General features: G+C 48.6%; 3 protein-coding genes across 3 annotated transcripts; all 3 read left to right on the top strand.

Moving 5' to 3' along the window:
- The first annotated feature begins 38,446 nt into the window (after positions 1–38,446).
- LOC125759938 (uncharacterized) lies at positions 38,447–40,093 on the top strand. Its single transcript, XM_049419456.1, has one exon. It carries the CDS (start codon positions 38,447–38,449, stop codon positions 40,091–40,093), a length of 1,647 nt encoding a protein of 548 aa, XP_049275413.1.
- Positions 40,094–57,404: 17,311 nt separating this feature from the next.
- LOC119405584 (solute carrier family 4 member 11) lies at positions 57,405–110,700 on the top strand. Its single transcript, XM_037672420.2, has 14 exons — positions 57,405–57,674; positions 73,127–73,167; positions 81,983–82,117; positions 83,370–83,439; positions 85,474–85,558; positions 86,364–86,688; positions 88,573–88,657; positions 90,331–90,453; positions 97,028–97,141; positions 97,535–97,667; positions 99,379–99,776; positions 101,919–102,410; positions 108,016–108,229; positions 110,433–110,700. The coding sequence occupies exons 1-14, from the start codon at positions 57,494–57,496 to the stop codon at positions 110,497–110,499; spliced, it is 2,463 nt and encodes an 820-aa protein (XP_037528348.1). The 5' UTR covers positions 57,405–57,493; the 3' UTR covers positions 110,500–110,700.
- Positions 110,701–121,500: 10,800 nt separating this feature from the next.
- LOC119405583 (uncharacterized) lies at positions 121,501–132,144 on the top strand (the record flags this gene model as incomplete). The annotated part of the gene is made up of 3 exons (XM_049419455.1): positions 121,501–121,569; positions 121,681–121,794; positions 132,115–132,144. Coding segments are annotated over 3 exons (213 nt in total), but the record flags the coding sequence as incomplete, so codon positions are not given.
- Positions 132,145–144,179: the final 12,035 nt, after the last annotated feature.

Genomic DNA, 144,179 nt, shown 5'->3' with positions numbered 1-144,179 from the left:
CCTGCTTAGCCATGCAGTCGAACGCCCGTTCTGCCTAGTCTCACATGACTATCGTGAGCGATGAAATGATTTCACTTCGTGTTGTGCGTCTTCTACGCAAGCGTAGATAACAGAGTGCAGACGAAAAGCACGAAATCCTTACAGGCTTGACGCTTAGTGCTGACATTGCCCACGCGTTTTATGGTGAAATAAGTGGCGAGGAGGAGATGGCGCCTGCAGGAAGGGTGGTGAAGGCGTCAAAGAAACCACTCTCTCGTCTGTGAGCTCAGGGTGGTTTAGGGACCCTGTAAAAGAGTATTGACCCTAATTTTGGACGCTGACTTTACTACGCCATTCCTATTTTCTGTACACGGAGGCAGCTCTGAGCAAGTGTGAAGCTCGAGATATATATTTTGACATTTAAAGTCAAGTTTCGCTTAGCGCACCTACTGACATCGACACTAGCGTGACGTCAGGCTACAATATCAGTTCCGGGGTGCTATCCTGGAGACTGTCAAATTCCGCCATGTTGTCAAATTCCGTAATGGAGGCATTTTAAGCCAATCGGAGAGGGCGTAGCCGCCCTCCGGGCCAATCAGACTTGACCAATGGCGGCATACGACAACATGACGGAATTTGAAAATGTCCACAATCGCACCTCCGATGACTTCACGCACCAGTGTGGCTAGTTGTAACAGCAGGAACCGAGACAGACAAAACAGCCTCTTGTGCGTCACCAACGAAGCCATGAAGCGGAACGGCCGTGGAAACGTCACCACATCTTGCGCAAGCACGTAACGAGAAGCTCCACCGCGCCGTGACGTCATGGTACGCTAAGAACTGGAACTAGCATTTACGAACGTGTAAATAATTTCGCGGAGCGCGCTCACGCTTGGCAATGCACTTTTAGGCCTTTGAATGCTTGGCGTTTCATTTGACGGGAAGGAATAACTGAAAATCTTCGTGTCAGTACCCCTTTTAAAGGGGTCCAGTAACGCTTATCAATGTAATAATCGAACTCACTGCCAGAGTTGTTTGCCTCACGAATCGATTGCCGTCATATTTTTTTGAATCCATCAAGTACGAGTGGAGTTACGGGAATTCGTCGTCCGTCACACTGCACGGCTGCTCGGCTGCTCACCCGAAAATCGCGGGTGCGATCCCGGCTGCGGCGGCCACATTTTCGATGGAGACGAAAATGCTAGAGACCCACGTGCGATGTCAGTGCACGTTAAGGAACACCGGATGGTCGAGGTGCCCGGAGCCCTCCACTACGGCGCGCTTCATAATCATATCGTGGTTGGCGCATAAAACCGAAGAAAATATTTATAGAAGGATTCGTCACGCTTTAAGCGCTTTTAGGGGCGAAGCTCCTTAAGGCGGCACCCGTTCGTCCCTCCTAGTCGTAGTAGTCGTAGTGCGTAACCGGTCGTAACGCTAGTACCAGATCTTGACCTCTAAGGTGGTGCCGGTGAGAGATTTTTCCTGTGCGTTGTTGAACAATGAAAAATTCGCAGCGTGCGCGTTAACTAAAAGACGAATTCTTCTGTCTCTCATTCCCCTTTAGCAGCCATTGGCACATTCCAGTAGGAAACGTTAGTAGAAGTAGAAGTGTAAGAGTTAGCTAAAAGCCGACTTCTTCTGTCTCTCATTCCCATTAGCAGCCATTGTTTACCTCCAAGGTAGTGCCTGGTGAGATTTCTCCTGTGCGTCATTAAACAATAAAAATTTTGTTCAAAACGCCGTTGATTGATGAAATAAACCAACGAAAGACGCCAGTTGTTTTCTAAAAGCAAAACGAAAGAACGCCAGATGTTTCTAAAGCAAAACGAAAAGACGCCAGCTGCTTAACGAAAGACGCCAGAAGTTTTCTAAAGCAATGGTTTTCTAAACAATGAAAATTCACAGCGTACATGTAAAATTAAAGTGAGCTGCAAGTCGTCATAACTCTCATCGAACCTTTAGTATAAACGCGCCCGATCTCACGTCGGTGATGATGTACTGGGCAGAATTCACGGAAGATTCACGGTTTACCGATGAACCTCCGCAGCTTCGCCCACTCATCATCATTCACTCCGTGGATATGCTGTGATTTTTTTTCCCTCTTCTTTCGTCCGAAACGCGCGCTTGAATTATATCCACTTATATGGCCCGTCACTGTCGCCGTGATGTTCCGCATACAGTTCGAGGGCGATAACATCGCCCCGCACGTCGTTTGATCTATGTGCTAGCCAAATCGTGCGAGTGCAGCCAATACATACAATAACGTTAAATCTCTGCAACGTAATGGTTTCGTCATTTTCCGAGGACATCAGAACCGAGGTATTGCTCGAAAAACTTGGTTGAACCACGGAAAATTTTTAGGGGCGAAGCTCCTCAGGGTGTGGGCCTGTCCCTCCTTTGTAGTATGTAGTAGTAGGTAGCCACGCATAGTGGGATGTATCCACTCCATGTGATAAAGATCACGACTGATGACCATGAAGAATAAGCGTGTTCCAGTATAGTGGAATGTACCCACTACACTAGATAACGATAACGATAACGATGACGATGACGCTGATGACCATGAAGTATAAGCGCGTTCCAGACCACACGTTCTCTTTCTGCTATTGATGAAAACGATCGTGAACGCGTTCTCGCCCTCGAAAGGCAAAACGGCAACGCCGACAACGAACGTTTCCCTGAGCTTAACGTCATATATGAGGACCCCCGCGTTTGTGTGTCAGGTCTTTGTATGATGATCGAGTGGGCAAAATTTACGGGGATTGACGGTTTACCAGATTACCTCCGGAGCTTCGCTCACTCATCATCATTCACTTCGTGGATATGGCGTAATTTTTTGTATAATTCGGGTAGCGCGCTCGCTATGTAATGGGGGCTAATATATGCCATTTTTGTTGGTTTGCACCACACTCTAAGAAAAAAAAAGTCCTTTCACTCTGTATTGTGAGTTCTGTTTTGCCACGTATATGACTATCTTTAAGGAGTCAGGTTAACTCCTTTTAGATATCGTTATACTCCATTCGGAGAGTCGTGTTACCCACAAGAAAGCTAACGTGTCTCTTTAAAAGAGAGTCGTATACGTGGTAAGCCCGGACTCACCGAAAGGAGTCACGCATACTATTTTTTTTTCTTATAAAGTGTATGGTGTACCGGTGTTTCTTCCTTGAGCGCTAGGAACCCCACAGCGCTTAGCTTGATAGTATCGCTGGCAGTAAGGACGAAATATGCAACCTCGTACGTGCTATCCACGCAGCCACTGTCGCAATGACCACGGAGCGAACGCGTATGGCGCGGCGTGACTCATCGGGATTTCGCCAAAGCGTGCTGCCGTCGAAGCAAGCCTCGAGCAGGTCCAGCGTGGCTCGACTCAGGTACGGCACCGTGGACAGAAGCAGGCTCAGCACTCAGGACGAGGTCAAGTACGCCAGCGGCGAGCGACATTCCATCTTACAAGCTCTGGTGGACGTACGTCACCCCTTATTTATTTACAACCAGCAAAGCTGTCCTAGCTCGGCGTAAAGTGTGTGACCGTGCCCGAAAACCATCATCATCATCATGAACGGGTATGTGCCACAGAATCTGGGGAGATCCCACATAATATGCTTGTAAATTATATATACCACTGGGTTGGGGCATCTACATGTCTGCTGGTCGCCTAGTTTCACGGCTCTTATAATAAAAGCAACTTGTGTACGTTTCAGAAAAAAAAGGTGTTACGATTACCCAGAAAGCACGCCCGAGTTAACTAATAACCTCGCACACAGGCCACGTCATCAGCATTATCATCATCAGCATCAGTATAATAATAATAATAATAATAATAATAATAATAATAATAATAATAATAATAATAATAATAATAATAATAATAATAATAATAATAATAATAATAATAATAATAATAACAAAATGCATTCAGTTTTGCCGCTTTTGTCAGCGACAACTGAACAGAAATTAACTGTAGCTTCAATATGTATGCAAAGACCTTTTAGCATGTAACCGCCACATGTAACAATTATGTACCCGCCGCGGTGGTCTAGTGGTTATGGTGCTTGACTACTGACCCGGGGGTCGCGGAATCGAATCCCTGCCGCGGCGGCCGCATTTCGATGTAGGCAAAGGCTCTTGGGCTTATATCTTAAATGCACGTTAAAAACCTCCAGGTGGTCCAAATTTCCGGAGCTCTTCACTGCGACGTCTCCATAATCGCATCGTGTTTGTGGGACGTCACCCCATCACATTGCAGGTAGAAAAAAAAAGCCTGGCTTTCCCGTAATCGAGAGTAGATGTAAGCATGAAATGTCTACCGGCAAAGCCTGTAGTTGATTGTAGCCTGTGGTTGATTGGTTGGATCTTATACTAACCACAATCTTGTGCATGTTCGCAAGGGTACATCCCACCAAACACACAGTGCGCACTAATGCACATGGACGTCATTGTTTGCTCTCACTGTGCGAGACAAACCTTGGACATTGCCTAGCGCATGTGGCCGATGCGGCCACTACGCGACACCAGGCTGGTGTGCCGCACGCAGCGTGGCGCCCTCTCTCGAAGAATGCGGCAACCCGGGCCGCGAAACCGCTGCCTACAAGATTACCTCTGGCAGCGCGCCGCTTACTCGCCCACCGCTGGCGTTCAGAAAAGCACAGGCTCGGCGCTAGCGTTTAAAACAGCAAGTCCGTGGTGCCTTATATGCCTTTGAAACGTCGCTATTTTAATTTGTAAGTAGCATTCCAGCGTACCAGAAGTTGCAGCTTCAGTGATAGTGCAAGCACACACTACGAACTCTGAATTAATATATTCTGTAATCTATTTGGATCGTAGCTGGGGTGTGTAATGCGATCCAGTACGAAGGGTTGACTGCCAAAGACCGCACTTTTTCAAAATTTTACGTTAATTGCCCGCATGTCTCGTTTATATCTCACAACGATGCCCGGATGATCTTGTCTGAGTTCCCGGACGTCTCGTTTTAAGCGTCCGGCTAACGGCGCTGGCATTTGGCTCAATGTCACATGAAGGCCGTCGACAATTGGAGCTAAAGGCTTTTCATGCTTAAAACTAGCACTAACTATGCCGTGACGGGGCTCTTCACTTCAGCAACTGCACTGTAGTAGAGTGTACTAGAACAGGGGAGTGCTCGGAACGGCCGCAGCACCAATCTGCAGAAAGTGAAGCCCAAAGAGGTTCAATCCACTTGTGGCGCTGCGATCGGTAGTCTGCAATGTGTCGTCGTTTATGAGTTGCGCGCGGCTCCGCCAAAGTGGTGCAGGCGTAGAATGCCCGCATCCCACTCAAAAGGCCCGGGTTCGAATCGCAGCTGTAGATGGTGGGTTTTTATTCTTGGTATTCTCGTATTGACAAAAATCTCGGAGGCCATACTTTAGTTTATGTTGAATCCCGGGCGGTGGCGCTGCCAATAACTACGCTCACTGTCAAATTTCTTCTATTTTACTTCACAATTTGCGTTACTTCTTGAAGCAGCACGTAGCAAGTGAAGCTAGTTTTAAGAAACAAAGGAAAACAAATACAACTATAAACGGTGACACTAAGAATAAAAACCCACCATCTACAGCTACGATTCGAATCCGGGTCTTTCGAGCAGGAAGCGGGCATTCTACCCCTGCACCTGCCTGCACCACTTCAGCGGAGCCGCGCGCAACGACGACACATTGCAGACTACCGATCGAAGCGCCACAAGCGGATTGACCCTGTTTGGGCTTCACTTTTCGAAGCTCGTTCTAGAGTGCACTAGAGTGAACGAGTAGAGTGTATCCAGTACACTCTACTCGTTCCGAGCAATTCCCTGTTCTAGTACACTCTAACTGTAGTGACGGAGTAGCAGTTATAAAACTGCGGCGGCCGAACTGCATGTCGACGCTGATGTTTTAGGCGTAAGTGGTCTGCCCGCGTCACTTGGACGCAAGTACCATACGGTTCGGCCGCGGCATGTAAATACCTGTTGCTCCGTCACTACAGCACAGTCGTTACGGTGATGGGCCTCTTCACTACAGCCAGTTCCAAAACTATACACGTGGTTAATGTCGCACTCGCAATGACGACTCCAGTCTTCTTGCGACCACGCTGCAGCGGAAGGAGCTCATCTTCAAGGTCTTGCTTTTCGCGGGTCTCTTCCTCGCCGCCCTCGCCGCGGTGGTCTTCACGTTGGCGGTGCTATCGCGGTGGTACACGCGGCCCGGGACCGAGCAGACCACCACGGCGCGGTCGTACCCGTTGTGCGAGACTGCCGACTGCGTGGCGCACGCGGCGGCACTCACCGTCAAAGACCCGTCGGAGGCCGGGACTCCGTGCTTCGACTTCGGCCGCTTTGTGTGCAGGGCGTGGAACAGGCGTGTGGCGATCGCGGGGTCCCTGACCGAACAGGTGATGTATACGGGGCTTTTCTTTCCATCATATCCCAGGTTTCCTGAAAAGAAAATGAAAAAAAAAAGTTAAGGCACCTTCGTACTAGTGGTGCCAAGCCTGAAGGAAGTGTGGAGGCAAGCGGCCTTCCCTGTTTCTCTTTATTTTTCAAGGCGAAATCCTTATTGCCTCATCAAACGCTAAAACTGACCGTCGGCGTCCCGTGTCGTCGGGGACTACACGAGTGATGCGAAAAATTATCACCTGATGACGTCGCCACATGACGTCAGATAGCCACAATTCGTGAAGTCATCATGACGTCACAAATGCCGACGTGACGTGACGTCACATGATGCCGTCCTCACATGACATCGTAGCTTGCTCAAAGGTGGGTCGATCACGGAGGCAGTGCAAAACCAGGTGAGATGCCTCCGATCGTGGAAGCAGCGCAAAACCACGCTAGGTGCACAAAGCTCTTAGAGGGTGACGGGGCAGGATGAATACGTCGACTGAGAAGAAAAACAAGATGGCTTTCGCCTTCGAGTCATCTTAGGGGAATGCATAAGGGACCCTGTGAGTTTTTTCTTTCTTCCTTTCTGTCTTTCTGTTTTTGTCTGTCTCTTTTCGGTATCTCTGTTTATTTGTCTCTAATTCATTTCGTCTCTATCCATTTGGGGCTTTGGGTCCCCTATGCATTCGCCTAGGACGACTCGAAGGCGAAAGCCATCCGGTATGGCTATTTTACCGTGCACTTTATATCGACGTCCAACAATAAACTCGCGAATTAACTGTCAATGATGTCACCTCCACTAATTAACTCGGTGCGCACTTATTTGCTTTATCACCGCAAAATTAACATTCCCTAATCAACTTTCACAAAATTATTTTTCACTTACTTTCACTAATTTGCAAATATATATGCAGTCAATGAACGCAGCCGGTTGCATCAACAGTTGTAATTTGACTGCGAATGTACGCCTTGTACCACATACACGCACGCACGCACGCGCACACACACACACACACGCACGCACACACACACACACACACACACACACACACACACACACACACACGCACACACACACACCTTCATATTTACCTTAAGAGTGTATGTACTGGCGGTGTCATCTCTAGTCCGTAAGCAGATATTTCTGTACGACGTCAAATTATTGTTGTCACGAAAAAACATGCGCTCATCTGCGCAATCAGTATAACGCTTAACATCGAATTGCAGTTCTGCGCACGAGTTGAGGCGCATTCTAAACAGAATTCTTGGCAGCTCAGAACGGCGGTGCTTAAACGCCTTCGAATAACTTAGCCTTCGAATAATGTAGCCATCATTTCACCCATAGAGTACCATCACCATCCCCATCATCAGCCTGACTGCGCCGACTACAGGGGCATAGGCCTCTCGCACAAGTCAGCAATAAACCCGGACCTGTGCTTGCTCCGGCTAAGTTATCCCCATACACTTCTTATTCTCACCTGTTCACCAAACTTTCTGCATCCCCTTCGCGCGCCTGCCCTTTCTCGGAATCCAGTCTGTTACTCTTAATGACCAGCGGTTTTTAGGAGCGAAGCTCCTTATAGCATCACCTGGTCGGTCGTCGCTCCATGCGGCGTGTCCCCGCCGTCGCGTCTCCCGTATCATTCAATAGATGGCGCTGTCCCATAGAGAGGCATGCAAACTGCAGTTGGGTGACGATATACTAGATGGCGCTGTGCTATAGAGATAGAAAAACAAACATAAGAATAAAAAAACAAATAAAAATAGAAAACATAAGAAATAAATAAAAAAAATAAAAACAAAAAATAAAAAAAAGAAGAAGAAGGAAAGGAAAAAGGAAAAATAATCAAAACGGCGTATCGCTTTGATTACTGCTGGGAGAAACCAATGAACATTTCACGGTGTAACCATGATTGCTTCAGGAGCTTCGCCCAAGCTCTTCATCATTCACCCGTGGATATGCTGTAATTTTTGTGCCTACGGGCTACATTCCCTGCCCATGCACATTTTTTCTTGATTTCGACTGAGATGTCCTTAACAACCGTTTCTTCCCTGACCCAGTCGGCTCCATTCTTGTCCCTTGAGGTACACCTATCATTTTACTTTCCATGGTTCGCTGCGTCGTCCTCGATTTAAGTTGAATCCTTTTCGTAAGCATCTAGGTTTCTACACCGTAGTATTAGTAACATGCAGCAATAAACTACTATTCATGATCTGAGAACGCCTGCTAAACGCTCTCAACCTCATTATTATTCTAGTTACTTCTCATGCTTCCGATCTGCGGTCACTACGTATTCCTCTATCACTTCCATTGGCTGGCTACCTAGCGTGAAAACGTTGTTGACGTCAAACGAATGTATAAAAAGACCGTATACGTCTATTCCTAAAACGCAGTTGGTCATGGAATCACTGCTTGCGATGACCCGAATGAAAGCCAACAGTTCTGGCGGCGATTTGATGGACCGGCCCGCCCACTTCATGGGGCTCTGCAAGACGGCGCGACCAGAAAAGGACTCTAGCGGCGTGGAGGCCTTCAAGCAGTTCTTGCGAGGCGAGGCCAACTTCCTCGGTGGAGGCACCGCCACCTACGGAAAACTCCTCGAAGCACTCGTCGTTTTAAGCGGAAAGGTAGCTCTCCATATACGCTTGTTTCGATTTAACCGGATTCGGGAGGGGGACGAATCATACGTCTTAATTTAAAGGGCCCGGCAACACTTTTCTGATTTATAATGAAATAGTCTTCCTCTTAGCGCAGGACGCTTCAGGAATTGTATGCCGCAAAAGTTTTTAGAATCCGTCAAGTACGAGCGGTGTTAGAGGTATTTGTCGTACGCTTCAAGCGCTTTCTCTCTCTCCTCTCGTGCCGGCGAGCGCACTGAAAGCTACGCTGGGAGAGGGATGACAAGGGTTCAAGAAGATGCGGCCCTTCTTCAGCGCGCGTCATGACCTTGAGCACTTTTTTTATTTTCTGAACGCGCCACTGACTTTCAATATACAGTTATTCGCGATGCGCAGCGCCTGTAGGGGCGCCACTGAAAGCCGCGTAGCGGCGGCCGTTGGAACCGCACACGGGTCGCGTAGCGGACGCCTCCTTTCACTGCAAGCATGACGGAAGTGCGCGCGTGCGATATGCCGCTTGTGCGCGTCACTGATAATTACTTTTGCGGCGATAGTGTGCGCAAAGGAGCCGCGCTTTATAATAATGGACATGTGTCCGATGTAACAGCTGTGCGGGACGACAATGTCACTATACGCGCCAAGTGTTTGCCACAGACAAGCGTCAACAAGCTTCCTTACGAAGTGGAGCTCATCGTAAGTACACCGCTTTCTTTACAACGTCCCGATCACTAATGCCTGCATGCGTTGACGCATGAACCAACGTTTTTTCTCGGCACAGTAGCTTCGTTTACGTGCCATGTGTTTATATAGTAGATTTTGAGGGAGCGCTGTCGCACCGGCGCATGGATTTCACGGGTGCGGCCACGCGAATGGTCAGCGTTGGTAAAACTTTGAAACCAGCACGATAAACTTGCGAAAAAATATCTCGGCAGCTTGCGCTAGTGGCGCGGGACTGAGTCACTGCGGAGCTGGTGGTCACATGGCTTGTCATAGCAGCTTGGCTACGTATTTGCTGGGTGTCTTCAGAGAAGAACGTCGGTGCATGTCCGTCGACCCCCTGTAATTTCGCTGAAAAAAATATATTTTGTTGTCTTCACGAATACGTGTAGCTCTTCGACAGCAATTTGTTCGGGAACAAAATTTTCGTCAGAATGAGATGCATCCAGAGACTCTACGGCGATAACACAGCTCATAACACAGCTTGTGTAAAGCTTGTGTAACCCCACTCATAACACAGCTTGTGTAAAGCGAATGAGTATTAGTGGGATACATCAAGGGTGTTTTTTATTAGCATGAAGTCATGTTACGAGGCATTCAAAGGGAGGTTGAATCGGTTGAATGTCCTGTCAAAAGCCTTCAGTGCGAGCAGGTGCCATGTTTTACAGCCAATATGCATACAGTTGAGGCGAGCGCACAACGAACATTCTGCACCGGTGATCGTATTCCAGTGCCATCATTGGGTAGAATGCAACCCATTTCGTGCAGCAAACGTGTGATTCCACGGCGCTTTTGTAAAGTAGCCGCCACCTGCCCCACATTATCTTGCATAGCGCTTCGCGCCATTCGTTTTTCAAGAGAGCCTAGGCATCGCGTCAGTGATAACAACCTCATGTGCATTGTAGCGTCTACAATGCACGCGAGGTGACCAAATGTAAACGTAGTAGCGTTCGCTGAAGACGTAGCGACATAAATGGAGAAATAAAAACACGGTAATCGTTCTAACACTGCCTAAACAAAGCGCGATTGCTTACCTTTTGCGTCGGACAGCCGCAATCCACCATCGCCGTCGCTCTCGCTCATGAAATAGCACCGGAAACATGTAGAAGTGCGTTCCTGGCGAGTTTTTGTATGTATTTGAGCAGCCGACAACGCAGCAGTCATTTTTCGACATCGCTGAAGCCCGAGAGAGTCTTTAAATCACGTTGAAAAACACATCCATCCGTGCACTCGCGTAGACGCTCGCTGAAACACTGTTCGCCGGGCCCCGCGAGCGCTTCCGAGCCATGGCGGCAGATGGCGTGGTCGGCGCTTTGCGCATCGCCTATAGTTTAGCGTTAGCGTGATAGCGGGGGTTCAGGGAATAGCGTTACCGTGCCGCAAACGTTGGTTGGGGACAGCGCGTTTTAGTTTAGCGGGATAGCGTTTACGTGCCCAAGGTGCCAAAGCTGGGACGGTGGCGTCACCGCCGCCATGTTTTACGTACACTACGTTAACCACGCAAACACGGTAGCGCTAAATCTGAAAAATAGCGTGCGTACTGTAAACGCTACGGGTCGTTTAGCGTGCTGCGCATTTCGTTCCCGCTATTCTGCTAAACCCGCTAAACTATAACTGTCTAGTAACGCTAAATCTGAAAAATAGCGTGCGTACGGCGGAAAAGTTTTGATGTTGCACCATGGAGCCGTTCCGTTTGCTGTACGTAGTCTGATGCTAGGTCTGAAGGTATGCGCACGAACACGAACCGCTGTTGCGCTCACCCACCACTGTTCGCTGCATTTGTTGTACGTACACGACTTCACAGTAGCGACAGATCATAAAATCCTGATTATAAATGTGTCACGGTGTTTCCCACGTTACAATTTAGTGACTAGACACTGTGACCGCGGTTTTCTGTTGCACTAGAGAAAACGGGCACCATAAAAATTGGTTGTATTTGTCCACCCTTTCGCTCCCGTTGACGAGTATAGTCGCCATGAAATTGTGTACCAAAATGACCGATGACGACTGTACTCGTCAACAAAAATTGGTCCCCCATGGAACCAATGGCGACTGCACTCGTCATAGTTGTGTTTCTTGGCGCCAGATGGCAAACACTTCTCCATGTTGTGCCACTTGTGTCTCGGCTTTCATTTTAGAGGCAACTTTCATTGTAATCTTCCAGTTATCTTTTTTACGCATTTAGTGAAATAAAAGAACTCTACTGATTTGTAAGAGTGGTATCCGTTTTACTCAGAAAAAGAAAGCTCTACGAATCTAGCGAAATAATTTTTCGGCAAATTTGATAAATAGGCTTTTTTTTACGGTAGCGAAAGGGTTAACAATGTGGCGACAGTAAGTTCCGATGTTACATAGTTTTCCAAGTTCCAAACAGATGGCAGCAGGAGGTCGCAGGCACTTGAGAATACAGTACTATAAACAAAGATGATACGGTAAGTTATCTGATAGTAATGTGTAGAGGTTCAGGCGCCAAAACCACGATATGATTATGAGGCACACCGTAGTGGAGGGTTCTGGAAATTTCGACAACCTAGGGTTCTTTAACGTGCACCTAAAGTAACGTGTAACCAAACCGCACGGGCCTCTAGCATTCCGCCTCCGCCAAAGTACGACCGCCGATGCCAGGATCGAACCACCGACCTTCGGATTATCAGGCCAGCACCGTAAACACTTTACACGTCGCGGCAGCTGCTAAGTTAGCCAAACATCACCTAGAGTTTTACGTGCCAAAACCACAATATGATTAGGACACGAAGTGGTGGGGAACTGCGGAACAATTTAACGTCAACCTAAATGTAAGTACACGGGTGTTGTTGTACTACGACCCCGTGGAAAATGCGACCGCCGTCACTGGGAATCGCACCCGCGTCGACGAGATTAGAAGCGCGACACCTTACCTGCTAAATTACTACAACGGCAGTTGTTTAGATACACTTACAAGAGAAATCGGGAGAGAAAACTCATTTTTATAAATGACAACCCCTGCAAGACATGCCGCGCGGATCATCTCTGCCCATCAGAAAAGCACAATTAGAATAAGTGGTGTGTTTCCGGTGTCAGCAGTATTTGAACCATCGCAAACGAAACGGATGCTCACCGCACCTGCAGCGAAAGTGATATTTAGGCAAAGAAAAAAGAGGTTGGTTTTTAAACTAGAATGAAATAGTAGACAGGATGGATAACCTTGTGGAGAGCTTTCCATAAAATGCTTCGCAAGAATATGTTGGCCTTATACAGGTACCCAAAGTAATATTTGTGGCGGGACCTGTCGCACATGCATGCTATGCGTCGCAAGGCCAGGGATACGTCTAACCGTCGGGGTGCGCACAGGAAGGCAGCACCCCCCCCACCCTTTCCTCCTTAATCTGCAGGAGGCGCCAAGTATGCCTCATACCTTTGCTGAGTCGGTCCTTTCCTGTCGTTGCTTAAAGTCTACGGCCATGCAGGTTTTTAACAATGGCGGCCGAGGATCGCTGATATTGCATTATAAGAATGGTTTAGTTCCGACCTTTGCCGCCCGTGAAGCCAGGGAGCAAAGCCAGGCCTTTGCGAGATGCAATCACCGCTTCATTTTCATTTTTGCATCCTTTGCGAAGTTCATTCTCTTTATGATGCGATCAGTGACGTAGCTAGGGGGGGAGGCGGGGGGAACCACCAGGCACGTGCCCCCCCCCCCCCGGAAATTTATTTTTTTGCCATGGCATACAGAGCACAAGATGACACTCGACCACATCTGCCGGCCCGGACCCCGCTTCAGATCAAGGTGGTGCCACCCCCCCCCCCCGAAAAAAATTTCTGCCTACGCCCCTGGATGCGTTCATTGGGGGTGGAAGGGGGGGAGGTGCTGCATTGAAACTTCGAACCGCCTAATGCTGCGCACGCCTATGCTGCGCACGCCTATGCGTCTAAAAGACATGAACAAGGACACGGACAAGGACTGCGTACAAGGACTAATTTTTGAGCCATTTTCGCTCTCTTGCAAGTGGCTCGTCCCGCTGTGGTTCCAGTTTGACCATGTCGCGGCCGGAAACAACTCGAGGTTCATCTCCATAAAGCCCGAGCCGCTGACTACCCTGTGGCGTAAGCTGCACGGCACGCTCAAAGCATACGCGGGCTTCGTGGAGCAGTTCATCAAGATCATCTACGACAACGGCACTGCTTCGGTTCCATCCTCTTACCTGCAGTTTTTAAGGACCGAAAGCGCGGAGGTGCAGGTGAGATAGGCCACAGGCGCACACGTGCACTCTAAGAAAAATAATAATTAAGGCGGCTTCGCACTAGTGGCGCCTATCCTGAAGGAAATGCGCAGCTGGACGGCCTTTTTTGTTTCTCTTTAGTTTTTTCTTTATTTGTTTTAACACGAAAGTGTTTTATGCCGGAGTCCACCAAGACTTTCATGATGTATTTCCGTGTCCGTCACGGAAATACGTCAGCAAAATGAACGGGATCAGATGGCAGAGAAAAAAAAAACAAGGTGAAGAGGTTCCGGTGACAGTAGTCGAACCCACGACCTCTCGGACAGTGACGATGGCTGGCGGGCGTTTAAGCGCACTGCGCCACCGCCAATCTTTTTTTTCTTTATTACCTGTTGCGCCACCGCCAATCACTGAAGGAGATTACATGAACGCGCCTCTTATCTCTCACATTTTCCTCTCGCGCTGCTCTTGGTTCGCGGGTGGTGCCGCCATCTGGACGCGGTAGAGAGAAGTAATATGTGGCCCGCGCGATTACCTCATGCAACGCACCGTTGCTACGACCATCATATGCGGCGCGTTTCCAATAGAAGTGTAATTTTAGTAACGCTTTAACACACAGCGAGGTTGCAGCTTTAGCCCAAGCCTCGCTCATAGCATCCATCCTTATTCAAAAATAGCTCTCCAGCGTTCCCCTGGCTGTCGCATCGCGTTCCCCGCTCGCCCTGTGAGAAATCGCGGCCGGGCTAGAGGGGAGACACGATGCGCGTGGCGTTTCGCTTCGCGTTTCACAATGTTTTGAAAGAGTGCATATCGAGTACCAGCGTTTATTATGTGCTTGTTGATGTCATCCTTGCGGGGGATTCACCACATGCTGTGTCCAGGAAACGGTGTAAGATATATATCTTACACCGTGGTTCAGGTATATGTGAACGACTTCAGCTACTGCAGTGGTTCACTGGATTCACTTCTTGTACAGGATTTACGCGGAACCTGGCGCTGCCTCTAAATGTACAAGATCATTTCTGTTGTCTCTCGCGATGCAGCAGTATGCATGTACATGCGGATATGAGCTCCACACGTTTTAGTGAGATGCTCTCTTTGCACCAACAATGCTCTGGGAGTGCAGTGCCTTCGGAATCGGCCCATATTTTCCGCCCAAAATTCTACTCCTTCATAGAATGTGGGTGTAAGAAGCCAATGAAGTTATTGGCATCCGTACTGGCTAAGAAGAGGACGGTGGCTTCGTTTGCGGACGTCACTAAACCGCGTACCGCACACTACATATAGCGCACGTTAATCGCTTTTAGCTACGGCTGGTGTGTTTTGTACGACTAACTCACTACCGCGCAACGTGTACAATTGACCAATTGAACAGCAGCCTACAGAGCTTAACACACTTGTCTAGAACGCTCAAGCGGCGTGTTCCGGACTTCCCTGATGACGTCTACCGACTACGACTGGTTTGACGTAGCCCACATCTAATAATGCTTCATTGCTGGCAGCGCATGAGCGAATTTGGGCTACCTGAAACCACGCGTTCTCGGCAGACGCCATTTATGCAGTCCGGAATGCGCCGCTCCAACTTTCCAGACAAGTGTACATGGTACATGGTACGCGACGTCGACGTCTGGTCACGTGGCTTTGACAACCATCTTCACTAGAATACCGTCAGCAATCATTAGCGCTGAACAAGCTTGGCTTGTTTTGGCTATGTTAGCTCAACCATTGCCAATGTGGCTAGTTCTGTCTAATCTTGGCTAGTATCCACTGTCAAGACACAAGCACTGTCTTCATTCACTCTCATGACACATTCGGGTGGTCGTTTGAGAGCGCTCTAACCGTGCTTTTTATTGCGATAGAAATTATATGGACAGTCTCGGCTGAATTTTGCCGTCGCCGTCGTCATGCACCGTATATGTATAAGTATATATATATATATATATATATATATATATATATATATATATATATATATATATATATGTATATCTAAGAGCCCCAAAGAAACATAATTCAGAAAAATGCTTCCGAAGCGCGGAATCGAACCAGGGACCTTTTTATTGCTCTACGACGAGAACAAGCAGGTAGGAAAGTCATGTTCCTGCTTTGTCATGTATTGGCCCACTGATTTTAGTAGTAATGCTTAGTTGCCCATTTACATCAATTTTTCAGAGCCTCCAGAGCGCTCTCAAACAACCACCCGAGTGCACCAATATAGTTCACAAATGACTGAGTCGTCCGCTAACTTTTCAGACAAAAGTGCTGAAGTGGATGAGCGTGGCGGAGACCGACCCCCACCCGATGCCCGTGAGCGGCACGCTCTCGGAGCTGGAAGAGTTCGCGCCCAAGTTCACCGCCGAAGACTGGACGTCGGCGTCGTCCAAGGTGCTGGGCTTCAACGTGGGCGACCATTACATCGTGTACGTCAGCTCGAACACGCTCCTGAGCGCCATGAACGTGGCTACGAAGGCGCTGTCGGCGCAGCAGCTGCTCTACCACACCGTCTGGTGGTTCGTCCAGCAGATCGGCGCGCTCACCAGCAACTCGCTGTTCGAGACCACGACCTTCGCCCTCGGCGAGTCGAGCTCACTTTACGAGGGACTTCTCTGTGGCATTCAGGTGAGCGCGGCCCACATTTGATGTGGGCAGCAAGGACCAATGTATCCTTGATACAATGGTAGCTTGAGCTAGTTGGTGGATCAATGAAAGACACCTTCTTAGTTGCCGAAAAATTTGCCCTAGTACGGGGATCGAACCCGGGACCAACGCCTTTCCGGGGCGGTCACTCTACCAGTTGAGGTTAACCTTTTTACCACCTTGCGGGATTTCGCAGAATTGATTTGCAGTATTGCGTGTGCATGAACTTCGAGTTGCCGATCAGTTCGCCCTCGCTCTGCCGTTTGCTACAGCTTTCTCGTTAGCACAATTAGTAGAGCGACTGCACCGGAAAAGTGGGGGTCCGGGGTTTGATCCCCGTACCAGGACGAATTTTAGATGCGAAGCAGCGTTTGCTCGGGGCTGTGTCCGTCCCTTGGCTACCGTCCGCTTTCTACCACGTATAGCCACCTGAGCGCGCTCGCGCCAAGGAGAAGTCTTCCTCTTGTTCTTCGACCGCCTTGATGATGATACGTGCAGAGCACTTTAGGGGCCCGGGCTGCCGTATGCTGTCCTAGCTTGGCGTAACGCAGACAAAACCATGTGTGCTGGCACGCGCTAGCGCGTTCGGGCCTGTGTAAGGGGCTGGGTAAGACGCTGTGTCCTCTCCCCCTTACGCTCTCTCAGCAATCACGTGATGGCGTCAGGGAACGAGATTCTGCAAACGCGCGATGAACCCGCGTGACGTGCTCCGACAAGAGTTCGGGACGAGTTACAGCAACAGCAACTGCAGTGAATTCATGGTGTGCTCCACTTGTAAGGACGCGTTAACATCGGGCAAGGTGCCCGTGATGAACGGAACTTTAAGTCGACCCATGCGCTGCTTCGCATCCCCACATGGTTCCCTTTAGTGGGAGATGGTGAAATGTTTTCGGCAACTAAGAACCTTTCTTTCTTAGAAATCCGTATGAAGTTCCCAGAAGCTTTGTGCTGCAAACGGGTGGTTCTCAATTTATTTTTTAAGCCTCCTGCCACTTTGCGGCATTCGCGCAGAACCGATTTGTTGTATTCGTGATTCAATATCGACATGATTGCACAGTGCGAATTTAACGAAGACAGAGCTACTTGGAAGAATTGAAACTACTTGGAAGACTTGGAAACTACTACGAAGACTTGAAACTACTTGGAAAAAATAAAAACACCATATGAATGCCATGTACTGGGAGGAGTCTCCTTAACGCATGTAATATTGCGCAGAAGTGCAGTCCGTGCGCTAGTCCGTGTGTCTCCTTTCTTCGTCCCCGTGTGTTTTCGCGCAAGTACTACAATGAATTCGTTCCAACTAGGCCGGCTAGCAGTTTTGTTGCAGAAGTGCAGGATCGCGCCAGGCGTTAAAACATGTAAATTGCGCAACGAGTGGGTGTTTTGAAGGCCCACCCATTGCAAGGTGTTCAGACATATTTAACCGTCATCATCAGCAACAGCATCAACAAAGTGAGCAGGGGTGCTATTCTGGACATTGTCGTCAAATTTTGCCATTGATCAATACTGATTGGCCCAGAGGGCTGCTATACGAGCTCTCTGATTGGATTAAAGTGCAGCCGTTACGAAATTTGACAACATGGCGGAATTTGACCGTGTCTAGAATAGCAGCCCGGCTGCGTAGATTCGCGTGTTGCCTTACGGACGCGTAGTGTGCCCGTCGCTGATTTGAAAAAGGAAGAATTATGGTGCTGTGGGCATTTCGCAACTGTACCTGCAGTTGGCATTCTAGGATATATTTTGAAACGACCAATGTTGCGCGCACAGACGTTCGTTTTCTTGCGGCGCGGTTGAGGCATCCACCGAGAGCCGAAACCAGGCTAGCAACTGAGCAGGCGATGCGCATGGGGCCCGATTACGCTATCGCGTTCTACTCTTGAGGCGAAGTTGAAGCGTCCTCCAAGTTTTCGTTATGCGTTACGCCAGCGTTTATCTTGATTCCTACGCTTCGTACGTCTTGTGCTTCCATCGCAAAGCTTGCATTGAAGCCACAGACTGCACGAAGGCCACTTCGCTCGCTGCAGCAGCCGTGTTTTACTAAAGGAGTGAGCTACTTCCCTTGCTTCGTATGACATTACAATTTGTCGCTTTCGCATTCACTGATTTCGCATTCATCGCATTCCTGTACAGGTGAGCATAACCTACAACATCCTCCTCGCGTACCAGCACGCGGTGAACTTCCCGGCCGACGACAGGAAGCTCGTCGAGGAGACGCTGAACACGGTGCACTCCGAGACGTCGAAGTTGGTACGCTCGTCGCAGACGCTGGGCCAGCCTCAGCGCGATTGGATCTACTTGATGCTGACGAACACGCAGCCCGTCGTGTGGCCGTTGGCGAAGCACTTCGAGCCGAAGGACCTTCCGCGTCTATACGGCGAAAGCGTGGACAGCACGCGCGGATTCTTCGGCCACTGGCGGTCCAGCCATGAGGGGTTCGCCAAGCAGATTGGAGGGTGCGTGAAGTGGAAGCGTTTAGATAGATGAGAACGTAACATGATGGGCTTAGGTTTAAGAGATACGAAGACAGCAGAGTGGAACAGAGAACTAACAAGGCATGGCCGATTTTCTAGTTGACATTATGAAAGCAAGGACCTGGACAGGACAGGTCACGAGGTGCACAAGTAACCGATGGTCAGTCGGAGTGGCGGAATAAACGCGAAGTCTCGATTTATTTTTGACACATGGCCGCCGCCATGTTGGGCTGTCAGACGAATGTTTTCTGATTCCTATATGCCGTGACGGGAAATCAGCGAGGTCATAAAACGTCGACTGCCCCAACCTAACCGATTCGATGCGTGTGCACGAGCACACTCGGTTGTTAGCGCTGTGTCCCACGTGCTTATTTCACCGTGTGCGTGGCTGCCTGCGCTATTGCGTGAACTGTCACACCACCATTCGTTCCTTTTGAAGTTCATATTGTTACGTGAGTTACGTGAGTGACGAGTCGCTTTTACAAGTCGCTATTCACAAGATGTATTTGTAAGAGCGGCTGTAGCGCTGACCAGTCCGGCTCCGAGCTCGAGCAGCTAGCGACCTTCGTCCTCTTCGTCGGGCGCACACGCGCGTCGACAATATGAATTCCGGCAGCCTACATGTAGCATAACCCCCGGCGGCAAAGGCGCCGTCTCGGCGCATCTAGACGTCAACGTCATTGGGCGAGTGGTACTGCTTCAGGCGTGCGACGTGTACGATGTCGCTGGCATGCGGGGTGGATGAAGACGACGGGGCAGCAGGAGCGATTTCATAGGTGACGGGAGTCACCGCACGAAGCACTCGGTATGGCCCTGTGTACCGAGAGAGCAGTTTGTCGGACAGGCCAACGTGCCGGGTCGGAGACCACAGCAGAACCAAAGAACCGGGCGAAAAGTGTACGTCGCGGTGTCGTTGATCATACCGACGGCGTTGGTTCTCTTGGGAGGTCAGAAGGCGAGTACGAGCGGCTTCGCGTGCATGAGCGGCCCGGCTGATAGCGTCCAGGGCGTATTCAGTGGTCGGAGCTGCTGGCAACGGAATGACTGTATCGAGGGGCAATGTGGGTTCGCGGCCGAACAGCAGGAAAAATGGGGAGTAACCAGCCGTGTCATGGCGCGAGGAATTGTAGGCAAATGTCACGTACGGTAGAGCAAGGTCCCAGTCGGAGTGGTCTGAGGAAACATACTTTGAAAGCATGTCGGTTAGGGTTCGGTTCAGACGCTCCGTGAGGCCATTCGTTTGCGGATGGTACGACGTAGTAAGCTTATGCCGCGTTTCACATGAACGCAGGATGTCCGCTATGACTCTCGATAGAAATGTGCGGCCACGGTCCGTGAGCAGCTGGCGTGGAGCACCGTGTTGCAAGATCACGTCGCGCAGAAGGAAATCGGCGACATCTGTGGCGCAGCTTGTAGGAAGAGCTCGTGTGATGGCGTAGCGTGTGGCGTAGTCTGTGGCCACAGCTATCCACCTGTTGCCAGCAGAAGACAGGGGAAAAGGGCCGAGTAGGTCCAAGCCGACGCGAAAGAAGGGTTCGGACGAAATGTCGAGGGGTTGAAGGCACCCAGCCGGAAGCGTCGACGGTGTTTTGCGGCGTTGACATTTCTCACACGCCGCGACGTATCGTCTGACGGAGCGTGCGAGACCTGGCCAATAGAAGCGACGGCGGATTCGGTCGTATGTGCGAGACACACCAAGGTGACCGGCAGTTGGAACGTCGTGAAGTTCGTGGAGTACAGCCGAGCGGAGGTGTTTGGGTACAACAAGCAGCAGGGGTGGTCCGTCTGGATGAAAGTTGTGGCGGTAAAGTGTACCATTCTGGAGTACGAACGAGCGATGAGATCGGTCCGAAGGTGAGGATTCAAGGCACTCGATGATAGCCCGTAAGGATGCATCACTGCGTTGCTCGTCGGCTATGTGGGTCAGTTGGGAAACGGTGCACACGCAAGCGTCGGTGTCAGGGACGGTGCGCGACTCGCCAACCGGATAGCGAGATAGGCAGTCGGCGTCTTGATGCAGGCGTCCAGACTTGTACGTCACTGCAAAAGTGTACTCTTGCAGTCGCAGAGCCCAGCGACCAAGTCGACCTGTGGGATCCCTTAATGATGAAAGCCAGCAGAGCGCGTGGTGGTCGGTGACTACGGAGAAGTGAGTGCCATATAAATATGGACGGAACTTGGAGACCGCCCAGACAAGAGCAAGGCATTCTCGTTCGGTGATCGAATAGTTGCGCTCCGCAGGTGTAAGGAGGCGACTAGCGTAGGCGATAACGCGGTCGTGTCCCTGCTGACGTTGGGCGAGGACGGCTCCGATCCCGTGACCACTGGCATCAGTTCGGACCTCAGTCGGGGCGGATGGGTCAAAGTGGGCCAATATAGGTGGCGTCGTCAAAATTGTGATGAGGTGAGAGAAGGCGGCAGCTTGAGTGGACCCCCACGAAAATGGGACGTCTTTCTTTAGAAGATCAGTAAGTGGTCGAGCGATTGCTGCAAAGTCTTTCACGAACCGCCGGAAATAGGAACAGAGTCCCACAAAACTCCGAACATCTTTGGCGGATTGGGGTACTGGAAAACTGGTGACGGCACGAATTTTCTCAGGGTCCGGCCGCACACCAGAAGCATCGACGAGGTGGCCCAACAATATGAACCCCAGTTTCGCACTGTTCCTTTATTCCCACAATCCAGGGCATGTGGATGTGGCTCCAGGGGCGTAGGCAGAAATTTTTTTCGGAAGGGGGGGGGGGCACCTCCTTGATTTCAAGTGGGGGCCAGGCAGGCAGATGTGATCGAGTGTCATTTTGTGCTCTCTATGCCATGGCAAAAAAATTTCGAGGGGGGGAGTCACGGGCCGGGGCGCCAACCCCAGGCTACGCGACTGTGTAGCTGGACCGGACGCGATCCGACTTATCACGCCTTTTCTCTCTACCCTCAGACCGTACCGCAGCGCCGCTGCCAAGTTCTACCGTCTTGACCCGACGTCGCTGACCTTCTTCGAACCGGTTCTCAAGGAGGTCGCGGTGTCCACGGCCGCGGTGCAGCCCCCGCTCTTCTACGGAGCGGGCACCGAGGCCATGCGCTACGGGGGCCTGGGATTCGCGTACGCCGACCGGCTCGTGCGCAGCATGAACGCCCGGACGCTACTGCACATGGCCGCCTTATCGGTGACTCCCATGGCCGACTTGAAGGACAGGCTGCTGGAGGGTATGCTGTGCTCGGACCGCAACGAGAAGCTCAAGGCGTTCCCGTACTTACCGGCACTGGCACTGGCGTACGCGGCGTACAACAAGGTGCGTTACTATTGGCCTGGTGTGCGACCGATGGCGGCGCTGCGAACGGCGCCTTTATGACGTCAGAGCGGGGATTCGCGTGCTTTCGTCTGCTACGTAGGCCCAGCGCCGTGTTGAAACCACCGTCGTGGTAAATCTCAGCAAAAAAGCAGTTCGATTGGTTATCTTGCGTATGGTGGCTACTGACGCTGTTCGAACAACCGTGGGTCTACTTTTAACGTTCATTTAGAACCACAGCTCTTTGTTTCTCAGAACTGCGGCCGCGTGTCTCCGCAGTGAGTGCTGCGCAATGGTGAAGTACTGTTCTGTGCCTCAGTGTATTTCGTCCGCTCGTGAAAAAGGCTTTCACAACTATCCTAAGGACCCGAAGCTGAAGAAGAAGTGAATAGTCAAGCTCAAAACGGGAAAGCGCCCCACGCCTTCATCGACCGCGTGCAGCAAGCACTTCGCGTACAGTCTGCTACCCACTGTACGCGTCACTCTAAGGTATAAGCTTGTGACCGTGTTTAAGCGCCTCGCCAATACTTAGGCCGTTTATTGCACGCAGGCTATAAGCATAGGCAACTTACACCAGGCGCGGTGCCGTCGACGCGGCCTCCGAATCGCCTCGCAGGAAAGCGCGTCTCGTGAGCTCAGCTGAGCGGCGCAGGATATCTGAGACTACGGCCGCACTTGGATGGTGTACATACGTAGTTTACTTAGGAAGGCAAGCGCGCGCCTAGCGGACTGCTTATCATAAATTCATAAGCGAAACCTGTTGCCGCTGTTTAGTGCACATTCTCTAAAAGCTTTCCCCTGAAGCAGTACAGACACTTTTTTAAAAGCGGAGCTCTTTAAGCTTTTTGTTAGGCTGCGTGGCGTGAAACTCGACCCAGCTTGCCTTTGCCACGTTAATCTCTGTGGCCCTGTGCGTGGTATAATCAGCGATTAGCTATTTGTTATATTCTAATACCCATGCGACGGCCCTGTGCGGTGTTAACATGAACTACGACGTAATATCGTTCTCACTGAACCAATATTACGGGACAAACTGCGATCATGGGCATCGGCAGGGGGGTGTGAAACAAGGCGGCACTTGCGCACTTGTTTGCTGGACGAGAGCTGTGACGGTGATGCGATCTCCGTTGATGGCCTCGATCGCGCATTCAACAACGTGGCCTGCGTCGTACACCACCTCGCCCTCGATGAGGCACCGCAACCTTTCACAAGCTTTATCTACATACTTGTAGATGTTGGGGAACGGCACGCTTACTGAAATATCGAAAGAAACACCCAAACTAATTAGTATCGCACGGTGGAAACAATATAACGAGCGAGAGCACTCACACATAGTTTCACTTTCTTACCAGCAATGCGGTCGGTGGTATCGACGCACTCGTCGGCCATCCGAGGGATTTCTTGGCCCTATCGATTGGGCCGCAACTAAAACAAGTTCAAGATTACACTCAAAAACATTCGTTGCAGGCGTTAGTTGACCGTCGCGAGGCTGTTCGTTCGACAAAGTTCCCGCCTGAAGCAGACGAACCGCATACAGGAGCAGCGGCTGCTGCAGCGCGGTTGAGAGCGGAGTCCCCGCTCTGACGTCGCACGCGAGAGGGCGCCACTCCAAGATCTCGAGGCCAATACAGGGAGGACATGGCGACGTCATTTGCAGTATAATGCAATGCCGATTCAGAATGTGGATGTTTCGTAATTCATGAATTACGGCAAGATGGCTTTATTGACTTGTACTATGCAATTTCACAAAGCCATTGAGATCCAGGTGAGGTAGCAGTTCAGGGAAAGATGGAAGCATGAAGAGATGAGAAATTATTCAACCCGGTGCGTCGCCGGAGCCAATGTCATGCGGTCTTGTCTTCTTCAAGGCTGCAAATTCAAGGTCTTGTCTTCTGCAGCTTACAGCCTTGAAGATGAGACCGTTTGTCGAAACGTTGGCACCAGCGACGCATCGCGTTCAAGAATTTTTCATCTCTTCAAGCCATAGTCACTTCGATATTCGGAAGAGGAAACCAGCGATTATAAAACGAAGACGGTGATGAAAAACAGCCAGACAGGACAAGCACTGGACTTAGAAGTGCACGCTCGCTTAAGAAACCCACACACGTGATCCTTAGAATAACAGAGAGCTGCGCTAGTTGGTAAGTATTCTAAAAGGACAGGGCGTGCAAACACGGTCGCAAGAAAGAAGTCCCGACACCACAAACGCCGCGTTTGGGGTTTCGTGACTTCCTTCTTGCGTCCTTGCTTGCACGCTCTGTCTTTTTACACATGAACACAGCAGCGCATGCGTCACTGAGCTATCTCAGCCGTGTCACGTTTGTGAGGGGTGTCAGCTTCGTTCAATAAGCATTCAGATCTAAACCCATTGGTTGTTGTCCTGTCCAGATGTCCATCACTGTCTTCGTTTCATAGTCGCAGTTTTCCTCTTTCGAATATAACAATCGACTCACCTTACAAGATACGTTACGCTATCCCCTTTTACTCCTGAAGGCGAAGCGCAAGCGTCCTCCAAGTTTTGATGAGGCACCAAAGGCTTTCAAATCCTTAATAGTCCTCACTGCGGGAGAGTCCGGGTCCTGCACTGACCACTACGGTGACCGGTTGGTCACCGTAGCCGGGTCCGCGTTTCCTGTTCTTTTTTTTTTGAAAAACCTGTCGATGGTGTTACCTGTTTATGTCAAGACTTTTGTTTGTCGACGTTTGTGGTGTCTTGAATTATTTCTTGCGTCCGTTTTTGCGCGACGAGTCTTTTAACGCGAATACGTACCCAATAACTTTGTACGCACCGATGCACTAGACCCTTTTCGCTTATTCAAAAGTTTTATCTCGCACCTCGTTTAATCAACCACCTCCACCCAGCCCGAACATCTCATCGTACACGACACGCTTTTCAAGTGGGCTGACCTCACATGCGCACAGTTACCTTTCCTACCTCATTTTTTTCCGTGCCGCTACAGATTGGAACAACCTGCCCCACAAAATCGCCGCGATCATTTGCCCTTGTTCGTTTATGGAGAGTGTCACTGCGCACTTTTCACAATGACGATGACTGCTGTTAGCACACCTGTATGCTCATGCAATTTGAGTTTGTATTATGTAGGTCTATGTATTTGTGCTGACTTATGTAACACTTTATAGCTCATGTATTTTTCTTTGTATTGCGATAGCAAATATATAGATTCTCTCGAGGGGCTTTTGCTGTCGCCGTCATGTCCTGTAAAAAGCCCAAATTGATAACATCCACCGTGCATCGTATGTCCTACCACGGGTAAAAGCGCGTGAGTGGGGGCGACGAACGCGCATGAAGCAGAGATCGAACGAGCCGGTCCATCTCCGTCGCTTGGAGGGCGCATGCGATAACATGCCCCGCTCGGGAGGCCTGCCGTAGAAGCAGAAAGGAAACGCCCCGCCTGTCTTGAACGAGCATGAAAAGACGCGAGGGGGGGGGGGAGTTGTCACTCGAGCAGCAGCAACTTTGAGCTTTGATTCTAAGGGCGTGGTGGCGATCGCTGGCGTGCGCGCTATCTCGACAGCCATCAGCGGGCGGCTAGTATACCCCCTTTTACGTGCTGCGCTCTCAAGGAAGACTGTGTGGAAAGAGCACCTCTCCCTGGCGCGGCCGTATTCTCTTACACCAGCGTTTTGTAAAGTTACGCGAGATCGCATACAAAAGAGTTAGCTGCCAGCCTCACTTCAAGTTACATTACAGTTCGTTGATATCGCCCTCATTGCTTCGCCCTTGCGGTGAAACTGACTTTTAGTTTGTAAGAACAATGACGCGAACTATTGTTTAAGAAATACCGGTAGACTTCATGTGCAGCGGAGCGTCTTAGGGAAAGGAACAGGAGGCTAAGAGGTAGATGTAGCAATTACGTGCACCAAGGTTCAGTTATGTGCGGAGAGATGGGCTTGTTGGTTGTACATGATTAGAAAAAACAGCGCAAAACCACAGGACACACAGGAAGGGGACGCACACAGCGCTGATTTTTGAGAAATAGCACACAGCACTATTTTTGAGAAATGTATTGTTGTCAGCAAGCACAGGGATCGCCTAACACGTGAAGTTGTTGAAGCGTATAAGATTTCGCAGTTGGGTGAAAACTGTGTCAGCACCCCGTCAATCACATTATTGCCCAAGGAAATGGGGTATCTACGGAGGCGTTTGACGTGATCTGTCTTGGTTGTGCTATTCGCGGCTTATCTGCGCTATGTCCAGTGACGCACTATTATGCGAGTGGTTCATGTCTATTTATAGGCGTTGCATTTCGTTTTTCACAATAAATTTGTTGAGAGTTCAGCGCTGTGTGCGTCCCCTTCCTGTGTGTCCTGTGGTTTTGCGCTGTTTTTTCTAATTCAGTTATGTATTGTGCAAATTATGTATTTTAACTCGTGCATCTTTCTTGTAATTTTGCTCATGTTTTTTCGCGATCAGTTATGCATTCTGCAAATTATGTACTAACGTATTTCCGCCCGTTATGTAATACCCCTATCAAGGGGTCTTTAAGGTAATAAAGCACAGTGAAGTGAAGTTCTCTGTTGTACTAACTGTTGTCCTTCGCGTGTTTGGCACGTGCAGACGGTGAACGGTACCAGCGAACCCCGGCTGAAAGGCCTGGAGCAATACACCGCGCAGCAGGTGTTCTTTATGACGGCCTGCCTCACCCTGTGCGAAGAAGACCACGCGGGAAATCGCCACTCTCCCGACTGCAACGCGGCCGCGCGCAACTTCGCTCCCTTCGCCGAGGCATTTCACTGCCCGCTGGGTTCACCCATGAACCGCAGGGACAAGTGCAGCATGCTAACCAGCTAGCGGGGCCAACGACTGCGGGGCAAAACACGAGCACCGCCGCGACCTGCGCGGCATCCGTAGACACGGACTCCATTCTTTTCTTTTTCGCTATCACTGATTTCGATTTACACCTTTCATTTATGTGGATTAACGTAAATTATACCTATTTGGTTTTGTGCGCAGCGGTTTTATTGTTTTTGTCTGTAATGGTATTTTTGCTTTCGTAATCATATTTGCTGGGGCTTAACGTCCCAAAACCACGATATGGTTACGAGAGACGCCGTAGTGGAGGGCTCCGGAAATTTCGACCACCAGGGGTTCTTTAACGTGCACCTGAATCTAAGCACACGGGCCTCAAGCATTGTGGCCTCCATCGAAAATGCGGCCGCGACGGCCGGGATTCGATCCCGCGACCTGCGGGTCAGCATTCGAGCACGATAACCGCTAGACTACCGTGGGGGGTCATTTTCGCTTTCGTTAACGTACGCGACATGTTTTAGGGTTCCTATTGAACCGCTTGAATCTTCAAGCCTTGTAATTTGTAAATGTGTGCGCTTCACGATGTTTGGACGATAAACGAAAGCAGTAGACGGGACATGTTATATCTCTCAACGTCAAGGCAACACACGCTTCATTAGGTTTTCCCGAGTCGGGGTGAAATGGCGCACATTTTTAGAGTGAAGCCCCAGATACCTAGGCGAAACATGCGACCAAACGCTGAAAGCCCGAAATGCAGGCAGGTACCACAGAAATTGACTAGCCTCACTACCCGCTAATGGTCCACTGAAAATGTAGTTGTCCGCAGGCAAATACGTATGCAGAAACTGGGCAAACCTCGCCATACTCGCCAGCGGTCTACTAAGGTGCCGCAAAACGGAGAACGTGGTAGAAAAAAATGGCTCAAAGCCTGATACACGGCGAAGCTGACCGGTCTCATGCTTAGTTACTGCTGTATCTAGGCTGAACTTGGCTGTAGCTAGGTAGGAATTGGCTTGAACTTGGCCGCAGCGAGGTTGAACTTGGCTTGAACTTGGATGTAGTAAGGTTGGACTTGGATTGAACTTGGCTGTAACCGCAAAGTATCGTGTGACAGTGGCGCGTTTCACGCCCATTGATGTGTTGTTCCAAGCTGGTAACAAGAGGCTCTCGGACTGACTACTGCTGGAGGTGGCGTGATCGGAGGAGGAGTACGAACGGGTGGTGGTACGATAGACAACGCGATTGTTTTTGGCGGGAACGGGTCACATGACCAGTAACGCCACTTCTGGCGAGAATGTGTCGCGTGACCAGTGGCGCCACTTTTCGCGGGAAAGTGTCGCATGACTATAGTGGTGCCTCCTTTTTCGTTTTTTGCCGGGAATATGTCACGTGACTAGCCGTGACGTCGCATTAGATTATTTGGCGGGAACATGCCACGTGACAACGCTTATGTTATGTACCTCTTTTTTTGTTTGTTTCTAATATTTCTCTGTTTTATTCTGTCTTTTTTCTTTCTTTCTATCGCCGTCTCTCTCTCTCTCTGTGCTCGTTCTCTTGCTCATCCGAGTTTTTGCATCCCACGCCGGGCAAATTGGCGCACTCGCTCTGAGAACTGAGCAGAAGATGAAGATGACAAAGTGAGCGCGTGCCAGCCGAGTTACTGCGCTCATGATAATGATAGTTTTTTACACGACCGACGCGAGTTTCTCCTTGTGAAGAAACTTGATTTCGTTTTTACTCGGTAGTGGGGCTTCCCAATTCCTGTGGCGAATACTTGACCGAGTTTTTTTTTTGTTTCGCTGGACAAGGAACGATTTGCTAAACAGCTTCGCCGATAAAATAATCAGGCGAAGTTTGCACTAAGCCGCGCAAGGCTTGAAACAGCGAAACTGGATGATTATGAAGGCTAATCTAATTTCTTCTAGGTTGTTTCTAGGCCTTAGCTAGGGGATGCAGGTTGTTTCTAGGTTGCTTTTCAATTTTTTTCCCCTAAAACAGCCAAATCCAGAAGCCGAAACTGGGCCAAACTTCACGGGAACGTAAAGGACGCCTAAGAGTCTTTGTTTTAAAACTTTTCTAATCGAAATGCGGCAATTCCTGATTGTAACGTGAACTCAAAAAGGCAGTTTATAATAAAATATGGGCCAACTCCTGCGCCTGTTTGAATCATATGAATCGTAGAGAGCCAGATTCATTAAACCAGCGCTGCGTTAACAATCGTGAAGGAAACAATCAACATAGCCGCGTCCGAACTGCTTCATTTGTGTCCTAGTTGCTTTCCTATCGTGCTTTCGTGCCCCAATTAGCTTCTAAGTGCGAAGCATTTCTTAACGAACCTCAGACACTTTGGCCGTTTCTATCTATCTATCTATCTATCTATCTATCTATCTATCTATCTATCTATCTATCTATCTATCTATCTATCTATCTATCTATCTATCTATCTATCTATCTATCTATCTATCTATCTATCTATCTATCTATCTATCTATCTATCTATCTATCTAGCTGCCTACGTCTGGGCGCTCTCCAGGTCATCTTCATAACTTGTAATATACGAAAATTGGCATAGCAGGGGATCAGCGTATGACGAACATGATCCACTGGTCATGACATGAGCAACGCAAAATACCTGTCGCGTACGTAATGAAACCCTTTCTGTCAGTCACATGTGGCACATACCCGAACACCAGAGTTTATGTTTTGCGGGTATGTGCCACAGGTGATACAGAGTCTCAGCCAACACGGTAACGGCGAACACACACGCATTGACACGAAGGGAAAGTGAGAATAATAATTGTTGGGGTTTTATGTCCCAAGACCACGATATGATTACGAGAGACGCCGTAGCGAAGAGCTCCAGAAATTCCGACCATCTGGTATTCTTTAACGTGTACCGAGATCGCACAGTGCATGGGCATCTAGCATTTTTCCTCCATCGAAGTTCGACCGCCGCGGCCGGGATCGAACCCCCGACCTTCGGGTCAGCAGCCGAGCACCGTAACCGCTACACCACCGCGGCGGACGCAAGGAAAGTGAGGAAGCTGAAGACAGAACAGCCCTGGAAGACGCTCAACTACCATCTACTCGTCCACGTGGTCCGCAATGTCGACCACGTGCATTACGCAAAAACCGGGATCAATGCTTCCTACAATAAATCCGCCGAAAGAACCAGGCCTCTCATCATTACCGGTGACTTCAGCATTGATTTATCAAGACCCAACAACGCCTGGTCCTCATACTGCGTGAAAGACGGCTTGGATGTGGACACGGCATCAAAAGACCTCGCTGCCACGTCCAGGACAGGAGGCATCATAGATCATTTAATCGTAAGACGCATCCAGGATTTCCACCAGCTGTACTATACCTCGCACTTCACTGCACTTAGACCCCTCGCAGCCGCGATCACGAACGGATCCGAATAACAAGTCCGGTCCAGCTGCTGGAGCTCACTGATCACGGTGATGATGACCTTGTTCAAGAACTGTCAAGAACCCTTTCCATCCATGCACAAGAGTTCGTGAAACGTGCGTGCGGTGTCCGTCATAACGAACAAGTACAAGCCTAACAACTGTAACAACTGCAACTGCGACTGTAACGTACAAGCAGTGCACCTGCGCGTGCCACTCGGCTGTGTATATATCTAGGGAAACTTTCCTGAATGAACCTTAGTTGCGAGTAACGCCTTTCCTGCGCATCTGTGTTTCTTCCTTGTCTTCGCGCTATCCAGCATTGAAGAATATAAGCACTACATATCAGCTTACCGCGTCTGGTGTTGGTAACAGCCATGTTTATGTTGGCATCGTTACGCAACTGTGAACAATTAATTATATAATACATCTGCAACTCTTCAACATGTGAGTGTGCGTATACCACTTCCACATTTCTCTAGCGTCATTCCGTAACGTTTCCCTAAATGTCAAAAATTACGCCACAGTCGCCATCCCGCGCATGCTTCGCATAACATCGATTTCCACGGTACGTGGGATCTGCCGAATTTTTTCTTGGACGAATTGGTACTTGCTGAAGGACGTGATGTTTTAGGGCAAGACTCGAATATAAAGAGTATGACGCCGACTTTCGCGCTTCCTTCTGTCTTTTAGTGTTTCTTTGCGAGTTTTGCGCTGAAGTATCATGTTCTTTCGCTCCAAGATGGTATATTGGATATAGGAGGCAACTTAAATGAAGATATTGGGCACCAATATATTTCTTGAAGAAGAAGAGGTGATCCGAAATGGCGTGGCATAAAACGAGCTAAGAAGAAGAAGAAGAGCTGAAGCATTTTTGAAGGCCTTCGCTGGATGCCAAGAACGAAAAAACGCTGCCGATATTCCAGAATGGTGCGCCTTTTGCCGTGAAGGACCACTCGCTCTACAAGTCTATAGTCATCGCCATTACGCCCATGCAACAATGAACGGCACCGACGGAAGCATAATAGGGTGTTAATTTTGTCGCAAAATATTGGTATATCTTTCATTATCTGCAATTTAGACTTCGTTTACGAGCTAATTCAAGCCCAAGTGAAATGTTCCAATCTATAAGAGCCAAATCCAAATTTTACTAATGAATACCGAAGGTAGTGGGCTATGTAGATTTCAGCCGAAATACAGATTTCAGGTATTTTGGTGATATGAGCACTCTGGCAAAATATTGTAGTAGCAGGCCCGATCATATTGTGAGTGGCAAAAAACTGCGTTTTTCTCAGTTTCATTTAAAGTGGTCTTCGCTCTTTTAGAGAGAGAGAGAGAGAGAGAAAACACCACATACGCAGTAGCGCTGGAGTGCCTCCCCACCAAAGACATGCGTCAAATGCGTCTGTCCAATGGGCGCCTTAAAGAGACTTTTCCTCGACACCTCTATAAAAAGGTGATTTGTTGCCGACGTCTAGATAAAAAAGCACCCTTTAAGCACCGCTTAGGAAATGTGAAGCTTTACGACGCCCGCGGGACATAAAATTCACTCGGTGCGACAAGACCGCTCGAATCGGGAAGACTGATGATACCAGGTTCGGCTATCTGACTCCTTATCTCTTCATGCTCTCGCAGAGAGGCAAGTACAACGCAGCAGAAAGGTAGAATCTGGCTTCTAGGCCCATGACGCGGGTGCGAACTCCAATATTTTTATTTTAGTTTCGTACGACTGATGATGATTACCGTATCTACCCGAACCTAGGCCGGCCCCGATTCTAAGCCGACCCCCGAAATTTGCAAGACCAGCAAAAAAAAAAACTTAATCATTGTACTCGAATCTATACTCGAATCTAAGCCGACCCCCCACTTTCGCGCATAGTTTTTTCGAAAAAAAAAAGACATCGGCTTAGATTCGAATAAATACGGTATTCGTTGGGTTTTGTGGCGTAAGGGCCAGTTAAAGGTATAGATTGACTAAATATAACGTGGGTGTTCAAATATTGATACTTGCGGGCCGAATGAAATGAAAACCTAAAAGATGATTACCTATAGTATCCTTTCCGATATTGAAATTTTCGGTCAGCTTTTGAACTCTGGAACAGGCTGCCAAGCGATGTTATAAGTGCTAACGGTGAAACGGTGAGGCTTCTTGAAGTGTCGAAAAGTACGCGTTAGTCAACAAAGTTGACGTGTTTTTCTAATCGTCCTGGCATTTCGATGGAGGTGAAATACTAGAGGCCCATGTATTTAGATTTAGGCGCGCGTTAAAACACCACAAGTGGTCTAAGTTTCCGGAGCCCTCCACCACGGCGTGCCTCATTATCACATCGTTGCTTTGGTGTGTAGATTCCCGGTATTTCGTATTCATTTGAAATTAACAAGGCGCTTCCTCTGTAACCTATAAAAGAAAGAGAGAGAAAGTAGTTCTCCCTATACTCCGTTGCAAACATCAGGTGCAACGCTGTGGAAGCTATGGAAGAAGTTCGGTCAGCGAAATGTATAACTCCGCGCGTCTCGTGGTCGATTTTTCTCGTTGTAAACTCTCGCACAAGCCTCCGCGTGACGCGTCGCGACGGCGCGCATATGAAGCACTGTATATGAAACACGCACGCACTCACACGCACGCACAAACGCACGCACAAACACATACACACACTCACACACGCACAAGAAGCCAAGGGATCCAGTCGTCTAACAGGCTTTGTTTATTTATAAGGCACAAACATCTTCATTTAATACTCAGCCTAAAAGCGAAAAGAAAAATCTATTCTTGGTGGTAAAATCATTTAACTAATACTTAATGAGAAGGCATCTCCTGTAAGAAGTCTCAATAGCATAGGCGTGCGCACGGGGGAGGGGGGGGGGGAGGCGCAGAGGGGCGGGCGCCTCCCCCCTAGTCACCTAAGAGAAGGGGGGGGTGCGCTGAGATGAACCCCCCCCCCCCTCACTCGGACGAGAACCCTGCGCACGTCTATGCTCGCTAGCCTCGACAGCGTTGCACCTGATGTGTGAAACGTAGCATAGCTCTCATGAGTCAAAGAATCATTGGGAAAGCGCGCGCAGCGTATTAACTACGGTACGCGCCAAAACCACAATATGATTATGGGGCAAGCCGTACTTAAGACTCCAGATAAACTTCGACCGCCTGAAGTTCTTAACGTGGACCTGAATCTAAGCAAACGGGTGTTCATTTCGCCCACGTCGAAATGCGGCCGTCGTGGCCGGAAATCGAACCCGCGCCCTCGAGCTTAGCAGCGCGACATTTTCCTTGCTAAGTTATTACGGCAAGCCTTAAAGGGGTGCTGCAACGCTTATTTAGCATGGTCAGAAAACACTGCCGGCGGATAGTCGAGGCTGCTAAGAACACGTGAGCCAAACGCCATAACGCGGCCTGGAATTTACAATTAATTCTCAAAGTTAGCTACAAATCACTCCCTCTTCTCTCGATAAATGACGCCGTAAGCTCAAATGTCCCCGCCATAAACCTGAACTCCATGGCAATTGGCTGACTCGAGCACTGTGCGCTGCACAGTTGTCGAGGTCGCCGCGGGATAGCGCCACGTGCCGGCGCGCTCGCTTACGATCACGGAACATCAAATAAACGTGTTTATTCTCTCTCTCTCTCTCGCGACCACACAGAAGGTAAGCCGCGCATTCGAAGAAAAAAAAAGAAAAGAAAGCGCTCAAGGTCATGACGCGCGCTTCGTGCCCCCTGTCATCCCCTAGCCCCGTCCTGCTGCACAGCTTTCAACGCGCTCGCTGGTACGAGAGGAGAGAGAAAGCGCTTAAAGCGTGCGCCAAATCCCTGTAACACCGCTCGTGCTTGACGGATATTCTAAAAAAAAATGCGGCAGTCGATTCGTGAGGCAATAAACTCCTTTGATGAAGCCTTTCGATGATTACTTGAAAAAGTGTTGCAGGGCCTCTTCAACTCCGGCGGAGTGAAAGGAAGCAAAACGTTTTGCGCGAAGTCTGTCTATACGGAATCGGCGCTCCCGTTCGAGAATGCTACGATACGTCGAGGCGCGGCTATCAGTAAGGAGAATGCCAAAAAAAATTACACATCATCTCCTCCTACAGGCAACCATCGTGGGATGCGAAAGCATCGCGGGGGTGCACAACGAGTTTCCGTTTCTCTTATGTGACTTATGAGACGGTGGTTGTCGAGGCGTTTGAGTTACCTCTTGCCGACGCTGACGTTTACGTTCGGCTTCCCGAGCCTTCCTCGCTCCGTGGCGGTGGCGCTACCGCTGCAACTAGCGCCGACGTTGACGTTCGCGGGGGGTGCGCAACGAGTTTCCGTTTCTCTTATGTGACTTATGAGACGGTGGTTGTCGAGGCGTTTGAGTTACCTCTTGCCGACGCTGACGTTTACGTTCGGCTTCCCGAGCCTTCCTCGCTCCGTGGCGGTGGCGCTACCGCTGCAACTAGCGCCGACGTTGACGTTGTTCGTGGCGTTTTGCATACCGTTGCAAAGAGACAGAATGACGGAAACACAGCGAACGCGCACTTTCAGGGCTTCGAGATTCGCTTGCCGGCGTTGCCGTTTACGTTCAGCTTCGCGAGCGTCCATAGAGCCGTTGCGAAGGAGAGTGGCGGAGTGGCACAGCTGTGGCGGAGAGAGAGAAACGGAAAAGGAGAAACGAAGCGGTGGCAGCGCTCACGCCACCTCCTCCCACCTCCTCGCGCTTACGGGAGGAGAGGGGGGAGAGTTGGCGCATGCGCAGTATGGGTGCGGACGCCGCAGTACGGACACTGCCCCGAGCATAAGATGCTTTCGCATCTAAAAAAAATTCGGCAGATCCCACGCACTGTGGGAATCGATGTAATGCGAAGCAGCCAGCAAAGAGCTGCATACATCGCCTTGTTTGTCTTTGAGCCAAATGAAATCATTCATGCCATGGCATCTAGTCCACCATATATCGCATGTTTGCCATGCACGCATGCATGCACAGTCTAGTGTACACCATGCCAATGAAACGCATATTCTGGTATATAAATGCATGACCTGTCGTTCATGTTCATCACGCACTCGTGTCATGCCATACCAATTTTGGTATATATCACGTTAACAAAACGGCCGGAAGCGCACCATGACAGTGGCATGTAAATCATATCATACATGACATGCATAACATGATTCACATGTTAAGACCTCTCACTTATGTTCGTCATACAGTCACATCGCGCAATACCAATTTTGGTGTATATCAAAGGAGTGAAATGGCCGCGAGTGCACCATGAGTAGAGAATGTAAATCATGCCATACATGACATGAATATTATGGTTTTTCATGTTACCACCTGTCACTAATGTTCATCATACAGTCACATCGCGCAATACCAATTTTGGTGTATATCAATCTACTGAAACTGCCGCTAGCGCATCATGAGCGTGGCATTCTTCATACAGTCACATCGCGCAATACATATTTTGGTGCATATCAATCTAGCGAAACGGCCACGAGTGCGCCATGAGCATGGCATGTAAATCATGTCGTACATTTCATGCATGTCATGATTATCATGTTACCACCTTTCATTTACGTTAAAAAACGGCCGGGATTGCACAATGAGCGTGGCATGTAAATCATGACATACATGACATGCATGTCATGGTTTTCATGTTACCAACTGTCATTCATATTCTTCATACAGTCACATCGCGCAATACCAATTTTGGTGTATATCAATCTACTGAAACTGCCGCTAGCGCATCATGAGCGTGGCATGTAAATTAGGTCGTACATGACTTGCATGTCATGATTTTCATGTTACCACGTCTCACGTTCGACATACAGTCGTGTCGCGTAACACCAATTTTGGTGTATATCACGCAAGCGAAACGGACGCGAATGCATCGTGAGCGTGGCATGTAAATCATGACATACATGTCGTGGATGTCATGGTTTTCGTGCTACCGCCTGTTATTCATGTTCTTCATAAAGTCACATCGCACAATACCAATTTTGGTGTATATCAATCTAGCGAAACGGCTGCGAGTGCGCCATGAGCGTGGCATGTAAATCATGTCATACGTGACATGCATATCATGATTTTCATGTTACCACGTGTCGGTTATGTTCGTCATACAGAAATGTCTCGTCATACCAGTTTTCGTATGTATCCCTTCATTTAAACGGCCGCGAGCGCCCCGAGACCATGTCATGTAAATCATGCTGCACATGACATGCGCGTCATGATTTGCATGTTAGGACCTGTCATTATGTTCGTCATGAACTCTTGTCACGCCGTACCAATTTTGGTATATATGAAATTAACGGAACGGCCGCAAGAGCCCAAAGGCCGTGGAATGTAAATCATGCTGTTCATGACATGCATGTCATGATTTTCATGATATGACCTGTCGTTTATGTTCGTGATAAGGCCATGTTATGACACACCAATTTTGGTATACATCCGATTAACGGAACGGCCAGGGAGCCCGAAGGCCGTGGAATGTAAATCATGCTGTTCACGACATGCGTGTCATGATTTTCATGATACGACCTGTCATTTATGTTCGTGATAAAGCCATGTTATGACACACCAATTTTGGTATACATCCGATTAACGGAACGGCCAGGGAGCCCAAAGGCCGTGGAATGTAAATCGTGCTGTTCATGACATGCGTGTCATGATTGTCATGATATGACCTGCCATTTATGTTCGTAATAAGGCCATGTTATGACACACCAATTTTGGTATACATCCGATTAACGAAACGGCCAGGAGAGCACAAAGTCGTAGGCGGCTAGATAGATAGATAGATAGATAGATAGATAGATAGATAGATAGATAGATAGATAGATAGATACGCTCAAAGTCGCAGAAGTTCGCTAAGAAATGCTTCGCATTTAAAAGGAAAGAAAGGGTTTTCGGCGCCGTAGTTGGAACGGTTGGCTTGAACATTGCGGTGAACATGGGAGCTCTCGCAGCACGGTGCCATCAGCAACGTCATCCTACTCCAACACGAAGCTCCGCGCATGCGCCGTTCGTTTTCGGTGTGATCATTTTTCAGTCGCGTGCATCGCGTCATCAGTCAGCCCTATGAACGAAGGTGTGCTCAAATGTCGTGGTGCGCGCGAGTTTAGAATAGTGTCACAATTAAAGTATAATAATATAATAATATCTGGGGTTAACGTCCCAAAACCAAGATATGATTATGAGAGACGCCGTAGTGGAGGGCTCCGGGAATTTCGACCACCTGGGGTTCTTTAACGTGCACCTAAATCTAAGTACACGGGCCTCAGACATTTTCGCCTCCACCGAAAATGCAGCCGCCGCGGCCGGGATTCGATCCCGCGACCTTCGTGTCAGCAGTCGAGCGCCATAACCACTAGACCACCGTGGCGGGGCTGTCACAATTAAAGTACTGCGAATGTGCCGAGATGCGTTGATGTACGTAGACGTCCCTAATGCCAGCGTGCGGCGAGCTCTCCCGCGTTCACGCTAAGCGTGTTCATGACTGTACAGCGCTTGGCGATCGAAACGCAATACTCGGAGCGCGTGGCAGTTGGAGTGAGGGCGACAGTGAGGGCCAGAGCGTTCGTGACGCATGGTGCCGGCGTCTGGTAGGTGACCGGTGAGTTGAGTCCAAGGAGGTTTTAAAAAAATTCTGAAGTGGAAGCTCTCGCAGAGGGCGCTGCGATCGCCGAAGTAAGCGGACGTGCTTCATCGGCTCCGGCTTCAACAAATGATTTCGCAGCGATTTCAACCGTGCTTCACCGGAAATCTTTCACTAACGGACCTGTGAAGTCGAGAGGAATCGACAGATACCTGATTTTTAGGTGGGCCATCATTTTTCGCGGTGTTATTGAACTCTCTGTGCTTCGACCCAGCCGCAGCCACTCTGGGCGCGAACGTCTAGGCGCGAACGCCTACCGCTAGGCCTAGCCGGCGCAACAGCTGCGTGCCGCCGATGGACGCGGTGCCACGTATGCGGACTCTTTCCAACGAAGCGGCACAAGCCGATGAACGTGACTCAAGAATGAATGTGCAAGTGATGGGGGAAGATATTTCCGCCGAAGAACTTACCGAAGACGCCGGATGGAAGACCGCTGGAACGCGGCGTTCGAGAACCCGGCACCGCGCGCAGGACTCGCCGCACGACATCGACGCAAGAACGGACATGCTCGGTTCAGGCCAGCAAGGTACGAAACCTAAGAATGTCAAAGGAAAGGTTATCAAGGCGGGACGCATGCCCAGACTACCGAAAGAGGATATCAAGATTGTGGTGCGACCACAGGGCGGCCTCGACATCGTCAAGGTCGGCGCCCCGGCAGTCACCGCCGCCATCTTCGCGGCTGCCAGTATGACGGGTGAAGAAAGCGCGGAAGACACGGTCTGTCCGAACTTGCACCAGAACATCGTCGTCGTCAGCACTCCGAAACGAGCGAACGCGGACCGCTACGCCAGAATGCGGCAGATTTACATCCAAGGGAAACTGCACGAAGTGAATGTGTACGAAACTGCACCCGATAATACAACAAAGGGAGTGATTCGAGGCATTCCCATTGAGGACGGACCCCGAGCGCTGGACGAGAACATCGTAAACCCGAGAAACCCACTGGCACTGGCCGCCAAACGCATAGGCAATACGTCCACGGTAGTCATCGCGTTCGACGGACTCAAGGTGCCCAAGCTCGTCAGGTACGGTGCAACACTCATCCCTTGCACTTTATATCGCAAGCAAATCGACATCTGTTACCAATGCGGCCGCCTCGGCCACCGTATGGACGTTTGCCCAAATCCTGCCAACCGCATCTGCCGTGGCTGCGGTCTCCGCAACCCCAACCAAGAACACCAATGCTCGCCCAAGTGTGACCTCTGCGGCGGCGCCCACATGACCGCCGACAAGGACTGCAAAGCAAGGTACAAGACTCCGTACGTGATTCGCAGACGACGATGGGAGCATCAATCTGCAAATAACCAACTGACGCAGCAAGACCTCCCGCCCACCGAGATGACCAAACCAAGATCCAAGTCGCGATCCCGTAGCCGGTCCCGGTCTCGTAGCAGGACAAGGCGCAGCCGCGCTCCGACAAGATCCAGATCCACGACGCCGGCTCCCGTAGACAAGGTGAGCTGGGCTGACAAGGTCCGGGGCACTGCGCGGGAGGGGGTCGGTAAAGCAACTACAGTTCCAGAGCAAAATCAAGCGACCAATACCGGTATTGTGGAGGAGCTCAGAAAAGAGAACGCGGTAATGCGCGATTTACTCCAAAAGCTAATGCAAGAGGTGCGAGAACTCAGACGCGAGCGCGCTGCGCCGGAACAGAGCAAACCTAACGAAAAACACCCGGTGCCGGCGAGCATTCCAGACGCGGGCGCACCGGCTCCGAAAAAACGGGCGATGCAACCAGAAGCCTACGCGGGAGGCTCCGAGAGCCAGGTACAAGCGGAAATTATAGACATCAAGAAAATGCTACGCACCATGCAAAGCACCATTGAGACACTACACGCAACAGTCCTCGGGCTCGCAAACAGGACCACTAACCTCGAGGGAAACATGCAGATGACAATGAATCACCCCATATTTACGCAACACGGAAACGTAACGGCGAGCAGCGATGCGGGACCGAGCACCCATCAAGGGCAGCCGGGTACCTTAAACCCGCATCATGGCCAACGCTAATCAAGGGATAGTAATATGGCAGTGGAATTGCCGCGGCTTCGCCGGCAAAAAGGCAGTTCTACAGCAACACATCAGGCATTCAACACGAAAACCAGGCGTAATATTACTGCAAGAAACGCTTACAAACGCGGTTACTTTAACAGGCTACAAAGCGCACAGCAGCAAAATCGAGGGAAGGGGTCTATGCACGCTCGTAAGGAAGCGTCTCACATTCGTTGACCATGAACTAAGCGGCGTCCAGATGGAACACGCTCTCATCGAATTAGTGTCGACTAAGCGGAGGAAAGAAAGCATATTCCTACTGAACGTCTATAGCAGCCCGTCGAAACTGCGCCAACGATTTCGGGCGTTGCTTCAGAAGACGCTCAAGATTGCCGGGTCCCGGACGCTTATTGCAGGAGGTGATTTCAATGCGGCAGACACGGCGTGGGGTTACAGATACAGCACGGCCAAGGGAAGACAACTCGGGCAAGACGCGCAGGAACTAGACTTCACGTTAATTACAGATCCAGCGCACCCGACGAGAATAGGCAACTCCACCACCAGGTACACGACTCCGGACCTGACGTTCGTCAGAAATGCCGGGGTGGCAGCCATCACGTGGAAAAACACGTTCGCCGACCTGGGGAGTGACCACCTGATAATAGAAATCCATGTCCCGACGCCGGACAAAGCGCAGGGTAGTAAACGCAAATTTGATTGGACCGACTGGGAAGATTTTAGAAAGAAACGAGGGCAACAAGTGCCTACAGAAGATAAGATCACGGACATCGAAGCATGGACCCGCTCACTGGTCGCGGACACAAAAGCGTCAACCAAGACAATCGAAACTGAGGTCGAAACAGACAGGATGGACAGCCGCCTGGCGCATCTCATCGAGGCGAAGAACTCAATCCTGGCCAGATGGAAGGGACAGAGATTCAATCGGAGACTCAGAAAGAAAATAGCGGAGATCAACGGCAACATCGAGGAACACTGCCGCACGCTCACCCGCCAGCAATGGGACGAGTTATGCAATGCAGTGGACGGGCAGCTACACAACGGGAAAGCGTGGAACCTGCTCAAGTACCTGCTGGACGAAACGAAGACTAAGTCCCACCAGAGGGACTGTCTTGCACGTCTCTTACATAAGGAGCTCGACAAGCATGGTAAAAATGCGGTGGCAGCCCGTTTACGGGCGAAGTACGTGCCGCACACTTCGTCCGTGCAACACCGCCCGTATGAGGGTGACGCGAACGAGGAATTGGATAAGGACTTTAGCGTAGAAGAGATCAGGACGGCACTGCACAATCTCAACAGCAGATCGGCGCCGGGCCCCGACCGGGTGTCCAATCGCGCTCTGAAGAATCTCGACGACCGATCCGTGGAACAGTTGACGGAATACATCAACGACTGCTGGCAGCGCGGTAGCCTCCCGCAACAGTGGAAAACTGCGAGAATGATCCTTATCCCAAAACCGGGTAAAGCGCCGAGCCTCGACAACCTTCGCCCCATATCACTAACGTCGTGTGTCGGCAAGACCATGGAGCACGCTCTGCTTAACCGCTGGCAAGCACATCTGGAGCAGAAAGAGGCATATCCACCGTCGATCATAGGATTCCGCCCACAGCTATCCACACAAGACGCAATGATACAGCTGAAACACCACGTGCTCGATGGCAAGGCGAGGGGGACCAGAGCAATTCTTGGCCTCGACCTCGAGAGCGCGTTCGATAAGATCGCGCACTCGGCGATATTACACCAGGTATCACGGCTAAACCTCGGTTTACGCGCGTACAACTACGTTAGAGATTTCTTGACGGACAGACGAGCCATTCTAGTGGCGGGAGACCCCGAGCTAGCAGAGCAGACGTTGGGAAGCACCGGCACCCCGCAAGGATCGGTCATCTCGCCCACGCTCTTTAACCTGGTCATGATCGGGCTCGCGGAAAAACTGCAAAAACTGGAAGACGTCCGGCACACAATATACGCTGACGATATTACCATCTGGGTGCACAAAGGCAGCGACGGCCACATCGAAACGGCGCTACAACTAGCAATCGACACTATAGAGGACCATCTCGTGGGAACAGGGCTACGATGCTCCCCGAAAAAGTCTGAACTCCTACTCTACCGCCCCACGCAAAGGGGTAGACCACTCGGGGGCGGTGGGAGGGCGGCGACAATTAGGCAAGAATATGAAGAGATCAGGCTGCACACGAGCACCGGAGCAACCATCCCGATAGTAAAGAGCATAAGGGTCCTTGGCATGATAATTGAGGCCAACGGCGTCAACGGCGAAACGATTGCTAAGCTAAAGCACAAAACGACTAACGCCATGAGACTCCTCAAGAGGGTTACTAGCAGAAGAAGCGGAATGAGAGAAGAAGGTCTCATACGACTTATACACTCTTTCGTCATGTGCCACATTGCGTACGTCGCGGCATTCCACAACTGGTACAAGGCAGAAGAAGCCAAGATCGACGTCCTTATCCGCAGGGTGTACAAGATAGCTCTGGGGCTACCCGACTCTACCAGCACGCACCTGTTGCTTCAACTTGGGCTTCACAACACGCTCAGCGAAATCGCCGAGGCGCAGCGCACTTCACAACTAGAAAGACTATCGAGCACGAGAGCGGGACGCCAGATCATGGAAAGTCTCGGCATTCGTTACCACACACAACAAGGCCAGAAAGCCGCCGTTCCAGACACGATCAGGCAAACGCTAAGGGTTGACCCAATTCCACGGAACGTTCACCCGGAGCACAACCAAGGCAGAAGAGTGGCCAGGGCCAGAGTTCTCCTCCACACTTACGGAGACGAAATGGGGGCGCGGTTCGTTGACGCCGCTGAATACGCAGAACGCTCACGACTCGCGGTCGCGGTCGTCGATTGGAAAGGCCAAACGAGAATATCGGCAAGTATACCGTGCGAGCACGCACAAGAAGCGGAGGAAGTGGCGGTGGCGCTCGCACTCACGGATCCGACGTGCACGACGGTCATCTGCGACTCGAGACAAGCAATCAGAAACTTCGCCAAAGGATGGATCTCGAGACGAGCGGCCCGAATCCTACTCAATAGCCAAGTCCATCGAGCGGTAGAATGTCAGACCAGGCTCATCTGGTTTCCGGCTCACATGGGAGAGGTATCAGAGACTCAACGCAACCTAAACGAGACGGCACACGCCAAGGCGCGCGAGTTCACAAACCGCACCGGCGACCGTCGTCTATGGGGCAACACCAAAGACCGCTTGACCAGCTATAATGAAATTACCAAGGCCTTCTACCTGGCCCGCCGAACCTTTCCTCCGCCCAGCGACAAGCTGAACAGGACGCAAGCGGCGGCCCTCAGACAACTGCAGACGCACACGTACCCCAACCCCGCACAGTGTAACAGACTGTACCCATATACATACCCGACAAATATATGCAAGGTCTGCCACACTGAGGTCGCCACATTAAATCACATGCTCTGGGACTGTGACAAAAACCCGCTAGGTGCTAACTCCGGAACCCTTCCGCCGCGGTGGGCCGCTGCCTTGCGCAGCCCCAGCCTCGGCGACCAACTTTGGGCTGTCCAGCAGGCCCGCGAGGCGGCGGTGAGGCAAGGCCTCGACGTCCCCACGTGGGAGACCTAAAGCCCAGTCGGCGAAAGCTCTGCCGGACCATCAATAAAGTTGTTACCAACCAAAGCTCTCGCAACGCCTTGCGAGCAAAAGTGAAGCCAGCTTTTGCCCACCAAAGAGCTCGGAAACATGTTATTTTCTGGTGATGCGTACTTAGAGATCAAACGGCTTTGATCTGTTTGTGTAATAATTACGCTAATTATAAAATAAACGATCGTTGTTGCCAACAAAAGTAACCCGTTGAGAGGAGCATTGGCGATTGATCTCCAGTTAAATTTGCCATGACTTTGAGGCTTATTTACGAAAACTAGTCACACAAAGACACACTTGGAGCAGTATCTGACCCGTAAAAGTTGCCATGTTGAACTCGTCTGGCGTGCGAGGAAAACGCTCGCTTTCCTTCGACAAACGCCGATAGTTTATGTTGCCCCTACTAAGATGGCGGGCGCAGCCGCCATCTTTTGGTGGGCACGGCTTCACTCTTGCGCAATAATCGCCACTCCAGCAATTTTTTTTAACCTCCTTGGTTGAATCTGTGGTACTTCGTGGCGCTGGCGGAGCGCTGCTTGTCATGACTTCAAAACATTGCGCTCACATGCCGCGCTGCGTGAGGCGGCTGGAGCTGGCGGGAGGGCGTTTCGAACTATTGCAGCGCTGCGCCGGCAACACCGATAACCACAGACTGAACGAGTGATCACCAGATGCTGTCACCATGCGTTCCGAGAGCTCTCGCCCTCATTGTCACCACGCGCTCCGAGTATCGCTTTTCAATGGCCGGGCACTGTACAGTGGCGTTATAGTGCCTAGAATATACTTACTAGTGTGCCGACCGCGGGCGTCGCGGTGGCACGGAGAATGATGCCTTCCACCGGCGGCCACCAGACGGCGATAGCCGTAGGGACCATGCTATGCCGAGCGGCGTCTCTAGCCGACGCGCGCGCCTGAGAGACGCCGACGGGCTGTCCCAGCCAGTTTTGCGCTGCGGAACGTTGATTGGGGTGCAAAGCGTAATCGAAGGAATGTGATTTCGTGGCACTAACAAGCGTTCGTACGCACAGTTATCATTAATACGCTGCGCAATACCGGCTGTTTCTTCGAAAAATACTATTATATGCGACACATGACCACAAATGCTAAATTGACGGCAATTTGTAGCTAATTACCATACATTTACTAATGATGTGTTTGTTTACCTAAGGACACATATTTTACTAATTATTCATTTAATCAGCTAACGACACATATTTTACTAATTATCTATTAAATCATCCAACGACACATATTTTACTAATTATCTGTGTAATCACCTAACGACGCTCAGTGTAGCAGTTATTGAAGTGTTTCTCACAAACGACAGCCGCCGGAGTTTGTCTTCCATTTGTGCTCTTTATATTATTCTCCCACTCGGCTAAACTTAATTAAATTTCTGTGTCCACAGGAGCGCTGAATACTGAGACCCGCTCGTTGTTTGAGGGGTAGAGACTCGTACAATATCAGACAAAACAGGTGCTGTCTTTACGCCTCGTTTTCTGCGACCACATCGCGGTTCTGTGAACAGAAACAAGTGCGAAGCGCGCGCACAGAAAAGAAACCTAGCAATGTCATGCGGAGACACCAGCTACTGGCTCGAAAGCGACAACGCCCCACAAGTTTACAGCAACGGAATATTTCTCCGTGATCACAACCGACTGCGCTTACGAACGGGCACGGCCGCTACATAAACAAAGAAAAAAAAAATGCCCCCACCTCCCCGAAGGGAATCGTGAGGAAATGCGAATGCATTTCTTGCGCCGAGAGTACACGGCGCAGTAATTTTAATGGCGTAAATTAATGACGAGACGAGGATTTGTACCGTAACCATTTATTTACACATTCATCAGCACCTCTTTGTGTTGTCATTGTACCTGACGGCCATAATCTCAGCCTTGTGGTCGCCGTTGACGTTTCACAGCGGCGTCTCGAGCACACATTTCGAGAGGCGCCCAGCCAGCGGAAGGGAGAGTGGGGCGCAGGGAGGAGAGAGAGCGAACGGCGAGGGAAGGAGCGGCGAAGCACTGCACCCAATGCCACCTAGAAGAGCGGTGCGGAGCCGGCGCGCGCCCGCGCAAACCGCGGTGAGGAGGCGGAGCGCGCGCAGTCACGTGGGGTGTGACGTCGCTGCGCCGTTGCTACAGACGCTCCTCTCCTTTCCTCGCGCCGTTGCTATGGGACGGCGGATTCAGGGTCGCTTATAAAGTGCATTCGCACTTAAAACAGGTAGCGGCCGTGGAACGGGAATCCGAAGCGCAACTTAGCGACGCGCGTGCAACGCGCGCGCTTGGCTTGATGCGCCGCTCGGTTAGCTCGGTTAGCATGGTCCCTAAGAGTGTCGGCGTCTGGTGGCGTCCGGTGGAAGGCATCACCGTCGGCGCCAGCGTCTCCCTCCCATTGGAAACGCTGGGCGGTCGGCACACTAGTAAGTATATTCTAGGCACTATAGTGGCATCCACTCTTAGGGTGAAGATGGCTCAGCGTACTTCAGCCACGCAAGAGCGGCGCCACGGCAATGGCCCAGCTCTGTTGCAGATAACGCTAAGCCGTTCCCGCGCGTCCCTCTGCGCATGCGTCGCTGCGCTTCGACGCGCGGCCGCGCCAGGTGCGCTGGCGCGGCCGCGCGTCGGAACCGGACATATTGACCTGCTGAACTAACGAAGGCTCAGATATGATTGAGGCATTCAGTAGTTTTCAGTGGAGTGTTTCCAGTGGAACGTAACTGGAATAGGCGAAGCAGTGACTTCCAGAGACGACGAGGCGATTTGAATATGACGCCGTAAGGCGAACTGCTGTCGCAAGTGCCACTTCTTTACGTCGTTCGCGAGTTAATCTGAGTGGCAAGAAAGACGTCAGATAGCCCCACGTTGGGCGCCATAAATGTGGCCTCGCGTATGCAGTCTCTTGAATAAGACGACCCAGATGAAGCGCTCGCTTATCAGCTATGCCGATGGATGGCAGCGCCTTTATTGCGACCGTTTATTCTGCTCCCAGTAAAGGGCCCACAGCGCGATTTGAAATGCGTGCTGAGAGCCGGGAATATCTTGCGCCGGAGACTAGCGGCATGCAAGGCTGGCGGCGTGGCGGCACGCCATATTTCGAGACTGATACGCGCCCAGGACTATAGTTCGAGTTAACCATGCTGACGTCTCAACGTTGTTTTATTGAAGTGCATCTTTTCCGGTAAATTAATAGCCCAAATTTATGTATGCTTGGGCAACCTGCCCGTCGTGCTTGCTCTTCCAAATGCATCAAATAAAGCGAAAATCTTAATCATCTGAACGACATAGTTCAGGAAAAAAAAGAGAACAGAAAAATTCCCACTCGAATTTGTGTTGATTAATATAGCGTATCTTTTTGTGGGATGACCTGCAATGCATTTCAGTGTACTGCCTCTCCATATCGCTCACGGGGTTAACCAATTCGGAAGTGATAATGGTGAAAATAATAGGAAACTATTGCTCGAATGTCCTCTGCGCGATTGTCATGTCACGTTATGTGCGGTATACAGGAGGCTCCAAGGACACAGACCGCTGACCCTTAAGCACGGCGCGGTGCGACGCGTAGATCACTTGTGAAATTTCTGTAGATCGAGCCACACATAAGTGTGCCATCAATGTCGATGAATTACCTAATTAACGCCGCTGACAACTATGAGAAGTAGCTTTTTTTTTCTCGTTGTTTGCTATGGATGTTTACATGGGAGCCTTTTATTTACTTGCTCGTTCATTTCTTTTCAATCGCTTTTCGATGGGACCCTTTAGAAAGGCTTGCCAATGCGTTCCTGTAAGTGACTCAAAGGAAATAAAAATAGTCAAGCGGTATGCGGCGGGACGTTTTAATATTGGCCCTGAAATGCTCGCATTTGACTAAAAGCAGACTTTTCAAAGAAAGAGAGACAGAAGGAAGGAAAAGAAAGAAAGAAAGAAGAAACATGAACGCCTTTTTTTTTTTCAGAGCCATTGTTACACAACCCCTCTCCCGCATCTTGGACTTCCTACGTTTGTTCTCACATAAGCCTGTTTTACAACTGATAACACACTTTTATCTTTACCTTTACATTCTTTCGCGAAACGTTTATCGCAAGAGGAAGCGCGCGAACGACCGTAGTCGCTGCACTCGCAACCACGTCGTGACGCCTCTGTTACAGCCGATTTGTGACGTCAGCGAGGACATTACCGGCGTCTAATCTTCCACAAAGAAATTAGCCGGCCACAGCATAACCGGTATAACGATCGGACTTTCTTTTTTTTTTTTCTTTACGGCCGGTACCCGTCGGCAGACAAGACAGTATGTGTAAGCGCAAGCCACATACGTCAACGTGGACCATAGGGCAGGCGTGAAATTACAACGTGGGTGTCGGTGTTCATTGATTGTTAAGGTGCGTGTTTGGGCTAGTTGGCACTCTATTTGAACAGTTAAATAGCGCAAACTTCATGGGAAATGCTGACGGAGAATCGCGAACGACGCCACTGCCGCTTTGCATGGTCAAGTCGTTGGCGAACACAGTCAATTTCAATCGCGATCTGACCTCACGCGGATCGAATTTCGCGATAGTAATTGGCTCCCTTTACGAAAGCTGCGGAAGCGAACCAATCATTGCCGAGGAATTTGCTCCTGATCGGGCTCGATCGCGATCAGCAGTGCATGGTGTGACACCGGTATTAGTTGACTGTTTGGGCATGTCGGTAAGACACGATAAAAACTAAAAGCACACTAGACGAGGACAGAAAAGAGGCTAGCAAATTGTTAGCGAAAATACTTAGTAATCACTTAACCCGTGAGATCATTGAATCAGAACTGATGTAGAGGTTAGTCGACAACTGTGGATCAAAGCCGTCAATCGCTCTTTCTAGGAAGGAGCTGCCTTTTTTGCGTAAAGATGGCAATTATCTGCCCGTGGAGCACACGGGATATGATGTCAGGATTTTTCTCTTCGCCATATAGGTGGTTCCTTGTCTTGAAGTAAAATACTGTTGCAAGTCAGCGCTCGTGTCTCTCAGGCCTCTTCTATGTCCTCGTCTTGTGCGCCTTTAGCTTCTATTATAACCCAGTCTATATATACGTCGCACATACTGTGCACGCTTCCGAAGGGATTCTCCTCAAACCTCTTCTGAAATGTGTTCGTTGCGGCAATGCACAATGGACGACGTTTCTCGATTTGAGCTCCCGCTTCGGCTTCACCGCCAAATCCGCTAGGCCCCGCACGGTCGTCCTCCATTGCCGTCTGTCCGCGGTCAACCGCTGCCGCTGTGTGACATCAGCGGCGCAGCGCTCCGGTTCTGCCTTCTGCGCGCGTCGACTGTTACCTCTCCGCACGCAGCCCTATGCGAAGGTCACGCGGGTCTTTTTACACTCACTCGAGCATCGACAACTGCTCTTTCAAGGACAGCCGCAGCATGGGACATGGTTAAAGGGGCCCTCCAACACTTTTTTTGAAGCGCCTCCATCGCTGCTGACCGCATCAACGCGTAGTGGCGCTCGCCAGAACTATTGCGGGCGGAAATGACGAAGATGAGCGCTGGCCTATGATTGGATAAATGTAACGTTAGAAGTAATAGCGGCGTTGCATCACAAAAGGGGTTATTATTGGGTTTAGTTTTTCTTTAGCATGCTTTTTTCACTGAACACCAACTAGACAGACGATCTTAGACATTTCAGCTTTAAAACTGCAGTGACCGGCAAAGAATGCGCCGAACGCCACGGCGCTGGAGGGAAACGCGCTCGGGACGCTCCGGGCGCCGTTGTTTGTAGAAACTGAAGAGAAAAAAATGTAAGAGCTTTGATATACACGCCGTCGCAACAAGAAACACGACTAAAACTAGAAAACATGATAGAGGCGTTCACGATCTGCCTCGTTTCGCACGCGCAGTTCACTCTTAATGCACCACATTGTTTGTTACTATCGCAACGGCGCCATCAATACGTTGGAAAGAACGGCCAACATTGTGTGCAAGCTTCCCGTACGTAGGATCTTTCAGTTCATTTCATTGGGGCGCCATCAGACGTCACAGGGCGAGTGAAACGTGGTCAGGTGACCCTGCGAAAATCGAGTTGAGGGTAGGCCTCCATTTGATTGTATTTTGAGTGTTCTAGGGTGAATAACTTCGCACTGCGTGCCCCTACCGCTGCCGTTCTTGCTGCACTAATCTCTTCAGGCTCCAGTTTACGCAACCCGAAAGTAAAAACTGTAAAACAATGAGGTCAGGAAAAGTGTTAGAGGGTCCCTTCAAGAAGACTCAGAGAAACCGAAAACCAGAGCGTTGAGCAGAATACCAACTGGCTGACTGTCATGAAAACCGTGGCCCTTATATATGCTGCAGTCAAGTGAGCAGACGCAGATGCCCAGGTAGGGCGTTTGTAAAGAGGAGGGATCACGCGAGAAGAAAAAATAGACGCTATCGGGGAAGCAGGAGACGGTTAAGGTTTGTCTGTCGCTCTCGCAAACCGCGCTCAGCGTCTTGTTCCTCCGTGTGTTCAATAACAATATAATATTAATATCTGGGGTTTACCCAAGGAGGTTTAAAAGAAATTCTGGAGTGGAAGTTCTCGAAATGCCTTGCCAGCGAAAGTGAAGCCAGCTTTTGCCCACCAAAGAGCTCGGAAAGATGCTCTTTTCTGGTGGTGCCTACTTAGATATCAAATGGCTTTGATCTGTTAGTGTAAATCCTACGTTAATTATAAAATAAAAGATCGTTGTTGCCGACAAAAGTAACCCTTCGAGAGGAGTATTGACGATTGATGTCCAAGAAAATTTGCCATGACTTTGAGGCTTACTTACGAAAACTAGTAGCACAAAGACATACTTGCAGCAGTATCTTACCCATAAAAGTTGCCATATTAAACTTCTCTGGCGTGCGTGGAAAACGCTCGCTTTCCTTCGCCAAACGCCGATGGTTTATCGTGCCCCTAGTAAGATGGCGGGAGCAGCCGCCATCTTTTGGTGGGCACGGCTTCACTATTGCGCAATAATCGCCACTCCAGCAATTTTTTTTTAACCTCCTTGGGTTTACCGTTCCAAAACCACGATATGATTATGAGAGACGCCGTAGAGGAGGGCTCCGGAAATTTCGACCACCTGGGGTTCTTTAACGTGCACCTAAATCTAAGCACACGGGCCTCAAACATATTCGCCTCCATCGAAAATTCAGCCGCCGCGGCCGGGATTCGATACCGCCACCTTCGGGTCAGCAGTCGAGCGCCGTAACCACTAGACCACCGTTGCGGGGCTCCGTGTGTTCAAGGGCAGGCGTGAAACGAAACACATGTGGCGGTCGTCAATTCAACAACCTGTGCGTGCCTTTAGACGTACTTCAAGGCCTCGACCAAAGACCTGGTCAATGACCCTTCCCTCCCCATTAGGACGCAGGGTTCGAGCGCAGTTCCACCGACAGCTGCTACACAAACGACGCGAAAACAGCGGATAGCGGGTGACGCCACACAGGTGATTTTAGAGTGTAGTAGGCCCAGCCGACACCCGTCGTGCTACTTAACGAAATGCTGCTCGCTATAACGAAAAAAATCACAGCATATCCACGGAGTGAATGATGATGAGTGGGCGAAGCTGCGGAGGTTCATCGGTAAACCGTGAATATTCCGTGAATTCTGCCCAGTACATCATCACCGACGTGAGATCGGGCGCGTTTATACTAATGGTTCGATGAGTTATGACGACTTGCAGCTCACTTTAATTTTACATGTACGCTGTGAATTTTCATTGTTTAGAAAACCATTGCTTTAGAAAACATCTGGCGTCTTTCGTTAAGCAGCTGGCGTCTTTTCGTTTTGCTTTAGAAACTTCTGGCGTTCTTTCGTTTTGCTTTTAGAAAACATCTGGCGTCTTTCGTTGGTTTATTTCATCAATCAACGGCGTTTTGAACAAAATTTTTATTGTTTAATCACGCACAGGAGAAATCTCACCAGGCACTACCTTGGAGGTAAACAATGGCTGCTAATGGGAATGAGAGACAGAAGAAGTCGGCTTTTAGCTAACACTTACACTTCTACGAACGTTTCCTACTGGAACATGCCAATGGCTGCTAATGGGGAATGAGAGACAGAAGAATTCGGCTTTTAGTTAACGCGCACGCTGCGAATTTTTTATTGTTCAACAACGCACAGGAAAAATCTCCCACCGGCACCACCTTGGAGGTCAAAGCGTAAGACTGGTTACGCACTACGACTACTACGACTACGACTACGAGGGACGAACGGGTGCCGCCTTAAGGAGCTTCGCCCCTAAAAAATGGGTCAGCTACGCACTAGAGGTGCGAAGACTGAGGAAACAGCAAAACTGGGCGTGCTCACCTCCTGCTCACCCTGACTTAAATTTCCCGTCCCTTTCTATACTACACTATATAATACAAGACTATGCTATGCTTCACCTCTCCCCTCCTCCTTTCCCTTCCCCCCTCGCATTAGTCCTCCTCATCCTCACTTCCCTTTCCCACCCATTGCTATACTGCGCTATACATGGCTATACTATATTTCACCCTCTCCCTTCCCCATAATCTCCTTCTCACCCTAACCTGCCTTTTCCACCCCTTTATACTACACAATGGTATGCTACGTTTTACTCTCTCCCCTCCTTCGTACCCTCACTTCCCTGTGTCACCCCCTTGCTATGTTGTAGTATACAAGGCAGGGGTGTAGGCAGAAATTTACTTCGGGGTGGGGGGTGGGGGTAGGGGTATGTCCTTGAGTTGAAGTGCGGGCCCGGCAAGCAAGTGTCGTCCAGTGTCATTCTGTGCTTTGTATCCCATGGCGGAATAAAGTTATGGGAGGGGGCGTGGGTGCACGTGCCCGTTGTGCCACACCCTGGCTACGCCACTGATACAAGGCTGTGATATGCTTTACTCGTCCCCTCCTCATTTCTCTCCTTCTCACGCTCACATCACTCCTCCTCATCCTCACTTAATTTTCCCACCGCTTGTCTATACTATAAAAGGCTATGCTATGCTTTCTCTCTCTTTAATTGTCTCTCTCTCTCTGTTTCACTGATTCATTCCCTTTCTCTATTTGTCATTCTTTCTCTTTTTCTCTCTATATTTTAGGGGCGAAGCTCCTCTTAGTCTAACCTTGTCACGTCTCCGTTGTCCGGCGTAACCACCTTTGCAAACTGCCCACTACTTCGTCTTTGCAAACATGCCACTACGACCCATCACCTATCCTTTGCAAACTGCCCACTACTTCGTCTTTGCAAACATCCCACTACGATCCATCACCGATCCATTACGTCACCGACCATAAAGCCGTTATAATGAAGGGAGAACGGAAGCCACCTTTGCAAACTGCCCACTACTTCGTCTTTGCAAACATCCCACTACGACCCATCACCGATCCATCACTTCACCGACCATAAAGCCGTTATAATGAAGGGGGGACGGAAGCCACGTCTAGCTACCACTTACGCATAATAATATTTCTTGTATAAATATGTACAGTGTTTGTCACGTCTTTGATGATGTACTGGGCTATCACTTTGATTACTGCTGAGCGAAACCACTGAAGATTTCACGGTGTAACCATGATTGCTTCAGGAGCTTCGCCAAGCTCTTCATCATTCACCCGTGTATATGCTGTGATTTTTTTCTCGTTTCTCGCCCATAGGAAAGCAATAATTTGGTTTCCATAAATGCTTGTTCTGCTAGCGTGCCTGGATAGCCGAGTGGTTAGGACGCTCTCCTCCGGACCGTCGGTACGCGGGTTCGAATATCGCCTCGCCAAGAAATTGTATTTTGTTTCATTCATTTCTTTTCCTCCTCTCCTCCGCTTCCATTCTCCTCTCCTCCTACTTTCCTTCCTGCAACGCGTTGCTAGGCGACGCGAGATGCCATAAAAGGCAGAGGCCGTTCGAGATGATGATATTTTACTGCGCGCGCTACGCGGGCCAACTTCCAGCTTGAACAGCTCGCTGTTAAAAATACAGGGCATTTATCGTGGTCAGAAGCATATTGCGCAGATTGTTGTAGCACGAACAGGGACGCATATATTTAGCCTAGGGTGGGGGAGGGAGGAGGGAGGGCACGCGTGTGTGGCGAAATAGCTCGTTGGATATGTAGACGGAGTTAAAAAATCTTAGCGTTATTTTTTCTACATTCGAATGATACGTGCGGAGGCGTTCGTGGACAGTTTTAGAATAGGGTACGCAAAGCTTTGCCTTAGGTTTGTGGCGGCTCTGCGCATGCGTCATACGCTATCCTCTTGGATACCCGCGACAAGTGACGAAACTAGCGTATTGTACCCAACGACCGCTATCTCTGCTTACCCTATTCTAAAACTGCCGATCAGAAACAATGACATCAGGGTGACCGCAAAGCCGTGCAATAATAAACTGCAATGTACTGGTGAGAGACCGACCAAGCGACGCGCCAACCGCTCAGTCCCGTGAAAGAAGTCATACAGAGGTTTGTTTTCTTAAAAGAATTGTGCTCTTTATCTGTGTATTCATTGAGCTGGGAAATATTCTGGTACACAGTTTATTGCTCGCTGCTTAATTGTACAGAGAACAGAGTCAGAAACTAGCACCCTTGTGGAGGCAGTTCAAATAAGGCTAGGTTTAAGTCAACTTACGTTCCGCGTTTGTTTCTATTACGTAGTATGCACAACACTTATGTGTTTCCTCCGCGTCATTTCATGTATTTATTAGATACGAAGCATCTTATGGCGGAGTTCCCTTCATTCCCCAATCCCCCGTGAGTGTATCGGTTGAGGTGTCCTCACTTGAGAGACAGTTATCGTGCACTCCACACCCGATATTCATTTTAGGGGCGAAGCTCCTTAAAGCGGCACCCGTTCGTCCCCCGTGGTAGTGCGTAACCAGGCTTAACGCTAGTACGAGATCTTGACCTCCAAGGTAGTGCCGGTGGGAGATTTCTCCTGTGCGTTGTTGAACAATAAAAAAATCGCAGCGTGCGCGTTAACTAAAAGCCGAATTCTTCTGTCTCTCATTTCCCAATAGCAGCCATTGGCATGTTCCAGTAGGAAACGTTAGTAGAAGTAGAAGTGTAAGTGTTTAGCTAAAAGCCGACTTCTGTCTCTCATTCCCATTAGCAGCCATTGTTTACCTCCAAGGTAGTTAGTGCCTGGTGAGATTTCTCCTGTGCGTGATTAAACAATAAAAAATTTGTTCAAAACGCCGTTGATTGATGAAATAAGCCAACGAAAGACGCCAGATGTTTTCTAAAAGCAAAACGAAAAGACGCGAGATGTTTCTAAAGCAAAAGGAAAAGACGCCAGCTGCTTAACGAAAGACGCCAGATTTTCTCCTCTCCTACGGGCCCCCCCCTATCTTGCCTCGCGGCGCAGCGGCGCCGACGCAGGCAGCGTCGCGAGGCAGCGTCGCGGCAGCGTCTTGATTGAAAAAACCGACCGCTCGCGCTGCACAACCGTTCACTGACGACCTCGTATATATAGGCACTGGATTTTGACCTCTAAGGTAGTGCGTGTGTGCGATTTCTCCTGTGCGTGATTAAACAATGAAAGTTCACAGCGTACATGTAAAATTAAACTGAGCTGCAAGTCGTCATAACTCTCATCGAACCTTTAGTATAAACGCGCCCGATCTCACGTCGGTGATGATGTACTGGGCAGAATTCACGGAAGATTCACGGTTTACCGATGAATCTCCGCAGCTTCGCCCACTCATCATCATTCACTCCGTGGATATGCTGCGATTTTTTTCGTTTCCTTCTTCCTTTTAAGAATCACCCCCCCCCCCCATGCCAAAACGCTGCTTCGCATCGCCTCATGGTCCCCTTTAGCGGGAGATGGTGTGATTTTTAATGTCCATGTTACTGAGTTCTGTTTTGTCTTTCTCGAGAACGTGTTTCTAGTGGGCAAAATTTGAGTGGGCAATATATGAGTGGGCAAAACTTACAAGGATTGACGGTTTACCAGATTACCTCCGGAGCTTCGCCCACTCATCATCATTCACTTCGTGGATATGGCGTGGCTTTTTAACCACGTGTGATATAATAAATTTTTCTGAACAACAAACGATTCATTGCCTAATTAAGCTTACCAAATGACATCACTGAATTTCAAGCGTAAATAAAGAGGTTTAAAAAGGTGAAACATGAGGGCCGAGGAACTTCGAAAGACAGTGTGCGACCCCATAAGACGTACTGTAGAGTTTCCCGAAAAGTGCTTCACGTTAAAGGGACGCTAACGGGAAAAGCGCGAATCAGTTGTAACTGATAAATTGTTTCCTGAGAAGTATATTGTCGATAACTTGACCATCATAGGTTCATTAATTAGATATTAAAGTGACGGTTAAGGTATCCCTTTTCAATTTCGCACCATAACTTCAGCAACTGAACGTCGGTGTGACGTGCCGATATTCAATGTGTTTGTTTCGCATTTCGCCCTCATTCGCTCCGTACAATTTTTCCAAACTTGCTATGTTTTCTCTGGCTCCTTCGTAACGTAACGCAAGTCATAGTTATCGCTAAATATTTACGCAGACCCTGGTGGGCGTTGCCTAAACTTATGACTTGCAAATCAGTGGGGGAACGTGAAGGTAGAGTATCCACCGATATCTTTTCCTGCGCTTTTTTTTTTGGCGGATAAAGCAAGTGTATCCTTGCAGCAAAGGTGGTGCTATAGGTACTGTGACAGGATGATTTACTACTGCGAGAAAGATATCATTTCCCTTTTTAGTAGGGCCACTGAAAAAAAAAAAAGTCTCGCAAAGGCGTTTCTCGTCTTTTCGGCACAATTCGTATAACGTCAGCACTCTATTCACGTGACGTCATGGGGAAATAAGCTCTTGATTGGCTCACACGCGAGGGATATCAGTTGCGGATTGTCTCCTACCCCGCTTTGCCATGCAGTTGCACACGCGTTCTGCTTTGCCTCGAATGACTATCGTGCACGATCAATCGATTTCAGTTATTTTTGTGTGTTTCCGACTGAGCAAGTAGATATAATATCGTGTAGCCGAAAAGCGCGAAATCCTGATAGGCTCAACGCTTAGTGATGGCATTGTATACGTGCTTTATGAAGAAATAAGCGGCGAGGAGGAGACAGTGATTGTAGAACAGGTAGTGAACCACTTTCTCGACCTTGAACTCGAAGCGGTTGAGGGGCCCTTTGACGTTGTCCTTAACAATGCTATGACCGCTCGTTAAAGCGGCTTGTTTCATGTAAGATAATCCGGAAGCCGCCATGCACAGCGGCGCGTCCTTCCCAATCCGCGCTCGCACATTGTAATTCACGAGTTAAACTACATTCCAATCCAGAGGAAAATCGACACGGCGCTCTTTGGCAACGCATTCGTGTTTTGCGACCCTCGCTCCGCCAAGCACACGTGCATCAACATCGTCATCAATTTACTGTTTAGTTTCGCGACGTCAAAGGTCCCACCCTTAATTATTTTTTCTTATCTAAGCTATCTAGTTGATTGGCCTATAGTTCTTCGCGGTATGCGCATCGCGCGACGCGCAAGTTTACCGACACGAAGGCAGTCGCATACGGAGGACTAGCAGCAGCACGCAGCTAGGGTACTGCTTCGCCGCTATAGTGATAAAAAACAGAGAAAGCGGAAGGGAAAGAGCGGGAGAGAGCGAAAGGTCGCTTTGTCGAAATTCCAGCGTTCTCCGCACATGTATCGCGCGGTGGCGAATGACATATTCGCGTCGTCCCCCTCCGTGCCGTCGGCTCTCTGAACTCCAGGGGGAGCCTTTCCACGAAGGCCAACGCTCGCCGCCTCTCCCCTTGGTCGCGACGTTGTGTAGGACGACGTCGCCCCGGTCCTTCTTCCCGTCATGAGTGTACGCGGACTTCGCTGGTCCTTCGGGGAGCCGATGTCTCCCGTCGGTGACGCGCCTCGGTCCGCTGAAACGACCGGTGACTCGAACGGTACGTTCTCGGCGCCTTCCCAGCTGGAGCCCGAACGGAGCGACTGCCGCTGGTGCCACAGGGACGATCGATGGCACCTGGAGAACGGTGAGTTCCAAGCTACACGCCCACCGGGAATAGACGATATTACTAGGGGTGTGCCAATATTCGAGTTTCGAATTCGGATCGAATAATACCTAAGCGAATAATTAGATTCGACTTTCGAATAGATAGTATTCGAAGTTTCGAATAATTCGACAGGGCGAATATCTGAAAAGCGACAAAGGCCAATGGTGCAACTTGGCTAGAGTGGGGTGGCTAAAACTAACGCTAACATCGGTGCAGTAGGTCTTTCGTTAAAACTTTCACCGATATACTGGTACAAAAGCGAGCGCATGTTTATTTTAAAGGCCAGTACGTCATTTCCACACGTAAAAAAGCAAAAAAAAAGGAGAAAACTGTCAAGCTCTTCACAACTTCGCCTCTGAAACGAAGGCACGGATTATTCTTGCCTAGTCCGGTCGCATATGCCGCAGGCGCCGTTAAAACATCCCGACTTCGGCCCGCGAAACCCTCGGTGATTGGAATCGCATATGAAAATTTGTTCACGCTGTGCAGTCGTCAGTGCCGCACCGCACCACTCGTTCAAAAACTCCCATCGTTCCGGCGCGCAGTTCAAACGCCGCCGTGAATGGGCGCCCGAAGATTTTTGGGCCCCAAGTGCCCATGGAGATATATAAAGCACAATTGCACGACTATAGATGAAGCACAATTGAAGCCGTATTCCGCGACCATGGGGAAAAAAAAATTAGCTACCATACCGTGTTCTTTTAGGAGTTACGAGGTTAGGAGTGCCCCTGCTAACTAGAGTGACGGCTCTTCTATCAACATGCCTGCGACCCCCCCCCCCCCAAAAAAAAAAAAAACAGAAGAAAAATACCGTTCCTAAGAAGCACGTAAAAAAAGCTGCCACCAAGCCGTAGCGTCCCTGATTTTTCCTTTGTTTTGCTGCAACTGGCGGTACACGTTTCGTGTAAATATACGTACTATTCGATATTCGATTCGATATTTTTGGCCACTATTCGGCACTATTAGATTCGAATTCCATTCGAGATGAAATTTCACTATTCGTACACCCCTAGATATTACATAAGACACATGGGCGTCGCCACCTTGAACTGTTAAGCGAATGTTTTCGTAGTTTTGCATATCGCGACGCAATTTAATAAGGTCATGAAACGCCGAATGCACCAAACCAACCATGCTCATGCGCGTGCGCTTAGCTTTAGCCGCGTGCTAAGGAAACCTCGAAGAGTAAAGATCAACCTGGGCACCCCCCCCTCTTCCACACGATACAGCGTGCCTCGTAATCGCACTGTTGCTTTGGCACGCAAGAGCCTAGGACGGCCAATGGCGTACGGCGAGCTGCCGTGAAGCTAACTTCACTGTAAACACGAATTAGTCCATATTGGCGCATTTAGCAGCTGAAACGCCCTTTCACCGTACAAGCCCGAACTGTGAACTCCCGTGGCAGGAGGTAAAACGGGCTAAAACCGTTATTTTTCCGTGGCCGGTGGGACTGCGGACCTGTTTATGTTCATCTTCAGTGAATCGCTGCGCATCAGACATGCAATAGATTATTGCTCTCTCCTTTTCGCAAATCATGGGATTTTTCAGGGGACATCGCCTCTTCTTGCGCCAAAGTGAAACTGGAGTAACATAAAAGAAATAATAATGTCAAATAGATAGGGGGTATTCAAATGCGACCATTTGTTCACCTATCAATAAAAGAACAGAATAACTCTCAGCGATCGGTCCTGGTCAACGTAACGAATCGGACGGGGCGCATGAGGCGAGCAATGACCGTAACGTGCACCGCAAGGGCAGAGTTTTTGCGCGCGCATGGCTCGGGCGCGCCGCTGGGAGCATCTCTGATATACGTCAAGCGCGTGCGCAGTCACGCTCCCACCGTAGCGTACGCAAAGCCATTGCGTACTTTGTACTAAAACTGTGTACTGTTGTTACGGTGCGAACAAAAAATTTGGAGGACGCTTTAGTTTCGCCTTCAAGGGTAGAACGCGACAGCGTAATCGGACCCCGTGCGCATCGTCTTCAACCGTGCCGCAAGAAAAAGGAACTTTTGTGCGCGTAACACTGACCGTTTCATGACTATCGAAGAACGCCTACTGCAAGTACAGCTGCGAAGTTGCCCACTACGCCGTAATCCTTCCTTTTGAAAATTGGCGAATTACACACTACGCGTCCGTAAGGTGCCACGTGCACCTGCTTTGCAATAGGTGGGCAGCTTTAAGCCGACCCGAGCTAACGGGGGGTTTCGACCCCTCCCACGCCTAGCCGTGCGTGGCTTTGCCGTGTCCGGGGAAAAGGGGATCCTGGGGGTTGAGCCGACGCCGGGTGATTGGACCTTTAAGGCCCCCCGGCAGAGGCAACACACCCCTTTGGCCCCGGCTTCATGTAGACGGCACCCCTGGGCTGACCCACCCAGGGGAAATCGGCAGTCGCCTTTTCCTGTCTCTCTCTCCCCTCACATCTTCGTCTTTCTCTCTCACTTTGCATCTTTTCTGTCCTCTCCTCTCTTCCATTTACTTCCGTTTTTTCTTGGCGGCGAGGGTTAACCTTGTGTATGTGCCCTCTCTTGGGCACATTATATTTGGTTATAGTAGCTGTGTACAGCTGGCGTTGGCATGCCTTATATCAATATAAGTGCTGTTGCGTCCCCATGTTGGGCTCCATGGTGGGCGGCTGACATGGCTGCCGAAATTATACACAATCTATGGCCTCATTCTCCTTTCCACGATTGAATGATCGCCCTGTCTCAAAGAGAGGGCGCACCGAAGACACCTTGAATGCCTTGCTTAAACCAAAAGAAATTTTTCCACGCTTCCACGTCATCCACTGCCAAACACTCGAAAAGAATGCCAGAACAATCTCTCCCTTTGTTGTGTCCAAATGCCTCACCGAAACTCTTGGCCACGGTTACCAGGCAACTAGAATGGCTAGCGGAGACCTTCTCCTTGAAGTACAAAGTAAACTCCAATATGAAAAACTGTCCAAACTTGTTTCGTTGGGAACCACACCTGTCTCAGTCACCCCGCATCGCTTTCTGAACAGCTCGCGCGGTGTGGTGTCAGACCAAGACTTGATCGACCTGACAGAAAGTGAACTCCTCGAGGGCTGGAGCGACCAGCATGTGATCAATGTGCAGAGAATTAAAATCAGGCGTGAAGATAAAGAAATCCAGACAAAACACCTCATTCTCACATTTGCCACAAGCACACTGCCAGAACATGTCGAAACAGGATACTTGAAACTAAAGGTCAGACCCTATATCCCCAACCCGCGACGCTGCTTCAAGTGCCAGCGTTTCGGCCACGGCTCTCAGAGTTGCCGTGGCCGTAAAACCTGCGCCAAGTGCAGTTCACATGAACACCCTGCTGACAACTGTGTTGAATCTCCACACTGCGCAAACTGCGACGGTGGGCACCCCGCTTACTCTCGTGCATGTCCTTCGTGGAAAAAAGAAAAAGAAGTAATCACACTCAAGGTTACAGAAAGCATCTCCTTTAGGGAGGCGCGAAAACGCCTTTCTTTTGCGCAGGGACCTTCATTCGCGGACGTGGCACGCAAGGGGGCAGTGCCACAAAGGTTCGTGGCGGCCGCGCGTACCACGCAAAGTGGACGTGCGGCAGCGCCATCCGCCTCCTCAGCGGAATCAGCCTTTGCTGCTCCGCAACCAAAGGGCATGCAGGCCTCCGGATCTGCACGCCCAGGGCCTTCTGCTCAGGCAGAAAGCCCCAAAACTCTGACACCCGTGCGCGTTAGCCGCGAGCGGGCATCCAGCGCCTCTGCCGAGGCGATGGACACAATGGCAAGTCCAACGGCGTCTCAAGCGCCCAAGGAACGGCGCAGCTCGCTGGAGCGCGCCAAAAAAGAAAAAGCCCGCATCACAGGGCCTGGAAAGGGCTCTGTGACATAAGGCAATAGTTGTTCCAGTACACACAGCACTAATTTACACTCAAAATGGATACACAAATTTTACAGTGGAACGTGAGAGGTCTTCTAAGAAACCTCGATGATATCCAAGAGTTGCTACATGAACACTCACCAAAAGTGCTGTGTGTACAACACATTTAAAATCCAAGAACACGAATTTTCTACGCCAATATGTCATATTCCGAAAGGACCGGGATGATGCTGTGGCGTCATCAGGTGGCGTAGCTGTTATAGTTAGCCAAGGAATTGCATGTACCCACTTACCACTACAAACGTCCCTTGAGGCAGTGGCTGTCCGAGTCGTTCTCTTCAACAACCTGATCACAATCTGCTCACTTTACGTACCCCCGCACTACCAGCTCCAGAAACATGAATTTGAGTCCTTAATAGATCAACTTCCAGAACCATATCTGGTCCTTGGAGACTTGAATGCACACAACAGTCTGTGGGGAGACTCTCGCTGCGATGCGCGAGGTCGTCTGATCGAACAGTTCCTTTTCTCTTCTGGCGCATGTCTCTTAAATAAAAAACAACCAACATACTATAGCCTCGCAAACAGAACATTCTCGTCCATAGATCTCAGCATAGCATCTCCATCACTTCTGCCCCTAGTCAAATGGAAAGTTATCAATAATCCCTACGGAAGTGACCACTTTCCAATACTTCTGAGCAAACCAATTACAAACGAATGTCCCCCTCAGGTTCCAAAATGGCTGACTGAGAAAGCAGATTGGGAACAGTTTCGGAAAGTTACACTGTTAAGTTGGACGGACATGGCTGCCTTAAGCATAGACGCAGCTGTAGAATACTTTACAGCATTTCTGATTGATGCTGCAACCAAATGTATTCCACAAACAAGTGGTCACTCTGGAAAACGACGAGTTCCATGGTGGAACAAAGAGTGCGGAAATGCGCGCAAGAAACAAAACAAAGCATGGAAGTTGCTTCGCGACTATCCGACAGCTGAGAATCTTACAAATTTTAAGAACATAAAGTCAGAAGGTAGGAGAACGCGCCGACAGGCAAGAAGGGAAAGTTGGCAGAAGTTTTTATCGGGCATTAATTCATATACGCAGGAAGCTAAAGTCTGGAGCATGGTTAGTAGGGTAGCAGGGCGGCAGGCATATTCACTCGCTCTTGTAAACACACAATGCGACAGCTTAGAGGACCAGGCAAACTCCCTCGGCGCACACTTCGAACAGGTGTCGAGCTCGTCGCACTATACCGAAGCTTTCCAACGATACAAAACACGAATCGAAAAACAGAGACTAGAGCGAAAATCCACAAAACACGAAGCATACAATGAACCTTTCTGTATAGCTGAGCTACAAGCATCGCTTAATTGCTGCAATAATTCCGCCCCAGGCTCCGACCGTGTCGTATATGAAATGTTAAAACACCTGCCATCTGAAACCGAAAAAAGCCCTCCTTTCGCTGTATAATGCTGTTTGGTTTTCCGGCGAGATCCCCTCGGCCTGGAAAGAAGCCATTATTATTCCCATTTTAAAGCAGGGCAAGGACCCATCCTCACTTTCCAATTACAGGCCGATAGCCCTAACAAGCTGTCTATGCAAGGTTTTCGAAAAGATGATAAACAGGCGACTCCTACACTTCCTTGAAATAAACTGTCTACTTGACCCATACCAATGCGGGTTTCGAGAAGGTAGATCAACAACGGACCACCTGCTACGTATCGAGGCACAAATCCGTGACGCTTTCGTCCATAAACAATTCTTTCTGTCTGTGTTCCTCGATATGCAGAAGGCCTATGATACCACATGGCGCTTTGGCATACTTCGAGACATCTCACATTTACGTGTACGGGGTAGGATGTTCACCATAATCGATAGTTACATGTCAAATCGAACATTCCGTGTTCGCGTGGGCACTGTTTTGTCTCGAATATTTGTCCAAGAAACAGGAGTTCCGCAGGGTGGTGTATTGAGTTGTACACTTTTTATTATCAAAATGAATTCCTTGCACCAGTCCATCCCACGTAACATGTTTTATTGCACATATGTCGATGACGTACAAATCGGCTTTACATCTTGCAATCTCGCAATATGCGAGCGGCAGGTTCAACTTGGTTTGAACAAGGTAACTAAATGGGCAGACGAGAACGGGTTCAGCCTTAACCCGCAAAAAAGCACTTGCGTATTATTCTCAAGAAAGAGAGGCCTCCATCCCGATCCGGACATTCACCTCCACGGCCAGCGAATACCTGTGAAAACGGAGCAGAAATTCCTAGGTGTAATTCTAGACACGAAACTAACGTTCATATCACACATAAAGTATATAAAAAACAAGTGCATAAAAACAATGAATGTTCTGAAAGTGTTGTCACGCACTACTTGGGGTAGTGACACAAAGTGTCTGATGAATTTATACAGAAGCCTCATACGCACGCGCCTAGATTACGGGGCGATAACCTATCAGTCTGCGACACCAAGCGCCTTGAAGATGCTTGACCCTGTCCATCATCTAGGCATTCGACTTTCTACAGGTGCTTTTCGTACTAGCCCCGTGGAAAGCCTTTATGTCGAATCGAACGAGTGGTCGTTACACCTCCAGAGATCCTACCTCTCTTTTGTTTGTATATTTCCTCAAGGTGAACGCGAATGGAGAACACCCCTTACACTCTACTATCAATGATCTGTCCAGTTCAATCCTGTTTGAAATTCGTCCTGCCATGAGAAAGCCCTACGCACTTCGTGTGAGGGGCCTAGCTGAAGAAATGGGTGTGCCACTTCTTGAACACCGTCTGCTGGCTCCCGCCGCATATCCCCCGCCGTGGCAATGGAAACTAATAGATTGCGATGTATCCTTCGTAGAATTTACTAAGCACGCGCCTGCTGCACATATCCGTACACACTTCCTTGAACTCCAGCACAAATACACTTTTCCAGAATTCTTTACCGATGCTTCTAAGTCTCACACTTTTGTGTCCTACGCCGCGGTCGGTCCATCCTTTACGGATGCCGGCGTTCTGCATCCTAACACAAGCATTTTCACAGCAGAGACATATGCAATATTGGTGGCCGTTAAACACATTAAACAATTAAAAATAGACAATGCAGTTATATATACAGATTCCCTAAGTGTTGTAAAAGCTTTAAAAAGTTTGAAAAAACATAGAAATCCTGTCCTTGTTTCTCTTTACTCACCCATATGCACTATCTGCACGTTCGGACAGCATGTTGTTGTATGCTGGGTGCCAGGGCATCGCGAGATCGAAGGGAACGTGTTGGCGGACCGGCTCACGGCATCTGTTCACGGAAACGCTGCCGATACCCCCATGACTGTCCCTGCACTGGACCTGAAGCCCTTCCTAAAAATAAAGCTTAGGGCTCATTGGCAGCACTTATGGAATAAGGAAAAGCAAAATAAATTACATCTTATAAAACCGTACCTTGGTAATTGGCCGCCGATATCCAAGACACGTCGTACACAAGTAACACTCTGCAGACTCCGAATAGGACACACACATAGTACACATACATACCTTTTGTCCGGAGGCGACCCACCGTTGTGTGACCACTGTGGTGACCCGCTCACTGTACTCCACATCCTACTGCAATGCAGGGAACTAGACGCTCTCAGGAAAAAGCATTTCTCATCAATATACCTTCAGTTCCCACTCCATCCCGATATGTTCATTGGCAAAGAACCTCTCTTTAAGTATCAGTCCCTCTGTGAATATCTAAAGGATGTAAATTTCAATGTTATTTTTCCAGGCGCTCCGTAGCGCGGTCTCATCATTGAGGCTGCTGCTGTGGTAATTCTTTCAAAGGAAGCACCTGCCTCCCGGCCTTTGGGCTCAAAGGCCTTGAGGAGGCATTCGTGCTGTTTACCCGCCTCTCACTTGTAAATACCATACTCACTCGTCATTCATCCCACGCCCATAGATCACATCACTTGTCACTGCCATAATTTTATACCCTATACACTCCTTTTACGCTCCTTTATAGCGCGTGATTTTAGGCCTCTATACAGCCATAATACACCCTGTCATCAAAATCATTGGTCATTGCCAACACCACACAGAAGACATGGCGCTCTTTGGCCACCCATGGCCCTTGCGCCACAAAAACCACTAACAACAACAAGCTTTAAGCCACCCACTCAATGCGCAATTGACATGCTTTGGCATCTGGTGCGATTCTACGAATCTACCACGCAATATTACATACGTTAAGGTTATTCCTCCCATTACATGACATTGTTATAGCGTTCTTTTAGGGGCGAAGCTCCTTAAGGCGGCACCCGTTCGTCCCTCGTAGTCGTAGTCGTAGTAGTCGTAGTGCGCAACCAGTCTTACGCTTTGACCTCCAAGGTGGGAGATTTTTCCTGTGCGTTGTTGAACAATAAAAAATTCGCAGCGTGCGCGTTAACTAAAAGCCGAATTCTTCTGTCTCTCATTCCACATTAGCAGCCATTGGCATGTTCCAGTAGGAAACGTTAGTAGAAGTAGAAGTGTAAGTGTTAGCTAAAAGCCGACTTCTTCTGTCTCTCATTCCCATTAGCAGCCATTGTTTACCTCCAAGGTAGTGCCTGGTGAGATTTCTCCTGTGCGTGATTAAACAATAAAAATTTTCTTCAAAACGCCGTTGATTGATGAAATAAACCAACGAAAGACGCCAGATGTTTTGTAAAAGCAAAACGAAAGAACGCCAGATGTTTCTAAAGCAAAACGAAAAGACGCCAGCTGCTTAACGAAAGACGCCAGATGTTTTCTAAAGCAATGGTTTTCTAAACAATGAAAATTCACAGCGTACATGTAAAATTAAAGTGAGCTGCAAGTCGTCATAACTCATCGAACCTTTAGTATAAACGCGCCCGATCTCACGTCGGTGATGATGTACTGGGCAGAATTCACGGAAGATTCACGGTTTACCGATGAACCTCCGCAGCTTCGCCCACTCATCATCATTCACTCCGTGGATATACTGTGATTTTTTTTAACGAATAGGTTTCTTAAGAACTGTCATGGCTTCGTAGTAGAACACCTGCTCGCCACGCAGAAGGCCTGGGTTCGATCCTCAGTCGGACCGAAGGTTTATTTATTTATTTGCAATTTTCGCTCCCGGACAACGCTGGTTTTTTCGCTAACAACCAATGACGCTGACACCGTAATTTCTGCGAAGCGAGCTCTTTAACGCTACCGCGTTAAAAACAAAAATACCCCCAATATTTGACCAAGTATACGCAGGTACGCAGGAACTTTTTTCGGGGAGTGTTTGTGCGCAGAGCGGCTAACATTGGCAACTGGTGGTCTCTGTGAGGGCGTGCAAGTATTTTAGTGTCACCCGAAAAGTTAAAGTGTGAAAAAAATTTTGGGGGGCGTCAGAACCCCCTCAACCCACCCTTAGTCACCGCCCTGTGTATACGGTCATGGCCGGGCTACACTCTAGTGCTGCCATGGTGCTCGTGGCATACTAGTGGCGTAAGCAATACGTGGCACTCTTGCTTCTCTTTCGCGCACTTCCAGTCAACCAAGCACTTCCGGTTTTCCGAACATTCAGAAAAAAAGTCTCGTAAAAATAAAGCTGGTACGAAATAGGCGGTTATGGTTCAAGCTAAGAGGTATATTTGACACACATGATATAGGAACTTCAGTTTACGTAGGTTAAGGGCCAATTAACTGTCACTGTAACCCATGAAAATTAATTGAATGAGCATACGGTTTTCTTGTGAGCAGCTGCGATCTTGTGAGCAGGTGCACGTCTCGATCACGCGCTTTTTTCGCGTGGACTCTGAGATCCGCAACGGCGCCCAAGTTTACCCAGGGAACTCACCAGGGCACGCGAACGCCGAGATGCGAGTGAAACTCGGCAGGCACATGAGTCAAGGACCAGGGTTGCCTCCAAGTTTTCGGAGCCACTAAGGCGAAGCTGTCGTACAACTTGCACGCCTCGAGCCGCGAGGCGAGCAAGCTGTCATGTGATCTTGCGTACGATTAAGAGTCTATGCCAGGCTTTCGCTGAAGGTCACGTTCGCATAAGTCATATAAGGCTTTCCCCTTAAAGGGGTACTGACACAAAATTTCGCGGCCGAGACATCCTGCGGGATCGATTCCCGTGAACATGCGTATATCATCTGCAAAATATCAACAGTGAATATAGCTTGGAAGGTATTACAGATGAATTTTGAAGTTTGCGTGAAGGATGGACACCCTCGCACTGTTGACACCCTAAAAGGTGACCCTCGGTGACCCCCCTTACTTCCCTCACGTGACCACGGTGCAACAAGTTACGATGACGTCGTAGCCACCATTTTTTTTTTTTGGCCCGCATTCGCTTCAGCAGCCTGCTTCTCGGCTGCTCGCGAACCAGTTCTGTGTGCTGACGTGATCGAGCGCTGCACCCGCTAGGTGGTGATTGTTGCACCCGGAGCCTTGTTTTCGAAACCGAAACTGACACTGGCCGGTAATGAGGAGCCTGCAATTAATTATCTGTCGCGCGCAGCAGCAAACGATGTGCCGTGTTATGACTAACAGGCGCTCAAGCAACGCATTGCAGCAAAAAACAAAAAACAAAAAAACCGCGAGGCCGGAATTTTTGTCAGTACGCCTTTAATAAGAGATCTTGCCCATTTCGACGTACGAGTAATTTGCGTGCTTCATGTCATAACCTCTCCTAAAGTGTGAATGAGCTGAACAACTTCACTGACGCTTCTGTGACCTTGACCGTCATCCTGCTAGGGATTTTTTTTTTTCGGTCAGCAGATGCTCTAGGATCTGTACTTCCTAGAAAGGACTCTCGTGTAAGTGGTGGTACGCAGGGCACGACCTTGATGGTCGATGCATATGCAGTTTACCACAACCGGGTTCCTGTCACATTCAGGCGCGAGTAATTCTACAGGCCGTCGGTACACGTGTTCAATTCGCAGAACTTTGACCCAAAGGGCCGCGCGATTCCCCTCAAAGAAGGACACGTGCTTTGCAAATTTTCTATATATGTTGAGTCTTCTTTATTCTACATTGGATATCATTGGCAAGCGTAGTAATTAAATCTACGCATCTGGGCAAAACGAAACGATTTTCCGTCGAAAAGTACATGCACCAGTTAATTATTGACTAAAAGTGTTTCAGAACAAGAAAAACAAATTGGAGGACCTTTAAGCTTCGCTTTTAAGAGTTGAACGCGATAGCGAAATCCGGCCCCTAGTGCGCAACCACTGAGTGCATACTTATTAATGTGCGTTGTTACACGCAAGCGCAAACAGACACATACACACACACAGGCGCGCGCGCGACGTGGTCAGGCCGGGAAAGCAGAGGTCAAACGCCAACAACGCCATGAAGATGCCTTGTTGAGAGCCCGGGAAGCTGAAATGAAGCGTCGTCGCCGTGATATGGATCCCCAACTACGAGCGCGGGAAGCCAATCACAGTAAAGGGACTTTAAATCACAGGCGTCGTCAACGACGCCAAAATGACGAACTGCGAGCTCGAGAAGCGGAGCCCAAGCGTCAGCGTCGCCCAGACAACGCTGACATGAGAGCGACTACTTGACATGAATGTCCCACCGGCACTCGTCGATGAGCAAGGGCTCTGCTGTAGTCGCACGGCCAGGCCATGTTTGCTGTTTGATATGTTTTCTGCTAGATGGACATAGTTGTCCACTTTGAAGCTGTTTGTAATTGTGTGTGTGTGTGTGTGTGTGTGTGTGTGTAGCATGGTTTTTAGCGGCGATGGGTGCACTATACTGGCTTTTTCGAAGCATGGCGTCGCGCAAAAAACGTAGTTTGATGGCCTCGCCAATGCGCCTACAAATAGCCGAATGGGCTCATTTTCGTCGTGACACCTGCCGAACAAAATAAAGAAGAATCCCTCAAAGCTGTGCTTAGTTTGCAAAGCACACGGCAAGAAGTCCGAGAGCCGATGGGAGTGCGAAAGATGTGAAGTTGGTCTTCACATGCCTGTGTACTTCAAAGTTTTTCACACACGAAAATCGCACTGAAACAGTTGATGCTGTTAAGCGTCGCCTTGCGTGATTGTGCGCTTCTGCCATGCAACATTAAATGCGTTAAGGAGACACTTTCCACTACATGGCATTTAGGTGGCGTTTTTTTTTCCAAACAGTTGCAAGTAACATCGCGGCGTTGTGGTAGGACACCTGCTTACCACGCAAACGGCCCGGGTTCGATCCTGAATGGGACCGAAGATTTTTATTGTTTACTTTATTTGCGTCTTTCTCGATTTCTCTGTCACGGACGATTTTTCGCTCACAAGTGACGCCGTCACCGACGCCGTAGCCGATACAGGAATTTCTGCGACACGAGCTCTCTAACGCTATCGCGTTAAAAAGTTCCACATTACCTTTCAAACTAGGCACGCTGAACATCCCGGCAAGCATGGCATTACCTCCAGCAGCGCGGTCGTAATTGCACCGATAAGCAGCCCTGCAAATAGTGATATAGAGAGCTTACAACATGTGCCATGGCTGGATTCACTCATTCACAACGTCCATCGCTTTTTTTCATCTTTCATTGACACTGCACCCAATCTTGCTGGCAAAATCGAATCGCAATCGTGCGATTCGTGTAAGCTACTTTGGGGCATGTACCGGTGCGCATGGTGTTATAGCGGTTACTGTGCTTGGCTGCTGACCCCAAGGTCGCGGGATCGAATTCCGACCGCATTTCGGTGGAGGCGAAACGCTGGAAGCTCTTGTGCTTAGATTTAGGTGCACGTTAAAGAAACCCCCGTGGTCAAAATTTCCGGAGCCCTCCACTACGGCGACCCTCATAATCATATCGGGGTTTTGGAACGCTAAACCTCAACAATTGATATTACTCCCAATGCGACTGTTTGCGTATGCCCCGAAGCAGCAGGCGGAGTATAATATGTGTCATCGTCCTCACCTCCATTGCATTAAACGCATTCACCGCATTGCATTAAACGCATTAAATGCATTAATATAAATCTTGCTGTCACCGCCCCTTCCTCATGCGCAGCCTAAGGACAAAAGGTATGCCGATATCAGTGAAGTAAGCTATCAAACATTCGCTTTTTCAGAATAGGAAATGGATTTTTTGTTTCGTCAAAAGAGTTACAAAGCGTACAGGTGTCTTGAGAATAGCAGCGCACAATTTAAGAAAACGCGGACAGATAAACAATGATACACACCACACACGCTGAACTTCAAGCGAGTCGTTTGTTGCTGTGCAGGTCACTCATTTATTTATTTAGAATGCGCTCAGAGCCAATGGAATTACAGAGGGGAGTAAGGGAAAATACACAAAATGGCAAATAACTCGGGAACAGGTCACAAAAAATTGCGCAGTATAAGCGGAAAGTTACAAGAAAATTCGCAATAATTCATAGATAAATCCCGAAAAGATTACACGTATAGTTAACACAAATACCAGCGGCACAGAGTGGAAACACAACACGTGATACGTTAATTATTAACTAAAATGCAAAATTGTGTGTACGTATAAATAAAGACTGACACTTGATATAAGTAATAATGATGGTTCTCAGTTAAAATAAATTAGAACAAGGTTTGTGCAAGGTTTCTTTAAAGTGGTTAATACCCTCGATGGAGACAAGACATAGAGAAAGGCGACTCCGTTCATCACCTGTGTGTTGGACTCATGAGTGAAAGAAGGAGCAGGATCTGCAAGATGGAATGCCGACTTTTTGTTGGTGATCAATGCGAGATATGTAATGTAGTGCCAAAAGTAGTTCGTGTCGTAAAAGAGGGTGATGATATGTCCTACGAAAAAGAAAGAGCCACCCGGATTTACGCCGTGAGGCGAAGGATACTAACTCTAGATTAGTCTTCATTAAGCTGATGTCATATTTAGCTGCTGCCATGACAACCCACGCATGTACAGACAAGAGGAGTTTTTCGGTGAAAAACAATTAGCGGCATCATGTGCAAATGCGGATATCAAATGGAATGGAGATACAATGTAATGCAACGACTCAGTCGAATTTCAGCGCCTTTGGTATATCATTGTTTTTCTTTCAATCTTTCTTAAAGTTTGCGCACTTGTTGTCAAGGCCATGTACAACCATCCAGCGCCCCAGTACCGGAGTTGCCAGATGCTACCGAGCTAACAAGCAAATAACCATCACAAAAGAAGCCCCCCCCCCCATTCCCCCCCCCCCCCCCCAAAAGACGAACAAAGAAGCGACGCGATGATTTCGAAATCCAAAAGAATCGGAAATTTAATGAATTTTCCATTCTTGAAAATACTTTTTGATAATAATATAAAATATCACTCTCGTACGAAGGAGAGCTGAAAAAAATCACTTTAATCATTTTGTAAAGCGAAAATATGCGCAACTATGAACGAAAGCAGATATTTACTTTTTAACATTGTCTAGAGGGCAGCCTCCGTTGGGTTGAACGCACGTTTGCCAGGGCACGATTAGCGTTACTTGTCGATTCCCCCAACGCATGTTTCACTTCAACACTCAACTACTTAGTCATCGACAAACGCATTATTAGTGAACGACGAACGTGCTATAAGTGAACGCGATAATCACTAAAATAACTATACCTGCCGGGAAAATGCAAATGAGCCAGAAAACGTGACAAGCGACTGCAAAATTCTACGAGCGACTCGGCGAAAAAAGAAGCCCAAATCCACCTATTATAAGCGGAACTGGCAACTTTGCCCAGTACCACCTAAGCATACAGGAGGATGTATCTAAGTCAAAGACTGTAGTGAGACGTACTTCAGTAAAAATTAAAAAATACAATAAAGGAGGATGACTGTTCTTAGGTCTGACCGTTCATTGGCAGAACATTATTAAACATAACAAAAGAGGTGTTCCGACAGTTTGTTAGGAGTTATAATTGGTTAAGTAAATTCATATGAATACTCGTTGAGTACATATAGCGCATGTAGCATAAATATATACTTTAATTGGATCAAGCAAACGCACATGCGTGTAATAACCACACCAAATTGAAATTTCTTCTTGCACAGTGAAATATAAGTTATTTACCTGCAGTGTGTGACGCACTAAGTAATGTTTATTAGCTCCCAGTAAAGTGAGCATCAGCAAAAGACAAAATTCTGCGAGTTATTCTTAAAATCCTGCTCTCTCATGCTTTTATACTGCGTGGCATAGACGTACGCACTAGGGGCGCAAGAGGTGCGGCTGGACTCCTAGGGGGGGGGGGGGGCGCCGGCTTCGCCCCCACCCCCTTCCTCCGTAATGGCGAACCCTGCACGGGCCTATGCTTTGTGGTAAGAAGTTACAAGAAGCGACGGATGGAAAATAGACACCGTTTGCCGTATTTCGTGTGAAATTTGGGTAAAGTGTATCTCTGACTTAATGCAAACCTTCATTTTAACGCTATAGAGAACGACGAACGCATGAAAGACCACAGGAAAGGCGCCGTCTTGGTGGTTTTTTATGTGTTTGACCTTTTGGCGCTAAAATGAAAGTTCTTAATAATGCTAATACTTCTCCGAAGCTCTTGAAATAATCTTTAACGCTTACCGCGCGTTGCCCTAATGCTACCTCGCAAACGCCATGCCTTCCACACGACAGTGAAATGACTGTGGTTTCGCTACTTTCAGGTGAGGGCGGCGAGGTGTCCCTGCTGTCGTCACAGTTGGAGGTATGTGCGCGCAGGAAAAACTGCAATCTATGTTCCTGTTGTTACGGCAAAAGTCTTAGATGCCTCATCAAACGCAAAAAGTGACCGTCAACACGAGTGATGCAAACATCCCTATGCGATGATGTCAATCTGTGACGTCATCATGACTCGTCAATGCATTTAGCTGGGCCAGTTGGTACTGACTTGAATGCTTCCACGATACTAGCGAACACGCACTAAGACTACAGAGAAAGACTAGCGGTTGTCCTGTGTCTTTCGCTGTAGTCCTTGTGCGTGTTCGTTAGTATATGGACGAATTCAGTCATCGGGACGCCACATAACCTGACGTCGCATGATGATGTCATCACAAGACATTGTCCCTTAGTCAAAGGTGGGCCGATCCCGGAGGCAATGCAAAACCACGTTGGATGCAGAAAAATTGCAAATACATAAGAAAAAGATGCGGCTGCATAACGGATCACGTGACTATTATAATTTCCTGGTATTGTGTTCTAGGGACGAAGGTGTAAACTTCGAGTAGTTCTGCTTATTATTATTAGTAGTTCTCCTTCGAGTAGTACTGCGAGTAGTTCTGCTCCTCCCCCCCCTCCCACCACCTACTTCAAGCCTTCCAGCCTTGAAGTTGAAGTTTATTCTTGCCTTTTTGAGGTACATGTATCTACACTTTGCAGTTTTCTCTGATATTCGGATTTTCAGAGGAGAGAGTTCCCGAAGCGAGACAACAGAGTCGCCATCGCATTTAAGATCGTTTCATTAAACACTTGTAACATAGCGTCTCTATAAAAATGCCCCCCCCCCTCTCCGCTTCTCCGCCCGCACCACCTGCTCTGGTTGCTAGGGGCGAGGATAAGCGCGCGCGCCCGCAGCTGTTGCTATGGGAGAGGGAGTGAGAGCGGAGAGGCGCGCGGACAACGCCGGATGCCTTACATAGCCCGACTAAGAAATGCATTCGCATTTAAAACTAAAGGCCAGCACAGCTCGACTCGCACAAGTGAGCGGAAAATGCTTCTCGAAACACCGGAGTCACGCTACTGCGTGAAGTACGGGAAAGCGCAGCAAAAATGCGCCGACAAAGAGTAAAAACAGAGCGCCCGAGAGACCTTCGCACTAATACATATGGAATAATACCTGTGCTGAAACATTCCGCAAACAGCGCAGTGCTTATCGCTGGCATGCTAGTCATTGCAGCTGTCAAAAGAAGGGTTGGAAAGTGCTGCTGCGCAGGCGCATATTCATAAAGCACCTGCTGCCCGCGCAATGTATACGCGCCAGCTGACAGGCTTCTGCGTGGGTATTTGCGGCCTGCGGCTTAATTAACTGCATAGCCCACGATATAAAAAAAGAAAGGAAATTCAAGCAAAACGAATTAAGTCGTTCTATGTGGAGGCGATATCATCAGTGGATTGAAATAGAGATAAAGTTGTTGTGGTAAGAGATAGAAGGAAAGATAACGTTGCTATAGTAACAGAGATGAAAACATAACGTTACTGTGGTAATAGCAGACAGCCCACAGTGGCCAGCATTTACCAACACCCGGAACCTGGAGTTGGCAAGCCCGGCGATAAAGCAGGCTAACATTTCCGAGTAAACAATTAGGAGGTTATGTCTACTCGTATCTATTAGTCTATTAGCGTCTTCTAGCTAACGCAAGTCATTTTTTAGCGAGCATATGTGAACGCTAGCCGATGTTTGCCTAATAGTAAGCCAGAATTGGTCAACGTCAAGAGTTGTAGAAACTTAGAGCGAAGCAAACTGGACGAGGTTTGAAGCTTGAAGTTTGGTTTATTCAAGGCAAAATTATTACAAAATTACCTTCGGGGACACAACTAAAGAATGAGTAGTTGTCTCACTGGGTCGAGCCGCCCTGGCAGCAAAGCAGAATGAACACAACAGTAAAAGCTATTAGTAAAGAACACAACAGTACGTGTTGTTCTACACGGGTTCCAAGATCAAAGAGAACTACGAGTGCACAGAAATATAAACAGAGATCGCATTAGAGTTGAGGCGATACTAACAAATGCGTGCTTACAATCAAATTAATACAAAACGAACGTCTTGACTAGGGCATATACTTATGCTCTGCATGCAGGTGAAACCAGAAAAGTGTTCTGAAACAAAATTGTAACCTAAAGATGTATTATCTTCTGAATAACAAGTGCACAAAGAAAGGAACAAACATCACAAGCGCTTTTGTTCAGTGCCTGTAGCACTTCGAGTTTTTCAAATGTGTAGTACAGGGTGTTCAGTGTTGTAGCGCTCTAAATTTTCTAAATGTGCAGCACTTTTGGACCAGTGTCAGTATAGCGCTCTACGTTTCCTAAATATTCTGTACTTTTTGTTCAGTGACTGTTGCTGTAGGTTTTCTAAATATGCTTACCCAGATATCCGTCAGATATCCCAGATATCCTAAAACAATTATTTAGCCGCACTTAGCCAGCATTAGACACCAGTAGCCGACATTATCTATGATTTAACGAATATGAGACAGCGCTCACCACTTGTTGTAGTGCGTGAGTAAGTACGGTAGGATTCCGGTATGACGGTAAGGCTAGGCACCGGCCGCTTGATAAAAAACAAAATCGAGCGGCCGTGGGCTAGACCACCACCACCATTCATTGTTCTCAAATTGCACGAGTGTGGGAGGGGGCGGGGTTGCTAACGTATGCCTTCGCGTATAGTAGTATGCATCCAGACGTTGTTACCCTGCCCCGCCACGGTGGTCTAGTGGTTATGGCGCTCGACTGCTGACCCGAAGGTCGCGGGATCGAATCCCAGCCGCGGCGGCTGCATTTTCGATGGAGGCGAAAATGTTTGAGGCCCGTGTACCCAGATTTAGGTGCACGTTAAAGAACCCCGGGTGGTCGAAATTTCCGGAGCTCTCCACTACGGCGTCCCTCATAATCATATGGCGATTTGGGGACGTTAAACCCCAGATACTATTGTCAGACGCTGTTACCGTTTTCCCTCCTTTTTTACCTCCTCATCCTCACGCCGCTTCTCCTCACCTTCACTTTCCTTTGCCACCCCTTAGCTATACTATACTAGGCATGGATATGCAATTTAGGAGCTGCTTGGCACATACCCGCTTTTCTGTTGCGCATACCCGCCGAGTTTTACCTCCAGCTTACCTCGAGCTTTAATAGCTACGCTGTTAAAAAATGCCAGATCTGGTTGCTTGTAGGTTGTTGCTAGGTGATCCTAGGCTGTTTCTAGGTTGCTTCTCGGTTGTTGCTAGGCTTTAGCTAGGCGATGCTAGGTTGTCTCTAGGTTGTTTGTAGGCTTTATCTACGTGTTGCTGGGCTGTTTCTAGGTGGTTGCCAGGCTTTTAGCTAGGTAATGGTACGTTGCTTCCAGGTAGCTGCTAGACTCTTAGCTATGTCGTTTTCTAGGTTGCCTCTACGTCGTTGCTGGGGTTAAGCTAGTTATTGTTAGGTTGTTTCTAGGTTATTGGCTGTTTTGCTAGACTTCGGAAATCGTCCAAATTCGCCGTTTCAAGCCTTGCGCGACTTAGAGCAAGCTTCACCATTTTTTTTCTCTCTTTCTCTTTCTTTCTATCACTTTCTTTCTCTTTGTTTTCCACGTGTTTCACGTGCTACACTTCGCGGGGCAGAGTTTTCGCTTAACGCTAGCGCCTGCTGTACTCGGTGGTGGGGCTTGCCCAATCCCTGTGACGCATACCCACCTGTACAGTTTTGCACGAAGAACGAAGGCCTGGCGGACCTCGGTTTCGTCGTACAAAACTCCTCACTTGTGTACGCGCCACAGGTATTGGGCAAGCCCCACTACCGAGTACAGCAGGTGCGAGCGAGCACAACTCACCGATAGCTTACAATGAAGCGAGCGCGTGCCGGTTCATGATGATGATAGTTTTTTGTACGCATTGTGCAAACCAAAATTTTTACTGCCGGCTTAAGCAGCTTAGTTGTTTAAAAAAATTCGAGGCGATCGATGATCCTGATACTCGATTTCGGTGTCTGGTAGCGGCACTCGAAGGTCGACGTTCGTGTGTCCTCGCGTATTCCTTGGCCTCTGAGATCCCTGTCGAAGCGGATCTCGGAGGCCACGTAGAACGACGCGCGTGGTTGAGATCTGCTCCTTATCATCACAAGTGCCGAAATTTAATCTACCCGAAACAGCCCTAACGAAATGAGGAGAGGTTAAGGTGCGTACAGAAACTCACAGAATGGGACGTAGATAAATTTGAGTTGCGATATGTCTACGTAATGCATTCGACCTATGGCGGAAGGCTGTACAGGGAAGCAGCAAGTTCAGTATGAACCCAAGTCGCAGTCGAAGTGCATCAACGAAATTGAACAAAACTGATGCACGATTTGCAATTGCGATGCTACTCACTCGGATGGCGATGCTGTCTTTTGCGTCATCGACATGGGTCACTCGAAACAAAACATAGTTCTGAAAAATTGCTTCGCCGCCGAACGCTATTCATAATGCAGCGTATAGTCGCAAGCATAGGAGTACACGGAATTTGAATATGTAATTTGGTGCGTTTTTTCCCCTTCAGATCTACGCTTCCAGTTTCGATCAGCTCGTTGAATCAGCGCTTACTGTGCCTGACAAGGTCAGACGACGCTTTCGGTTACTGAACTCCTCCCGCCCTGTGTGTTGCCTGTACACTACTTTTTCTCTACTCTCGCATGACGAGAAAGTAATGAACAATAAAGAAAGTATACCCAGAAGGCCATCGCATAGACGTTTTTCAATAACTACATTGCGATGCTATGGAGAGCCAAGCGAAAGAATAGAAGAAAAAAAAACGGTACATACCATGCAGAAGGCGGTAGCACATGTGTTTCTATAAATTTCATTGTGATGCTATGAGACAATGCAGAAAAAAAAGAACTGTGCACGACATGCACACGCAGAAGGGCACACTGAACCTGCAGGAGTCGTTTCCTGTCTGATGCACCATTTCCTGCCCTGCGCATACGACAATCTCTACCAAACGGCCAACGCGATCGCAGTTACTAGAGCGGCTATTTCGCAGTGCATCGAAGCTTGTTCGCGGGTGGTCAAAAAACAAAAAGAAACTGCAAACAATAGCTCACTGAACTATCGTAACGTACAGATGTCGAAAGTCCCTTGGGCGCGACAGTTTTTCTTCGACTGTGCGAGGGGATGCGGGCTCGAATGCATGATGACGCAGCTGATTTTCTTTTTATTGGAGCTAAAGCGAATACGTTTGCACGTCCATAGTGAACGCACGCTACAAATCTGATCTACAATTTTCTACTTGGAATTTTTTGCCCGGCCTCTTTGCGTCAAAAGTTGGTTAAGTATTCATGCTTTATTAAGCAACTAAGGGGAACACGAAAAATAGTGTGACTCACTCGATGCGATATCCAGTAACAGCAATTTGGTCACGTCGTCAGAGAGTGCGTCGGCATATTTTTAAACTGGGGCTATAGTTAGCCAGGGCATCCTGTATGCTGCAGCGCCTCACACAAAAGCCATGCTGCTTTGCGAAATCGAATGCAACGACCGACCGCATTTTGATGGGGACTATATGCAAAACGCCCGCGCTCATAGATTTCATTTGGCGTTTCAATAACGCCAGATGGTTGATATTGTTCCGCAGTAAGCCATTATACGTCGCCCCCGATAATTATATGACTATTCGGATTCGTAGAACGTCAACATTTAGTTACGTCCAGGATAATGAGCACATTTGTGATGCAAACTTTGGTAGCGGCACGTGTCTACGAAAAATAGCCTGATCAGGCGTGTACAATTTGGGCCGCGGTTAGCTGTTGGTGTCAAAGATGTTTCCGAATGCATCCTGCAAACGTTCGATACAGCATACATTCCTCTGAAGTGCTGCCTCCGAAATCGGCGAACAATTTTTGTTTGAAAAGTTAACCAGGAGAAAGAACAGCGAGGTGATACGTCCTGCCTGGATAGTAGTAGTTAACAAAAAGCCACAATAAAGCAGCGCGGTCTTTCCCCACCTGCTGTCACCAAACAGCGCACGCAGTGCATGGGAAACGTTGCAAAATTCGTGGAAATTGCATGTAGAGCGCCGCTGGAGCGCTCTCACAACTGCCGGAAGTTCTGTTTGCTCTGGGAATTTTACGGCGATACTACCAGGAGTAAAGAAACCAAGGACGCTGGGAAATTGTTTAAAAGAGCCGTGAATGTTTGTTTGCAGTTCTGCCATATAGGCAGGTGGCAAGGCTCTTGACAAATGCCTTTGAAACAAAATGGTCGCGATTCTGCCTTAGGCAGGAGTCAAGGACTTTTACAAAGGCCCCCGGGCAGATGGGATGGAAAATTCGTTCGTGATTCTCCATCAGGCAAAAGTCAAGGCCCTCCTTCATTAATAATAATAATAATAATAATAATAATAATAATAATAATAATAATAATAATAATAATAATAATAATAATAATAATAATAATAATAATAACGAGGAATCGATGTTTATTGCCACATAGTTACAAAACATGTATAAACAGCAAGGATGATGGGATAAAAACTGCATATAGGCAGCTTGACTGGCCATAAAAAGCCCTTTAAAATCTGCAAAACGTGCGCGCGACTGCGCTACATGGAGGAGTCAATGCTTTTGCAAGGAAAACCTTGGGTTATAAGTAGGGCTCCGCGTTTGCGGAGAAATTCGAAAAAAAAATCCCATAAACACCCTCCGGTAATATTTTGGACAATTCAGATTTATCCGATAAACTTTGATTTTTATAGCCACTATGACCCTTTTCCGTTCTTTATCGAAAGGACATGTTCTAAGTGGTAATTGATATATCGACCGGCTTGGGCGATATAAACAATACCTCACGTCAACAGTATCTCGTAGATCGCACCCATCGAACATTTAACAAAGGTCCTGTCGCGCACGAGCAAGATACGTCAACGTATGTACGGACCCCCAGGAGCGCGAGACATCTTGCTACACGGTCCCCTGGCGGCAGTGGGGAGTACCAGACGATATGGAATATAAGTACTACGTAAGGTATGCTTGCGTCTATTACAACAAGCTTTACGGTTGTAATACGAACAAACGTAGGTGTTTTCTAGTCAAGTGTTTGCGCTTATGCGCAAGTGTGTTTGTGCGTTGAAACCTTCCGTACAACTAAAACTCGCCACGGTGGTCTAGTTATGGTGCTCGACTGCTCACCCAAAGGCCGCGGGATCGAATCCCTGCCGTGGGAGAAATTCTCTTACTTAAGCATTTTTGGTTTGCGTTTTACATTAAACTCGTCAATTATATTTGGGAAAATTGCGCACCCAATGTGCGGCAATGCTCTGGAAAGTTTTGAAAGTACTGACTGTCATACCAACCGAGCAAAAAAATCTGAAATTAGGGCATTATTGAAGAATGCGCCATATTCGCAATTTTTTCTTAAATTAAGGTCCTAATACGGCAAGATTAGTGCATTTTATGAACTCACGCTATTCATAGTACGCCAAGAAAAATTTTGAGACCAACAGGTACAATAGTTTTTTTTTTTTGTAGGATCTCGTCAAAATCACCCTTTCCGCCCAATTCGCAAAAAGCGATTCTGGCTGAGTGGAGACTACCGAATTTTTTTGACGAACGCAACAATTTTTTACACTAAACTAACATAGATGTTGTCCTGGGGACTCGGACAGCAAAATATATTTTTTCCAGAGAAATTAAGAGGGGTAGTCGGACATGCATCTACGTCTTTGTCTGAACACACGCAGTATAATGCAAAATTAAACTGCGAATTTCGGAGTATTCGGCATTTACGAGAAATGCACTCCAATAAACGCTGAATTACCACCAAAAAATATACTCCGAGAATCACCCTCCGAATTTCAGGAAAATTAAACTCCGAAAGCACGCGCTAATTAAAAGACACTTCACATGCGTTCGCGATTCTCTTTTAGGCAGAGGTCAGCGATCTCCCTAAAGGCCATCGAGCGGAAGTCCTCGTGCTGCGGAGATGTCAAAGGTGTTCACGATTTGCAGAAGGCTGTATTCAAGGCATCTAAAAAAATATCGGGCTTTAAGAGACGCAAAATTTATTCGTGCTATAGACAGACGTCAACATTCTTCACAAAGGCGCCGCAATGGTATAAGATATAATTAATAATTGTTGCGGTTTAACGTTCCAAAACCACTGTATGATTGAGAAACGCCGTAGTGGAGGGCTCCGGAAATTTCGACCACCTGGCGTTCTTTAACGTGCACCTAAATCTAAGCACACGGGCCTCGAGCATTTTCGCCTCCATCGAAAATGTGGCAGCCGCGGCCGGGATTCGATCCCGCGACCTGCGGGTTAGCACTCGAGCACCATAACCACTGGACCACCGTGGCGGGTATGGCATAGGAGACGCGCGCCATTTTTTGGGGCGCATATTTGAAATATTTTTCTGTATTGCTATTTCTTGTAACTTACAGACTGGCTGAGATAAATAGATAGAAAAAAAAAGCTTTATTTAAGTCCTGAAGGAACTCACCCCCGTTTTATGGGGGGAGGATCGCGGGCCGCTCCCACGTAGGGACGGGGAGGCCGAGCCTCACCGCCGCGTCGTGGGCCTTCTGGACAGCCTTGAGTTGTTGTAGTAGGACCGGGCTCTTTATTATAGAATAAAATTGATCTTCAGAGAATTCTTGATGCCTTCCCTGTAAAGAGGGGCACCTCCAGAGCGTATATCTAAAATCACTGCGACCTTGACAGTCTGGACAAAGTGCTGAGATGTCGGAGTAATGACTAATAATGGAAAGGCTCGGGTATGTCCCCGTCTGAAGCATGCGAAGAGAGATTGCCTGTGGCCTAGATAACTTTAACTATATTTAATTTCGCTGTCTTGCAGGTAGTTCCTATGAAGGATTTCAGCAACGAAGTGCGAGCTTCCCTGGACGTCCGCAACTTTCTTCAGGACGCGACGGTGCTACTCGACGTTGAAGAGACCGCCTTGGAAGACGTCGTGGATACCGTCTTGAAAAGCGTACGCCATCGCTTTTAACACGAGAGTTTATGCAGCATTAAACGAGACAAAAGTAATCCCGATGTTGGCTCACCTTCTCCGCGCGTAGCAGGGGGCAGCTAGAAATTTTTTTCAAGGGGGTAGTTCGACCGCTATTTATGTATGTTCGTGCGGGCTTTTGAATGAGTGCGTTTATATGTACACATGCAAAATTGAAATATCTCTGAGGGGGTGGGGTGGTTGAACCCCCCTTGGCTAGGCTACTTGTGCGTAGGTCTTTAGACGACCATCCCTTTGTTAAGTGCTAACGACGGCATTAGTCGTAGGACAAGAATGATATAGCACGCATGACTAGGCGACGGCGATTTTGCTTACCGAGTTATGGAGGTCAGGAAAGTCGTTGTAAGCAGCTCATTAACCGGTTCATTAACCGGTTCAATAACCGGTTCAATAGATGGTTGAATATCGCAATGACGTGTTCATAAATACGCGCGGTGCTGCAAGCAAGCATGTCATATTTCTGATCTGAGGAAATGCATAGACTCAAGAAAGGACTACACGAAGTAATAGGCCTATTGCATCCTGCTCCTTCTTCCTTAAGTATTTCTTTTCCTTATGCTCTACCACATATGCGATACCATGAGATACTTTTGAGCGGCAGTTGGAGATCATCTTGATGGTGGTAGCAACAAGTCCCATACCAGCGGGAACGCCGCCACGAAAGGTAACTAACTTGCGAACGAGGTATTAACCTCCACGTCGGTGGAGCTGGTAAGAACCAGCTCCATGGACATTTTCGTGCGTTCATAGTCATTGTTTTGCGAATATCCAGATTTGCAGACGCATTAATGTCTCCTGACATCACTTTTGTGTAATGATCGTCGGATTTGTTCAAGTCCTTTTCACGCAGATGTACGCGAATCAATCGAACAATGCCTTCGGCAGGTGTTCACTCATTCATACACGCGTGTTATAGACAGTGTGGCATGCACCCAGCGTGACAGAGCGCCGTTGTATGCTGTTAGTAAATGAAAAAAAAAAAAAGCACGGACGACTATTTTTCGCAGTAGTCCGATGGAGCCCCGCCGGTTTACCCATTCTCGGACACATTTCCCGTATTTTTGGTTGGAAAAAAATAACTGACTGTTTGATGGGAGGATTACAATTTTCTTTTCATAGGAACTATTTTAAAACGATGGCCAGATCGCGCCTCATCGATAATGAGCGCAGTTCATTACGCGACCGCTTAACACAGTCTTAAATGTCATTTCAGGTTCTGGAAGCTGGTGAACCAGGAACGAATGTTAGTGAAACCAAGCAATCGTTGTTCGTAGCTGAACGAGGTGAGAACTAATGCTTAAATCCTTCCTAGTCAACCTTAGAAGTACTTGGCGATCATGAAGTGGAACAGTAGATCCTCGCACCACTCAAGCAGCTCTGTATGATTTGATAAGAATTAGCGAGCACAAAATGCGCTACCTCTGCACATAAAGTGTGTGCTGTGTCTCGATCTTTCGCGTTTTAAAGAAATGGCTGGCTCTTCCGTAATCGAGAGAATATATGAGCATGAAATGGCTGCCGGCCAAGCAGATTGGTTAGAGTTGCTAGCCGCAATCTCAGGCGCCACGCTGCGTTTTCCACTGCATGTAGCCTGGCGCATTTTTTGAAAGAGGCGGCAATCCTCGCTGCGATACCGTTTCCTCCATGTTTATCTACGGGTGCACGCCGTTTATTAGAGCACAGGTGCGGCGCGGATGTGTAAAAGCGTTAGTGAACGGTGCCCTGTATCTGCCTTTGGAACGCCCCTACTGTATATTGCAAATAAAAGTTCAGCCTACTAAAATTACAGCTACAGTGATAGTGCGAATACCAAGAACTCGGAAGCGATATTTTCTGTGATTTGTTCGGGCTGCAACTAGCGTATGTAATGTGGTCCTGTACAAAAGGTTAGTGGCGTTAGGCACTTTTCTAACTCTTGACCTGTTGCCCAGATGATCTCGTTTCGTTCACGCAACGATGCCCGGGTGACCTCGTTTGTGTGCCCGGATGACGGCGCTCGCTTGTGGCTGAAGATCAAGGTCGCCGACAACGGGAACTATAAGCATTTCATGCTGACAACGTTGTGGGGAAAGTCAGCGATGGTTTTCAATGTGCGCGAGAAGCCAGAGCTTCTAGAGAGATTTATTACAAGTATGATGCGCTTGAAAGCATGCATTTTCTGCAGTGAAATTACTTAAGATGCATTTCTTTTATTGAGCTAGTCTACAGAGATCACATCCCTGCACCGGCACACTTATAGCGGTGGTTTAAGGCCGGATGTACCACATGTAAGCCAATTTGTCATGTCGGGCATCTCCAGGGGTCTGATCTCTTGGAGCGAGAACCGGTCCTCCCACGTGAAATACCTTAGTGACGTGCGCCTGACGTTCCCACGGCTATCGCTTCCTATTGGCTACCTAAAGTAACGCAAGCGCAGTCGCAGTCAAGTTCATTCGCACGCCTAGCGTAGCGGAGCGACGCTGTGCGTACACTATAAATGCCTCTAATTGTTTCTATTTCTATTCGGAAATTTCCTTTGGGCATGAATACGAGGGATGCATCAGCGTGATATGTGCATGTATAAATGATTATTATATCAAATAAATTGGTGACTGAAACAGAAGAGAAAAGACAATTCAATTAACTCTGTGTTGAGTAGACTATACACGTGCACCGTCTTCATCAGATTCAGTGACAAAGCAGGCGAAGCGGTGCCGCTACACTGCGTTCTTCTGCTTAATGCGCAAAGTGAGTGTGTGGCACAATTCCGTTGCACCACTCTTTAAAAACAGAGCAGGTGTAGTGCGCCTGCGTGTCATATATTTACAGAGATATCAGTGTAACTGTTGGACCGAAATTATCCAGCCCATGAAGGGTGCTTTGTCCTCACTGTGAGCACGCGGCGTTTAGCCTAGCTCAACACAGTCGGGAGGCCGCACTGGAGGAGAAGCACGCAGTGGATTGTCGATAGAAATACGTAGCTACAACACGCGCAACTAATACGCTTTCTTGAATCTTCTGCGCATGGAATTACGAAAACATTAGTCCAGCTACAGTTCCAATGGCATTCCACGTGATTAGCTCTGTAGGTTCACGGCCTAGCGAACCAAATTTTTTAAGTGCTTTGTGAGCCTCTCAAGCTATCAAGGAGCTGTATTCAAGGACGGCGGAGTCAAAACTTTTTTTCCCGTATAGCGCCCCGCAGGTGGAATTTCGGCATTTCCACAGTCTTAGACCGAAAATCGCCGGTAAATTTAAGAGGGTGCATATAGCAATATATGCTCTCTAGCAAACACCAACAGTGCTCTTCCAGGTGCTTTAACGAACGTGCTTTACAGTTGCCATGCCAACCAGGACTATCCAGGGCGTTTGCAGCTACGAGAATGGCAACTTCGAGTACGACCAGAGCTGGATGTGCGTCTTGTAAGTCCATGGTTACGTCAAGCGTTTTAAACTTCCTACGTTCCGGGCTGCCAAGTTGGTGATAGCGAACAAAATATTATGTTGGGTTTGTGCAGGATTTCAATCATCAGATACCTTTGAGACGGTGAAGGTAACCATAACATGGCTCACATTGCTATATAAAGATTCTGTTTTAAAGAACCTTTATTCGTGCAGTAGCACTCAGTTCTATGCCAAGCCTCTCTCAACGCTAGCCAACAAAATCCCCTCATGCGCATGTATACTGTTATTCCAACGACGGCACAGTACCTTTTAGGAAACACGCATAGACGGAGGCGCCATATTTCCCCCTAGGTAATATTGTAAGAAACACTATGCGGTTGGCATCCGCAGTACCAGCTAACTGCGTTATCATGAGGCCGTGCGCATCACAGCAATCCCTTTGTGCGGGTTACGCCAAGTGAAAGCCACAACATGAGCCAACTTAGCACAGTTGTATCAAGTGAACGAATAGCATGAACGTGGCCAAGCTTTCTTGAAGTATTCATAATCTGTTGTCTACGCCAACTGCTGGGTTTCGTCACGTTCGTGCGCGTCATATAGGCATAGGCGGTTCATCCGATACATTTCAGTTGACAGCCGGCGCCGGGTTGCGCCCGTTTCTTTGCCTTTCCGTCTGTGGCTGCCGCGCTGTAGCCACAATGAAGCTTTACGAACTCGCCCTTTTTTCCATCGTACTGGCGTTGTAGCTCGAAACGTCCGTCTGTTCTATAGTTTCGTGGGTCAGTTCTATAAACCAAGACGCTTGCGACCGGCTGTATCGCAGGTGCTCCATGCCAACGTTGCAGAGAAAGCACGTGGCCGTGGCGAGGCTCAAGCATGCTGCCAACATGGGTCGCACCTGCGGGGACGTGCGGTTCCTGGTGGTCGCGATGACCCCCAGCAGGCAGAAGAGCACCAAGAGTGCGCTGGAGACGGGTCGCACCTTCGCCACGCTGTTCGCCGACTCGGCGTTGCGTCAGCGGCTCTGGGAGGCCCGCACGACCGCGCGCTTCGTCGAGGAACTGTGCCAGCACGCTGAACGCCTCGCCGCCGACCAGAGGAGCGCCCTGGCGCTCAGCGTTAGCCCACCGGAAGCTAAGGAAGAAAGCGTACGTCTGTCTAAATTTGGTGTTTCTGGTTACATCACTGCGCCGATACACGCAAATTTTGCATTGACACAACTTGTGAGTGTGGCTAATCACTTCTACGGAAGCTCACAAGGTAGCATAAGGTGTTCATGACAGGAAAAAAAGAATTAACACGGTGTTCCAAGGCAGTTCATACGGATTTCTCTTATAGAAAGGTTATCAGTTGACGAGAAATTGGAACTAATAATCAATTCACCCTTTCGCTGCGATCTGCCAGGCTGCTGATTGGCCAATTCGTAGCGCGACTACCCCGGAGGGTTTTGGACTTAGTTTCAAACCCCGGACCCGGAGTAATATTGCGTGAACTAGAAAGCTTTTCTTTCTTTGCGAAATCCGCATGGGTTTCCTCGTGAGTGGTTTTGGCGGTGCGAAATTCACGTTTAATTGATCCCCGGAATTTCGGGGCTGGAGTCGTTCGGCCATTCTATTCAAAAGACATTTTTTTTTTTGCTTGGCATTTGACGCTGACAAAAAAGGGACTCCGGCGAGAACTCTGGGTTCCCAGCTCTAAAACTGTCTATAAGTTTGCTGCAGACAGTTTCGACCTTCAAAATCGGGATGTGGTATTTAGTGGTTTATACAAAGTTTATGAAAGCGTTTTTCAGCATCACGACTGGGCCGCATGTCCCTGCGAGCAAGTATAATGTACACTTAAAGAGATCTCCAGCAGCAAATTTGGAACGCGATTATGTACGCAACGTACCTATGTAAATAAGTAGTAAAGCCACTTGACTAGTTTTTCCGACTTGAAGGGACCGACAACTGATTTTTCTCGACCCAGTTTTTTACGGCGCGACAGGAAGCTCACCCTTCGTAGCGTTTGTAGCTGCATTGGTTTATCCGAAAAGCATGTAGTTATTTTATAAGCAGTATTTTTCGATCTGAAAGGCTCCAAACGCGCATGGAGGCTTGCTCCAGCAACGCTCAGAATTGATAGCGATGCCGTTAGCCCTTGTGAAAGCTGTCGTTGTTCTGCTTTCGCAGGAGTTACTGTAACTATGCTTAACCACCTTTATTTTGAGCTTTCCAGCCATTTTTGAATATAGCAAGCTGTTACAATGAGATGTGTGGCTTTATACACCTTCGCGGTATTTGTACAGCGTTGTGTGCGCCTGCGCCCAAGGTTGCCTGCGCCTGTGTCGTGGATGGCTTGTCCCGGCGTCGTTACTCTCTTGATGCACGAGCCAAGCCAAGTAATCGAAAACGTAACTGTGCATATGCACGGCCGCACCGAGTAGCAGCGCGCGTAATTTCTGAGACGAAGCGTAGGTAGCAAAACGATGCCACTCCAAAATCTTAGCGACCTGGTAACTGCGTGCACGGTTGCATGAGCACGCTGAAAAGTTGCTCAAGACGCGCTGACGAGCATGGGATCATTACGTCACGCGAAGGCAGCCCCACTTTAATGCATACTACTAACGCAGGCCTATATGTACATTATTACGGAGTAATACCTTTTAAATAAAGAAACGAAAAATATTTCAATACTAACAAAAAAATCTTCGACCGCGTACGACAATCAACGGTCACGTGGCCGTCTTCACCGGATCAGTCATGTTTTTGCCGCCAGAGGCGCCACAGGTCATTTTTTGCGACTTTCAATTACGAAATAAAATATAAATCCATCTCTCACGAAAAAAACAGGGTTGGTTTGAGTCAGTGCGACGGACAATCTTTACATCAGTGGAGTCAACTCATTTCATATTCTGGGCAGTTGTCGGTCCCTTTAATAAATTTTTGCCATGTCTACTGCGAATAGTGTCGTAATAATCACTTTTCATTATTTTTGTCCTCGCACAATTATCTATCTTTGTAACCCAATGTGCTGCGCCTAACGCTTTCCAGAACAAACGCAAATTCGTCATAGCCAAAGGCTTGTGCGACGATGTTCGACGTCGGCTGTTCTACTACATCAGTGACTACGTTGACGGTAAGTTGTCGTAAGCTTAATCCGTTATAGGGACTGTCTACCACTCGGAAAAATTTTTCTGATTGCGGTGAAAATGAGAAGATCGTTCATCACATCGGCGGCAACGAGCATGCTTTTTCCCTATAAAAAGGAATTATATATTTTTATTCGATGTTGAAAGTCGTGAAAGATTATGACCGCGAGCGTCACCAAACGGCGATGTGGTTCAATCTACTGGTAAGACAAGAAATCCTCGCAGGTAGACTCATTTTGCTTAAAAACAAACATGTATAACTTGAACTTGTATTTTACGCACTTGAGGCACCTTTCGGTTGCGTCAGAGAGTAATTTTGTAGCATTCTTTTTTTTTCTCACGCATCCAAAAAGGCGCCCTGTGGCGCTGCTTGCGGCGCCGTCTTCGATTTCGTCTGCTTCAACTCATGCGCCATGCCATGCGGCTCTCCGTGCTGGTCGTACTTCAAGGTTAGACACTTCAGGCGGTAGGCTTTCTATTGCGGTACAAAACAGAAAAGCGATGAAGGATGGTAGGCAGTCCCTTTAACCTTATGCGAGATGGAAGGTTGCACCGGGTAAATCAAAGATGTTTTTGCAAACATGATCAACTTACTAAGGGCGACTTCTCAGTGCAACGAATGTCGATAGGCGCCTTCGCGCAGGCGTCCTCCTTCCTACTGTTTCTGCAGTCACGCTTAATAGTTTTCTCTGTTTATGTAGCTTCGTACGACTGAGCCGATTGATGACGATAATACCTCGGTGCTCTTGGTGTGAAGGCCAGCTATGGCTAAAGAGCGTTATGACGGTGTTAGTTTGCCCATGATGTTTCGAATGGCAATGCGTGGACGTGGATACAAAGCCGAACATCACTTTAAAGGAAGCGTTATACTATGTGGAGCTTGTGGGTAACCACGTGACACATTGCGAAGGCATGTTAAAGTTAGTTTTAGGGTAAGTGCTATGGTCGAGCCCGATGAATGCAACAATTTCGTTAGAAATATGTCACAATATCGCGCTTCAGTTAGTTAGTGCTCTGCCCAGGTCGGAGTAGACGAGACGTCAAACAAACCCACGTGGTATGCACCTAAAGAACGTTCTACGGCTAACCGCCGATAGGTACGCGCCTAATCGGCTGCGCAAAAGGTGCATATGAAAAGGTATAAGAAAGGAGAAACACTCAGAGGTGAATGAGAAGCCGCTGACGCAATACATTATAAACGGAATGCACAAACACAGTAAGAAACTTCGCCAAAGGCGACATGGTAAGCAATACTGCAACAGAACCACTACTGCGAAAGAACCAACAGTTACGGACAACAGTAAAAGATTACCAGGCGCTCAAGTTTTCCGCATATCTTATTTTCTCCTTCTTTGACAGTCTTTACGTGATCTTCGTGTGAAGGATAGCGAAGTGACTCGTTACTCAGGTTAATACGCCTGCCTCAGATTTTAATTTCATCCTTTCGCTTGAAGCATCAAACGTTTTGGCACTGGCCATATTGGTGTTATAAGGTTGAGAGAATTGGGAAGGGAACCACCGTAGCGGTGTTTAGTTGAACGCACTCCTGTTCGTCGCTAATTGATAAAGTATATTAAAAATAAATAAAAATTACAATAAAAAATCATTATTAGGGTATATTTAACATTATACCTTTGAATCAGTGGTGTTCCATGTGCAGGTATTCTGGGCCCACGAACGCTGTACAAGACAATATGTACGACGTTTTTCCTTTACTTCGGCTGCCTGCTGCCGACCATAGCGTTTGGGGCACTCAACGACACCAACACACGCGGCAAAATTGGTAAGCGAACGCTGCTTCCGTTGCACGAAGAGCCTCGTGTGCGCGCAGCTGCATTTCTGTAGTGCCTTTAAACCACTTGGATGTCGGTTAGATAAATGCTTTATATTTGCTCTGTTGCTATCGGAAGCTCTTTCCTCGCGTTTGCGCACATAACTGTATGGGTAATTGTCCTCTCTAAACTGCCGGTATGCAAGAGAAATGCGGTTTGGGCGAGTCGGCATTAGTTCAGTCTGACATACAACATCGCACGGAGAACTGGGACGGACAGAAGAACGCCCACGGCAAGCGTTGATCCTCTGCCCAGTTATTTACTGGTGGAACCAGTAAAGTGAAACGCCAAAGTGAAAAAAAATGAAAAAAAGTGAAAACGCCAGTCTCGTCACGTGCAAGTGCACTGCTTTTTATATGCGTGATTTCATAAATAAACCCTTCATATGAGAGCCTGCATTTGTTGTGCTTTCACTTCATCCCAAGTCAAGATGTCAAAATCAGTTCTTTATGCACACAGCTTGCTTTATTGTAGCAATACTATTATTATTAAGATGAAAGACTTACATGCCTCACGCGGACGTGACCCTGAACGAAGAGGCGGCGTGAGTATGACCTTGAACGCGAGCTGCGCGATACTCCGTTTGTGCAGTGTTAAAGCGCAGATACGACGTGACCGCCCGAGCTGGGCCTCCACATTCGGCTTCAAGTCGACTAAGACGAATGCATAAGGGGCCCTGTAATTATTATTATTATTATTATTATTATTATTATTATTATTATTATTATTATTATTATTATTATTATTATTATTATTATTGTAGCGAAGCGTTGGAAGATCAGGTAGTTGACCGGGGATGTGCGTTCGACGACACGGTAGGGGCCGTCGTACTTGGGCAGCAGTTTGGAAGAGAGGCCAGGTGCAGTGGTAGGGACTGAGAGCCATACGAGTGCTCCAGGGCGGAACGTGGGCGCAGAAGTGGTGTTGTCACCGCGAATGCTCTTTTGCCGCTCTTGGTCATGCGTAGTAAACGTCTTGGCAAGCTCCCGACACTCCTCAGCAAGTCTGGCTGTGGCAGAAATAGGCGCACACTCAGACGGATCCGGCTTGTATGGAAGGATTGTGTCGATTGTGTGCGACGGGTGTCTGCCGTACAATAAGAAAAAGGGGGAGAAACCAGTAGTGCTCTGAGGGGCGGTATTATAGGCGTAGGTGACGAAAGGCAGAATGACATCCCAATTGGTGTGATCGGCGGCGACGTACATCGAGAGCATGTCGCCGAGCGTGCGGTTAAAGCGTTCGGTGAGGACATTCGTCTGCGGGTGGTAAGCAGTAGTTTTCCGGTGAACAACGTTGCACTCTTTCAGGATGGCTTCGACGACTTCCGACAAGAAGACACGACCTCGATCGCTGAGCAGCTCCTGGGGTGGACCGTGGCGCAGCATGAATCGGTGCAGCAGGAACGAAGCAACATTGCGCGCTGTAGCCGCTGGGAGGGCGGCAGTTTCGGCGTATCGCGTAAGGTGGTCAACAGCGACGATGGCCCAGCGGTTACCAGCCGACGTTAGAGGAAGTGGTCCATACAAGTCTATGCCAACGCGCCCGAACGGACGGTCAGGGCAAGGCAGAGGTTGCAGAACTGCCGGCGACAGGTGCGTTGATGTTTTGCGGCGCTGACAATCGATGCAGGAGCGAACGAACTTCTGCACGTAGCGGTACATCCCTCGCCAAAAGTACCGTTGGCGAATGCGGTGGTAGGTTTTCGATACCCCAGAGTGTGCGCACTGCGGATCAGAGTGGAACAATTCGCATATGTCAGAACGCAGACTGCGGGGTATTACGAGTAGCCACTGGCGGCCGTCGCCGTAATTGCGTCGGTGGAGGAGGTCGTCGCGAACGGCGAAATGGTGGGCTTGACGACGCAACGCGCGAGTGGATGGTGTTGCCGATGGATCAGTCAGCAAGTCTATCAATGAGGCGATCCAGTGATCCTTGCGCTGTTCAGTAGCGATGGTGTGAATGTCGATAGAAGAAACGGCATTGTGAGACACTGAGCTATGGGTATTGTCGTCAGGCAAAAGGGAGCGCGAGAGTGCGTCGGCGTCAGCATGCTGGCGTCCATTGCGGTACAGCACGCGGATATCGTAGTCCTGTAGGCGAAGTGCCCAGCGGGCGAGGCGACCTGAGGGATCCTTCAGTGACGACAACCAGCATAGTGCATGATGGTCGGTGATCACATCAAATGGGCGACCATACAAATAAGGTCGGAATTTCGTAAGGGCCAAGATGATCGCCAGGCATTCCTTTTCGGTGACGGTGTAATTGGCCTCGGCTTTAGTAAGCGTACGACTTGCATACGCCACGACATATTCAGGGAACCCTGGTTTGCGCTGCGCAAGGACAGCGCCAAGGCCAACACCGCTAGCGTCTGTGTGTACCTCTGTAGGAGCCGTAGGGTCGTAGTGGCGTAGTATGGGAGGCGACGTCAACAAACGGCGGAGCTTTTCGAAAGCGTCGTCGCACTCGGACGACCATGAATGGAGGGGCCCGTTACTTCCGAGGAGCTTCGTCAGAGGCGATATGATAGTCGCGAAATTTCGAATGAAGCGCCGAAAGTAGGAACACAGTCCTACGAAACTGCGCAGTTCTTTGACGGACGTAGGTTTCGGGAACTCGGTCACGGCGCGAAGTTTGCCTGGATCGGGGAGAATTCCGTCCTTGGACACGACGTAGCCGAGGATTGTCAGCTGCCGTGCTGCAAATCGGCACTTCTTTAGGTTCAGTTGCAGACCGGCGTCGCTCAAACGCGTCAAAACATGCCGTAGGCGTTGAAGATGGGTGGAAAAGTCCGGAGCAAAAACGACGACGTCGTCGAGGTAGCACAAGCACGTGTGCCATTTCAGGTTGCGCAGAACGGTATCCATCATGCGCTCAAAGGTGGCGGGCGCATTACACAGCCCAAACGGCATGACGTTGAATTCGTACAGGCCGTCGGGCGTGACAAAGGCAGTCTTCGGTCGAGCGTCATCAGCCATAGGTACTTGCCAGTACCCTGAGCGCAAATCGAGAGATGAAAAGAATTCGGCGCCTTGCAGGCTGTCAATCGCATCGTCTATTCGCGGCAGTGGATACACGTCCTTACGAGTGATCTTGTTGAGTCGTCTGTAGTCGACACAGAACCGCACAGACCCGTCCTTCTTCGCAACAAGAACGACAGGAGACGCTTAGGGGCTGTTGGATGGTCGAATAACATCGCGTCGAAGCATGTCGTCGACTTGCTCGGTGATTACACGGCGTTCTGTGGGAGATACGCGATATGGACGTTGCCGCAGTGGCAGGTGGGCGCCAGTATCGATGCCGTGCGTAACGGCCGACGTGCGGCCGAGAGGCGTTTGAGCGACATCGAAAGAAGAGCGAAATTCTTCCAACAGGTCCAGAAGCTGGGAACGCTGGACCCGCGTAAGGTTGTCAGCTATGGTGGAACCAAACACGTCAGCGGGTGATGAACCAGACATCGAAACGGCACTGAGCGTACTGGAACTGCGGCCGTGCGTGTCATCGGGTTCGTCCATAACTTGTGCGTCTACGAGGGGTTCCACGCTGCCGAGACATTCCCCTCGCACCAACGTAACACTGTACGGGGAGGGGTTGATTACAAAAATAGAGGTGCTTCCCTGAGTGATTTGAACGGTCGCGGAAGGCACCAGCAAGCCTTTCCTCGTGCAAATACGGTCATATGGCGAGAGGAGTGCAACGGTGTCGGATAGACTGGTGCAGTAGACGGACACCGCCGTTGACGAGTTTGCAGGCAATTTGATGTCGTCTTTGACGAGTACCTTTCTCGCAGCCGATGGACTGTCTTCCGGCGTCAAATTAGAGAATGGTGACAGCTCTATTTCGGCTGGTGCGCAATGAATGACGGCGTCGTGGCGGGAGAGAAAATCCCATCCGAGGATGACGTCGTGAGAGCAGGCAGGAATTATGATCAGTTCGACGGCGTACATAGCGTCCTTAATCATGAAGCGGGCTGTGCACACCGCTGTAGGGTGAATACGTTGGGCGCTGGCTGTACGGAGGGAGAGCCCGGAAAGTGGCGTCGTCACTTTGCGCAGTATTCGGCTAAGCTTTGCGTCCATAACGGATACAGCGGCTCCAGTGTCGATAAGGGCATATGCACGAACACCGTCTACAAACACGTCTATCACGTTCGATGGGCTTCGATGAGGGCTTTCGCAGTTCGATCGCGTCGCAGCCCTTGCCTCGTGGACTGCGACTAGTTTTCCTGGTCGCGTGGGACCAGACGTGGCCGCATCGGGGACAGTGAGCGGCGTCGTGGTGACGGTGAACGGCGGGTAGAGGGCGCTGGGCGAGACGGCGGTGACATAGGCTGCGGTGAATCGTAATACGGGCGGCTCGACTGGCTTGGCATGGTTGAGGCGACTGGAGGCGACTGCACGCGATTGCAATAGCGGGCGACGTGACCGGCGCAACCGCACGCAAAGCAGATGGGGCGGTTGTCGGAAGTGCGCCATCGGTTCGCCGAGGTGGGTCCCATCCATGGCCCAAGACGCGGTGGACGGGGCGGCGGCTGATAGGACTGCATGGTGGGCTGCAGTCGTAGCCTAGGAATGACGTCGGCGTACGCAGCTGGCACACTCGCCTGGAAGGCCTGTGGTCTGGCGACGACTTCGGCGTAAGGATGTGGGGCAGACACAGGGATCGCTGGGGGTGGCCTGGCTACAACTTGCGCGTAACTGAGTGGCGCAAGCGCCGGAGGTGGCTGGTGGTATTCCGGCATGACCTCCGCGATTTCCTGTTGAATAGCGCGGCGTAAGGGAGGCAACAGTGTGGTCGACGGCTGTTCAACATGCTTCGACTGAGGCAAGGTCAGTAGAGAAAGCTGGCGGGCAATTTCCTCGCGTACAAATGACTTGACCGCGGCGAGCAAGCCCGAGTGATCAGAAATGGCCGACAAGCCAGCGAGGTCGGCGTCGCGTGATGGAGGTCGACGGGTCAGCAACCGCTGCCGGCGCAGCTCCTCGTAGCTTTGACAGAGCGTGATCACCTCTGTCACGGTACGAGGGTTCTTGGCGAGCAGCATGGTGAAGGCATCGTCGTCGATGCCTTTCATAACGTGTCGGATCTTGTCAGACTCAGACATGGTTACGTCGGCCTTCTTGCACAAGTCGAGGACGTCTTCGATGTAGCTGGTAAACGACTCACCGGTCTGCTGAGCTCGTTCACGTAAACGCTGTTCGGCTTGCAGTTTACGTACGGCAGGTCGGCCAAACACGTTGATGATGGCAGTCTTGAAATCAGACCACGTGAGGAAATCGGTTGCGTGGTTGTTGTACCACAGGCTGGCCACACCCGCGAGGTAGAAAACCAGGTTGCTCAGCTTTCCTGCCTCGTCCCATTTGTTGGGTACGCTCACGCGCTCGTATATCGCGAGCCAGCCCTCCACGTCAGTGCCATCCGGGCCGGTGAATATAGGAGGGTCGCGGATGCGGGGGGAACCGGAGCATGGTGTCGGTACAGGGGGAAGCGTTTGCTGGGCGGCGTCTTGAGGCATGGTAGAGGGCACGGTACGGGATCGAAGCGCCAGGGGCATCGAACGGACCGAAGCTGGTTGGACGGCGCAGCACTCACCACCAAATTATAAAGGCGTTTATTGACGGCACTAGTCGACGAAGCACAACGGCGACAGTCAAGACAGAGCGCGGACTCTGAGCGCGAGGAGCGTGCTGTCAGAGAAGGGCCGAAGGGGACGACCCACTAGAGAGCGCCCGAGAGGGCGACCCATTACATAGACTTCCAACGCTTCGCTACATTATTATTATTATTATTATTATTATTATTATTATTATTATTATTATTATTATTATTATTATTATTATTATTATTATTACTGCTGATGTCGACAAAATGTTCATGGGAATCGATAGAGAACAAAATAATATAAAAGGAAAGCTGATACGTGGACCACAGACAGGTGCACAACGCCTGAATGAGCTCTCACTTTTTCCAGAATATGAAAAGAAAGGAACGTAAATGTCAGTGTCAGAACGTTCGTAACCAGATAGCAAGCACACTATGGCATGAGTGTTCGAGTGACATTTTGAAGAACGTGTGAATTAGCAATCAGTATTCCTTTAACGTGTGAATTGTGTAGTGGATAGCAGTTGACCGCCACGGTGGTCAAGTGGTTATCCGGTTCGACTGCTGACCCGAAGGTCGCCGCATAGAATCCCGGCCGCGGCGGCCGCATTTTCGATGGAGCTGAAAATGTCAGAGGCCCGTGTGCTTAAATTTAGGTGCACGTTAAACAACCGCGGGTGATTGAAATTTCCGGAGTCCTCTATACGGTGTCCCTCATAATAATATCACGGTTTCGGGACGTTAAACCTCAACAATTATTATTTTCGATGGCAGCTGGACTTTCTTATAGTCCTCAGCTGTCTTTGAATGGGTAGCATCGGTGAGTTCTTAAAGAAAATACTGCAGGAATGCTTCAGTAGGCTTCTAGCGAATACGTCACGTTGAATAGACCACGTAACGATTTTCCGACGGCGGTGTGCATTGCAGACGTTAAAAAGTGCATGGTCAGCCAGACCATTGGAGGACTGGGCTTTGCACTCTTCAGTGGCCAGCCACTCGTTATTCTGATGACGACAGCACCACTCAGCCTCTACATTAAAGGTAAGCAGTATGGCCACAACGTGAGTGCTCGATCCGATACACTAAATGAAACTATGCTTAGAGCAGTACTTTGGTTTGGGCTAGTTCGTTCATCATCGGATTTGCGAGCTGGTGGCAGCGCAGAGACACAAGGATAAAGAAAAAGAGTAGATCTTGTGCGATCGGAAACCGCACGTGGCTTAGTGCTTGAAAATTCCGTGCAACAACAACTATACATTTTTGAAAATGAATGAGCCGTTACATCAGCATGAGCAACGATATAAAACTCTAACAACCGTGACCTCTGCAGCCACACGCTATTCTGAAAGGTCTCTGATTTGTGTTTACGATAATACGTGAAGGTTACTCCGAATTTATGTGCTCAGTTGCTAAGTCGGTGCTTTCTTGTTGCAGTCATCTATGACATTAGTCAGGACTATGGTTTCGACTTCACTGCCATGTACGCTTGGGTCGGTCTCTGGAACAGCTTCTTTCTGTTCGTCTACGTCATCTGTGACGCAAGCAAGGTCATGAAATGGTGCACCAGGTGAGCAGCATCCGCCGCCTCCGTGCGTACACAGGTCGGACGCGCTGAGTCGTACAGCCTTCAAAGATGCCCTTCGTGAGGTGCCCTGCCTTATAAGTTCATAACTGCTAGTGACGAGAGCTGGGTGCGCCTGACGCCACAAGCTGCTACTGCGCTCCGCTGCGGCCCTTTTTTTTACTTCTCCGTAATATCGCGTTATCGGAAACCCTAAAAGCGGACATTCCGAAACGCCTCCGGCCAGGCGTAACGCTGGCTTGCACTGAAACATCTTGGCGTATCTGAAATGGTAGGCTTTTTCCTTTGCCGTAAAGGTACGTGCGTCATCTTATGTCCTTTATACACGCCATCGCGAAATCGCGCCGTGAAAACTTTGTTCCACTCTTTACGACGTTCTTCGCACGACGTTCTCAGAACCTCCGAAAAGCGGTAAAAACATAGGACGCTAAGTACAACACGCCTGCGCATAACGCCACCTATCGTCGTATGACTTTCTGCGTTTTGATGTCTCTGCAGCACTTCTTGGACAAAGTGTGTAAGGAAAAGTCATGACGCGGGGCAGTGGCATCCTCATAAAAATCCCTGTTTGCTTTTGGAGAGCGCCTTCACGAAGGGCAAAAGGACTTGGTCGTAAGCTGCTTATACGAGGACAACCGACAACGAAGACAATGAGAGCGTATTAGAAATAAGCATATCTCATCAATGTGTTGTGCTATGGCAGGCAAGCTACACAGCTTAGGCAATTTCAAGCTCTGGCTGCCTTCAAAACATGCCTTCTTCGTACGATAGCGTTTGTACGATACAAGGGAGCACATGACAATCAAACCTCATCATCAAATTATAAAGCTACTTTACAAATTTTTCGACGTAGCAAACCATATTTCGATTCCTGAAGATCAACAGGTCTGCTTCAGTAAGCGCTTAATCATGCTGGCTTGAGGAGAGTCGTTTTACATTTCATGAAACTATTCAGTTGCGGTGCCTCACCACTGTTGCTCCGAGTGCAATGCCAACTGGCGGCCGCTGCGCCGTTGCATATAATTCGGAACTGCGTCGACATCTCAGTGCGGCCATAGTCAGTGGATTCCTCATTTCCACAAAATTTACCTTGGCGCAGTGGAGAGTCCGGCATAGGAGGGCTCAGTTAACGTTGCTCGTTGTACCCCGCGAATGTTCAAGTTATGTGGCGTCTGCATCCGCGGAGGACAGCTACACGCGATTGAAATTCTACTCGAGAAGGCTCCAATGATCGTAGATGTAATCGAAGCATTCTTTGTGCAGATTTAATGAAGGTGAAGGCCTTAGATGCGTCGTCAAATGCGAAAAGAGACCGTCGGCGGCGTCGGCGTCAACACGAACAATCCAGAAGTCATGTGATCCGAAAACATATACGGACAACAATAGTTGTGACGTCATTCTGACACCACTATGATGTCACATGACGTTATCACACATCTTCGTTCAATAGGTCAAAAGGGGCGACCCATCGTAGAAGCAGTGAAAGACAACGGGGGGTACAGAAAGCTTCCATTGGGGAGGGGGACAAAACGATCGTCTGAGCAGAAGAAGATGGCTTTCGCCTTTGAGTCATCTTAGCCGAAGCCATAAATGATCGTGTGACCTTTTTTCTTTACATGGCGTGCTCAGTTCATTAGCGCCGTGGAACTACCTCATAAAGGAAATGCGTAAAGCCAGGAGTGTCCATGATCCGCAGGTCCACCGAGGAAATCTTCTCCCTCTTCATCACGATTGCCTTCTGCGTAGACGCCGGCCGAGACGTGTACAAGAACTTCCTGCAAAACTACCTCGCACCAGTCTGTGCCGACACCGTCTCGGCGGCCGGCAGTGTTTATCCCATCGCAGCCGTTAACAACGTTACCAGCGGCACTTACGATGCGGTGTTCGTGGAGACCTCAAGCTGCCAGCGGGACACGAGCCTTCTCTTCCTCATGTTAACCCTGGGCACTTGCATGCTGGGCGTGACGCTGTACAACTTCAACAAGACCCCTTACCTGCATACGTACTTGCGCAACCTGCTGTCCGACTACGCTCTGCCCGTGGCCGTGGTTGTGTTCAGCTTCGTCGGCTCCTTCGTGTTCAGGGACGTCAAGAGTGAGTACTACTGCGATCCTTTGTGCCCGATGGTCGCACGCATCCGAGACTACAATATCTAACTTCGTCGAGTCATGAGGAATCGTTGGGCAGAAAATGCCGCAGAAGCCAACGTTTCGACGGGTGGAGTTGTATTCGTCAAGGTAGCAACGTCATGCAGTTGTTGCCTTCACGAAGACAATTCCATTGAACTGTTGCCTCCGGCGCCATTCCCTGTGCAACCATTTCTGACCAGTTCAAGTTTCTCTTGAACGTCTTTCCAGCATGGATTTCTCACTATGTCAAGTTATACAGAACCTTGTGTGCTCGTAGTCAAAATTTCTGAGGTTTTATGCGCCAAAACCACGACATAAATATGAGGCACGCCGTGTAGCATAGAGCGAATTAATTTTTACTGCACGGGTCTCTGAGGCGTGCGCCTAAAGAACATTTACATTTCCCCCTATCGAAATGGCGGAAACCGTGGCCGGGCATTAAATCCGCGTCGCCTAGCTTAGCAGCGCGAAATCTTAGTGGCTAAGCAGCCAAGGCGGTCTATCTACCTGTAGTTGAAATACCGGACTCTACAGCATGCCCAGTGGTAAAAAAGGACCTCAAAGGAAAGGAGAGTTCAAGAGTGAGCTTGTTGATACGTGACCACGTGGTTTTTTTAGAACTGCGCTAGAAACCGGAGAAAGTGAGGCATGGACAAAAATAATGTGAGCAGATGATGCATGACTGACGTGCAAAGCAACCCAAGAAACTCGACACAAATGTGCACAAGGACGCGTACATTTTGCCTTTGTGTTACAAGCGAGGCGTTATTTTTTTAAGCAATTTCGGGGGAGTGTACTTAAAAGACCTCCTCGCTATTGTGGCGTATTTTGTTTTATTCTCAACGTCCCACGAATTGCATCGTAAAAGTACACTAATGTAGGTTGTTAAAGAAGCGGGAGTTCTTCAGGTAGTGCCTGTTATCGGCATCGAGTAATGCTTTGTCAGGTGGGCTCTAGTCGCACTGGCTAATAGCTTGGTCTATGGCATCTTCGAGTTGACAAGTGCCCTCGTTTCAACCAGCAAATAGAAGCGCTGTTATCCATGCAGACCAGCTGCAGAAGCGCCGATGACAGAAAGAAAGAAAAAAAATGTATCAATGAAAAACTTAGTAAGCCTTTTCGGTGCATGCGCCGGATGGTAGTGGTCCCCTCTTCACGGGAATCCATATGATTTTCTCACCACCTGGCCCCGGTAACGAGCCGCATAGGAAAATCTCCCATCGCTCTCTAAAGGGTGCAATAGGGTGGGGAGCATATTGCTACATGTAAGCTGCCGGAATGCATACTGTCGACGCGCGTGTGCGCCCGACGAAGCTCGCTCGCTGCGAGCTCGGAGCCGGACTGGTCTACGCTGCAACCGCTCTTGCAAATATATCTTGTGAATAGCCTACAGTGCAAGCGACTCGTTACTCACGTAACAATATTAAGGGTGGTGTTAGTGAGGAGCGGTGGTGGGCGCTTCTGGTTGGAAGTACATTCCCCTATCATGTGCTGTAGTGTTCCTGTTTCTTGACACACGGATCATTCTTGCCCGTACTGGCTCGCGTGTATTCTGTGAGAAGATAAAGAAAGATTAAGCACAGCGGGTGTTAACGTTTTAACAGCGGGTGTCCAACTTTAGCCAACAGCCACCTTAAGCCTGCAACCACATTTTAGCCAACTTAGCCGTCATTGAGACTACATTAGCCAACACTATATGACGCGTCCCCTCACTTAGACAATAACCAATGATGGTCAGTGCTCATAGGCGGGCGTCGGGTTTTCCATTACGGGGAAGGCAAGTGGTCGAGTCCGAAAAAAAACCAAGCTTCGCAACGGATGAAAAAACGCCAAAGAAACGCTGACTCACTTTTAACGATGGCCCTGCTTTCGCCGGCTTTCCGGGTGTATATTTGGGAAGTAAGCAGTTCTTGGAATGCAACATAATGGGTCCAAGGCCGCCACTATGGTAAAAAATCTGGATAAAAGTGACTACACTAGTCTCACTGAGTAACGGTTAGGGGCAGACTCGGCGCTCTTCTTAGGTGACTGCAGAGCGGGGACTCAGCAAAAAGATCCCCAATTTGTACGTAAAAATTTCTCCAATATTTCTCACTCCCGAACCCAGCCGAACAGTTCCGCATCTCCGAGGGCTACAGCTTCGAACGGGCGCAGTTCGAGTCCCTTCCAGTGTCCGGGATCTTCGGGGCCATGGGCCTGGGCTTCGCGCTGTCGCTCCTGTTCTTCATGGACCAGAACATCTCCGCCGCCATGGTGAACAACCCGAGCAACAAGCTGCGCAAGGGCAGCGCCTACCACCTGGACCTGCTGGTCGTCGGTTTGCTCAACGCTGGCCTCTCGGTCTTCGGGCTACCCTGGATGCACGGCGTGCTGCCGCATTCGCCATTGCACGCGCGCTGCCTGGCCGACCTGGAGGAGCGCGTCGACCAGGGTCACGTGCACGAGGTCGTCGTGCGGTCTCGGGAGACTCGGCTCACCGGCATCCTGTCGAGCCTGTTCATTGGGCTGTCGCTGCTCATGCTCCCGTACCCGCTGTCCTACATTCCCACCGCTGTCCTGGACGGGTTGTTCCTGTACATGGCTGTGACGTCGCTTATAGGTTTGTACCAATTCATTGGTTAGGGTATAACAGTTTTCAGCATAAGACAACCTATTTCTACATAAGCTGGGAAATTGAGAGAAATTTCATACAAGTATCCTCAATGACATTGCGGCGTTACTGAGAGGAGTGGGGTCACTGTAGTCCAAGCTAGCACTCTTGAATGATGAATTATCCGGGTTGCTGGCCATGAAAGCGAGGAACTCAATGATGTCTTTAGCAATATAATAATAATAATAATATCTGGGGTTTAACGTCCCAAAACCAGGATATGATTATGAGAGACGCCGTAGTGGAGGGCTCCGGAAATTTCGACCGCCTGGGTTTGTTTAACGTGCACCTAAATCTAAGTACACGGGCCTCAAACATTTTCGCCTCGATCGAAAATGCAGCCGCCGTGGCCGGGATTCGATCCCGCGACCTTCGGGTAAGCAGTCGAGTGCCATAACCAGTAGACCACCGTGGCGGGGCGATGTCTCAGGAAAGTAAGAGTGGAAGTATAGTTCGCGTCAAAAGTTTAGAGACCACAATGTGGGAGAAAGCTTTGAATCTCCCTGAAGTTTGTGACTATATTCGGTCGCACTGCACGGTATACGTTGTTAGCGCGTTTTAGACAAGGATCCAAGGCTGCCTGCCGAAGCAACGGAAATGTTCAGCTTTTTTGTGTGTGTCTCGTGGTATTATCTTTTGACGTTGGCTGTACATGCTGGTCTCGCAGAAGGGCACTTGATCTTTGACGGTCGACGCGGATTAAAAGGTAACAAGGTGGAGAGGACAATGTGAGCTGCAGCTCAGGGTTCGTAAAGAAGATTTTATAAAAAAAAGGCACAAGCAATACGTCTGCTTTCTTCTTTCAGAAGGTTCTTGAATGTTTTTGTTGTTGTTAGGCTGACATTTTTTCCTTTCAAAAATCTTTCTTAGATTTTTTTTTCTTTTGGAATTTCTAATATAGACTCATCCGTGGTAGTACCTCGGGCAATGTGGCGTAGCGCTGAAGTGCCGGAGATAATGTCATACAGGGTTATATTGCTCGCCAAATCGGTCGAATATCCAAGGAAATAGAAAAAAAGCCTGTCCATGTAAGATTGACAGTATTCAACCCTTCCTAAATATAGCATTGTTTGTCGCCAACTTAAATAGCTTTACGAAGGCGATATGAGCTTTCGTGTCTAAAGGATCTAGGTACGTACGTCCAATCACAGTTAGCTCATGCATTGTGGCTCGGATTAAATAAATTCCAATGTCATATATAAGAAATGACTATTTTCAAGATTCTAGGTTAGTTTGACAATTCAAATTCCTACAAAACCACGAATATGATCATTGACTAATATATTCGGAGGACTGTTGGCGTATTGCCAATACGATGCGGTGAAGGTCAGGATTATAGTCATATTCGGGATTGTAAGCAAGAATAGAAGTTTTTAAACGGACTGGAAAATCATAGAAAACGTGACCTTGTGGTGTGGAGGCCGTCCTATTTAATGATGTGCACTAAAATATCAGCTTGTAAAAGCTTTACTACATTCCATACTGATAAACCTTTGTGAACAGTTCTGCACGCGTGGACATCACTTACAGCATTTTGGCAAAGCCGCTACCATTCCATGACACATTTGTAAACACTCAGTCATAATGTTTTGCTAGCATCTCGAGACGAGCGGCCCGAATCCTACTCAATAGCCAAGTCCATCGAGCGGTAGAATGTCAGACCAGGCTCATCTGGTTTCCGGCTCACATGGGAGAGGTATCAGAGACTCAACGCAACCTAAACGAGACGGCACACGCCAAGGCGCGCGAGTTCACAAACCGCACCGGCGACCGTCGTCTATGGGGCAACACCAAACACCGCTTGACCAGCTATAATGAAATTACCAAGGCCTTCTACCTGGCCCGCCGAACCTTTCCTCCGCCCAGCGACAAGCTGAACAGGACGAAAGCGGCGGCCCTCAGACAACTGCAGACGCACACGTACCCCAACCCCGCACAGTGTAACAGACTGTACCCATATACATACCCGACAAATATATGCAAGGTCTGCCACACTGAGGTCGCCACATTAAATCACATGCTCTGGGACTGTGACAAAAACCCGCTAGGTGCTAACTCCGGAACCCTTCCGCCGCGGTGGGCCGCTGCCTTGCGCAGCCCCAGCCTCGGCGACCAACTTTGGGCTGTCCAGCAGGCCCGCGAGGCGGCGGTGAGGCAAGGCCTCGACGTCCCCACGTGGGAGACCTAAAGCCCAGTCGGCGAAAGCTCTGCCGGACCATCAATAAAGTTGTTACCAACCAAATTCTTACGAGCCTCTTCAGTACGCCCTCTTCAGTACGACCTAACCTAACCTAACCTAACACACTAGTTTATTGCGTCTCATGTTATTTTCTCTGTCCGTCGCGTTGGTACAGTTGTTAAGGTGCTCGGCTGCCGACCTTAATGTCGTGGGTTCGATCCGGGCTGCGGCGGTCACATTTACATGGAGGCTAAATGCTACTGGCCCGTGTATTGTTGGATGTCAGTGGACGTTAAAGAACGCCAGATGGTCGATTTTCGGAGCACTTCACCACAGCGTGCTTCAAAATCATATCGTAGTTTCGGCACGTATCACCCCAGGAAATTATTACGTCATTTTTCTCTCACACCAAAGAAAAAAAATACATGTGCTGAAAATAAATATTTATATATGTCTCATATATAACTCAGTATGGCCAGACATGCTCTACATGGCCAGATACGGAGTGCGATGTTTTAATGCGATAGCGTTAAAGAGCTCATTTCGCCGAAATTCCGGTGTTGGTGTCGGCATCGTTGGCTGTGAACGGAAGATCATCTTGTCCGTGACCGAAAAATCGAAAGATGCAAATAAAATGTTCGGCTCGAGTGAGAGAGAAATGAACTTTATTTTGACCAGGCTCTTTGTACTTCAGCCCTAAGGTGGGTGGCCTCCTCAGTCCAGGTAGCCATGGCTCGCTGCCGCCGCCTTAGCCCTATTCCCCAATCGTAGCTGGTTGGCAGGGTCTTGCGTCACCAGCAGAGCCTCCCACTGTTCTTCTAATTCCTGCTCTGCATTCGCTCCTTCCTCCTCGTTTTCGCTTGGGGGGGACGGTGGTGGTACGTCCGGATTGTTCGTGCACTCCAGCACCATGTGGCGCAGGGTGTTGCGCGTGTCCGGTGGGCAAAACTTGCAATCCCGCCTGTAGGTCCCTGGATACATTGCGTGCATCAATGTTCCGTGCGGGTAAGTTCTGGCCTGGAGTCTTCTCCAGGTCACCGCTTGCTGCCTACTCAGACTCTCGTGTGCCGGCGGGTACCGCATCTTCTGCTTCCGGTAATGCGCCAAAATGTCTGAATACTTCTTCGGCATGCGTTCATCCTCGTTGTGACAGCCGTCGGTACGTGTTCTCTGCGTGTCGGAGATGGCTCGGCGTGCATGATCTCGAGCCGCAGCGTGCGCCGCCTGGTTCCCCGCAAGAGACTCGTGTCCCGGTGTCCAGAGGATGGTGGTTTCTTCCACGTTCGTGCACTTCAATACATGGAGTGCTGCCTTTCCGATCCTTCTGTTCATGTACCTTCTGCACGCTTCTTGCGAATCCGTGATCACGGTAACCCTTGTCTTCTTGCATGTAGCGATGCCTAGGGCTATGCCCAACTCTTCCGCTGTACTTGCGTCCTTGGCACGTATGGATGTTGCTGTCAGTTCATTACCGTTTTCGTCGAGCACGCTGATTGCAAAACGGTCATTCGTAATGTAAGCCGCTGCGTCCGTGTACCTCACGTCTTCTTCATTGGTGTTGGTGCGTTTTAGTGTTTCCTTTAGCAGTTGTATCCTAGCGTGTCTTCTTCCCTTGTCGTACTCAGGATGCATGTTTCTTGGTATATTGCTTACGTGTAGGTTGTTTCTGATCTCGTGCGGGATACGATGAGGAACGTGCATGCCATCTTCGACTTGATAACCCAGATCTTGAAGTAGGGCTCTACCAGTATTCGTCAGCTGCAGACTTTCCAGCTGGTTGACATTGTGCGCTTCCACGAGCTCTTCCCATGCGTTGTGCACTCCCATCTTAAGCAACTTTTTCGTGGATGTGGATGGCGACAGGCCCATTGCAATCTTGTGGGCTTTTCTGATTAGAGTGTTTATTTTAGTCCGTTGACTGTTCTTCATGTCTACGTATGGAGTCCCGTAAGTGATAATGCTTGTGATTAGCGCTTGTATAATTTTCATGCAATCTTCTTCTTTGAGTCCGTGACTTTTGCTAGTCACTCTTTTGATCAGATGACTTACTTGTTGCACGGTTTTCTGAATCCTTTCTAACTCTGCTCCACCGGCCCTGTCCTTTTGAATCAGGAGTCCCAGGATACGAAGCGTTGAAACCTGAGGAATTATGACGCCTGCTACCTTCAGTTCCGGGTTTCGTGTCTGCTGCGGTTGTCGGCCTCTTGTGCGCTTTCTTAGCACTAGGAGCTCAGACTTTTCTGGTGCGCACGTCAGTCCACATGCTTCCAGGTATCTTTCTGTTCTGTCAACCGCTTCTTGCAGAGCATCTTGCTGTTGGCCTGTGGATCCTCCCGTAGTCCAGATGGTGAGATCGTCAGCATGTATTGCATGGCCAATCCCTTTTATTTCTTTGAGTTCCTTTGGTAAAGCGCTCATCGCCAGATTGAATAGCATTGGAGAGATAATGGAGCCTTGTGGCGTACCCCTCGGCACATGGTGCACAACCGTCTGATCGAATATCTCGAGGACAGCGGACATGTCCCTAAAACCATGTTCGGATTTAGAGCTCACCTGTCCACGCAAGACGTCTTACTACAGATCAAGGAAAAAGTCATGGACAAATTGGACACGCACACCCAGAGAGCCATCCTCGCACTGGACGTGAAAGGGGCTTTTGACAACGTGTCGCACGAAGCCATACTGCAACACCTGAACGTCTATAACTGCGGAGAAAAGGTGTATAACTACTTAAGAGCTTTTCTGAAAGGGAGGACAGCCACAGTGGGAATAGGCGACTTGCGCTCGGTTCGAGTGAGAATCGAACCTATACCGTCAGCGTGGGAAGCAGATGGTCAACCACGGAGCCACGATATTGCTTGATACTGCTTCGAAAAAACACAATGTCATGTAATGGAAGGAGTCTCCACAGAGCATGTAATATTGCGTGGCAGAAGCGTAGAATCGCGCCAGGCGTCAAAACATGTGAATTGCGCAACGAGTGGTCGTGTTAAGTCGCACCCATTACAAAGCACTCAGACTTACTTAATCATGATCAGCAGCGAAGCGAGCAGCTGCGTAGGTTCGCCTGCTGTACATAGTGCAAGTACATAGTGGGCACTCAACAACTGTACTTGCAGTAGGCATTCTAGGATAGTTTTGAAACGGCCAATGTTACGCGTACAATCGTTCATTTCCTTACGGCATGGTTCAGGCAATTGTCAAGGCGATGCGCACGGGGCGGGCATGGTCACGCTATCGCGTTATAGTGTAGAAGGCGAAGCTCAAGCGTCCTCCAAGTTGTTACAAAGCGTGATAGAGGTTTAACATCTAGAATGTCTAAGCTTCACGTTACTGCTGAACTCTTCTACAAGGTGAGTTCGCATTTTTTTTCAGGTAACCAAATGTTCGAGCGCGTCACACTATTTTTCACGGAGCAGGCGGCATACCCTCCAAACCATTACATCCGGCGCTGCCCACAACGAAAGATACACTGCTTCACCATCTGTCAGGCTGTGCAACTTGGGGTGCTGTGCTTCTTTGGATTCGCGCCCTGGCCCTACGTCCAAATGGTCTTCCCTGTCATCATACTGTTACTCTTGCCGCTCAGGTTAGTGCTGGACGCTCACTAACCTGCTAACCCAGCACGATTTTTACACGTTGGACATTGCGGTCACGTGTGGAATATATTCCATCGTTGCATGAAACCAGTCTGTACTTTATCTGGTGGGAAATTCGCTCACATTAGCAACAGCCTAAACAAAATGCCGACTCTTATCAAAGATCAGAAGCGTTTATCGTCGGCCAGGTAGGCGAGTCATGTATACACTAAAAAAAAGGTGTCATTTGACTCTTACTTCATACATGTGAGAGTCACATGTGTGGCACTCCATTTAGAGGGGCACATTGACTCTCTTTAGGAGAGCCATGAATTGACTCTCTTTTGAAAAGTCGTGCGTCCAATGACTCTCCTAAAGAGAGTCAACGTGCCTCTCTAAAGGGAGTGCTACACAAGTGACTCTCACATGTATAAAAAGAGTAAAATCATTTATAGTGTGTAGTATTGTTGAACCGACACGATGACGGTAAGAAACTGTGTGTTGTGTGACGTCGTTTCGTATTGATGATTTCATACTGGCACAGCATGTTGTTAAAGTGATTGACGTTTCGGCCTTGATCACTGAAGTGGCTCATGCTTTAAGCTCGCTCCGGTGATCATTTAACCTAGTGCTTCACGAACATTTGTTGCTTTTGGGCACGTTACCCACCGGGTGTTTTAACCCGTTGTATCCTAGCGTCCACCCACGTATGTGGACAAAACATATCAGTGAAGTGGGATCAGGCGAACCAACGCACTGCCTATAAATTGTTTTTAAATGTTGGCATTACTTCAGCATTTCATAAAAAAACATCTATATGTGTCCACTTCTGTGAACAAACAGCCGTAAGTGCGCACAGAGCAATGGCACTCTTCTCAAGTCGCCTATAGAGGTGTATGCCTGCATTTTTTTATAAGTTCACTCTAATTTCGTAAGAGTTTTTAGAGTTATTTGGGTTTACTTGAGAAAGTTAAGGGTTTATCTTGTTTTTGTGTGAGTTTTGTTGCACTATGAGCAACCAGTGTTTTGTAAGTTGAGTTGTCGCTGCGGCGCCCACGTTTGTGGACGCCAGGCATGCGGAGTTCGTGTAAGAAGCTGATAGAGCGCCGCATGGTAGTAAGGCCCGCTTCTTTGCCGTGCGGCCATACACAAAACACTACCTGTAATATAGCTAAATACGCCTTTTAGAAGTTACGTTTAGGATTTACTTGCTTTATTCGGGACGTGGATTAAGCGACGAAGACCTACGTGCCATAACTTTCGAGCCGACTAGCGGAAGCGAACGTTCCGATTTGGCGAGCACCGATAATTAGCGCATTTAAGCAGAACCATCAGCAAACAGTGACCTCTTGAACAATGCTACTGCAGATGATGAAAGCATTCAGTTTCAACGTAAGCATGAAAGTATTGGTAATGACGATCAACGAAGATAAAGAAGATGACTAACACGTTGAAGTAGAGCAGTGGGCAAGCGAATGGGTCTTAAATGGTGATAATGATGGTGATGACGAAAGCGTCGAACATGAGGATTAACGCACTGATGATGGCGGTAACGAACGATACTGTTGAAAGTGTTGAATCAGAGCCGTTAGCAAGCGGCCACGTGAACGTTTGTGATGATGATGATAGTAATGATCACGTTGAACTGATGATGAGGGCGTTAATTATTGGTAAGTAGTGACGGTGACAATGATTAATGCGGCGAAGCAGTGCTGTCGGCAAGTAAAGTTCCCGTCTACGATGAAGAAAGATGATGGACCTAGTGTAACTTGCGCTCCCAGCGTCCACTTATGTGGACGCTAGTTTTCGTCTAGAACTAAAGGTAAGTTTTCCAGGTCTTCGGTTTATTCGCACTTCCGTATGTATAGTTATTGCATACACGGAAAAACTATTTGCGGGCGCAACTAGATCGGTTGTGGGATACAAAGGGTTAAGCATGTTATTCCATCTCGTGAAGCCAAGCGCCAGATAACCGTCGCTTTAATCCAGCATTGATTGGGGGCGATCTCGTGAAGGCAGGCACAGTTCTGCGCTTAATTTCAGCCCTTGCGCTTTCTATCGCAGGGATGTTAGGTATTAGCAGAGTGTCACTTAGAGCCGAGGTGTAGACTAAAGGCGTTGTAATATGAATATATTCAATATTGTGGTAGGCACAGCTGCAAGAAAAATATGTGCTCCTTAATGAGTCAACTTTTCTTTGCACTTCCTACGCAGGCATAAAGTCATCACCCTCTTCATCGATCGAAGATATCTGGCAGCGCTGGATGGCAAGCACCAATAGGACCATACCCAACGCATTCTTCCGCTGTCATGGCAGCGTGTCGGTATCAAGCTATCTGTAATCAGAAAGGCCTCGAACACTCAAGTGTGGTGCCCCTAGCGATGGCCTCTTCGTGAAGATTCTCGAGCCTCTAGACAGTGCTGCAGCTTCAAAGACCAGCGTTGGGCTGAACGATGACCGGACGTAAACCGACGCACGGCGGTTTCATGACGTGCGCGCAGAGCCAAAAAACTGTTCACGAGCTTCGATTAAAGCGTGAGCGAGTGCATATAAAGGACTGCTCCTGCAGATAATATGCAATGGCCGGATCGTACGGACCGGAAGGTGCTGTATCGACGGCCCGCCTGAATGCCAGTCGTTGGTTCTGTCACGAAAGTGACAGCCAGGCATTCTTCGGCAGCTTCCCCGCTCCATTTGTCTGCACTTAATTTACACTCGGTTTCGGGGTCGTTGTACTTGGACCCTTTCCCATTCACTCGCTCCCTCAAAGATGAAATGCATTTTCCCCGCATTCGGTGGACCCGTTTTGACTGTTCAATAAACACCAGTCTACATTCCGCATTCGAGTGGACAAGGCGCATATTTTTCCTCTCTGCTGAACCGAACTCAGGTTAACAAATGCGCAAAGAATCTGCAAATATTTTGATTCTCTCTTTCGTTTTAATTTTCGCTGCATTGCTGAATGTTTCTTTTTTTTAGCTTATGTTAGCTGTGTGCAGCTTTAAGCATCAGCACAACTACGCTGTTCTGGTCAAGGAGCTACAACGGCGAAAAACCGTGTCACAGCGACTCATTTTTCGTGTTATTGACATGACATAAGGAGGCCTTGGCGTAAAAATAAGGCGCCGGCTACTCCTTCACTCTTAGAGGGGTCGAACACAGAACACACGGTTTCAGAAAATTACGTCTAATACAGCTTTCTCCCAGTAACACCAGAACATAACAAATACGCGCCAAATACAATATACAACTGGGCTAACATCCATCATTTTCTACCATACGACTGCATAATCCCCAAGAAAAAAACGTCACTGTTGGCCCTTGCAGACTGCCGCCGCATCGCCACTCTGAGCCTGTTTCATAAGCTTTGTAACAGTATGCGCGACAGCCTAGACATCAACGCCCCTCCAGCCAGCCTATCTCATCGCACCAGGAGTAACTTGCACGTCGCCAGGCCACGCTGCCGCACTGCTACCCTCTCCCCGTCCTCCTTTCCACGTGAAGCGTCCGAACGGAAACACCTTGCACACGGCACCACTGCCGCCATTATTCGCGCGACCTTGCTTCTGTATAATGTACCACATTACTTGTCGCGCATGCAGACGCTGTTATCCCACCATGTGTTTGTTCACTCCCTCTCCAACTTACTATTGAGGAGGAAGTCGTGCTTAGGAGGATTCGGTCAGGGGTGGCCCTTACAACGGTTGTCATCTCAACATGGAACTGTCCGCACTTAACACTGGATGCTACGTGTCCGTACTGCTCTGTTCCAGTGGAGCATACCAGCTACTACGGGCATGTCAAGAGTTACAATCAAAACGCTCTCGCCAACTACCGGATGCCGGCCTTCGCTACAGTGAAGCGACCTCAGGACACATAACAGATTCTACAAGACACATACTGGTTCGCTTTATACGCAACACTGGCCTTACAGAACACATTTGATACAGATACACAGAAATCAATATGTCTTAAGGGCACAGCGTAGGCGTTATACCTCCTATCTTAAGGCTTCTCTGAGACCCATTTTCTCGGAAACTGCTATATATTCAGATTAAATTCAGGTGCTATAAAGTATTAAGGTTTGTTTCATTATATTCATCAGCGTCTGTGCTTGCAATGGAGCTAGAGTCACAACTGTATTTCAGGTGCTGACATTCTTGCAATTTATTTACCAAAACAATTAATATTTGCCATATTTAAAAATAAAATTGCCGAAAGTGACACCTATTTTGCATAGTTGCACCATTCTAGCTTAGCTTTGTATTGGTGTTTAGCTTTTTCTAGTAAAAAATCAGCCTTCTGTCTTTTCGAGGTTGTTCTGATAATACGGCAAACGCAACAAAAGATTTGATTTCGATATTTTGGAAGTCAGATAAAACACAAGTTTATTTCAAATTCTTTCAAGAAGAAAATGCACTGAATGATTTAATTAATAGCCACTAGCCATATAGCCATCACACCAATCAGCTTTTTCTCACCCAACCATATCACAACGTTACGTTTGGTGATATGCCAAACGACCTTGAGAACGTTCACTCGGACAATACAGGCATTGTGGAACCTTAGAACAGTTTCAATGTTGGCAGTTCTGAGGGTTTCTATTCCAAGGAACACATTCCATGGCGTTCTCTACATGTGCCATGGTTCCTCCGCACTGTATGAAGACACACACTCGTAATCGCGCTTTGTGGAAGCGCCACATCAATCAAAGGGTAGCCATTTTTACTACAGGTAATACTCTGTACTTGCGGCGACGCGGAATCGGGAGAAAACTTACTTGCTGAAGTGTTCGCACGGGTGCCTCCGGTCTCGTTTCTGTTAGTAGCCGAAGCATGTCCATTTCTAATTATACTGCGCGTTTTAAAGAGTTTCTGGGTCTTTGTTAACACGAGAACATCTTTTGCCGACGCAACATAATCAAGAAATGTGCAACGAAACTCAAAATAAGTGCGCAGAATGACGTCTCCATGGGTGTCTCACGCTCACAAGGGCAAGTGGACTCGGTAAATGCCACGCGTGTACAATATAAAAAAAAGACTGCACCGTGTGCCTTTATGTAGCCAGACTACTTTTTTAAAAACCTGCTAAGCTCAGAGAAACTAGCAGTTTCGGTTTCTTAAAAAAAATTGACTTAAGGCACAAAGCTCTGGTTATGCACGGCCTGAGAAAAGGGGGCGTGGCTGTCCGTCAGTTGGCCTCGAAAACCTGGTCCTCGTGGCTCAATCGAAATGGGGGAAAAATGTGTGGTGCATTGGACGTTGTGAAGGAAGGTCTTATCGTTCCAAACAAAAAAAAAAAACAAATTTCGATTTTTTGAAAACTTTTACCCTACCCTGTGTTCTTAAGGGCAAGTACATGTCGCGACGAGGAAAAACTAACGTGTGCGTACAACTATGAACGTTTTGCATATCCGCCCCTAACGCACCACCTCCTAAAGGAGGGGGGGGGTCTTAAAGAAATGCCGTTAACCCGAGAACTGGAGTTGTACAAAACATTACAATCACACGCTTTAACAATAACTGTTCTACCCCATCCAGGATTTATGTTGCGTCTTCACTGCATTACCCTTCGTGGGTTCTGGCACCAAGTTGACTTCAACACCCACGCAGTGTCAATTGCACTAGCTTTCTCGTGTTTCACGAGGATTTCGGTGGCATCGGTGAATATATTTATTTATTTATTTAAAAGTGCCTTTCAGGCCCCTGGAGACATTGCGTAAGGGGGGTAATCCAAAAAAGAAATGTTACGTTTGAACAGTGTACAAAATGAGCGCGTATAAATACTCAAGAAATACATAAGAACAGAAAAAAATATTACAGAAACATGTGCGGGAACGTAGTGAGCATTGCGTTATACAATAAAGAGATACAAGGAAAAAATACTTTCAATCACGACAGCGCATATACACAACAAAATGTGGCACATGAAAATACGAGCAATATAAAAAACGAACACGACATAACACTGCTACTAAAATAACATTTAATGTAAAATTGCTCACAAATAACAATAAGGCTATGAAAAGGACAATGTAATAGGTATGGTATAAAGCATTATTTTAACAAATTTGTGGTAAGTAGATGCTTGAAGTTATCTTGGTTACTTACGGAAGTTATGTTGTTAGGAAGGTCATACCACAGGCGAATGGCGCTTGGAAGAGCGGAATAGTTAAATGAATTAGTCTTCCAGTAAATGCGCATATATTATATATATATATATATATATATATATATATATATATATATATATATATATATATATATATATATATATATATATGTATATATATATAACGTAGATTATGAAGAGTCTGTCATCGGTTGCCGTAAAATAAATAGAAAAAAGAAAAAGGTATACGCTTCTAAAAACTGTTTATTGGTCGACGTTTCGATCGGAGACCGATCTTCATCAAGAAGTTGGCTTCCACACCCACGCAGTGTCAAGTGCACTAGCTTATTGGTGGTGCATTGGATGTTGTGAAGGAAGGTCTTATCATTCCAAACAAGAAAGAAGAGCAAATTTCGATTTTTTTGAAAATTTTACCCTACCATGTGTTCTTAAGGGGAAGTATATATCGCGACAAAGAAAAACTAACGTGTGCATACTACTACTGAACTACTACTACTACTGAACTACTACTACTACTGAATACTACTACTACAGAAGATCAGTCTCTGATCGAAAAGTCGACCAATAAGCAGTTTTTTAGAAGCTTATACCTTTATCCTGTCTTCCAGGGACCCTGGAAGTCTCTCCTGCCTCCGAGAGATAAGCCAAAATGAATTTGGCAACACGGAATCATAATTGGGACCATGCCTGTTTCTTGACTGGCTCGTACGTGTGCAGTGTCGTTTACTTTCTTACTTTCTTGCTTTTCTTTTTTTTGTTTATTTTTTTCACTACGTGTACAATGTGAAGTGCTTACGCTCCTCTACCACTTGGAACCTATTCACAAGGAGCGGGCGGAGATGAAAGGCGGTATGCCGACCCATTAAAGGGACAGACTTCCCTCAGGTGCGTCATCCTGCCCTCCGCGACAACAATTTTGGGTGGCCCTGCGCCCGACGCGAACCGACAAACAACTTTAACGACTTCATGGCATACACAGTTAACGTTTCCTTTTTTTTTTTTCGTTTCCTCGTCTCGTTTTCTGACTTCGTCGGTGTTCTTCTCTCTCCTTTCTTCTTTTTTCCTTTTTTCTTTTTCTCGTAATCTGTCTCCCCCACTCTTTGAAATGTCCTTGAAGGCGAGAGGGACGCGGCAGGAAGCAAGACCGAACTTCGACGTCAGTTTTAACTCATCCCCCGAGGAAGGGAGGCCCCCTCCCGAAACTGTTGGGAAATAAATATTTATATCACTGTTGACAACGCCTCCGTTGTATTATACCCATTACTCGAGAAGAACTGGCGCATTGAACCATATCTACATATATATATATATATATATATATATATATATATATATATATATATATATATATATATATATATATATATATATGGGCCACGTATAAATCGGACGCCTAGAACGCTGGGCAGTGGCGGCTACACTTACGGATTATGATTTCACACGCTCCCTTCTGCATTTGCCTAAGGCTATTCTAAGGCAAAATATTCTACTGATACACCAGACGTGGTATTGCAGCGCCTCCGGGATCTGCCCACCTTTGACCAGGCGACTTCTTTCGCGATGATGTGGTCATGTGATGTTACGCCATGTAACGTCACGATGACGCCACGGTGGCGTCACAAGATTTGCCGACCTATTGCATCATGATGACGTCATGAAGAAACGTCATCACGCGATGATTTTTCGCATCACTCACGTTGACGCCGCCGGCGCCGACGGTCACTCTTCGCGTTTCATGAGGCATGTAAGATCATAACAGACCACTTTAATGTGTTTTAAGGCCTTAATAGGGCGTTAATACACAGGCTCCAACATCACACACACACACACACACACACACACACACACACACACACACACACACACACACACACACACACACACACACACACACACACACACGCACACACACACACACACACACACACACACACACACACACGCACGCACGCAAGCTAACGCAAGAATGACGCGACGTTATAGCTCATATTAGCTGGAGAGCGGTACGCCATCTTGCGTCACCGATTAACCATGTTGAACACATGTGGCGCTGCGGTCGTGATAAATACTCCACGCCTATGCCTGATATAGCAGAAATATTAAAGTCGAAAAATTTGCAGCGTTGCTATATTTACCAAATTTGGTACTTCACACAGTCGCGACATTGAGAAACTGGAAGCTGATAGAAAAGGTCGCTGTACTGCTCCGAAAGACATCATAAATAGTAATGATTATGACAATGACGAAAAATTCACAGGGTCTCTTATGCATTCACCTAAGACGACTCGAAGGCGAAAGCCATCTTCTTCTTTTCAGTCGATGTATTGATCCTACCGCGCTACCCACCGAAAGGTTTCAGCACCTAACGTGGCTTTAACGCGATAGCGTCAGAGAGCTCGTTTCGGTGACCGCGTCGTTCGTGAGCGAAAAATCGTCCGTGACCGAAAAAATTGAGAAATATGCAAATAAAATAAACAATAAAAATTGGCCGCGTATCTGCGTGCTTCGCTGCAAATGTCGTCTAAAGACGATAGAAGAGACGCTGCGTGAGATATGAACGCCATCTGGCAATATGTCGGGAAACATGAGTGCTGTGTTGCGGGCAAGTAGTCCCGGCGCAGCAGCAGGCGAAGACCGGCGGTGACCAACGCGACCGGCGGGGACGCCAGCCACCCCGAACACGCGGTTTGGCGCGAAGCGCCGAAGCAACGTCCGCACTCAACGAGTACTCTCCACACACTTTTATTTACACGTCGCCTGGGTAAAACAGGAATGCCAGAGCGGAGCCCCATGGCATTCGTACAGTGCAATACAGAACCAAAACCGAAACACAACAATGAGCTCGTGCAGAGGGCACGGAGGAAGGCAAGTTTCAGCGCAGTCGCATTTTCAGCGCAGCTTAAGAAACTAGGGCCTTTAGAATTACGTATGTATGTATTTTCTATTAAAGGAACACACCACCTAATACTTAACTAGTGATGTTGCGCCTCAGATATGCGTAATGTTTGCTTTTTGATCGACAATGTACACAAGTATGAACCTAGTCAGCCGTTCAAGATGGCTGGCCCTTGGGCAAGTGGTTCAACTTTGGCCTAGTGGCTGAATCGAGTGACGTGCCGACAAACAGAAAGACAGACAGACCAAAATTTCTCAGTTTAAGTATCCCAAGAAAGACTATCGTCTTTAAATATCTCCGGTCACATTGAGGATCGAACCCGGGCCGTTTGCGTGGCAAGCAGATGTCCTACAACGAAGCCACGATGTTACTTGAAGCTGCTTCAGAAAAAAAAACTACATAAATGCCATGTAGTGGAATTAGTCTCCTTAAGGTATGTTGTTTGGCAGGTGTAACGATGAAAATGAGCCCATTCGACGATTTGTAGGCGCAGTGGCGAAGCCATCAAACTACGTTTTTTGCGCGACGCCATGAGACGCCAAGCCGTGATAGTGCACCCATCGCCGCTAAAAACAAACACACACAAACTTGCAAACAGCTCCAAAAATGGACAACTATGTCCATATCAAGGAACAGCAAACAGATAATGTGCTGCCATCTTTGAGGCGTTGTGAGAAACATTTCACGACTACAGCAGAGCCTATATCGTTCCGCCGTTCTAGCACAGGGAAGTGCTTTAGATCGAAAACCTGTACCATTACCATAGATACACCGCGCGCGCGCGCGTGTGTGTCTGTGTGCGTGTGTGTGTAACAACACACATTAATAAGTATTCACTTAGCGGTTAGTGGTTGAAGTGCGCACTAGGGGCCGGATTTCGCTACGCGTTCAACTCCTAAAGGCGAAGCTTAAGGGTCCCCCAATTTTTGCACTGCCTCCAGGATCGGAGGCACCTCACCAGTTTTTGCACTGCCTCCGTGATCGGGCCAGTTTTGAGCAAGCGATGATGCTGTGTGATGACGTCATTATGTGACGTCACATGATGAGACGTCATGAAGACGTCCCATATTTTGGCCACTTGTGACGTCATGACGTGATGATGATTTCTTGCATCACTCGTGCTGACGCCGCCGACGCGGGACACCGGTTAATGCTCGCCTTTGATGATGCATGGAAGGTTTTCGTCTTAAAGGGCCCCTCATCAGGCCACATAGCAAATTTTAGTTAGACGCTGGAAGCTGTTGTGTGCCGAATGAAGAGCAGTATGTAGCAAGAATTTTTCAAATCGGTTCATTGCGAGCTGAGAAAAACAATAATTCGTAACGGCGCGAAACCATATGATGCAAGGGGGCGAGTTTCAAACCCTTGCCACTCGCCCCGTGTAGCCTTCGCAAGCCAAATCCTTTCCCTGCCCTCTTCACTTGACACATACGCATGAACACGTCATGCGCATGCATGGTCACGTGCGCATGACGTGCCCGAGCCAGCCCGAGCACGCGAGCGGCGTTGCACGGCCGCTACCTCTTTTTTTTTATGTAGCGGCCGTGGGCGTTGTGTCGGCGTTCTCTGTGGTGTACTGCCCGTTTCTGGGGACGGGCATGAAAGTTGCGACATTTGTGCGGGCACGAGAGTGGCCGTATCATGAGCCAGTGCCGCATTAACGTTTACTTGGACGCGGTAGAATAAATGAGCATAATGAGTGCTCGAACGCGCCAGAACATTATTTTCTTTTCCAGGGATGGCGTCTGCTCGATGCGCCAACCGCGGGGACACGAACGCATGGGAAAGGGAGGCACATTAGCCCCGCATCTCGCTGCAATTCACGAAAAAGAATGTAAAAGACGCACAGATTCTCTTTGTGTGTCTCATTATTTCTCTCAACTTAATCTATTCAAGCAACAAATTACACAAACTGCTGATGTCGTGTCAAATAATTATCGCAGTGTCACGTGCTACTGTTGGCGACGTCAGAACACAGTCGTCTACGTAGAGGAGCAACGTCACAGCACTACCATCTACGTAGGGCCATTTTCTCATGTACGTCATCCCCTAATTCTCTAAAGCACGCGCCCGCGAGAGGAAGGGCAAGGAGCGTTCAGCTTGAAATTTGACCCATTTGCGCGGCGCGTAGCGTTGCAAATTTTGGCAGACGTGATCGTGAACACCCAGTGTATGCATTGCGCTCGTTAGCTCAAAATTGTCACACCTGGTGAGGGGCCCTTTAATAAATAGTAAGGACAACTAACTAGGAGTAGTTGAACTTCCCAGTTTTATCGGCCGTGCATATAACAGTAAACATTGACTTACAAATTATGTTCTTAGGCACAGGGCCCAGTGCAGACTCTCAGGGAGTAACAAATCTCGCTTGATGACCGCAAACACTCTCCGTGGTAACGCTGTTCGACGAAGAGCGCCGAGGTCAATCGAGTCAACGCATAGCGTATTGCGTGCGTCTCGCTTCAGCGCATTTTAGAAACGGGCAGATAACGCGACCTCGGATTGTTCGGCACTAGCCGCTACTCGCCAGCTTAGGTGGTACCTCGGCTGCGGACCCGAAGGTCGCGGGTTCGGTCCCGGCCGCGGCAGTCGCATTTCGATGGAGGCGAAATGCTAGAGGCCCATGTACTGTTCGATGGCAGGGCACACTCTATGAAAAAGAGGCGTCCTTGGACTGTTCTTTACTACACATTCGACTCACAAATGTATAACTCTCTTTAGAGAGTCACGTTGGCTCTCTTTAGCAGAGTCGTGGGACGCACGACTCTCCTAAAGAGAGTTAGCGTGTCTTTTTAAAGAGAGTTATACATCCCACGACTTTCCTAAAAAGAGTCAATGTGCCTCTCTAAACAAAGTTATACATGTGAGAGTCACATGTGTAGCAAAAAAGATTCAAAGGACACCTTTTTTTTTTCTCAGAGTACAGGTTGAAGCAAACAAGATGGTCGAAGTTTCCGGAGCCTTCTGCTATGGCGCTCCTCCCAATCACATCATGGTTTTGGCACGTAAAACGCCAGATATTACTATTACTATTATTACGGCCCATTTCCCGTCGCCAACGATCCCGGCTCGCCCAGCACCCGCAGGTACAATGCATGTAATCGCAGGTAACCTGCACAGAGCTGGTGAACCCACCATGGAATGGCATACTAGAGCTTTGAAGACACTCGAACTCAGTTGCCTTTCTGGCTCACCGCAAGGCCCGTGTGTCTAGAGCTCTACCCCTCCCCCCCCCCCCTCATTTGTGTAGTACGGGAAAGTGTAGCAAGAAACGAAAACTGAAGGGAAGACACACAGATGGCCTGTTGCATAACTTTATTGAAACTCGCTACATATTGTGTCTGTGCCACATATGCCCATACCACAAACTGATGGATAATACTGCACGTAGTGGTGATGTTTCACGCTTTGCAGTTAGTGATACAATCAAACGTACACTGATAACACCAAGAGCCACTGCACGCTAGCACTCATCCAGCACTCATAAGAGGAGCAAAAGTATCCCTCGTACCGACGCGTACGCGATAGCAAAATGCGATGTGAAATATGACGATGGCTGGCACGTAGATACATGTGTGGCGACCACTGCGCACAGACCTACGCAGCCTCCGTCTCGTCACTGATTAGCCCGGCGTGACACAGCTACCTCCTGCAACACGCTTCCGATACAACACGCTTCCGGAGGCTTACGTCACCACTGCTGGCTATATAACCCAAGCTACCAAGCTTGGTTGCATGTGTTTCTCTAACCTTCCGAAGCGCATCGGCATGCTTGCCCTGCTGCTGCTACTACGTTAATAAACATCGTTTTGTTTAATGTTGGGATCCGTCCTTCACGACTCCGCATCCCACATCTAGTGACCCCGACGTGATGAACAAACCGCACCGCCATGACCCGGACCTTGGAATGACCTTCCAGAAGATTCCACGGGACCTTCACGCCGAGTCAAACGACCTCTGATACGCCTGTCACGATGGCGCAGCGACCGGATGAAACCACGCCGCACTGCATCTTGCTGCCGCCGGACTTTCCCGAATTCTGGCCGCAATGTCCAGCCATCTGGCTTATAAAGATGGAGGCTGGCTTCTCCCTGCGTAACATCGTCTCGCAGCAGGACAAGTACGCCATCACGGTAGCTATGCTTCCTCCTGCTCTGCGACGCGCTGTGCCTCCTCTTGGGCCGCAGGCATACGACCAACTTCGAGGGTTCGTGCTAGCCCCACCGCAACCGGCAGCAACCGTGCCCGCACCCGCCGCAGCAACCGTGCCCGCACCCGCTGCAGCAAACGTGCCCGCACCCGCCCCAGCAGCCGTGCCCGCACCCGCTGCAGCAAACGTGCCCGCACCCGCCGCAGCAAACGTGCCCGCACCCGCTGCAGCAAACGTGCCCGCACCCGCCGCAGCAGCCGTGCCCGCACCCGCTCCGGCAGACGAGCCCTCTGCGCCCGCTCCGGCAGACGAGCCCTCTGCGCCCGCTCCGGCAGACGAGCCCTCTGCGCCCGCTCCGGCAGACGAGCCCTCTGCGCCCGCTCCGGCAGACGAGCCCCCGGCACTGCCCGCGACGGCAGACGAGCCCCCGGCACTGCCCGCGACGGCAGACGAGCCCCCGGCACTGCCCGCGACGGCAGACGAGCCCCCGGCACTGCCCGCGACGGCAGACGAGCCCCCGGCACTGCCCGCGACGGCAGACGAGCCCCCGGCACCGCCCGCGACGGCAGACGAGCCCCCGGCACCGCCCGCGACGGCAGACGAGCCCCCGGCACCGCCCGCGACGGCAGACGAGCCCCCGGCACCGCCCGCGACGGCAGACGAGCCCCCGGCACCGCCCGCGACGGCAGACGAGCCCCCGGCACCGCCCGCGACGGCAGACGAGCCCCCGGCACCGCCCGCGACGGCAGACGAGCCCCCGGCACCGCCCGCGACGGCAGGCGAACCCGCAGCAGCAGACGAACCCGCACCATGGCCAGTCGGAACTGTTCCCCAGCCGATAACAACCGGCTACACATGTGGCGGGGACCACCCTCCCGCGCCCGTCAGCTGTGATGCGTCCAACGCACGATTGTTGGCGTTGCGTCGACCACTGCATTTGGACCACCCTCACTACCGGCAACACCAACGCATCCCTCTGCTTGGCTCGCTCCCGCGAGCCACGCGCAATCATCGTGGTCCTCGCCCGCTGCATGGTTCGCAGTGCCGTCCACCGGAACTGGTGGAACTCCTTACGCCTCCCGGACTTCTACAAGCCCTGAGGGCTCTCCACTCCGCGGGGGGGTGATGTGGCGACCACTGCGCACAGACCTACGCAGCCTCCGTCTCGTCACTGATTAGCCCGGCGTGACACAGCTACCTCCTGCAACACGCTTCCGGAGGCTTACGTCACCACTGCTGGCTATATAACCCAAGCTACCAAGCTTGGTTGCATGTTTCTAGATTAAGGGGGTAACAGCGCGAACACAGCGAACACAGCGAACACAGCGCGATCTAGAATATGAACCAACTCGCCCAAGAAGAAGTATTAATGGTTGCATGTTTGTTTCTCTAACCTTCCGAAGCGCAGCATCGGCATGCTTGCCCTGCTGCTGCTACTACGTTAATAAACATCGTTTTGTTTTATGTTGGGATCCGTCCTTCACGACTCCGCATCCCACACATGTAAACGTATAATCTGTGGAAAAGCCTTAAGTGAGAAGCGGTTCCAATTGATGCGAAGGGAGTGCCCTGCCCTATCCTTGCCCTCAGACGGATGCTGAAAGGAGACTGCTGGAAAGTAGAAGAGCCGACATACGTCAATGTAGTACTATACTCTCTACTAAAGTTATGCGCGAGTAATGGCAGCGAAAGAGGTGTACTGTTATTCAGGCTATGGTGCACTGATGTGGTTCAGTCTGTGGTTCTCGGTGGATCTGGCGGAGCGCTGCAATCCTTCGTAACGCACGCTCGTAAGCTCCAGCCGCTTTGCGCGGCGCGGTACGGGATCAATCAATCAATCAATCAATCAATCAATCAATCAATCAATGAAACTTTACTTTCATGAACAGATATATGCAAATACAGCGATTATTTGGACCGACAGCCTAAAGTGGCTAGTGGCCGGTCCGATACGATGTGCAAAAAAAAGAGAAAATGTATAGGTCAGCTTTGAGGTAACAAACAAAAGCAATCATATAAATACAAACAACATAGTAATACATCTTTTTTCCTTCAGACATGCATACTTATTAGCTTGCAACTAGCTTGCTGTACATAGGCACTTATTTAAAAAAAGAACACAATGAAAATCGAATCAAACATACACACGGGCTTACATGTCTTGACTCCACCGAAAAAACGATTTACATCGACGGAGAGTGGGACGGGACAGGGTTAATCCCCTCTTCCCCCCGCCTCGCCCGGACTTTTTATAAAGTTTATTCGCTCACTCACAGGCTAGGCCGAAATTACGTGCCGTTTTAATCTCTAGGGGATCGCATTGTTTTCAAGCCATTGCAAGCAGCGACGGTGAAGAAGGCTCCAGGAGGACTTGGAAATACAGAACTTTTTATTTGAGCGAACTTGTGCCCGGGAAAACGAGAGGTCAAGTAAAGCAATACACGCTGTGCACTGGTAGCGGCGAACAGAGCGTCGGCCGCGTCAGTTCCAGAATAAACTCAACTGTTCGCGTTTGTGCGCTCAAGCCTATCAGAAGATTCTAAAGTAATCTGGAAGGTTCCCAGACATTCGGGCGCGGTTTTGCGCAAGACAGCAGTTATGCGTGTAACAGACCAGTTGCATAAAAATAGCAAAAGATGCGCGCGCATGGCAATCCCTGTTAATCCGTATCTACACTGACAATAACGACCTACCAGCATGCCTCCTAATTGAACTGTGCTCTTCTACGTCGAAACAGGTTGGACAAGTTGACTCTCAATACACCCGGCACAATCACACCCTCCGTACAAAACCGAGCGACAACTACTTCGAGCGCCAGAACGAAGCAGCCGGTGGCGTGCAAAAAGACCAGCAGCATGAGCAAGCCGCTCATGTCGAACTCAGTCTGTCCGGTTTCGTTTTCGAATTCTGTCGCAAACCATACAATGAGTCTGTGCTCTTCAATATGGCGAAAGAATCTTCTCAGCGGTCTGTACAGTGCATGAAACTTGGGCATTAAGAAACCGGCCAACATAGTGGTAAAGCGTTCGGCGACCGCTTTAACATTTCTACGCGTCATGCTCGGAGAGCTCCACAAACAAACGTAACACACACGGTCCTTTCTCGACGCGCACTGAAGACAAGAATATAAGTCGTTCGTTACGAGCGCTTCAGCGCCGCGTTGCTCGAAGGCAAACCGAAGCTTCATCAGCAGTGACTGTCCCGGCAAGTAACCGGTATCCGGGTGTGCGTGGAAATAGTCCAACATGCGCGTAGTGCGAGTGATGCAAGGAGCGACTTGACGTCTGTCGAGGGCATCTTCCAGTTTTTGCAGCGTGTCTATGCGATAGGCGGGACGCTTGAGCGTTATGGCGGCGGTCAACTTGCTGCGGAAGTACACGGAAAGCGGAAGCAAGGCCGCGAGCCATAGGCCGAGAAGTCCTCTACGGACGACACCCACGTGACCGATGGATTTCGGTTGGGCAGCCGATGTTGCCAGAACACTTGCGAAAAGGAACAGTGCCGCGTCGGAGACACCGCGAGAAATCGACCGCCGTTTGTCTCCAACCACCACATACACTAACGCAAATAGTGCGAGCAAGGCGGCTGTAGCTGCCACTAGCTTGCGACATTCACTGGCGACTTCTAGGTTCCTGAAGAACACGGATCAAGGGAAAGTCGAAGTCCGAACTGTGATTAGCGTGAAAGAGCGTAGGCACGAGTGCTACATCGCAAGCGTCAGCGAGTAACCCTCTGTGTATGTAATCAGAGCCAAGATATTCCTTTCGTCTAACTGTAGCGTTTTTTCGATTGAGTAACTCGATTATTGGCCTAATTGAGGAGATTTCACACGTGCTGGCAGTGCTTTTGTTGAGGCACGCCACCGTTATTTCGCTTCCGTCAAGGCCCTCCACAACGGTGCTCTTTAGACGTCTTAGCTTACCCAGCCCGTACATAGAACTACGGTCAAGATGGATCAAAGGCTCGTAGGACCAGGAGACACTCTGTATAGCGGTTTCATTCATTGTAAGGTGTCCGGCAAGTTCACATCCCGACGGAAGCATTGTTAAGCGTGTATCGTGTGCGCGAGCACTGTAGCTGGGTGGAAGAAACGAACTGGGCAGACAACTGAACAATACGGCACCTCGTATTTTCGAGGTGGGCAGTGTGTCGCGAAAAACGCTGGCAGAGGGGACGAGAAATACGGGTTCCTTTCCTCGAGAGAAGGCTTTCCAAACATACGCATTGAACGCTTCGTTTCGCAGGCTCCACGAAGTTATCGGTCCGGCAAGCAGCCGTGCTAATGTTGCGTGCGCTTCATTGCATGGTTCCTGGGAGGACACCAGGATGACGTCCGAGGTATTTGTGTAGAGCGATGACATGCTCGATGGTTCATCCTGTGGTACGGTCTGAAAGGCAGCTGGGGCACTTTGATGAAATATTGCAAGCGTTATATAGAACAACGCTGCCAAGCTCCAATTCACAGAGACCATGTCCACTGCTGCGCAAGCTGGAAGATCAACAGGCATAAATTATAAGTTTGCTGGCTCGTGCGACGCACAGCATGCATAACTGGCCTTACTATTCGTTTGCGGCACGCATTATTATCGACTGCCTATAAATGCATGAAATTTACCTAATTTGATGCCAAAGAGCCGGATACCACACTTAAAGGAGTACTGACATGATTTTGAGACATCGCGAAAGAGACATTTTTCGTTTCCTTGATATGCAGTGTCAACGCTCTACATCACCGGAGTCAGAGAACACGTATGATGCATTTTAGTTAAAAAGTTTTTGTCGTGGAGCATCTGCTAGCTAGCCCCACCGCAATGGACATTATCCCTACGAGTTAACATAGTTTCACTCAATTTTTGCGAACTCTGCGTCCTGCATGCAGCCTAAACTGCAGGAATCACTGTCGGGGTCACTGGACAATAATTCACTGATCCTTGTTTACGTGCACCACGAGCAGATGACGTATCTGCCACTAGTACGACGCGACTCGCTGTCTCCCCGTGACGTCACACTGTGATGACACGTCACTGAGAAGCCGCCCCCTCAATATCGGAACCGAAAGTGGTTTTTAAGGTTCCGGTATTAAAAATATGTTCGATGCCTTCCCAGGCACCACAATAGTCTTTTTAGGGTTCTCGACACCAGTGTGTTTGTTTAGAGCTGAAAGTATTTAAAGTTTGTGTCAGTACTCCTTTAAGGCAAATGGAAGTGTTAGCGTAAATCATGGTGTATTTTTGAGATAATAATTTTAATGGCATCGTAAACGTATATCTAATTATTGTACAATCAACCATGCCATATTTCTTCATAAACAGAATTTAACTACCCACTCAAATTACGTGCGATATGTACACGAGAGCAGCGAGCCTTCCTAAAAAGGTAAAAAGAAAATATTTTGAAATTCCTGCCATTACGCCCCTCGTCCAACGTCTCGTTAAACGTGGTACTTCACCAATGCGATCGCGTGCAGCAAAATGTTTCAACCAGAACTGATATAAAGGTCCTTTAGGCAATAGGAATGTTTAATTTATCATTAGTTCAGTGTTTGTGGTTACTTCCTTGCCAATAGTGAACAAAAATGGCAAAAGTAAGTCGCGACTCCAAATGAGGACGCCATGCGGCAAATAGTGATGGGACTCGTCTAGACGTCATGAGCCGGACGGCCGGTGATCCCACCTTCGGAGAACATTGCCGAGTGCATGAGCGGGACTATTTATTTTGTCGCAGAGACGGTCGGCTGCCACGCTTCGGTCGTCTCAGACCTCTCTAGATTTCTTAAGGTGTATCCGACTATGGTAAGGGGAACTAAATGGTGAACGATATTTAGAGAGGTGCATCTCTTTCTATAGGCATTTATTGATGCCAACAGCGACGTTAGGAGTATGTAATAAATATGAAAGGAATGCGTCACATATTTCGAAGTCAGGGGAGTTATTAAAAAGCTTGTTCCTCGTAGTTCGCAATACCTCAAGATTTAAATTTTACCAGGACGTTCAAACTAACACAAATTGATAAGAAAGGAGCCGTTAAGAAACTAAATGAGAAGCCCCAAATGCTGGTTTTAAATCTTGCATATATTTTCGATCGAATCAAGGCTGTAATTGACGCAATTCAACCAACAGAACTGACCTGCTTCAGGAACGGGTATTCAGCAATGTCCCATGTCCACGCCAACGCCATTAATCAGGTTACTGAGCAAACTGCGCAGTTCAAAGCAGAATATCCAGTACATTACTGAATAGCCAGTAGCGTAAAAACCAGGTTGTCTTGCTTTTGTCTACTTTTGCCACACTTTACCTTTGTGCCACCGGTGCGAAGTTTTTTACGAAGCCGCTCGTGGAGGAACCCTAACAACTTGGCCAACATGCGACATTCGAATCCAATATAACAGCAGAATCCTGTAAAGAAATTTCCACAGGTAGCTGGTGGCTATGGCAACGATATTGAGTTCGACCGGATCGTCTAACACGCCATTTATACATTTGAAGGCTTCATTTAAGCGTTGAAGACACCAAATTCATCTTATGCAGCGATGGTACACAACGTAGATGACGTGTCCTATGTTACGGCGGCGTCCGCTGATAAAACAGAGAGTCAGCACACAAAGAAGCCAGGCTAAGGAAAGACAAGCTTGAAAAACTCAACAAACGGTTACCCGAGCTCATATTTTTTTTTTAAATTCACGGTGGTAGCATGTGGGCGTGCCTCTAGCATATCAACTTCGTGCAATTTTCAGGAACCCGCTTAGGCAAAAAGGAAGAGAAGCCTCAATAGCACAGCCGCTCGCTGAAGTGATTTTACATTGCTTGTTGGGAAATTCTCTGCCGAGGGGCGTCGATAAAAAAGTCGCACGCTCTCTTATGCGTATGTCTAAAACGACTCGAAGGTGAAATCCGTCTGGTTCTTTTTCATCTCTTTCGATTGTATCGATTCCACTCCCGAAATATTTCTGCACTTAACGCAGTTTCGCGCTGCCTCCGGGATCACAGGCGTGCGAGCCTTCTGCACCCCACGTCATTTTGCAGTGCCTCTGGGATCGGCACAACTTTGTCCAAGCGACGATGTCGTTTGATAACGTCATCGTATGACGTGACGTTGTGTAACGTCATTACGACGCGTCGTGGTTACGTCACAAAATTTGGCAATCTGTGACGTCATGATGACATCTTCATATGGTTATTATTTGATTATTATTCCATCACTTCGTGTTGACGCCGCCGGCGATCACTTCACATTTGATCAGGCATCTAAGGCTTTCACCTCGAAAACCAATTCGCGTCCACCTGGTGCGTTCCTGCCATTCCAATGGCCGATTTAGGCCAATAACATTTTTGTTTTTTTTCGTAAGTACGTACCAGTGCACGAACACAATGCCTGGTTGCTAGCACAAGGGGCTCGCCAAACAACATAAATTCCTTGTGCGAGTACGAAGCTCTTACTCCTTCCCCACGGGAAAAAGCTTCAGTTATGTGACATGGGATGCTGTTGACAAAGAAGGGGAATTTTAAGGGCTCGTCTTAGTTGGCTAGATAAGACAATCATCACTACTAACAGACAAGAAAGCCAATGAAAGTATAGCCTGGGATGTTATTTGTAGTAATTAGGATGTATATGTGAAGAAAGTAATGTGGACGAAAAGATAACTGGCCGCCGGCAGGGACCAAACCTGCCACCTTCGAATACCGTGTCCGATGGTCTACCAACTGAGCTACAGCGGCGGTCATCGCAACCCCCCCCCCCCCCGGCAATTTTATGGGGTATATAGGTGCATATTGTCGCGGTGCAACGCGAACAAACAAGAAGGACAACTTGCGACAGAGAAGCAGCGTGTTCAAATCAGCTGAACAGAAAAACGGCTTCCTCGTCTTTTACACCGAAAGCTACTGTCCCACTAGCCGGAGTCTGTGAAACCTCGCCATCGTCATCGTCGTTTATGTTTATACACGTGTCACTTGCCTCTCCTTAACAGAGCATCGCCCCGATGCTAAACCAGAACCACCGTTTTATGAAAGTGCATAGTCAGTCGGTGACATACGGTTTCATGCGTACCACATGCACAAGTTCAGGCCGGTGCTGGCGACGCCTTGTGCAATAGGGACTGTCGGGGACGACCTCGTAGGTTACGTCACTCAGCTGTCGCGATACACGATATGGCCCGAAGTATCGCCTTAACAGTTTCTCAGACAGTCCACGTTTCCGTATGGGCGTCCAAACCCACACTCGGTCGCCGGTTGCGTAGGTTACTATTCTTCGGTCGGCATTATAGCGGCCTGCATCGTAGTCTTGTTGCTGGCGGATCCGTAATCGTGCGAGCTGCCTAGCTTCTTCCGCCCGTTGAGTAAACACGTCGGCGTCCGTGTCAATGTCGTCCCATTCGTGTAGTAACATCGCATCCAACATCGTCCGTACCTCCCGTCCGTGAACAAGGCTGAATGGAGTCATGCGAGTCGTTTCTTGTTTAGCTGTATTGTACGCGAACGTGATATAGGGTAAGATTTCGTCCCAATTTTTATGTTGGGCATCCACGTACATCGAAAGCATGTCTTCAATAGTCTTGTTTAAGCGCTCTGTTAATCCGTTCGTTTGCGGGTGGTAGGCAGTTGTCTTACGATGAGTCGTGCCACTTAACATCAAGACATGGTCTAACAGAGCTGCCGTAAATGCGGTTCCACGGTCTGTAATCACGACGGCTGGGGCACCATGTCGCAGTACAACATTCTCTATGAAAAATCTCGCGACTTCTGCCGCTGTGCTTCTTTGGATTGCCTTTGTTTCGGCGTACCGGGTCAGATAATCCGTTGCGACGATAACCCAGCGGTTCCCTGCAGTAGAAGTAGGAAGTGGACCCAAAATATCCATTCCGATCTGGGCAAATGGTGTTCGTGGGACTTGGACAGGTTGCAGCAGGCCGGCTGGTTTCGTCGGAGGCGACTTGCGTCGCTGGCAGTCGAGGCAAGTACGAATGTGGTGCTTCACGGCTGTGGTAAGCCTTGGCCAGTAGTATCCTTGCCGAACTCTTGCCAATGTGCGCGTGTAGCCTAAGTGACCAGAAGTCACCTCGTTGTGACATGCTTGAAGCACCTCAGTACGAAGGGTTGCAGGAATGACAAGCAAATAGGGAGGTCCAATTGACGAGAAGTTTCTTTTGTAAAGAACGCTGTTCCGTAAACAGAACGACGGCAATACTCGTGCGAAAACTCTGGGTGCACTCTGAGATTGTCCCTCCAAGTAATTAATTAGGCCAAGCAACTCAGGGTCGTCACGTTGTTGTTGGGCGATCGTCGACGTGTCGAGGACACCAAGGAATGCAGTTTCATCCTCATCGGGTAGAGAAGCCGACTGTATTGGTGATCGAGACAGGCAGTCGGCGTCCATATGTCGCTTCCCCGACTTGTGTACGACCGTCATATCAAATTCTTGCAGCCTCAGACTCCAACGCGCTAATCGGCCGGTGGGATCTTTAAGATTAGTCAACCAACAAAGTGAATGATGGTCGCTAATAACTTTGAAGGGGCGGCCATACAAATACGGGCGAAATTTCATGACTGCCCATACCACGGCGAGGCATTCTTTCTCTGTTGTTGAATAATTAGCCTCTGCGCGTGTTAGCGTTCTGCTTGCGTAGGCGATGACTCTTTCCGTGTCCTCTTGCCGCTGCACTAGCACAGCTCCCAGACCCACATTGCTAGCGTCAGTGTGAAGCATCGTGGGGGCTTCCTCGTCGAAGTGGGCAAGCACTGGGGGTGTTTGAAGACGTTGGCGCAGATCATTAAACGCAGCTTCCTGTTCGTCATTCCACTGAAAGGCGACGTCGTCCCTCGTGAGCCGAGTTAAAGGTGACGCAATGCGTGCGAAGTCCGCAATAAACCGTCGATAATAGGCACAAAGGCCCAGAAAGCGTCTGACAGCCTTCTTATCGGACGGTACCGGGAACTGTGCAACGGCGGCAATTTTTTCGGGGATCGGGCCGAACGCCTGCGTGGCTGACGACATGACCAAGAAATTGTAGCTCTTCAAAACAGAAGTGACATTTCTCTGGCTTCAACGTGAGACCCGCGGACCTTATGGCTCGTAAAACAACTTCCAGCCTTTTGAGGTGCTCGTCAAAAGTTGCGGAAAAGACTATGACGTCAAGATAAACCAAGCAGGTTTTCCACTTCAACCCCGAAAGGACGGTATCCATGAGCCTTTGAAAAGTAGCGGGCGCTGAACACAAACCGAAGGGCAAGACTTTAAATTCGTATAAACCATCTGGTGTAACAAAAGCGGTTTTCTCCCGGTCTCTTGGATCTACCTCGATTTGCCAATATCCGCTCCTCAAGTCCATTGAAGAAAAGTGGCGAGCGTGTCGAAGTCTGTCAAGCGAGTCATCGATACGTGGAAGCGGGTACACATCTTTCTTGGTCACCTGATTCAGCTTCCTGTAGTCCACGCAAAATCGCAGGGTGCCGTCCTTTTTCTTGACTAGGACTACAGGTGATGCCCAGGGACTCTGTGATGGCTGAATCACGTCATCTTCAAGCATTTTCGCTACTTGTTGCTGTATCACTTCGCGTTCCTTGAGAGCCACACGATAGGGATTCTGGTGAATAGGTCTCGCCGTGTCTTCGGTAATTATTCGATGCATGGTTAGCGGCGTACGACCAACTCGTGATGTCGATGAAAAGCAGTCCTGGAATTCGGCTAGCAACTCAAGAAGTCTCTTTCGTTCGTCCTTTGGCAGGGTAGTACCAACGTCAAGAACTGGTGCTGATTCTTGTTTAGGCGCTTCGTCCAGTATCGATAAACAGCCTTGGACTTCTACGATGTTGTCAAAGTAAGCGACGGCTGTGCCCTTTGGAAGGTGCCGGCGCTCAGCACTAAAGTTGGTGAGGAGCACGTTTGTGCGTCCAGCAGTGACAATGACAATGCTTCGTGCAACTGAAATGCCATGGCTAAAGAGCAGCGAGCTGATTTGGTCGGCAATGCCTTCGCCGTCGAACGGTGCGTCCCCTGTCACCGAAACAAGAGTGCATGACCGTGGCGGGACGACCACGTCATCATCAGTTAGACGCAGAGGTTTATGTGTCGCCCCAGAACAATCGGCTAAACCAGCTGTGGACGTCGCTGTGGACGTCGCAACGTCGCAAAAGCTGTGGACGTCGCAACGGCTCCTCTTGTGGCGAAGGCCATGGCATGCCAGCGGATGGCTGGTCGTATGGCGGCAGGACGGCAGGTCGTCTTGATGTGTCTTCCTGCAGCGGTGGCCAAGGAATGGCGGCAGATGGCTGGCGGTACGACGGTGGACCGGGTGGTGGGCGTCGAAGGGCGGCGGCGTAGCTCATGGGACGCTGATCTTGAGGAGTATCAGCCGTGGAGAATGCTTGGCGGATTTCGTCGCGGACGACTTCAACGACAGACGCTATGGGCATTTCCGTTACCGGAGTCCGCAACTTCTGCAGCTCCTCGCGAACAATCTCTCTGATCAAGTCACGCAAGGAGCTGTGATTGTCAAACGTCATGGTGGCGGCATGAAGTTGGGCGCTGCTGGATAAGCGGTCGTACTGTCGGCATCGTTGGTGAAGTGCCCGCTCGATAGCCGTAGCCTCCTTGATAAAGTCCGCCACGGTGCTTGGCGGGTTGCGCAGAAGTCCGGCGAACAACTGCTCTTTTACGCCGCGCATGAGGTAGCGCAACTTCTTATCGTCGGTCATATGTGGGTCAGCTCTACGAAAGAGACGGGCCATGTCCTCAGCGAACATCGCGACTGTTTCATTGGGTTTTTGAACCCGTAACTCTAGTAGTTGCTGGGCGCGGTCCCGTCGATCGACATTGGCGAAGGTGTCAATCATCTGCTGTTGAAAGTCGCGCCATGTTGACAGACTGCCTTCGCGGTTTTCATACCAAGTACGAGCGCTGTCGTCAAGGTAGAAATAGGCGCGGGAGAGCTTTTGCTCAGCAGACCACTGGTTGATCTTGGCAACACGTTCATAGTGCTCAAGCCAGTCTTCAACGTCTTCGTGTGCGCCACCACCAAAGCGATCAGGCACCAGTGGTTGAAAAAGCGTTACATGAGATGGGTTGGGAGGACCGCTGGCATGCAGTACCTGTTGCGGGCTGGCGTTGGCCATTGGTAGTGGTAAGCGGCGCCGTGTGGAGGGTTCCGGCGAGGGGGTGAGCTCGGGAGCAAGGCCGCGCAGCCGACGACTGAAGCGATGCACGGGAGTTGCGATAGCTGCGTCCGGGCTGGATGAGCGACTCCCAGAGGGAGTGTGGAGCATCAGGCAGGGTTGCGGTCCAGCACCTCCACCAGTGTCGCGGTGCAACGCGAACAAACAAGAAGGACAACTTGCGACAGAGAAGCAGCGTGTTCAAATCAGCTGAACAGAAAAACGGCTTCCTCGTCTTTTACACCGAAAGCTACTGTCCCACTAGCCGGAGTCTGTGAAACCTCGCCATCGTCATCGTCGTTTATGTTTATACACGTGTCAATATAAACTTGAGACAGGTAGTCAGCGCCGCTAGTAGCCATGACGGCGAGTGCGGAAAACTCTTTTTCGGCCCGCTGGCGCCACGAAGAACGCGATATTCTTACGAGCTGGCAGCTGACCAATAATCACTCGCATACTACCTGGAGGCATCCAGTATGCCAGAACGAGACCCTCGCTACGAATCAACGAAAGAAGGGGAATTTTAAGGTCTCGTTCTTCCTTGCTAGACACCACATTAATTAGAACTAAAAGACAAGAAAGCCAAGAAATGGATAGGGGATGTTATTTGTAGTAATTATGATGTAAATGTGACGAAAGTAAAGTGGACGAAAGGATTACTAAGAAAAGATAAACTTCGAAGGTCGCAGGTACGCTCCTTGCCGGCGGCAAGGTATCTGTTCGTCCACTTCACTATCTTTAAATTTACGTCATAATTACTACAAATAACATCCCCTATACTTTCCTTGCCTGTCTTGCCTGTTAGTTCTAATTAATGATAAACTTTTGGGAACATTGGAGCGTAAAGCCAGAAATCAATAAGAACAAGAGAAACAGGACGGGCGCTATCTGTGTAGCACCCGTCCGGTGTCTCAAGCTCTTGTGAATGTCTGGTTAGCGCTCCAATCTCGCCGAATTTCAGATTTCAATTAAATATGGGAAGCCGAAGTATGAAACAAAGACACAAGAGGAGTCACATAGAGGGCCGTAGTCCTTTATTGAAACACACTACATAATGAGTCTATCGCGTCAAACACCTTTTCCAAAGCAATTGGAAGAAAGACATTGCACGCAAGGGGGATGTTTACACATTGCAATCAGCCACTCAGTCAAACGTGCACTGATAACGCCAAGAACTAGTGCGTGTTCAAAGACAGTTTTCAGCGGAACGAAATAATGATTCCGTGTAGCGTAAGGAATGCAAACAATTCCGGTCAGTTTGGCTGTATTAGTGCACGAAAATGCAGACAACTGGTGCAATCGCTCGGTACTGAGCTACGCAGCGCCCTAACAAACGTGTTAAACGAGTTATGAGAGCAACATTTCAGGACCGCAACACACGAAACAACTTGTAAACAAGTTGCAAACAAAATAAGTGAAAGCATCAGTAGCAGTATAATGTATTTATCGAAGTGAGACAATGTATTCGATTCGAGCATGTGCTTGGTAGCCCGGTAACGAGCACGAACGAAAGGGACGAGGGGTAACGCAAAAATGCCCGAGAATGTTTACAAAAATAATATTTCTGCGATGATTCCATTGCTCAACACAGCGGCCTATTGATAACCTTGAGGCTAGTAGTGTGTTGCGTAACGATTGTCAGCTAATCCGTAATGGTATTGAAGTATTCGCAGGACGGGGCCTAGAGCCAGCAACAGAGTTCCACTGTCAGGTCTGACAGAGAAGGAAGTGGCGCCAGTATCTAATATACCAATCAGAAACAAAAATGGAGGCACTAAACACGTTCAGCGAGTTGATGATTAAAATTCGACTTGTGGGAGTGGTGAGCGCTCCACTGAATAGCTGCGTAGACATTGATATTATTATCATTATGATGATTATGATTATATTTGTTACTATTGTTGTTCTCTTAAAACGTATACACAAACACACAAGGACACAGAAATAGGGAGAAAAGAAGTGGACAGCTGTCACCGAAAGGGGCACCATGCTTCGTACTGTTTTGGGAGGACGGAATATGCAAAGGAAATGAAGACACGAGGTAAGTAAGCGGGATATAGCCAAAGGACGGCGACCAGCACAGAAATATGTAGAAACCCCGAAAATTGTCCTATCAATGGGAGGCCAAATGCAGTTTTGTTCAAGAAAGATGGCAGGGATCGAAGGGCCTGGTAACGTGGAGCAGCTCATCGTCTCAGGTGACACCAGGAACACTTGCTAAGGTGTTCAAAACCACAAAACCAAACGTTAAAAAAAGAGGAAACATGCACCATGAATCACCAAACCAAATATTTGAATCGCAATGAAGACTCCATTTATCACGCACCTAAAACATGCACAAATGCTTTGTTCCGCCACCTGGCGAGATTCTGCATAACCGACATCTAATGTAACCGCTTTCGTGTCTGACAAAACTGGTTGCTGCATAAACAACCGGCATGGCGACCACGCTAAAAGCGCAAAAGAGAAACAAGACTGGCGGTGGCTCAAACTCCACTGCGATACTTGAGATTGCTCACCTAAGTTTGAAAGCTGCAAGAACACACGTGCTAAAAGTTAACTGTCAAGGGTCGCACACTTGAGTATAGTAAGTTAATATTCCTAAATACCAATGCACTTTAACACAGAAAAACGCATACAAACGCGCACTCAACTACCCAATGTGCTAATAATTGGAGATTGCGGAGAGTGACCAGTATCGTGCGTGGAACATGAATCGGTTAATAAAGACGGCTTCGTCCATGAGAAACTCCAAGGTGCAAAACATGTACCAGTTTTAAATAATGCTTACAACCCTGTTTTCATCTTCCTAATCGGTCATATTGTGTTCCATGTAACTTAAGATCGGTTTGTAGATTCTTTCATCAGTGTCACAGTGTACGATCCACCAGAAATGACACGTTCATTACGCGTCGTCAAGAAATGCCAAGCTGTAGAGTTACCTTTTTTACTGCAGTACCGTTCCTAACTTCTGCTAATAGAAGTTAGGAAACTTCTATTAGCAGAAGTTTCCTAATGCCGCGCATGTGGACGTGACCTATGACACCACGATGTCGTGTGGCTAGTACATTGGCAACCGTAGCGGTGGTTAGATGAAATACTTTGGATATACTGTTTCGAACATGAACAAGTTGGCGCTCCGGCCTTCACTGCGGATGACTTAAGCTTCGTGCCTAAAGGACCCAGGGCTTCCGAACTATGGTACACCCACGTGACTTGCGTGAACGAATGGCAAGGTTACGTACGATGCATTGGCTATTTTTAAAATTGTGCGGTTATTTTTAAAAGTGCGGTTTTCGCTTGTTGGTAGATAACGTAAGTGTAATAGTGCAAACTGGGGCTCAGGAGGCAAGGCATCGTTAGAGCTGCCTTCTCTTCGTCTTCCCCTTCTGTGTCTGTTTCTTCAGTTCGCGCTTTTCCCCTGACTTCATTCTGCGTTAGTTAAGCCATTCACATAAAGAAAACAGGCATAATTGCAATTCGTTCTATTTATAGCTTTATTTATCAGGTACTCTGCCTTATTTAACTATTACCTAGAATTCCGTTAGGTATTACGTATCTTATTTTCGATGTATCTGATGCTAAATGGTCTCCTTCGGGATTGTACAAATATTTTGCGAAATGTTCGTAGCTAGAAATTGCTTTTGAGATCAATCATAATACCTCGGAGACCATATGTTGCCATCCATCTGGCTTTCATATAAAGTGCCTCATTATGTGACCAGAAATGAAACTGATCTAGTGAGAGGACTAACGTACTCTTTGCGCGTGGATGTTCGCCTTCGTTAAACAAGCACGGCATCTGCAGTCACCGCTAATCGTCGCAATAAAGTGCGCGATGAACAAAATAAATAAGATAATCGCTTAAGTTACGTATCGGTCAACTCCTGGGACGCTTCAATCGTAGCACTCGTACCAAAACAAAGATATTTTGTGCTCACCTTGGCATACGCCATGACAAAACTCGACCACTATAATTCGATGACGGCGTTCGCGTAAATACCGGAAAAAATAAAGCACACATGGAAATATATGTCCGAACATAAGCTTAACCTAAGGGCTACATAAACCGTAATCAACACGAAGCAAGCGCATTATTAAGCTCCCAGATGGTTGCTGAAACGAGAGTTTTCAAAAGCGCAAGGCCTCGCCTACATCCCCGGGTTACGGTTTCGTACATACAATTCGTGCGTACAACACGGAGTGTTGATTCAACAACAGTCAGTGAAACAAAGCAAGGCGTAAGGGACAATGTGTTTCAGAAGGAGCGGGAATCAAGGTTAACAAGGAATGAAAAAGAAGGAATCAAGGTTAACACAGAACGTCTCAACAGCCTACCATTTGCAGATGATATAGTGCTTTTCAGTAACGATAGCAACGAATTACAAAAAAGATATTAGGAATTGAAAAGAGAGAGTACTGAAGTAAGCCTAAAGATGAATATAATGAAAGCAAACATAACGTGGCGAAACAGAAACAGTTCATGACTGAAAACCATACATTGGAGTGTATGCAAGAACATGTATGCCTAGGAGAACCACAAACAGGAGAGCCTAATCCGAAAAAAAAAAGAACCTCACCGACGAATAAGAATGGGCTGGAGTGCATTTGACACGCACACCCAAATAATGTCAGGAAATCTGCCGCTATCATTAAAATGAAAAGTATACACACAACGCATACTGTCGGTTCTAACATGTGGGGCTGAAATATGGAGGAAAACAAAGCAACTAGAGAAAAAGTTGAGAACCACGCAGCGTGCAAATGGAACGTAAAATGTTAGGAGGAACATTGACAGATCGGAGGACGGCAGAATGGGTCACGGAACAAGCAGGGCTTCCTTGCTGGTTGATATCAGGCGAAAAAATTGAACCTGGGCTGGCCACATAATGCTTAGAACAGGCAATCAGTGGACAGCAAGAGCAGCAGATTGGTTACCAAGGGACGTAAAACGCAGAGCAGGAAGGCAGATAGTTAGGTGGAGTGACAAAGTTAAGAAGTTCACGGGGGTAAAAAGGAATCAGCTCGCACAGGAAAAGGTAAACTGGACAACATTGGGAGAGCCCTTCGTCCTGCAGTGGGCTAAAACAGGCTGATTATGATAATGATGACAAAAAGAAATGGATTGAAGGGGACGAAAATGATACTTCAGTCGGCAGGGATGGCACTGACAAAATTGGAAATGTGCGTCCGGCAACAACCGAGAGAAGTTCTCTCTTCGTTCATGTCAATTCATTCCCACTGTTCCGATGGTTTGGAAACTACTGTTCAAAAATTCAAAACAGAGTGCCGTGTGTCTTACATGGCTTCATTGTCAGTTAACTTCATTAGGTTATGTTTGACAAAGAAACGAGCCCTCGAACCACTTCCCTACCTTGTTCTTGCAGAGACTGTTGAGCAGATTGAATATTTCTCAGGCTGCACAACAGAAGAAAAGGCTATATCCTAGACTCCATTAGATGGTGACAGACGGTCCCAAACTACAAACAGACAATAAAGACCATTTAACGTGCATCTTAATGATCTCAGTTCATCTACGGTGAAATACGCTAGACAAGTAGCACCCCTCATCGACCTGACAAAATCTCGCTCGCCGCATATACCGAGCGACGACTAGTTCAAGCGCCAGAACGAAGCAGCTGGTAGCGTGTAAAATGACCAGCAACATGAGAAGGCCGCTCATGTCAAACTCTGTCTCACCGGTTTCGTACTCAGGTTCTCTTGCCTCAGAATGTATGAGTTTGTGCTCTTCAATATCAAGAAAGAACCTTCTGAACGGTCGGTACAGACGATGGGATTTGCGCATTAGAAAACCGGCGAGTTCAATCTTGAGGTGTTCCGGAACTTCTCCAACACTTTTACGTTTCAGTAGTGAACTGCTCGGATGACGCCAACGACCGATGTAACAGACACGGTCTCGTCTCGACGCGCACTGCAGACAATCGGGTACGTTGTTTGTAACAAGTTCTTTGCCGTGCCGCTTGAACTCAAGCTGCAGCTTGTTGAACAGTGACTGCCGAGGTAAATCAGGAGACTGTAACTGGGTATAACTCAATGTGTACTTGACAACGCAAGGAGCGACTTGGCGTCTGTCGAGGGCATCTTCCAGTTTTTGCAGCGTGTCTATGCGATAGGCGGGGCGCTTAAGCGTCACGAGAGCCGTCAACTCGGTGCGAAAGTAGACGGAAAGTGGTAGTAAGCTCACAATCCATAGGCCGAGAAGTGATGTCCGAGCAATACCAGCGCGACCACGGATGTTCGGCTCCACGGCCGATGTTCCTAGAACAGCTGCCAGGAGGAACAAAGCCGTATCAGAGACATCTTCAAAAAATGACCAATGTTTGTCTCCAATCACCGCAGACACAAGCACAACTAGTGCGAGCAGGACAGCTGTAGCTGCGACAACGTTAAAAGATTCACCGGCGACTTCCAAGAGAGAAACAACACGGTGAGGATCCACTCGAGAGTAGAAAGTATCGTGAGCGATACGGATGACAGGAAAGTCGAAGATGAAACTCAAGTAACTCTCTAGAGGGACGGTAGAAATTCCTACATCGGAAATATTATTTAAAAGCCCTACGCTTAGTCGCAGTGGGTCAGAAGCTTCCACGAGTTCAACTGTAACGTTTTTTCGACTCAGAAATGCGAGTATTTCAGTCACTGACGTGTCGTTGCAGGTATCTGTGGTGACTTCATTATCGTCCATGCTGACGCAAGTTACTCTCATTGCGCAACCGCGAAGGCTCTGCGCATTGCAAGGATTTAAATGCCTTAAGTTCCCTAACGCACTTATAGAACCAGGTTTCTGATCTGCCGGGGACTCCTGAGGCCAGTAGAAACTCTGCATAGAAGTTTCATTCAGAATAAGAAGTCGAGCTTTAAACTCTGTTCCAGGTAGCTTCCAATGCCTATTGGCTAAGAGTTCGCGGATATCGGGTTTGATCAGAAGAAGATACGCTAGCGAACAAGTGAACCACATGACGCGTATCATCTCCCGCGTCGACGATTTTTTTCTGGTGTCAACGATGAAAAACACCGGTTTCCTTGATCCATTGACGGCAGTAATGTAATTGTCAGTGAAGGCTTTGTTTTGCACACTCCAGGTAGTTATCGGTCTGCGGATCCATCGTGCAAACGTTGAGTGCGCTTCTTTCCATGGCTTATTCAAGGAGAGAAGGATGACGTCCGAGATATTTGTGTAGAGCGGTGACCCACTGGCCGGCTTGTGTGCTGGCACACCCATAATAGCAGTCGCTGTAGTTCCATGCAATAATGCCAGCACAACACAGACTGATGTTGCCAGGCTCATCATCGCAGAGACCAGCTTGGGTGGTGGGTAAACTGAAAATAAACAAACATACTTTCACGTGGTTGTGACGGTTAAATGCGCAGAACACAAGGTGGTACATGATGAAAGTTCTTTGCTGGGCATACTTGTGCCCATTAACCCTTTAAAACGCCACCTATGAAAAACTGTCTTGAATGCGTAAAATTTACACACTGTTATCTCAAGGCACCCGATATTCCATAGATAGAAAAATATTATCATAATATGTTGATTTATGCGTTTTATAGCAATTACTATTAAATAACTTCTAGCTAAGTATCTATTTATCCTTAAGTCGTTCATGTTGTCTTCTCGCATAAATAGAATCAAATGCCAGGCTAGAAATATAGTTCAAAATCGTTTTCGGTAATGTTTTTTTCGAGCAAAGAATTGCACTTTTGACGTGGCTCGTCGAACGACTCGTCGAACATGGTAGTGCCTGCAGCAGAGTGATCATATAAGAGAGCACAATGCAAAGTTAAGTTAAATGAAGACGCATTTATTAAGCAGGAGGTTCAATTAATCCAAACCTGAATGTATCTCGTTATTTCTTAGTCACTAGCCGGCACAACTAGCAAAATAATTGATGTACACAATTGTGCACAAAGCGTATCAAAGGGTTAAAAGATAAGCTCAAAGTGGAAGCAACACTCGATGTACAATGAGAGCAGCGAGCACGGGCGTCAGGCAGCCACTAACCTGCTTGTCGGTAGGACGAGTTGTATTTTATACTTCGGAGACGAAATTTTCCAGCTTTGTCGCTGGTGTTCGCGTCTGCTCTCGAATAAACTTGACTGCACGCGTCCTGCACGTAAACCTAACATAGCATACTGAAATAGTCGCAAAGCTTTCCAAGCATTGCGGCGCGGAATGTGCCGAGCGATGCTAACAGTTTTTGTTGCTGCAACTCTATCAAAATAAAAAAAGAAGGTCGAGTGGCAAAATTACCTCAATTTCCCGGTACCCATAGCATAATTTGCGCAAGTTGGCGTTATTAATGGACATGTCAAGTCGTTCGCTGCACACAAATGTGACTGAGTAATGCTTGAAGTAGCGACGATATCGCGCAGTTCACGTTAACCAAAGGGTTATTAGCCAGAGAATGCGTACCGACAAAAAATATAGGATTATTATCCCAGCAATGCGACAGTGCTGCATGCAAATGCGAGGTGAACGCGACATCATCGCACCTCGCAAATATATTGCGGCGGCGCCTACCCTCGCTGTTGCGGCAAAATAAGAAAACAAGACTCTCAGCTTAGACAACTTATTGCTGGCCTACTAGTTTTGTGCACTAGAAGTTTGCTCTGTGGAAGTGCGTCTAGGTCGGCGAAATCTGGAGTAGCGGCTTCAAAACCGCACCCGCACACAACTTTGTACACGTCGCGAATAAGCACCAGTCACTCCTGCAGCCAAGGTAATAGGAAACTACAAAAAGATGATATTATAGACATTTCTCGTGTAATTACAGGTTGTTAGTGAAGGCGACCATCAAGTAAAAATATTTCTGAATGCTGCCCTGGAATTTTCAGAGCTTCGAGTGCCCGTATAAAGGCGCTGGCTTAAGGCTGGAGGTCTCTTGAAGGGTGCCGACAACGGCAGATAAAAACAATACACGCTTTAAAAAATAAATAAAATTAAACTCTAAGCGTTACGCGCGTAATCATAGATGTGAACATCGACCGCGATTCGCAACAGAAGTCCTGCAGCATAATGTGCACGACTGTTTCGTGCTGCTATGATGGTGACCTTCAAGTGCTCTCTCAAATGACGGGATGCTGAAAAGCTGTTGCTGTAAAAACTCTTAACATAAGCAAACATTTAGCCCGGCTCCTGCAGTTAGTGCAATTTAATAATGTGAAATGCAATATCTTACTATAAAGGGGAGCTGTCGAATAGCCGTACGTGCCGCGCTTCTCAAAGCAAGTGAACTACCCTTCGAAGGTGCCCCGACAGCACTGATTAGTTGCTGTTCTGGAAAACTGCTCTATAGCGACTGGACGATTGGAGAGGGGCACGAACACAGACTAAGAAAAGGATAAACTTTGAAATCAAGCATGAATATACGTAAAACCTGGTGGGCAGGCACCAAAGAAGTTCACTTTCGCAATGCTAGAAAACAAACTCGGAAGCTAAAATACGCCGCACATTTTCGATTAAACAATCAGTTCCAAATAGTGCAATTCGGTCCTGCACAGATTTGTCGATAGGGTGCTCATGCACGGAGGGCCTTTCTGGTGGACGGCATCTGCTTAGAAAATGCCAACAAGCATGGCAAGAGAAACACTTCATTATTGTGCTAGGCATAATTCTCGCGTTCCCTGGCAATGTAAGGCAGTGAACTACAGCTACTCCAAGAGCAATCGAAGTTCCTAGCGCAAGGTAAAGCTTTATAAAGCCCCCTTCTCTTTCTCTCTCTCTCTCTCTCTCTCTCTCTCTCTCTATATATATATATATATATATATATATATATATATATATATATATATATATACATATATATATATATATATATATATTGTAGGGGCGAAAGAGCAAGGCATTCACCAGTGGGATCATCTCTTGGTGCAAAGGCGCGAGCGCTGATCGCGAGCTGTGGTTGCAGAGCCTTCTTGTTTCTCCCTGGAACTGCGGTCTACCTGCTACCAGACGTTGTCAATAAACCCCCTTGCAATATATATATATATATATATATATATCGACACCGGGGCTCTGGTGCGCGGGGACAGCTAGCGGGTAGAGGCAGAGGAGGAAGAAGTTTAGAATATAGAACAGCTGGCCCAGGAACGGGTGCTGCCTCTGTGTCTGATTCCTCACAATCTCTCTCTCTCTCTCTATATATATATATATATCTATATATATATATATATATATATATGTATATATATATATTGTAGCGAAGCTTTGGAACTCTGAAGTGGGTCGTCCTCTCCAGCTCCTTCTAGTGGGTTGCCCTCTTCGGAGACAAGGCAGCTCGTGCAGAGTCGGCCCCGCCTTGACTGTCGCTGTCGTTTATTGGCGGACACTCGGCGAAGATGGACATCTTTATCATTTGGTGGAGAGTGCTGTGCCCTTCAAACAACTACGGTCAGCATTCAATGCCCTTGGAGCTGCGATCCCGTGCCGTGCCCTCTATCATGACTCAAGATGCCGCCCAGCAAACGCCTCCCCCTGCACCGACATCCTGTCCCGGTGTCCCCCGTATCCGCGACCCTCCTGTTTTCACCGGCGCGGATGGCGCCGACGTCGAGGACTGGCTCGCGATTTACGAGCGTGTCAGCGTACCCAATAAATGGGACGAGGCAGGAAAAC

This window comes from Rhipicephalus sanguineus, chromosome 9 (genome assembly GCF_013339695.2).
Source record: "Rhipicephalus sanguineus isolate Rsan-2018 chromosome 9, BIME_Rsan_1.4, whole genome shotgun sequence".
Taxonomy (NCBI): Eukaryota; Metazoa; Arthropoda; class Arachnida; order Ixodida; family Ixodidae; genus Rhipicephalus; species Rhipicephalus sanguineus.
Note: the sequence above shows the minus strand (reverse complement) of the source record. Positions and strands in the feature narration are given on the sequence as shown.

What these genes read in the sequence shown, in the direction of transcription:
- LOC125759938 (XM_049419456.1), top strand. Translation starts at nt 38,447, where the DNA reads ATGAATGTGCAAGTGATGGGGGAAGATATTTCCGCCGAAGAACTTACC.
- LOC119405584 (XM_037672420.2), top strand. Translation starts at nt 57,494, where the DNA reads ATGAGTGTACGCGGACTTCGCTGGTCCTTCGGGGAGCCGATGTCTCCC. An exon ending in CAGAGCTGGATGTGCGTCTT is followed by an intron (nt 85,559 to 86,363) that starts GTAAGTCCATGG and finishes GCTGTATCGCAG; the next exon opens with GTGCTCCATGCCAACGTTGC. An exon ending in CATCAGTGACTACGTTGACG is followed by an intron (nt 88,658 to 90,330) that starts GTAAGTTGTCGT and finishes TTCCATGTGCAG; the next exon opens with GTATTCTGGGCCCACGAACG.